Source organism: Simochromis diagramma, unplaced genomic scaffold (genome assembly GCF_900408965.1).
Source record: "Simochromis diagramma unplaced genomic scaffold, fSimDia1.1 OVJJ01000618.1, whole genome shotgun sequence".
Lineage (NCBI taxonomy): Eukaryota > Metazoa > Chordata > Actinopteri > Cichliformes > Cichlidae > Simochromis > Simochromis diagramma.
In genome coordinates, this window is record NW_024387423.1 from 4,967,424 (window position 1) to 5,111,602 (window position 144,179).

A 144,179-nucleotide genomic window follows, 5' to 3' on the forward strand; every position below is an offset into this window, starting at 1 on the left:
ATAATTTGCTATTAAGTGTTGAAATTGTTCAAATGCCTTAAAACAGTGTGTACAAAAAAATGTTTTTATATACAGCTGTAGAAACTTACTGGGCATCCTCATTTGTTATTGGGAAAACAGAGTGGCCAGAGTCAGTGTGACCCTTTTCTGATGGATCAGAATCTTTGTTTAGTCAGAATAACATCAGTTAGACTGCACTCTTAATACTGTATTAGTTTGGATTATTTCTGCTCAGTGAGAATTAATTGGGAGGCTCACCTTTTTTAGGAATCGTTGATTTCTATTCAATGGATTTTCACCTAAAAAAAAAAAACCCTGACCTGTAGTGAACCCAAAGCTCAAAAATGCTAATATAATGTCAGTATTATTAAACAAAAACAATCATATTAATGAATAATAATAAATAATCTTAATCTATTTTCTTACCATACTTACGGTAAGGTGTCAATCCGTGAGTCAAACCTCCTCTCAGTTGGGTGAATATAGTGACCTAGAGGTAGTCAACATGTTGATATGTTAATGAGTTGTATAAAAAGGTAAATAATTAAAAATACATAAAAAGTACTGCACTGTAATGAAAAACATTGGACATTTCATGAGTTGAAAGTGGGTCAACATAAAATTTGCACTGCTACTGTCCCTGTATTAAATCATCCTGAACCTTACAAAGTAAATGTTGACACAGAGTTAATCTATTTCATAAAATTTGAAAATTCAAATTGTGTTTTTGATTGCTTCTTTGTCAGACTGCATTTCCCTTCTGACTCATATCTGGCAGGACGCTGAGAGGGAGAAGGCGAGTGAGAGAGACAAGGAGAGAGCTTTGTGCATTACAATGGCTGGAGCCAAGAGCTCGAATTGATATGGCTCGGGACCACCATGGTCCTCCACCAAACTAATGGCTGCTTCAGAGGATGCTAGAGAAGAAAAGTCCATCCATCAATCTATTTTCTTAACCGTTTATCCAACTAGAGTCTTGGGAGAGCTGGAGCCTATCTTGGCTGAAATTTGCCGGGAGGTGGGGTACACCCTGGACTGGTTGCCAATCCATCACAGGAAAGGAAAAGTCCTTCACCTCAAAAGAGCTTTCTGTGTCACTTTCAACTGTTCTATGGCCCGGGGATCACTATTTAACTCTTGCCACACATATTCACCCAAATTTCAAGCCTCGTTTAATTTAAACTATCTATTCAGTGCCAATCTGATCAAACAGATCAGTTAATTGAATTTTGCTCTTTGATGGTGACACTACAATAGACTATGTATTAAAAATAATAGGGCTTCAGGAACAAAGCATACAAATGTTCTTTCACCTTCAAACTTTTCCTGCTTCCTTTTTATTAATGAAGCACTGAAGGCAAGCTATAAAAATATCTTGGAGTCCAAACATGTTTTGTAGAATCCTTAGAACATACAATAGCATTGAGATGACCTCAGCAGATTGGATATCCTATTTTAGGTTAACTACTGTACATTTAGTTGGCATCACAGATTATGAAATGCCTACCGAACACCTTTAAATGTCAGTTTGAAGAGTATCAATTAATCACAAATCTTTGGCTATACAATTACAAAGGAAAGACAGGTAGTACAGATGAAAAAAAGAAGAAGAATGGGGATTATGGATATAGAAAAATGCACCAAAAAGATGCACAGGATTTCAATTTAATAGTTTGAGATGACAATTTAAATCCATTTAATTCACCATTGCAACACAGTTTCAATTTTCATCAGATATTGAGAATAAATAAGTATTTCTACTCCTTTTTATATTTACAAAAAGACAGAATAGTATATAAATAGCATATAGTATATAAAAATGACACAAGACTAACCAAACCCTTGCTCTCAAACATAATTATAACACATCATGGCCATGAATCATGGCTACTAAAGCTATTCAGCCTGGTGTCACTTGCAATGTGACACATAAAGAAGCATAGCTGCTATCTCTTTGCATCACATTTGAATACACTACAAGCTCCATTTAGTGTTCCATCTCAATTTTTCCTGTCGAGTTTTAATGGTGTGTTAATGCAAGCAAGACTGATCTACAGTTTTTTCCTAAACTAAATAGGTGTTTTTTTAATGTAAAAAACTGATCCTAACAGTGAGAGAAATTTAAGGTAAACTGAAAAATTGGCCATTTTTGATTCCTTGGGAGTGTTAAAGGTTGCATCTTTTGATAATAATCAATATAATTATTGTAATGAACACAACATAGCTATCGCCATGGACCTCTGGGAATTCAGTGGGCCAAATATAGAAGTTCTAAACTATGTGATTGCTTTTGCTGTTATGGCTGCATTCAATTATGAACTCTCTTTCATAACCTCAGGTATTGCGAAGCACAGCAAAACCATGGCTAATTCAATTCACTACAAATAAAACTTGGGACAGGGTGCCCGCAATCAATGGATAATTTCCACGTTACATGTCCTGTGGAGTTCTGTGGTGTCAGATGCAATCAAAAGTGTCAGAACCTGTAAAACCTCCTCTCACCTTGTGTGTATATAGGAGAGCGGGTGTGCTCAGAGGGTATGTGTGCACATGTTGCCTTGCCACTCAATAACCACACTGTCGCGCACTGCTCTCTCAACAACAAATGGTACCAACCACTGTGTTGTGAATCCAATTTTCAACACCCAGTAGGCGTCATTCTGTACTTTATGTCAATAAAGCCGTTTCATTTGCATCATTATAAGTATTTATATTGATACTAAAATACTTTTACTTCTCAGAAGGCAGAGTGTTCCACCTGTGCTATTGTGCTATGGCTTTACCAGAACATAACTTTAACAGAACATGCTACCTTTAAGATAACATTACATGCTGCAGGTGCATTAATGAGCATTTCAAACACGCTTACAGTTATTTGCAAAAAGCACACATCGTAATTGCAAAGACTCTTTTATTAAAATACTGCTAGAAATTGCACAAAACCTTAACAGTAATGTCTTCTCTGAGTTTTAACATTTAAACCTCTCACAGCAAAGGGTTTTTTGGTTGATTATTGACCCTAACATAGTAAGAATGTTATATTAACATAGTGCTATGTATCTGTCACTCTAAAAAACCATAATGACCAATTCTAATATTAATCATCAAGAGGTGCTATATCTCTAATAGTTATGAGGTGTATCTTTGCTTAACTCTTGGAAGACATAAGAATAAGAGAAATGATTAAATTTCTTTCCTTTTCCTGTGCTTGCTAATGGCATTACATCTCTTTGTTATGCCTTGCTGGTGCAGACAGCAGTCCCTCGGTAATTAAGTACAAATGCTAGAGAGAGAAAGAGAGCGAGGGAGGGAGAGGACGAGAAAGAGGAAGGCTCAGCTGGTTCCTTGAACATAAAAACAGGTCTAATTAACAGCGCTGGCTTCACACATGAGATTGACTCAAAGGGGAGTGAATTGCAGGCAATTACTCATACAGCAGAATATCATTTATAGACAGTTCATCTGGAAACTTCTCCCAGTTTATTAATTTTACTGCTATGATACTGGAAAATGTTAAGCATGGATGTATTGCAATTTATAAAATGATGTAACAATGTTAGAACGACCGAGAATCTTCTGTTGTGAAGACAAAAGGACAAATCTGTTTTCCGTACAATGTGGGCTAATTACCCCTCCTTATTTTGACTTTAGGATGAAGTTGTTCCATTTTTACAATGTGGATGTTACCTGATGTGAGGATATTGCTTCGTCATCAGGTTTGTCTGACAAAAGATGGAGAAAAAAACCAACGAAAAAAACCTCTTCACTCTCCCTGTCTCTTATTTTCTTTTCACAGTGAGACATAATAAATGGCTAGTCAGCATCCCACCAGAGAATAATATAACTCCAGCTGTTGCTTTCTGTCCATGTCTTCCATGTCTACCTCCACCAGTATTTTCCTTTTCCCTCCACCTTTTTTTTTCTGAACATGTAGTCACTGGCAGACACTCCCCACCTCATCCCACATACACACATACACCTCCCACCCTTCACTCCCATCTTAACTCCATCAGTCCCCCCCCCGTCTGGAACACTCTCCTTTCCCTTGTACCAACCCTTTCCCCTCTCCTCCATCGTCAGCACTCAGCATCCTCCCCCACAGAACAGAGAGAAGCCAACATTATTCTAGCAGAGGAGCAGGTGAGGGTTAAAAGGCGACCATGGCCTAGTCTTTCAGGAATTAAAGGGAAAGAGCTCGGGGAAGCTGGGGATAAAGACAGGGCCTGTTTAAAATTCTGACACCTCTCTGCTATAAAGTAGGATTTCTGAGCCACTTGGGGCACAGGGAGGAGGAAAAGCGACTTAAGCAGATGCAGAGGGTAAATGCAGGGCTTTGTTATTTCTGACAAGCCCACAGAATGGAAATGTCATTAACTGACTGTAAATATTCAAACTCCATCTCTTCCATTCCCACTGTCTGATGGAGGTTTTTACAATGTTATTTTGTCTTTAGGCATTTGCATAGATAATACACATTGTGCACTGAGAAGAAATTCTCTTAAACCTACATCAATAATTCAAGCATATAGGTAAAAAAAAAGGAAACAAAAAAAAAAGATAGGAATATGAAAGCCTCCGTACAAGAATTATTCATTTGCATTAATTTTGTGTGAGGTTTGCTGAATTATGCAACTAAAAAAGAGGGAACAATGTCTTCCATAGTGTAGTTGCAGTGTAGGAAAATGTACGGTTTTGTGTAGGCAACCGTATTACATTTTGCTGAAACTGCTTCATAAGAATTTTATTCAATTTCTCTAGAAGACTTTTTGAGTCAAACTTTTTTCCACCAAGTGTATGTTATTTCGTTTGTAATGTGCATTATTTTATTGACCTGTTATGCATATATTATGTTAAATTATTTACTTTTAAAGATTCTATTTAAAACCTGCAAAAATTCAAACAACAAATCTCAAGATTCGGGGTTTGGGCAACTGTAAAGCCATTGCATTTAAGATCAGACATTGCTCTGCTCTTACATGGAGTAGAAGTGCATGTTTGCCTGTCTACCATAGCGTGTCCATATATTGCACAGGGCAACATGATAGTAATACAGATTTCCCCTAAGGATATATAACAAGATAGCAAGAAATACAGAAAGAGTGAAAAAAAGCAGCATAGAAGTGGGACTCCCAAGTCCAAACCAAGACAAGACTAGCCTAGGTAATGTACACAAACAAACTAGCCACAAAAGACAACCCAAGCAGATGACAACATTTGCAGCCAACACCTTCAAGGACAAATGGAATACTGCTGGCAGCCACAGAGCACCTCAGGGCAGCCAGTGGAATCACTCTACCACCAACAACATATATTTATCATTTAGCCCTTGGCAATTCAGCCTCCAGAGACATTTGGAATGCCTCATCAAATGATGCCGATGTTCCCTTTCAGTGGTTTTGTGTTGTTTGCCCAAAAGCTGCAAGGCACATTCATCTTTGGAATAAGCCAATCCCCTTTCTTCCTTTCTCCCCTTGTGGATATGTTGAGAAGCCTGCTGATGTGGGTTATTTGTCCCCCTCATACTGAACACAAGGAGTGAGTGTATTTGGGTTGATTTTGTTGCAATATATTCTACACTACTGCATGAGATGGTTATTGGGAGACTTAAAACAAAAAAGAAAATGAATGTTTTTCTAGCCTGTTTATTTATTTATTTATTTATTTACTTTGTAGAGTTAGTTAGAGATATCACTGCATCAGTCAGCAAGTGATTGCTTTGACAAGACTGAGAAATACCAGAAACTTTATCACTAGAAGGTTCTGTACAGTAATATTCAGCAGACATGAATAATCATCTGAATTTTTCTTTATCAAAACTTATTGTGTGGATTGCCATAAAATGTTACATTCAAACCCCCCAGCGAATGAATCAGTGACTTTTGTGGCTGTGACCAATGACAGACCTAGTTTTCACCTAGTTTTCAGTGAAATATCCTCATAAAATGACAGAACACTTTGACCATTCCCCTTACTATGTTTCCTCATAACTTTTGCAGTTTTGTTACTTCTAAGATTGATATTTTTGTTTTTGATGAAATAACTAATATCTGATAAATGCACTGCCTTGAAACTTGTTATACACACTCATGTTTCCCTGAAGATAACACGCATATATTAAGTGGTTCCTTAACTTAAAAGGTATGGTAAGGTGTCGAAACAAAAAGAAAAGAAATTGAGAATTTAGTATTTTTTAACCAAATACAAAAATTTCCACCCGACTTTGTCCTTCTTAAATAAATACCAAGCCCTACTGCCATTCAAACTCCTGCACTAACATGCTAAAGTAAGGCTTTAGCCTGTAAACTAAGATGACGAGGTTATCATTTTACCGGCTGATCAGCATGCATTTCAATACTAATGTTAAAATGTAGTACACTGAAAATTTTGATTATTAAGTATGACTCCCAATCATGACGTTACCTGCCTTTTATCTTATCTTGCCAAACCAGGAGAGTAAAAAATAGACAAATAAGGGTTAAAAAAAATCTTTATCTGCAGCAAGCAGACACAAAATTGTAATGAAATAGGCATGCTCATTACTCGTCCATTTAAAGTCCAAAGATATCCATTGTACATGCTGCAGTTCCCTGGAAGCAGCTCGTTATAAAGAATGGAAAGGTACTGAACATCAATAGTATGCATGACTTCTTTTATGAGCCTTGCACACAGTTAAATTGGTGACATTTGGCCTTTAATGGGCTGGCTGAAAACTCATATCCTTTCTAACTACTGAATGAGGACTTCTAATGAACACCCAACCAGCTAAGAGAGTTAGTGGCCAGTACTCAGTGAACTGAAAAACCAGGAAAGGCAATTATCAGTGCTCCCAAACAGCACTGATCGAGGATTGCTGCCCAGAGCAATGTTTTTAACCTTGATTTTAGAACCCTAGATTTACTGCAGCTGCTATGCAGCAATTTTTATTATTAATCATATAAAATTTAATTATACTCTTTTTGAGGACATACTAACAGCACTAAATTGAAATTTAAAAAAATATACAGCCACAGAAAAATAACTACTGCAGTATAAAAATTATAATGATGATGATGATGATTAGAACTCCAGTTTGGGCTTATCGGTAGGTTTTAGCCTGTAATCATAGCATAAACAACTAAACCTCAAGATCAGCTAATTCATAAGCTGAAAGGTCACGAAACCCTAGCTTACTGACCCAGCTAAAAACTTGCTGAGGGGGAACATATACCATGTTTTATATTTCAGCATTACTTTTCATGCCTTCATTTCAAGCACAGGACTTTGCTATTGATCTATGAGCCTGAAGATTGGACGTTGCGATTAATGACCTTAGATGAAAGAAGTATTCCTCTGAGGTCCATTCCTTGAAATGCCACTAGATTACCTCCCACCTTCCACCAGAGCTTCATCATGAGTGTGAGTGATGCAGGGGCAGGAGGACTGAAAAAATGATGGCCCCTGAGTCGCAAGAGAGCTGTGTAAGTATAAGGTAAGGTAATTTTTGCGAAGAGCTATCTCCATCTCTCTTTTCGTGTCATTTACTCATTCTCTAAATTTTCCTTCTTCATCTTTCCTCTTCTTTCTGCCTTGCATCCTCACTCCCTCTTTTTACTCACCCCATCCCATTTTGCTTGGCTCAAGTCCTCAATTATTTTCAGACTGCCAGGCAAGGCAGTGCAGGGGCACAGGGGACCATTTGGACTTAGTACATTAAAGAATTCATGATTTGAAACCACCACAGCCCACGCTGACGACTCTATGATATGACTTTTCAGTGCCTGAAGCTCCTTCCTTCTTCCCCCCTTTTCCACCAGACTGGCTTTCATTCCCCCTGACGACTGACATTGATCTATCCTTGAGTCTTTTAGCTCCAGGACTCCCATACCTTAAACTTCTAAGTCTTGACCATTAAAAGAACAGAGAAGCCAATATTTATGAATCTGTCTGCAATGATTTCCTGGTCCGTTTCTTGTGTCACCATCTGTAAATTGGCTTGTTGGTATTAGGCACATACAGCGACAGACTTGACAGCAAACTGCTGAAAAAGTGATGAAATGTCTCAGGGAAACACGATGTAATGGTGTTAAAGAGAAGAAGGCATAACACAACACTGAGCAGTGTGTGCTGGACAAACAGAGTTTAACATATTTGGAAAAGGCAAAGTAAAACAATACAGGTCATATCTACTGACACATTAATGTTTTCATTTCTTTTTTTCTTTCTAATGATATAAGTTGAGTATTCAATAATTAACATTACACTCTAATAGGTTAACTTGAATGGTTTTGTATTAAGCATCCTGTACCAGTGGACTCAAACAACAACAGCTTATCAAAAAGACAAGTAGGAGGGGGGTATTAATTTAGTCAAATTCACAAAATTGAGCTTTTTAAAGTTGAGGTTTGCTTGAAAAATGTGACTTCCTCAGGTTTATGTACACATTAGCTAAATTAGGGTTAATTATTGCACAAACAGTAGGTTTAACATTGTGTTCAGAGTGTCAACATCACAGCCAGTACCTGTTCTCTGCGGGGGAGACTTCAGATTTCGCTCTCAGTGGGACGGTGCTGACACTGCACACATCTAATGTCGCTACTCTACTTGTAGTGACTTCATTCATAAACTGCAATGTGTAAAATAACACATTCAAAATATTTGTATTATCAGAGTCCCAACAATATCTAAATGCCACAGCTGTAAAATGTATAGTCTTTTACACACTTAGCCATTCACCCTTCACAATTTCATTCAAGCCCCACTGTGTATCCTGCTTTTAATGTTTTGTGTGTGTGTTTGAACGACCTGCTCTTCTGTGAATACAGTAAAGAGCATGGCGTGGGCAATGTGATGGGAACATAGTGCCATCTTCTGCCCAGACTTGTTACTGCTATTTTCTTGATTACACTGGTTCATGTCTGCGACATCTGGTTGCAGGGACATAATGTGATGTTAATCTCCTGAGACCTGGTCTTATTTTTACCTCAATATTCTGTTCAACCTGGTGCTTTTATTTACTTGTGTGGAATAAGAAGAACTCAGACAGACACCATCTCTGCTACGCACACCTAGTCAACATACTGAATGTCCTAACATGTGTTTCCAGACTGCAGGGGCATTCTTCCATTGCTTGGCTACAACATCCAATACCAAACAAGCCTTCCTCACTGTGGGCGGCATGCTGCTCACAGTGTGAGCTCCCTAATGGCTATAATGGAGGACAAGACCATTTATTATTACTGGCGGGATGAGGTATGTATACGGCTACAATTAAGGAGAAAAACATCCTGGTGCTTGTAAAGGGCAGTAATGTGACTCTGGGAGTGATGGATGCAGGAGGAATGAGTCTCGCAGGCCTGTGGGAGTATCTTATTATCTGAGGCAGGTGGGGGATCCGTCATTGAGGAAAATTAGAAAAGGGAGCCAGAATGAGCAGGAAAAGAAAGACATGGGGGAGAAAGAGGCTGGAAAGATAGGTATCTTGAAATTGGAGAGAAGGAAAAAGGAGAAGAGCCAAGAAACAAAGTAAGAGATCTTAAAACAAGAGAAGGTAAAACACAGGTTTGCTCTGCTGGTCAGTTGCATAGTGACAGTAGGCAAGATAAGTGTAGCTAAACTTGCTTTGAAGCAAATTCATCTGTTATTACAGATAATTGGAAATCAAATTGAAGAACTGCCCTTGATGTAATGCTTTCCATGTGGAATTCACTTATTTACTATTCCAATAATTAGATTATTAGTAAAGTTACTGACGATCCTTTCAAATTGCTGGTAATAACGCCCCCTTCTTGCCATGTATGTGCCCTATGTGGAAAAGGATTTCTCTCTCTCTCTCTCTCTCTCTCTCTCTCTCTCTCTCTCTCTCTCATCATTTTTCCTATTCAGAAATCTGTTTCCTTAAAGAACAGGAAATATTGTCTATCCTGCATCCATTTGTTTATATTTTGGTATCACTGCAGATATAAAGCCATTAATCTACGCCTAAGAACACATTATTGTATGCATGAAAAGGACAGGCACCACTATCTGTGTGAATTATTACAAACACCAGGGTCCATGTTCACTACTAGCAAGCAAATCTCAATTAAACTGGCAGGTGAAAGTGAAATGCATAAAATACCGTGCTTGCAGAATTACAGCCAAATGTATTACTAACTGTAAGTGTGTTTGTTTCTGTATGTGCCTGTTCACATGGTCCCCTATTTGGGATGAACAGCCATATGCATGAATTCATTCTGTGGGGCAGCAAATGCCAATGAGCTGCCTAATAGCACCATTAGGCTCTGACAAATGAAAAAACAAACTTACTCTAAAATGGAGATTCATACGTTTCAGTGCCTTTGGTTTCTTAACCATCACTCCTGGGTCGATCTTACAATTATCTATGGCTGTGACATTTGAACTGCAATTGATTCAAATGGAACATTCATGCCCATGGATCACTGTTATTCAAATTGTACGACAGATGAAATTGTAGAATCTAATGTGGACTGATTTCATTATCATTGGCGCTTGGAAATGTCCAGTTGGAATACTTAACATAATCAGGCAATCAGGGAAGGTTAACTCTACCATGTACTTAGACTTTCAAATACCAATATTTTATTAAGCTATGATTGGCTGTTTGAGCTAAAATCAAACTGATAAAATAATGGGTGCACTGTTTCACAAATACTGCTACTCTTTTTAACTCTACATTATAGATATGTGTGAGTCAAATGCATTACAGAATTACTGCCTAATGTGAATTTTTACTAAATGTTGTAGATCGTCTGTGTATTCTTGCGGCTTAAATGCATGATGGGCAATAAAGATTATTGCATCACAGATTTTAAGAATTTTTCAATACAAATCAATTTTAAAATAACAGAAATACACGCACAAAAAAGATATTTTCCAGTTCCTTATGTAAGAAAAATGCAGTTATATAATCTCAAAAAAGTAGTTTGTACACAAAAAGAAAAAGATGCATTCCTTTTTTTCCCTATCTTTTACTTATCTGGATAATCCGAAAATTCCTAAAAATGTCAATAAAATGTCAGGGTCCCCTATCTCATGTACATACTCCTGACATTTCGTGAGGATGTGGTGGAAACTTTATACAGTATATACCTCTGTCTGCGTGCACTGGGCTTGACTCTGTGTATGTGCACGAGTGTCGCCGTGCCCATGTGGACTTGTTAAATCGATTTTCTGGAAGATGTACGTGATTTGCAGTGTCAGTTGTACACATTGACAGGCAGCCTAGTTTAATGTAAAAATGGATAATCCCCAGCCTCATGGTGGATGCTCCATGATAAGAAATTTATTGTCATTTTAATGTGTTTTCATTGATATAATCATCTGCCAAAAGCAGGGAGGTGAAATTGAGAGAAACAGAACAGCACAAAGAAACACATAGAAAAGCACACTGAGACAATTAGTCATAAAATAAGGCAAAGTGAACATGAGCAAGACTAAAAATCTATTTATTTATGCAGAAAGAAAAAAACTACAACAGTCAGACAGAAGGAGGAAGTGATAGAAAGAGGCAGATGGGGGACATTAAGTCAAAGTTAAGTAACCATCGTCTGCTTCTTTATCTCACCCAGATATGGTAATCCAGTGAGCCTCTGATATTTGTTTAACAGCCTGGCTTGTGTGTGTGTGTGTGTGTGTGTGTGTGTGTGTGTGTGTGTGTGTGTGTGTGTGTGTGTGTGTGTGTGTGTGTGTGTGTGCGTGCGCATATGTGTGAGATTGAGAATAAGAGTGAGAAAAGGCCCAGTCGTGCTTTTTCATCTTGCTCCCAGTTACACCAGCTCAGCTTAGCCAGTGCTGAATGAAACAGTTATAATCTCATTGTGATGGAAAAGTGAGTATAAACTACTTCTAAGGCATTCAGAAAAAACACAGCTGTGCATATGTGTGTTAAAGTAATCTCAGTAAACAGATATCTGCATATAAATTTGCAGGATCCGTAAGCAAGGGACATGACTTTTTATTACTGATGTGCTTTCTGATGTGTGGTTGCAGTGCCACTACTATTGAACAGTCAAGTCTGAGCAGATAGTAAAAATTCTACTCACTGGTCACATGATGAGTCTCTGCAGCATTTGTAAAATGATGCATGGAAATATCAGCCATTTGAACCAAAATTAGGCCATTGGTCCCAGAAGCCAAATGCATGTTTTAGCTAGGTTTGTTGAGTCTTCAGACACAGAGGTCTAAAGAGCTGACTGGCTTTTTTCAGCTTGCTCAGTCACCATGGTAACTTTTTTTCTAGCATTAGGCTGATAGTAATATAAATTCTTAGCTGAGGAAAGACTTTTTGATACTGCAGACTTTATTTGTCTGCCAAGTAAACACACTCAACCTAAATTGTATCACACACATTTAGTTGTTGATGGTAGTGATTTTATGTAACTTGTACTTGATAATACATATAAATACACTGCGGTGAACACATTTAGACGCCCTGCATTCTTGTTTTGTTCCTGGAAATATATGGGCATTTCCAGGAATGGTATACTGTCAATGAGTGGTTAAAAAATATGAAAAATAAATAGAGGATGCTTAATTTTAAAATGGTACTTTTTTTGTTTGTTTGTTTGTTTGTTCTTTTCAAAATATATTCAATTTACATTTAATATATAACCAGACTTTGGTTATATTTCTTTTGAACCTAATTTTGTTTCTGTGAATCAAATTCATTTTTTATATCATAGGGCATCCATGTGAATCCTCCTTGGAAGAAAAACAAAAGTCAATAAAAGCATGAAAGTTAATAAACACATGTGTAATGATGTTTGATTTTCTGTTTTTAATTGCCAACTTGATTTTGCCTGTCCCAGGTCAGATAAAAAGTATGTTAAGTGTGAATGAAAAACCTACTCTTGCAGCTATAATGTATTGAGGGATTTCACAACCAATCCTGTTTTATTTCCATGCACAGATTTAACTATTTAGGAATTGCCTGAAGTCTAGAGCCCATGGACATCACCAATTGCTGATTTTTTTTCCCTTTGAGATGCTCTGCTAGGCCTTTACTGCAGCCACCTTCAGCTTCTGCTCATTTGTTTGTCTCTTTGCATTTAATTTTGTATTTAATAAGATCCATCTCTACTGGATTAAGATCAGATGAATGACTCAGAGTTTGAAGTATCATCATAGTCACAACACTACCGCCTCCTCCATGTTTCACAAATAATGTGCTACTGTCATTGTCAGGATATCGTGTTTGTTTTTTCCTCCTCTGTGCTTTGGTTTCCCTCTCTGGAGTTGGTTACGGTGGGTTTGCCTGTGGATGAGTTTGGATGCAGATACCATTCATTTCCCCTGGTCTTAAATGCAGCAGACTCATTGAGTTTGCTGTATTTAGGATTGATAATTGTCCCAAGAGCATCTTCACCCTTGTGGTGGTAGTGACTACTCTGTGATCCATAGCTCAGTAATAATAATTCTCTTTCCGTTCCAGCTCGCCTTTTCCAAGCTTGGCTCCTCGATTCCAGCCCATTTTTGTCCGTGGTTCATCCTCAGTGCCTCCAGTGTGCTCCCCGCTGTCTCACTAGGATTCTGTAAGCTGCTTTCACTAACTGCTGTCCGCCTGCCCACTCTCCGCCACAGCTGCTCACCTAGCCTGTTGAGTAGATGTACCGAACCCCTCCCAACTTTGGATCCCCCTCACAGAAAAGTAAGAGTGTCTAAACTCACAAGGCAAACCTGTCTCTCAGAAAATTCAGCTAACTGTCTCCTCTCCTTCCCCAGCACCTCCTCGAGTCTCACTGGTTTCTATTAAAAGGAGTACCTGGTACGTATCAGTCTGTTCGAGATGGCGTTCTGCTGCCAGTCTGGTAAATGGTGGAGAAGATTGGTCAGTATTATCGATGATGGGCAACAGTTTGGTCAGTAACTTTCTCTCGACCACAGCTTCAAAAATGTCTTGTTTGAAGCCAATCACAGACCCATTCCTAGTAGTTTCATTCTGTCTATTTTTGTCACCAGCGCCATCGCTGGTCTCCCGTAGACTACAGCAAAGTATGCTGCACTCGCCACAAATAAGTGATGAAAAATCACCAACATTTTATGGACACAATGAAGCATCCCAGCTTCCTTAAGAAACAGAGCCTTCTCATCCTCTTTTCATCCACCAGTGCTCTGTACTCCTTCATAGAGAGTATTTCTCTAAATTGGATGACCCTAGGTTGTGCTGAACCTGAGGCGTACAAGGTTGACATGGATGGAGATGGCATAGCCCCTTATGAAGCACTGCTTGTGCACATCACCAAATCAGAAGAAGATTGACCAATCTGACACTGGCCTGTCAGGAAGTCAGTAATCCATAAGAAGGTTGACATCTACACTGATATTTTCTGTAGCTTCTCTCTCAGTAGCAGGGGCTGGATGATGTTGAATGAGAAATCAATGGTGATCTTCATCATACAGCTGTTACTATCTTGATTGGAGAACAATCTCTGCAGCACGGAGATTATTGGGTCATCCATTGGCTCTCACATTTGGTCTATATGCAAACTTCAGAGGATCAAGAGATTTTTTTTTTTTTTTACCTGAGACAGCTATGTGGGGCCAAGACTAATCTCTCCAAGTTGGTTGATATTCATTAAGTGAGGCTGACAGTGTTAACTTTTTTAACACTAGTATTTTCTCCTGTTTGAGTTAATAGTAAATGTGACAGAGGATCACAGACATTTGGCTAGCACAGGTCCTTGGAGCCTTGAGAATGATACGGTACCATGAAGCCCAGCAACCTTGCCCTTTATTCACATGTGTAGTGTGAGAGATCATTTGTTTTCTGTGACTTGTGTATTAGTGGCGACTTACAATGATTATGTGTATCCCATTATTGCATTGCCATAACAATTGGATGAATATATAACAAAGTTCAGTATAAACACAGGACCATTTCAACATGCTGTTGATGGCACACTTGCAAGTTCAGACATGGAAAAAGACCCATTCTTACTCACTGGCTTGCACATGTGATTATGGCCACACTCACCCTTTGCTGGCAAAATGACTTTTTGCAGGCCCTGATGGCTAAAGTGAATAAACCTCCATTAACTTTACCTTTTTCTTCCCTCTACAGTTCTCTCAGATTTTCTCCCATCTCTTCTGTTTATTTCTTAGTTCTTTCTTTGTCCCTTAACCCTCTTTTCTTTCTTACCACTCCCTTCTATCCATCTAACTCTCCTTCTGAGCCCTCTCTCTAATATCTCCCCTGCAGCCATTTTTGGGACCCTACAGGGAGGGAAGCAATCTTAGATTTATTTTACCTCCAATTTCCAATTTGAGAGACCCCTGCTGCTCGAGGCGAATCTTCAAAGGGCCTGATGTGAGTCGTACTGTTAAATTAAAGTCTGTAAAAAATGGCAAAATATTTCAACCCCCCCATGTTCCTAAATAGAGCAACAAGAACCAGAACATCATCTACACTCTGTACACAGAACAGCATGTATTACCTCCCTGAATAGTTTCTAGGGATACAATCCCTGGCAAGGAACATGACTTAAAGTGAACATGAGACAGAAATGTGCCAAAAGTGAATAATAATAATAGAAAAACATAAGTTGAACTGTAATCAGAACTTTTCATGTAAATAGTAAATCCCTTCAACAGGACAGTTAACATAACAAGAAGCATTTCAGCTACATAAATGACTTTCATGCCACTATATTAAATACCGTGTTGGGAAAATGCTATGTACTTGCAGTCAGTGCCACAGTGATACATTCAACAGTTACAGTAGGTGGCATTAAAAGACAAATTAAAGCTCTCCTGGCCTTATTTCATAGCTGATCCGACCCCATGCAAAATAAGACCCAAACTATTGCCCGAATGTCCTTTGATACGCCATCACCACTGAAAAGAATACAGTCTGCCTTGTAGTCTCCATATGTCAGTTCTCAAATCCTTCCACAAAAGAGCCACATACACGCCATTTCTTTTTTGTTCTTGATCTCTCAGAAACACAAACTGTCTCTCTCCCTCCCTCTCTTTCTTTCAAAAACAAACACTCTCTCTTTGACTGGCCTATACACACACTGTACTCTTGCATTTACACTCGCGCAGCACACAGTCCTCTTCTCACAGTATAAAGCCTGAAGACAGGTGTTGGATTAGCTTTCTGGAAGAAAAGAGCTCAGCTCCTTTCATAGGAGTTGAGCTGGCCTGGAGAGCCGGGGAGGCAGGTGCACCATGAGAAGAGGGAACGGGAAAGAAGTGCGTGTATGCATGTGCGTTTGTGTGTCAGAGGATGCAGCCCAGTCATCCTATCTATTGAGAGGAAAAGAAGGGGCTTTTGGCAAAGCTGGCTCCTGTAATTGGAGATCCTGGCGTGGCCAGAAGTGAAGCGTGGTTGGCTGTTGCCACGTGGTGACAGTTGCTTGCCAGCCATCCTGTCTATACACATATACAAGCACACTTTCATACACACAGAGAGACAAATGCACACTTGGACGTTTAAACTTTTGAATGCCTTCCACTGACTAACAGTTGCTCTAATCTGTTTAGATTTTCCCCACAAAAATTGTTATGTTCATCATGAGAATCAGATCATTTTCTGCATCATCTCTAAAATGAAAAACAATCTTTTTATTATTAATTGTAAATCCAACAATCATGCAATCAGGAATCTGGCCAACCTAGCAAATACTTACATTGCAGACTCACAGACTTTGCAAACATGCACAAGCTGCCAGCTTGTAACCAGGGTAACAGAGAGAGCAAAGGAGGCCTCTTCCAGATGCTTTTGTTCTTAAGGACAACCCTTGGAGACTGTCTGCCATATTACCATGGGACTCTAGCCCTCTCTCTCTCTCTCTCACCCTCTCCCTCGCTCTCTCTTCTCTCTCTCTCTATCACCTTTAATCCTCCAATTTGAGGCTTTTTTCATTTAAATGACCAATTACAGAGATGCAGAGTAAAGGGGGAAGCGCAACAAAGTAGAGGGGGTTTGAGGAGGGGAGTAAACTGAAGGGCAGATGGAAAAGTACAAAAAGAGCTGAAGATAGGCAAGCATACTGCAGTGTGGTTGTGTGTGTCTGTGTGTGCATGTGTGTGTTGGTGTGTCATATTAAAACCCAGAGGAACCCAACCTTACCCTGCCAGCTGTGAGGCAGGTGCAAGGTTACATTCTACACTCAAGTTGCACTCCAAAAGAACTCTTGCATTTGTGTTTAGCAAATAAGTGTGTGTGTGCGTGTGTGTGTGTAGGTGTGTGCGTGTGTGTGTGTGTGAGGCACTTGAATTTCATCTGAACATTCAAACAAAAAGTAAAGTAGTAGCTTTTTTTCATACATTTGCTTATCATAAAAGCAAAAGAAGTTTGGATCTTCACATTTACGGTAGCTCATGAAATAAAGTCTTCAGCATAGCGTGGCTCCTGTGATTTTACCTGTTTTTTTTTGCATTTTGATCTTCATTTAATTGGGAATGGAAGATAAACTCAAAGTGCTTAAGGTAATAACACACAACCACACACTTATTAATTAATAACAGGTCCTCCTTTACCCCTGAATAAATAGCTGCAGATTTGAAATCATGTTTTTCCCTCCGCTGTATTTCAGCTTTTGGGTTGATCTTTTCATGTTTGCTTGCAGTGCTCGTTTTGCTACATGCTACGTGTTCTTCCTAAATTAAGAAACTTAATAAACCAAACCTTTCTGGGGAACTGCTCTATCCTTTTAAAAAAAAAATCTTATATTTATTATACTTTTTTGGCAGTTCTCAGTTAAATGCCTTGAAACAAGTGTGTGAGAGAGAGTGTGACCCTGTGGGGTGTGATTCAGCGTGATTAATTGTTGTTAAGTGCGCTTCTTATAAGAGATGTTGTGCCTGCAGAGGAAAGAGACTATTACAGCTGAGACCCATACATCAAGCCTGATAGACCAGTGAAAGACGACCACCATCAGCGCACATGTGCACAAATGGTACAATTAAAACAGCTAAAAATGTGGGGGTAGGTAACTACAGGGACATCAGGCTATTGACCCAGCAATCTGTGTTCATAATATGTGCGTGGCAGGGCATGTGCATTAAGTGTTACTGGCTATTAATAATTTTGTGTTGGACGATGTATAGGATTTATACCTGACAGCTCCTTTCAGATCATATTTCCTCTCTATTTGCCTTCAAATCCATAACTTTGAAAATCCCAGTCTTCGCTGTTTATTAAAGCATGATGGGAGCATAAGGATAATTATAATTAAGGATAAACATCATTATTAGTTTACTGAAAATGATGTGAAACTGATCCTTTTTTGGTCACAATACATTACATGGAATTACTTCTTCCCATATTACTGGCTTATAGGGCTCATGGCCCATATAAGAATCAAGCTAAAGATAAACCAATTAATTTAACCAAAGATTACTGCTCTATCTTACTTTTTTTTCTCTCACCACAATTCTTTCCAACTGAATAAATGCTGCCTTGGTTTAATGTCTGTACAGCTATAACTTTGACAGCTTTCTCTCCAAAGAGAAAGATCACCTCCATCACAATGGCACTTTTGCCCCCACCAGTCAGTGGTTTATGAAATACAGCATGGTCCAAGTCCAAGTGGAAAGTCCAAGCTTCCAGCCCTGGAATGGCAGATTGACTGAGGAATCAATAAGATGACAAATAGGCCACAACACCAAGGCTAAGGATTCAAGATGGATAAATCTGGTCTTCCTTCTCTCCATCTATCATACAATATAAGAGAGGTAGGGAGAGCAAATGCAATGCAGCTACGATCACTACTACAAAATCTTTCTTATCTTTTGTCTCACTTGAAAAAAAAAATAACAAGAAAACATTAATTAGTTTCTGTGTAAGAAATCTTGAAACTTCAGTTCAGAAATGTTGAATTATGGATGCACATTTCACAATTGTAATAGCTTTTGCAAAGAATCAGCTTTCATTTCCTCTGTGCCTCCAATTCTCATCATAATATAATATAACAGGAAATAAATAAATCACATTATATCAAAGAGCTATTGCACAAGCCTTGGCATCGAGGAAAAGCTCCAGTTGCAGATTATTTTATTTCATGAGCAGAATGTTTCAAGTTTTCATTGGCTGCACCGATATCAAATGCTGTAAAACTTTTTTAAAACTTAATTTAAGTATTAAAATCATAGTCTACCTTAAAATGACTGTCAAACAGTACACATAATAATATCAGTAAATGTTTGACGAATGTAGGTCAGTGTCTAGATAGTATGTAATGGTGCTGAGGCTAGGCTGAATTTGTTCACTGTTATTGCAGTTCCCACGAAGTCCAGTAGATGTCAGGCTTGTTAGCAGAAAGTTAATATTGACTGCAGTGTGGGTGTTGACGTTGGTAGATTAATGGCAAATAATGTATTGCCATGAGATGCTTAAATTATTTATCTGATATTTTCATTTATAACATCTCTGTCACCATGGGATTTTTTTCTTGTTAAGATTTAGTGGCTAATGGAAGATAGATTTGTATGTTGTACAGATAGCAAAGCCAATTGATTGAAATTGTGATTTTTGAGACTGGGTTATAGAAATATAACTGACTTGATTTGCTTATATTATGTCTATTAGATCAAATTATCCAGAATTATCCAATCATAATGAGCCTTACTGTGTAGTATAATTTAGAGCACACTAACAGAATAGCTTAAAGTGTCTCCCCCCCCCCCCCTCTAAATAAGACTCAGTTATATGGGTGCTTAATATAGCTTTTAAGATATAGTGTATATAAATTATGGTGACATAATCAAATACACAACTCTCAAGGCAAAATAGCTTAATAAGGTGTACTTTTCTACCAATTCAATATAGATATTTATTTTAAATATGTGAAAAATATTTATTTAAGATTAGTGCCACTTGAACACTGCATCATGAAATGAATGGTTGGTAGAAAAAAAGGCTAATTGGACAACATTTTCCTATACATGACCAGTAACTTCCAGAGAAGGTTCACCATATAAATCAGAGTATAATGAAATAAATTTGCAGCGGAAGAACACAAGACCACAGACGAGAACAGGGGAAATCATAGAGCAAAGGAGAATGAAATGGCTTCTGTTGCAGCCACAACACTGAATCAGCCATGAACATCTCTGTATACCAAAGTACTCTAGAATCAAATGTGAGGCCATCTGTCCAACAGCTGAAGCTTGGTAAAAACTGAGTCATGCAACAGGACAATGATGCCAAGCACAGCAGAAAATCTACAACAGAATGGCCAAAAAGGAAAAGAATCAAGGTGTTGCAGAGGCCCAAAGTCCAGACCTCAACCTTATTAAAATGCCTAGAATAAAACCTTAAGAGAGGTGCACAAACAAATGCCTGTAAACATTTAAAACAGAGGAACTGTAGCTTGCCAAGTGAAGGGACACTTCAGTAAAATCTTTTTTAAAATGTTATTGTTCCACTTTCCAATGAGAAACAATACACCGGCTTATTAACAAGTGAAAGTTTATCTTGAAACATTTGATTTTTAACATGGTAACAATGACACCCTGCTAACAGCACAATATTATAGCTATGGTGCTGTTTTACTCTGTAACCAGATAATGAGAACTTTCCAAACTTTATTATTTATTTATTTCTTTTTTTACATTTCATTGAAAAATTACACCCGTCAGCCACAACATCAAAACTACTTGCCCAATATTGTACTGGTCCCTCACCATGCCTATCATGGTGTTTCGTTCAGTTTAGTTCAATTCAGTTTATAAAGCTGCCAACAGATAATATTATTGCCATGGGTTTGTGATCTGCAGCAAAATTTACATGAATGGTGGGTTTTCTCAGAGTAATATCATCATGAATGCCTGGACATACTGTAAGACTTCCAAACAGAATAATACACAGAGTATCACGCTCCATCTCCACAGCTTGTGTTCCTTCCTATCCCGCTACTATCTCAGATAAAAGAAAAAAATAATTAAGTGTACCATGTTGCTATTAACATAATACGCAGGAAAAAGTCCATACATCCTTGTTTGATTCTTTCAAGAAATGGGTGTGATGCTTGGATGCACAGTGTGAAGTAGACAAGGGTGTAACCAGTTTGCAGCTTTTCAGGCAACACACAGTAAGTGGTAATGCATATCTTAGAGAGCATTCTTCTATAACCAGCAGAAAGCACAAGAAAAAAGCACTGTCTGCTTTTGAAATTTAATGCTAATGTATATGCCATTATGCTTCCTAAATGTACTCCCATGCAGCTTAGTTTTTTAATACAACATTTCATTGTATCTTATATCTGTGTCATGAAAATTTTACGGATAAATTTGAGCATCTAATAAAATGCACAATACAAACTTTACAAAACATAACCTCAGTTTTACTCTGCATGAGAAATGTCCACCTCAGTAGTACTTAAATCTGCATGCAAACCCCTTTTTATTTAAATAAACACAAAGTTGTACTTTTTAAAATACTGTAGTATAATTACAGGGGATGAGGCAGTTAACCTTGAGGTGAAGGCAAACTCTGGAAGTCCCCAAAAGTAAAGAGGTTGATTTAGCAAACCTGTTATCATTACTGTCAAACCATTTCAGGGCTGCAGGATAGCTTGTGGTAAAATTGGAGTTTCCTTCATAATCAGCTGTCATACACTTATACACAAAAGGCATCTTGAGTCATAATGTACTCCGGCTGCAGTATCACTGCTAATGTAGGTCACAATGTCCTGCGGGTTGCCAGGTACCATCACCCTATATATCAGTTAACTTAAGTGATATGCCAAGAAGCAAACATGAGCAATATGAGATGCTTTCTTTCTCATATATATTTCTTATACTATTTACTGTAGTGTTAAAAGCTATGTGCCTTCTATAGCTACACAACCTGCATCCATTTAGTAATTATTGTGCTGTATTTCACACTAAGTGTGTTGTAGGTGAACAACCTGTTAGCCAAACAAACACCAGACACACAGTATTTAAGTAGCATACCTTTAATATAAACATTTTATTATTTTATTCTACTGTGACCAATACTCGGCCCTGCTCTCTGCAGCTCAGTGCTGTCTCTCTCTAATGAGCTATGGTTTGCCATCAGTCATTACAGGAAGCCTGATTATCCAACTGGCATTCTGCACAGCTCACAGAGAACTTCCTGAAGGTGACCTTCTCAGGTTGCCATAGAAACCTCTCTCTCAGTGAGATAGAGAGAGAGTGAGAGAGAGAGGCAAAGAGAGCGAGGGACAGAGACAGAGCAATACAGAGAACAATAACAGAACATTTTGTCCAAATAAAAAAGCATTAGTATGCTGTAGTGTCATTGCACAGGCATATCATCTGGCAGTAGAGTTGTCTTGTTAACCAGTGGTAAACAGATAAAAAAAAAAATCCCCTATCATTATTCAACAGCCTTCCATTTACTTTATTTATTGCATCCATTACCTTAAAAATGTTACTGTGAAGGTTCATTATTTGTCATCAGGTTAGAAGGTGTTTTTTTTTTTCCTTTTTGTGTTTTTGGGGGTGACGTGTACACCTATACACCATGTTTATCAATGAGCTGCACCATAGAACTGAAAAACAAAACAGCTGCTGGAGTCTGGGGAGATGTTGTTGCCATTCTTGACTGATATATAACTTAAGCTTGTCTTCTTTGTCATATTATTTGTTTCATGATGTGCCAAAAGCTTTGATTTGATGAAGGGTTTGAACTGCACACAGGCCAGTTCAGCACCCAGACCCTTGGACTATGAACCTGATGCAAAAGATGGTTTAACATTGTCTTGCTAAAATGTGAAAGGCCTTCCCTGAAAAAAGATCACATCTGCAAAGGAGCTGTGTGTTGCTTTAAATACAGGTTGCTGTTAATATACTTTTGAGCACTGATGATATCTTTTTTCAAATGTGCAAGCTGCCAGTTTCATAGGCACTAATGCAACCCCATTCCATCAGAGATGCAGGCTTTTGAACAGAGCGCAGAAAAAAGACAGATGGTCCCTTTCCTTTTTTTTAGTCTGGAGGATGTGGCCTCCATGTTTTCCCAAAAAGAATTTCAAATTTCAATTAATCTGACCACAGAACAGTTTTCCACTTTGCCTCAGTCAATGATAAATGAGCTTTAACCCAAAGAATCCAGAAGTGTTTCTGGTTCATGTTCACATATCATGGCTTCTTTTTTTTCATAATAGAGCTTTTACCTCCACATGTGGATTGCACAATGAACAGAGCCTGTGCATTCATTTGCATGACTGACCCAGAGTCTTTGGAACTTTATGTTGAGGAACATTATGCTGAAACTATTCCACAATTTCCATGCATTTCTTTGAGATTGGTGAACTTCTGCCTATCTTTACTTCAGAGGAACTCAGCTTCTCTAAGATGCTCTTTTTATACACAGTCATTTAACTGACCTTTTGCCAGTTAACCTTATTAGTTTCAAAATGTTCCTCCAGGTGTTTCTTTTTGCTACCATCTACTTTTCCAGTTTTTGCTGTCTCTATCCAAACTTTTTTGATGTATCGCTGCCAGCAAATTCTAGGGTTTTTTTTCAGTTTAAAAAACTGATGCGGTTCCAAGTCACTGGATTCTATTTTAATAATGCTGTGCACAGCATCGCAACATTTTTGCGATGCTGGTTGTACATGTAATACTTTGATCTTACATTATTACATTTCCAGTGTAACAAAAGCATGAAGGCAACTTTACTTTCCTAATACAGGTAAAAAAAAACAACATGTTGATTTGAAGCATAAGGTAACTTGACCTCTTTTTCAAGACATTACAGCATCACTTCATATATATCCGATGACTTTCATAGTGGATATTTCACTACCTTTCCACTAGAAAAACTTAAGAATTCCTTTACTGTGATTTGCCTGCGGCACAGAGACTTTTCAGCGTGCACTATCAGTCATTCAAAATAAAGAGATGAACTTTCTCAGTTACCTTTCTGCCAAATCACTCTTTAAAATTTGAATGGTCCAGCCTTTGTTTGTTCTCCTGTTGTTTCTCTGCTCCAGTCACTTACAATTACGCCTTTTGACCAATAAAAGACAAATTTTATTAAACCTGTTCTGCCTTTCTCCACAACCAAGTCAACAAAACAAACAGTGACAGGTTTTCTTTATACAACTTAAATTCCAAAGCCTGTATCAAAAAAAAGCTAACATTTTTCTAAAAGCTGAAATAAAAATGTCATTACATTATTAAAGCAAGGCATGAGCAAGGCAAATGGGGAACTAAGTCTCCCATTCTTATTCTTTCTTTATTCCGCATGGACTTTATTTCTGAGGCGCAATATAGTTTACTCTTTTAGATTCCACCTCCTTCATGATGATTGCTGATATGGTGACTAACACTTCCTTCAGCCATTTATGTCACCAAGTGAGCTAAAAATAGAGAGCTCTGGAATGTGACCAGAAAAAAATATATGTTTTACGTCACTCTGTACCATTGCATGTTCTCTGACTTTGTTCTGACTTGTTCCCCTTGAACTCTATCTATCTATCTATCTATCTATCTATCTATCTATCTATCTATCTATCTATCTATCTATCTATCTATCTATCTATCTATCTTTTATTCTGTAAAATTATGAATGAAATTCTTTTTTTTCTAATCCTTCCATCCCTCCTGCCTGGTTATTTATAATCGTTACTGAATCATATACTGTCATGGATGGAACGCCTGCGCAGTAGACAGCGTGAAAATGTGAATCATCGACAGAGAGAGAGGGGTGACTGTAGAGTGATGGGACCCGGCTAAGGGAAGAGCAGCGAATGATCACTCTCCGAGCTGGTAATGACAGGTAAATGGCGATTTATCATCATCATCATTATTATTATTTGGAAACATGGGGATAGTGCTGTAGCATCGGTGCGGGTTGTTGTTTTTGTTAGTAGCACACCGAGAATTCACATTTTCTAAGAAGACTCCTTCAGTCGTGTCCTCCATGCACCGCTGCACATCTGGAAGAAGCTTCCGTGTTGACAATGTCAAAGTAATGTTTGTTTTGATCACCGTGCATTCATTTGTATCTCATTTTTTCTATGTCGAGTATTTCTGTCTTACTTTAAACTCGTTTCGGGCGTTGCTGTCTTAATGACATGGAACAACGTTTCTCCAATACGTTTCTTCGGCGTATGTCATTTCATGCTAAAGGATTAGCTACTTTTTCTCAAGTGGTTACAATATCAGCCAACTTGATTTGGACGTTTTTTGTGTTGTTTTTTTTTACGTGAAGTCCACATTTGCAAGGTTAAGCTTCAACGGTGCAGTGGGTCTCAGTCTCATAGGGGGTTGGGAGGGCGAATGGATGAAGTCTATTTTCAGACTGGCGTCACATATTACGTCTGTGTGTTTTCCTGTTGGGTTAAGGCTGAATGATTTTCAGCACCACGGTCAGTGGTGCTGATATGTTTGGACCGTTATATCAAGACATTCCGGTTTGATTTGTCCTAACAGCTCTGATTTTTAACCGAGATGGGTTAAAATGTTTGTGTTTGATTTACTTTTATTTTTATGTCTTGTTTTATCTGTTGTAGAAAGGAAACACACAACAGCTGATTGAAGATTAGTTAAAGATTGGATGTTGTTTAAAGTTATTCAAGCCATTCTAATTAAAAATGTTTGTTTTCTTAAAAGCTATTATAACAAGTTCCCATTAAAGTTAACAGACTGAATTAAATTTGAATTACACCTTGTTGTTAAATCAACAACTAAGAAAACAGAAAATTAAAACTAACAGTCAGTCAGCAAACTCAAGCTTTCATTGTTCATTTTTCAGGTACATGATATATGAGTACAATATAAATATTCTTCTGTACTTTGTCACACACAGCTTAATTGTACAAAGGTAAACGTACTAGGGAAGAGTGTGCCTCATCTGTATGCAGCATTTCAGATAAGAGGCACTGGCTGGGTAGAGTAGCAACATGAGAGCTGTTGTTTGCACAGAGAGAGAATGTGTCCTTTATCTACTTACTTATAATTACAACAATGAAGACAAAGTGAACTAACCCTTTGTTGGTATTTGTCATATGGTTAGTTTACGCCAATTAAAAACTTTTTGAACTATTTTGTGACTATGGAGTACATAAATAAAACAGACAAAAGTATAAACATCATCAGGTCCACTGATTATGTAATGGTAACTATAAAAGCTAAGTAAAAATAAGCATACCGACAGTTTAAACTAGAGTTGTGTAACAATATTAATAGCACTGTGGGTTGGAGGTTAAAAAATACTTGACATGTCCACTCAAATTTCCTCCTGTAGGACTCTTTCATATTGCACTATCACTGTACACTTTGCATTAGTAAATTGATTTAATATGATTTACTCTACAACTCATCCACATATAATTTGGCTGTAGAACTTTCATTTAAAAATGTTGTTTAGATATTAACTGTAAAGCTTCAGATTATGACTGATAATATTGTTTACTGCCTCTATTAACATTATTTGAATGACTATTACAAAGGTGAACATCAGGTTTATAATATATGTGAAGTGTAACAGGAGTTTGAACATTAAGATCACAATCTGTTTCAATTACTGTTAACGTTTTCTTCGCTAGATGGTTAGGTTTGGGCAGCTTAATGTTGTGGTTTACACCATTAACCCTGCATATTATAAATGTCCAGTGGATGCAAATGTGAGCAAGAGGTCCTTCACAAGAGGTTTGGATCACTGATCAGCAAATAAACCATTATTACCTAAGAATGATAGCGTCTAGGAATGATTAAAACCAAACTAACAAACAAACAACCAATATGTTTTATAAAATGCAATGTGTGCTGATGTGTGTGAGGTATCGTCTGACATTGACTATGATGTAATGCACAATACTATATTATTACTGATTTTTTAAATTTGATATCATAGAAACTGATGGAAAAAAACCATATTATATAAGATTACTAATTAGTTAAAAGTGAAGTTATTTAGTAATTTAGTTATTTAGTAATGTGTAATTAACTATGAATTTATATAGATGATTATTATATATTATTATATACTATTATTATTGTCATTATTATTTTATAGTATTGTTCTATTTATTTATATCCTGCTGCTAAACTAAACTAATTTCCCCTTGTGGGACAATAAAGAAATTGAATTGAATTGAAAAAAATAATGTTTTTCTTTTAATAATAAAATTGTAAATAATTTACTCGCTAGTTTGGTATAATGTGGTTCCAGCTACAAGAGGTATGTAATTTCATTTACTATTATGTCTGACATCTAACTGATGAGTTTTACTATATCAGGCCAGTGGTTTTCTTATGAGGTTAGACACTTAGTTTTTTTTTCATTATTCCAACCACAATGCATTGTATACCAGTGTCTTACTGGAAAGAGCATGATCACATTTTAACATATATGGACTCAATATTTCCTTCCCACAATTAAACCCTTTTCTTATTGTAATTCGGTCCAGCAGAAATAGTTGATTTAGTATTAGCTAACAAAAACATGAAGCATAATTGGTTTGTACAGAGCAGAACTGTGCAATGCAGTTAGCTCTCAGTCAGTAGGGGATTAATGTTCATAAAATCTATTCACATATGGTCACAGATATTATTAGTTTTTAACTAACATCTAATAGTTACATATTTCACATATTTCACTGTTGAGGCAAAGTCCAATATGCTGTTATGTTTGTTAATAGTTTTTCTTTAAACATTACAAAAAATATTTTTCTATGTATGTCAGCACCCTCTGCATTTAGCTGAAACATTATTGGATCCAAAGAGTAATATGTCACGCTTTATTTTTTAACAGCAGACAAGCAGAATGCAGCATTAAACTCAATGCCCTATGGCACACATTCCTTCAGTACATTGTTACATAACAACAGTGACTACATGCTTATGTGTACAAAAGCATAAATGTACTGCACATGTGTATGCAACTATGCGTTTAAACAGTTTGTCCAGAAACTGTGTATGCAAACAACAACAACAAAAATAAAATAAACAAACTGCCTTTTTTAACTCCTACTGCAAGTATGATGTATAAAAACAGAAATAGCCTCACCCATGCGGCTTTGGCTGTGGTGAGCAGAAGGCTGTACTATTAGGCTTTAGTAATGCCACTGATATCAGGCTGCTTTCACGGTAAATCTAAATCTTTGAATATGAAGATACATCCCATTATATTTAAACCCACACTTTCCTTTTGACTGTCATTTTTTTTTCTTGCCTTGCTGAATCGAGAAGTTTTTGAGCTAGATTTTCCCCCATTGAAATGAGGTTTCCAATATTGGGAGATATGTACATTATATAATTAAGAAGAGGTGCAAGAGTTTAGTTTCCTCCCAGATCTCTTGAATTAAATCAGGCTTAAAGGTTATTGGAGATGTGTGTTTTTTATGTGTGTTCTCAGGTAGACAGACGTGAAGGATGACTTCTTGCTCAGAGATCTGTGGGTCAGAATATAGTGAGCAAGTTCAAACCGGTGGGAACTACCAGCAGTATGGCGTCCGCTCCTACCTACACCAGGTAACAGTGTAACCAGACTCAGCACCCACACAAAGTAAGACGTCTCCTATGAAACTCACAAACGGATAAAAGCACAAAATCACCAAACCTTCATTTCTTGTAGGTTTAGGTTCAAGATGTGAATTTTAAGAAAGCCTGTACTTTTCTTTGATTTCTTATCCAGTTTTATGAGGACTGCACAGCTTCTATCTGGGAACGTGATGAAGATTTTCAGATTCAGAGATTGCCTAGCAGGTGGAGCTCTTTACTCTGGAAGGTCAGATTAACCCTTAGCTTGTTCAAAACAACACCAATATAATGGAACTGAAAATAAACCAAATTAACCAAATTATTTACAACTATAACAATATATGTTTTTGACTTTTGTTGTTTTTTGACTTTTTCTTTTCACAGGTCTGTCTCACGTTCGGTACCTTGATCTTGTTTGCCGGCCTCATTGTTGTTTTGGTAGGTTATGCCACTCCAGCCAAGATTGAAGCATTTGGTGAAGATGATCTACTCTTTGTTGACAGGTATAGAAACAGTACAATGTACGAGTGGGAAAGAATTTAGGTAACCTTTGCTATTCTGAAATAGTAAAGGTTACATAGACTTACAATTAACAGATCATGAACTTTATTTGAAGTGTTACTTCTTAGTCTTGACAATAATGTCCAAGAACAGTGTTCTAGTAGGACATGCATATGTTTAAATTTAGAAATAACTCTAAATAGTTGTATAAATATTGAACAAAAAGACTTGGTGGCAAATAAATGATTGCTTTGAACTGTTCTTGTAACAGCCATGCCGTCAGTTTCAACCGTGCACTGGATGTTTGTAAGCTGACTGGTGCAGTGCTGTTCTGTGTGGGAGGCACCTCCATGGCTGTGGGTCTCCTGCTGTCTGCCTTTGCCAAAAGCTACTCCAAAGAAGAATTGTTTCTGCAACAGAAGTTTAAGGAGAGGTTGGCAGATCTGCAAGCAACAGTTGGTAAGTTTTCAGTCTCTTCTTTCCCAGTATAACACGTTCAAGTTAATGTAAGCAGAATAAATGTAAAGGTTGTTGAAATGGCTCTGCGTTTGTATATGAATATGAATATCTAAATCACAGTAACTGCTTATGCCACAGGTACTCCAATAATGAGAGCACCAACTCCCGGAGAAGGAAAGGTGCCAGTCACACTTACCAAAGTTCAGAACATCCAGCCAGTGACCACAAAGTCTGAGCCCTGATCAAGGCTAAGATCAAGGCATAAAGTGAAAGTTGTAAGAGGACCGGTGTGTGTATGTCGATCCATGTGTGCAGTTTATCTTTTTAAAAGGTCAGCTTACATAACAAATAGTATTGCTTCCTCATCTTATTTTGTTTGACATTAAAATGAGAGTTTAAAAACTTAGAAAGGATGAACAAAATATAAGGGATTTATTTATCAGATGTTATGAAACAATAAAAAACACTCACTTTAATATTAAGAAAACATTTTTTTTTTTAATTTCACTGGAAAAGACATCTGCAGAATAGTGACACAGTGCAGTAGTTTCCACAGAGCTTATTTTCTGTTTGTTTACTGTTGAGAGAATTCTTACTTTTGTAAAAGGCAATGATGTTACTGCTGGAGGGTGATGGGCAGCAAGTGGCATATTTGAAATTTTTGTCCCCCATTCCCAGAAATGATCAAATGTACCAGTTAACACTCATTACCTCTGACTAGTGACCATCAGGATGAGTGCATGTTTGGAATTGTTAGCTGTTAAAAGTGTAAATGTACTATATTTACCTGAAACGTTCATCCAGGCTGACAAAGCACGACATCGTTTTATAATACCTTTTTTTTCCCTTTCCGATAAAGTAGTAACTCAAAGGTCTTAACCTTTCTAAAGGTTCACAGTGTCCTAACAGATTAGACATAAATGCAGATTAGAAGAGACAGTATGGGGAGATTCTGTGTCTATCTTCTGTCTTATTAGGCCAGTGACCTTGTTTCCTTCAGTAAATCTTCAGACAGAATCAATACACAAGAGCAGACAGGCTGATGAAAGTTACATTGAACCAGACACAGCATGCAGAACAGCAATGATATGTCAGATTACTTCCAACATACAGCAAATAAGACATTCATCATGTCTTCTATCTTTATTTTTAAGTTTTTAATACCTAAACACTGGCTTACCCACCTTTTCCTTTCCATTGTTTCCTTTTCACCCTGTGACAAAAGGCTCATAGACACACACAGATCCATCAGAGCAGACGCTGTTTTGAATCAAAATGCTAATAGCTACCAGACATGAGTCAGTGCTACTCATGAAAATGAAGATGGGTGCATCGAGAGAGACAATGTGACACACAGGTTACATAACGGAGGGAAGATGAGAGCACGTTCAGCTCTCCAATGGGATCGCAGCAACATTGTATCTGACAGCACTAATGGATGAATTAAAGAGATTCAATAAATGCCTTCCTACTATCACACACAAAATTTGAAACTCAATCATTTATATCACAGTCAGCAATGTTTAACACCGGAGAGCTGTTAAATTCCAGGACCACATTTTTTACACTATAGAGAATTTGCTTATGTACTGGATGTGAAACTGAAGGAGTGATTATTAAGACGGTTCCTGTTTTATTCATTCCTTTATGCTATACAAGTATTCACACTGTAACTGTAATTTAGAAGCACAATAAGCTGGTAACGGCCATGTTTTTCTGCTTTTTAACACACTGTGTCCACATGTGTTGTACATATATTTATTACAATTACTGTAATCCTACCCTACCACTTTAAAAGCTTGTTTTTGTTTGTTTTTCTTAACATGTATCTTTTGTTTCATCATTATAAACAAACCTGTACTGTAAAAGAAATCTGTACTTGGTTAGAACAATTCTACTGTCCAAGATACAAGCTTCAGTTTTTTTTAAACCATATCTCATCATCAAATTCTTGCAGCACAGCTTGTATATTTACTCTATAAGATGTTGATTTGCTATGCTGACTACTATTGTCAGTGTAAGTTGACCTTTTCAATATTATTCTAATTACCTCCAATCTTCTTTCTACTATTATTTAAAAAGTCCTGGTGTCATTTTAACACATTTACTCTCAGATGCAACACAGAAGCATAGCTGTAACTACAAAAAAAAAACAACCTAGTAATAAGCAAGGCATTTCATTTTCAAGATACACAGCCACTGAGCTGCGGGCCTTCAGTACATGAAGAAAAGCCAAGCTGTTAAACAAGCCATTATGGACAAACCTTCTAGTGCGGCCAGGACTTTAACAGGCAGTGCTGGTTTGTAATGTTATGCTGTTTCCTGCTGCATTACAAACTCTAATCCATAATGGATATTTTTTTCTGCTATATATCTAACTTGAAGTCTTTCCTGATGTAACAGTGGATCATCCCACTAAATAAAAAACGATGCTACCCTTATTTGCGAACAGATCGGATAAAGAACACATATAAATCAGTGTCTACATGCAGTATGTCTATTTTTCGAACAGCACAATAAAACTGACATATCGGTGGATCGGAAATGTGTGAAAACTGTATTGCAGCACACTGTGCAGTAAACTGACAGCCTGGTGGCTTAACTGTTGATAAAACTTTATACCTCCCAACAGAAGTGAGAGGTATAAAGTGGTATAAAGTGGGAGTATAAAGTGGCTTAGTTTATGTCTCCCTACAGAAATAAAAAATACTTCACTGTTGTCACAAGGGTCAAATGTTTTTGATCTTATTTTAATCTTTAATCTTCCCTGCTGTTTTCCTTTAATATCTCACAGTTGCCATCTATGTGTGCCAAACAACTGACACTTTTACTTCCTAAATTCCCTGCAGGGTTATTTAAATATACTGTACAATACTAGCTAAGCAGGACTAAGCAGGACTTTGTGTTCTTTAAAATCTGGTGCCTTCCCTTTTTTTCTTAATCAAGAAAAAATTGTAATTTATGATTATTGATTCAAACCAATGTTTAAATAATTATAGATTTAAATTAATTCAAACAATATGTTAATAATGTTCATTTTTACATTGTAGAAGCCCCCCTTGTAATCAGTCTGGAGGGTGTGTTATTTAGGGCCTTACTGAACACGCCCACATGCATACACACTCAGAAAACAGAGTAGCTGGTGGAGGAGATAACACAGAATTAATGGTGACGCCAGAAATAGCATCTTGAGGATCATCACCTCAACCAGGCAGGCCTTATGACTCACACACTCCTGCCCCCACCTCCTTTGCTTTCTGCGTCTCCTGCTCTTTGCTCTCTCGTTCTTCCTCCTCCCTCTCAGCCAGGTTCCTTATCTCTCTTGGGATGGTGACTCACAAACACATCAACTGCATGAATCCCAATTTGAACAGCTGCAGGGATGAGCGGGCAGTGGGGCCATCATACATACTGAATTAGATCAGAGTTCATATTTCCTGCCTGCAGCTGGTGGTTTATAGTGGATTCATGGAACTTTGTTTCAGGAAAAAAAATGACAAATTAAAATCACTGAATGAGAGTGAGAAGAGTGGCTCTTCAAAAATATCACTTTTCTTCCTGTCAGGATGAAAGCAGCTAAAGACCAAAGTGCAGTTTCACTAAGACAGACTGAAGAGCTAGATCTAATGCAAAGTTGGGACGCTGTAAATAAAAACAGAATCCGATGATTTGAAAATCTCATAAACCGATATTTTATTCACCAAAGAGAAAAGAGAACATAGTTGTTTTACTATTTCAGGAAAAATTGTATTTTGACTTTGGCAGCAACACATCTCAAAAAGTTGTGATGGGGTTGGAAATATAAATGCTACTGAAAAAGAAACAGCAGGAGGAACATTTTGCAACTAAGTAGGTTAACTGGCAACAGGTCAGTAAAATGACTGAGCATTTTACAGAGGCAGTGACAAATTGTCCAATTTGTAAAAAAAAAATCTGAATAATGTCCCTGAATGTAAAATTGCAAAGACTTTAAATATCACATCTACTACACAGAGTCTGGTGAAATCTCTGTGCGGAAGGGACAGGAATGTGATATTCGAGACCTCAGGCAGCACTGCATTAAAAACAGGATGGATTCTGCATGGGCTCAGGAAAACTTCCAGAACGTGTTGGTGATCCACAGAAAAATCTACATCTGTGAACATGATCCAAATACACTGAGTCAAAGTGGAAAGCTGTTCCACCATGAAACGAATTAAAATTTGAGATTCTTTTTGAAAAGCATGGACATCACATCCTCCAGAGTATAGAGGAGAGGGACCATCCAGGTTGTTACTGATACTTAGTTACAAAGCCTGTATCACTGATGGTGTGGATGTGCATTAGTGACCATGCTTCTATGCAGATGGAATCTTTTTCAGATTGTATAAGACACTAAACTGCATCTACTACAACAAGGCCTTCTAATAGAAAAGTCCAGGTGCTAAACATTTGGCCCATCATGAAAAGAAAAGTGAGGAAAGTAGGACTGAAAACTACTGAGCAGTTGGAATCCTGACCTTTTTTTTTTCTTCTTCTTTTGCAAAATAGTTTTCTCAGTTTAAATATTTGATATCATTCTATGTTCTAAAGTGAATGAAAAACGGGCTTATAGGACATTAAAACGTTTAAATCTCTTGTATTTACATTTTACACGTACATCTCAACTCTTGTGGAATGGAGAGTGTAGTTCCATCTCAGTGAACTTTTTAAAAAAGCTTTACGCCTGCTGTGAAATTAATTTCCAATATCATACATCATCATCACTTTTTTAAATGATTTTATTTTTACTATTCCATTGACTAATACATTTCATCACTGAAGTATCAGTTACAGAAGACAAAAAAAACTGTCTTTTTTCCTTCAGTTTAATTTTTCTGGAAGCAGATGGACATTGGCATAGCAGCAACATTACAAAATAATATGACATGAAACTGCCTTTAAAAATTAGACATTGAAAATATGGTTCAGTGACAGAAATCAACATTAGGCGTAACAGTAAGGTTCTGGGCCTCCACTTGCACTTGTAGACTGGGAATAATTCTGTAAGTCTCTGGAACTGCATTACAGGGATGAAACATCATTGTTATAAAAGATATTGACTATTGTGATGTGTTGATCCTGCCGTTAGAGGGGACTAAAAATATAATGGACAAAAATCTTGCACGAGTGTTCTGGGTATGTTAAATTTATATGATGCACATCACTTTGATGCTAACCGAATCATTCAGTGACAACTTTAGCCCTACAGATGGAAGCACTCATTTAGGAAGAAGATCTGAATTTTTTATAAATTAGCTTACCATTCAAAAACAAACAATAATATATGTCTCGTTAAATACATTTGTATGAGTTTCTATGAGAGGCATAACCATTCTTTCGAAAAATTTCAAAGGATATTATTATATTATCATTTCTCTGCGTCACTCACAACAGTGCTCACAGACAGTGTGTAAAGAAACAATAAAGCAACCTATTAGTTAAGAACATTTTAATGCAAAAATAAGAATATATATGGATTTTATATGTGTATTCTGTTTCAAACATGAAAGTTATAAAGTTTTGATCCATATGGTGTTTCTGTAGTTGTGCCATTTAGCAGACAACCATTTAAAGATTTAGGTTACATGCTCAGCATTGCAAAACTGCTTTCATATTGCTTTGTTTTCTATAAATTTCTATAAATTTTCATCTGTCACTTTCATTATATAAATAGATTTTGTAATTTCATATTTTCAGTATAAAGAACTTGGTGTTTTTTCCTATCCTTTACATTTTTCACTTTCGTCTTGCCTCTCTTGATCACCATCTTCCCCTGTGTGTGCACTCGGCATCTTTGCTGGTTCATTTTTTCTCATCTGTGTTGAGCTCTGCTTCACCTTCTACCTCATTATCTTCTCCACTGACCTCAGCATTCACCTTGCTCTCTTCTTCTTCACCTGACTCTTTGGTAGTGCCCTCTTTTGTTTCGTTCTCATCCTCTTCTTGATTACTGTTGCCTCTGCTACTTCTACTGCTATCGTTCTCTTTAGTCTCGTTATCTGACTGAGTCGTCTCTGGATCGTTGCCGTTTCCCGTCTTTTTCTGTTCCTCCACTGTGTCTACATCATTAGTGTGATCCGTAGTGCTTTTTTCCACCTCAGTGTGGTCTTTATCTTCCTTCTCATCTTCCACAATTTTCCTCCTTTCACCTTGAGAAGACATATTGTTTCCATCCTCAGTCTCCTTACTGTCTAGAGCCTTATCACTGCTAGAGCCATACTCTTCACCATTAAACACCTTCTTATTCTTTTCTGGATCCTCCTTCTTTTCCTCCACTTTCTTCTCATTTTCTGCTATGTCTTCTCCTTTTCCATCTTTTTGTCCATCGATTTCTGTTTTTCCTCCACCTCCCCCCTCTTTTTCACCGTTTGTCTCCTGGTTATTCATCTTGTTTTCACTGCTAGGTAAATCACCTTCTTCTCTGCCATTTTCAGTGGCAACCTCTTCTTTTTCTTCTGGCTTTTCAACATTCTCCTCTGTTTCATTTGTATCAGTAGCATCAAGTTTCTGTAATGCAGTATAACCACAGAAGCAATTAATATCTCTAAATATTTTAACAGATGCAGTATGTTGAATTCTTTCTGTGATTTACACTGTTCTGTTGATGCTATGGTTCGTTGGTGCTATCTGCCTCTGTACACCCGCACAGTAGATTTTAAATCAAACATCAAAAATCAAGAAACGATAAACAGCAATCAATTATTGCCATACTGTAACTGTTTAGGAATTACAGTCATTTTTATACATAGCTTTTAGACGCCTGAAGTAATTGAACAGTTAACTGACAAGCGGTTTCATGCCCAGGTGAAACCAGTCCGTCCCCTCATAATCTTATCAAAAATTAAGCAGAAAAAGATCTGGAGATGAATCCAAGTATTTGGTATCTTTTCCCTCGAATTCTCAATGTGATGTCCCAAAGACATGAAAAAAAACAAAAACCTATGAGACCTATGCACTGGCCAGCTCAGCAAAACCAAAAGGACTGGAACACCATAGTTTGTTGGTTACGAAAAAAGCCTTCACGACTTCTAGACCAGTCAAGAAAACTATCAAGGAGCTTAGTCTAAAATGAAGAGATGCTTTCATAAATGGAAAGAGAAGGTGCAAATCAGTGGTTCCACTGAAGAATGGGAAGAACATAGCAAATATCTAAAAGAGCCTACACAGTTCTGGAACAACGTTTTCATCTGTTCTTTGGTCAGATGAAATCAAGAATCATGGAAAGATGGGGAGCATGGAGAAGAAAAGGAATAGCCCATGTTCCGAAGCATACCACATCATCTGTCAAACATGATGGACATATGGGAATGTATGGCTACTGAAACCAGGTCACTAGTGTTTATTTATGATGTGAATGACAAAGTAGCAGGATAAACTGTGAAGTGTACAGGGTTGTACTCTCTGCTCCGATTCAGCCAAATGCTGCAAAACTGATCAGACGGTGCTTCACAGTGCAAACTGCAAAAGCAACCCAAGAATATGTCAAGACAAAAAAAATCTGATATTTTTCAATGGCCAAGTGAGTCACCTGACCCCAACCAAATAAAGCATGTTTTTCAGTTAACTGAAGAAAAAGCAGAGAGACCCACAAACAAGCAACTACTGAATGTGGCTGGAGTAAAAACCTGCCACCTCAAGAAGGAGGAAGAACAGCATTTGGTGATGTCCATGGGTTCTAGACTTCAGGCTGTCAGTCAGGTAGACTAGACTACCACCACTGACTTTCATTATTAGTATTAAGAACAATCCTATTTAAAAATGCTTTGTTTAATAACTTGTGAGTCTGAAAATGAGGGATTATGTATAAAAATGACTGTAAATATATATGTAAAATAAAAAGAGAGAGTGAGTAGTGTATGTTTATACCGCTTCAGCTCCATTGTCTTGTAGTTTTTGGCAATCAGCATTTCCTTCATCAAACTTCTGTTCCAGTTCATCTAGAAAAACAGACAATATTAGCTCTGCATGCAAAATCAGAAGCTCATTTTACAGAGAGGTATTTAATTCCTTAAAGTACAGAAAAAAAACAAGTTAAAGCATGTTTTCCAGTTGTGTTCCATCCTAATGTGCAATATTGAATACTGAAAAGGCTTGTTGTGGCCAGTACAACATAAAGGAAAGGTAAATAAAGAGTGTCCTACTATCCTGGTATAGATGCAGTAGACTTAACTGGACTCATTCAGAAAGAAATATGTAAAATACAGTAAAATAATAATAATTGACAATGTTAATGAATACATGTAAAAAAAAAAAAAAGCAGATGAATATAGTGTCACACCTGTAAAAACTTGCCCTCAAATCTTGTCATTCTTTGGGCATAAAAGAGCCAAAATGTTCCTTTATGTGCCCACTGCTCATCTTTTCAAGACCCTGAAACCAAAATTTTCGCACTCACTGCAAATTAATTCATTTTACAAACCCAGAAAATCTGTCCCATAAATATGGGTGCTTTTATTCATCCTTCAGTCGAAGACTTGTTGAAATTATTCAGCTTTTATTCAGCAGATGTTGCCAAATTTGAATACATGCAGCACAAGAGTGACACCTGCTGGTCTAAAGGAAAAGCACCCAAGATAATTTGTTGCAAGAAAACAACTTTCCCTAGACAATGGGAAGTGTGCAGGAGAGAGCCAGTAAACATTTTATAAGCTCATTTAGTGATCTAAATTTTGCACTGAATGTTTAACATTGTCTTCATCTTTATTATCACCACTGCAGTAATCATCCTAATCATCACCACAGGTATGCAAGGTAGATGGTTTTCTCCTTTAACCATTGCTTTTGTATGATATCACAAAACAAATATGATGACCCACGATAATCATCCAACAGACTAGAGGCCTGTAGAAGAAATCCTCCAGTTCCCCCCAAAGAAACACCGTTTCATCATTCACAATACAAACAACTGTAAAGTGAGACTGGGAGTCCAGGAATTTAAATGAAGACATCGTACTACAACTCCAAACAAGCTCAGCTCAGCAAGGCAGTTCTGTTGGAGTGTGAAAATGGATACGGGGCTTTTCTATTTTCATGTGAGCATGTGCATCAAAGACCTTGGAGTAATTAACCCTAAACATAAGAGGAAGACAAGTATACGCTCTGATAAACAACATAATTACACACTTGTTTTGAAACATTGGATGAGACTGAAATTTCTAATCAGGAATGAAAAAAAGAACAGTGCAATTAATATCTTTAATATTAGTTTTCCTTTCTACACATACCGGTTAAGGAAGAAAAATGACTCCGGTAGAGATTAGAAGAGTTTATGGAGACATTTAATGCATTTCAAATGCAAAACTGATTGAAGTTTAGCCATGGTGGGAGATGAAACGTTATGGTAATAATAACAGACCTCTTTAAGAATATTTTATGGAAATCACCCCGCATTCATTAGGAGTGAGGGCCAAGCGATTGAGTGTAAGCAGTAAGCAGAGGAGGAGCTGCTATGACTCTAAACATCTTAACATGATTTAAGGATGAGGAACAGGCTCATGAAAATGCTAAATCAAATTAAATATGATATTTAGAATCTCCCCCTTCTTTCTCATTCCAGTATATCCGGAGAGTCTGGCTTTGCAAATGGTTGGACTGCTTTATGTATGTGTGTGCAACTGAGTGTAAAATGTGTCTGACTTTTCCTTTCATAATCAGGCAAACACACACACACACTCCCTCCTCCACAAGGCATAAGCAGACAGAGCACACCCACATTTCAGATGATGTGCTGCATCCATTAGTAAGAAGTAAAATTGTATGCAACTGCAAGCAGATATAATTACTCATATAAACGACTCTTGCTGGCATTATCTTGGAAGGTAAAGTTACAGATGATTGTCGCTCCAGAGAAATGCAATAAAACACAACTCAAGATGAAGTGATAGGCTGGATAGATTGCACACGTGCACACACAAATACAGTCTGCTTTTAGCGATGCAGGTTTTTTTTTGCTGATCTAAATCCTGAAATGCATTGTTAAAAAGTTGCCAAAGGACATTTCACCAAATTCAAGTCTTAGCACAGTAGCAAAGCAGGTATTTTATCATTTTGCCTACCAGATGTAAAGGATTGCTGAAATCATGTGCTGTTCTTAGAAGGTGTAGTGAAGAGGTTAATACAGAACTTAATAATCAAACATGAGCAAAGAGATGCATTCTACAAGAATGTTTCAAAGATTTTCCACTCCTTCAGGAAGCACTTTAAAGTCCAATAAACTTCTCCACAGGACATTTTTAACCACTATTGCAAAGGAATCTGTGAGTGAGTGGTATAATCTCTACACTGTTCTTTTTGTTGTTCTGCAAATTATTCTCTAATTTGTGTTGGGACTTTTTAGAAAACCCATTAACCCAGGTAAAACTCTTCTTTACCTTGTTTTTTTAACCAAACCTTCCTTACAGAAAAAAAACCTACTGTGCTCTGTCTAGTATCTGTGGATACTAGGTAGGATAGACATTTGTTATTGCAACATTTTCAGTGCTGATGATCACCAGGCATAATAACCTCTGACAGGGTGACACTTGCAGTAGGTTGTAACTCAGAGCAAAACAAATCACTGCTTTACACAGTAAAGCCAGTTTCTGCTGATCCCTTATTCACAAGGGGGTCACTCTGCATGTTTGATTTAGCGAGATGCCCTTCCTGACACAACCCTCGAGGGACTCGTGTCTCCTCTCAGGATCAAGCTGGAGCGCTTTTGTTAAGCGAGTGTGTAAACTACTACACTGTGAATGCACCACACTACATCACACAGTGTGTGCTTTTATTTATTTATTTGCTTGGCCTCCACAAGCCTGGTCTACTTTAGCATTAACTGTACTGCAGCTAATAAATTCTCAAGTCTTGAAATACTACTTAATGGACCTGAATCACTTCACACATCACTCCTTGTATTTCACTGGACAGTACAGTAAATTGCATATTTACACCCAGATGATTTAATCCACTCAGCATGTACCTGAGTTATAGTTGGGTGTAAAACAACATGCACAGTGATTTGGAATGCTGCCACTCTGCATGTGCGCTCCGGTCACTGACCAGGGTCCTGTTAAAACATGCAATGACTGTATGGCTACATGGGAGACCCAGCTGCTGCTGGCTTTACATAAATCGGAAACACAGAAAAGCTGAACAGCTGAGAATAAAAATGGTTGACTGGTCTAACTCTTTCATTCTGTGATACCACACTAACATGACTTGATACTTATAATGCTAATGATTTGTAAATGAAGATTTGGTGACTCATATGTCACTTACTCCAAATCAACCCTAAGGACTTTACTCATAAAGACAGCTGGAATCTCCCTTTGTTGGTATTATTAGAATGGTAAGATCCACCAGTTTTGGAGCTTGACTCAGTACAATGGATCACTATCTTGGCATTTGTTGCCATTGCTAAATATTATTGTTATATAATGGAAGTGCAAAACCTTGCCATGTCATTTTAAAAGATATGGAATATTGAAATGTCTAGCATTAAGAATAGACACAAGCTGTCTACACTGTGGCATTAAGTATTTCTTATGTATAGCCTTTATCTTTGAGATTTGTTTCCAAGATACATCTGGAAAAAAAAAATGCCATGCACTTTTGCGTAGAAAATTCCTCATATGCTCTGTGCTTAGATAGCTTTGACATTAAATCAAAGAAAACCTTTGCTTAACAATGTTGCAACCAGACAGCCAAAGTAATATTTATAAAGGTCACAGCTTCTGTTAAATGTTTAAATAATTCATGGAGCTTTTTCCCCTGCACTGTTCTCAAAGTTGCCTGAAATCTTGCCATTGACCGTTTTCATTAAACAAAGGTTTTAATCTGAATGAATGTCTAAGTGCAATATGAACACATATTAAAATCTGATTTCTTTTCCTTTCTACATAACTGAAAAAAAACATGAGAGCATGACCATTTTATTCCAAGTCCAAGTACTTATGCTGTTGAGTTGTAATCATCAAATCTAAGAAAACACTGAACGCAATTCCTTTCTCTAATAATTCAAGCACTGATAGTCTTCTGTAAATTTATTTAATTACTAATTGATTTATATCTTTTCTGATAGTTGTTCATGTTCTCTTTATCCTCTAAACTACATTATATGGACTAAAACTAGAATAAAAGAAAGAAAAACACATTTTAAAATGCATCGTTGATGCCATTTGCTTGCATTCCTAAACCTCTCTTTAACAAATAATATAAACTTTAGATGGCCAAATGAAGAGAAATGCTAAAAAAAAAAGACAAGCCTGAAAAGTAGAGATTGAACCTGATAGACATGAGGAATATTTGTGTCAATAAGAGTGTCACACATCACCTTAACACATCACCATCACAGCCGGTGCTGTTGTATGTCACAGCCAAAACACTTGTTAACAGATGAATGTGGCAGATTAGTACAGCTTCCCTGCTCTTTAATCCAGTAATCCTGCATCAATGGGTCATGAAGAACCCTTTTCTGCTGTAGTGAAAAGGAGGAGATGAAAGGAATAGAAGAATCCACGAAGAACAGACAAGCATGGCGGTGATGTCGGAAATTTGACATATGAGCGTGTGCACAAATGCACATAAAAACAGACATGTGTGCGCACACACACACACAGCACACGTTGTAAGAACTTAGCAAATGAAAAAAAAAAAAGTGGTGCCATCATTCATCCCTCACTGCTTAGCCTCTTTTTTGACACAGGCATACGATTTGAGATGCACACTCTCTTTGTGTACATGTCTCCTGCCTCCTAACACTGGGTTGAACCCTATTTCACTCTGACAAGCATTATAGATACATATGCTAACAGGGCTAATTCCCCCCAGCAGAATCACATTTTATGACACCAGAGGCTGAGGTTTGATCTGGTTGGTTGGCTTGTGCATACACAAAGGCATGCAGAGACAAGCATAATCACACAAACACACATGCACACAAGCTCACTCACTCATGTCCAGCAATTTTTATTTCTCTCACATTCAACTTTCAAATAATACAAAGAATGGTTTTTGTTCCCTTTCTTATTTAAAACTGACTTCAAATCAAAGCCCTTTTGAGAAAATGTATGCTGTACATCCTTCATAAAACATACTTAAATACAACAGAAATTCAACTGGCTTCTGCTACCTTCAAAAAGATAAAGTACAAGAAAAGGAGGGAGCCATGCTATTCAGACATGAAGGTTCTGTGTAAAGTGAATGCCCTTGAAGTATTAATGCAAGTGCAGAAATCATGTGTGTGAAATTCAACATCTCTAGATTTATATTTTTAAATAAAAGGCATGATGAACCATGTTGGAATATTGGCTGCTCTGTAAGTAAATAGAAGTAGAAATAGAAAGCCCATTTTTAGCTAAGCTGATGCATTTTTTTTACCCTATTTCTGAGGGTTTCAAGCTGCAAAGAATCCAGATTTTCCACAAATTTTCCTATAGTAACTTCCTATAGTAACTAACTACAAAGTGGAAAACAATGTTTGGCTTCCACTTCTAATCATTATTTGTACTGTAGCTTGCATTACATCCACTATTTATTGCATTATGTGCTATTATTTCTTCCTACAAGAAAAAGCATCCTGGATTAAAAGTATTCCACAAATTTAATCACACAAAAAGTTCTTTAGGGAACAAAATAAACCTGACCCTTTAATTAGTGCCCCATTAACAGTGTTAATGTAATAAGTAGGCATGTACACAGCATGTAAAAGTTCAGATAATCAGTAGAACCCTGCTCTGCCTTTACCTTTCCTCTCTCTCCTCTTGTGCATACCTTTTTATCAGTAATTTCTTCTTGAAGTACAAGGCTCTTTTGTTGATTTTCAGAGCAGCAATTTGGCGCCAGCGAGGGGCCCAGGCAACTAAAAATCTGCTTTGATGACTCTAAATGGAGAGATTATCCAAATGAAAGGCAATTATCCAAACCCCACCCATCCCTCTACCCGTTAATATCTCTCTGAGCTTCTTTTTTTTTTTATTCCATCCAGTACTCATGCTTCATCATCCCTTGGTTATTCATCAAATTCACTGTTTGATTCCACCTGTTTTCCCTTTTCCTCCCTTCTCCACCTCCATAATGTTCTACTCACTTCATCATCTCAGCTTTTTATTCCCTTTTCTCTCCTTCTTTATCCCCAATCACCTGTCTAAACACATCCTTTTCTCCTTTTTCGGTTACGCTTTTCTTTGTCTCCCCTTTTGGTTCTGCTGCATTCCCCTTCTTTTCCCAGGAGAGCCATTAACTGAATTGGCCACAGAGGCCATTTAAGAAAGAGAACACTGATAAACATCCCATTTCTATTTTGAGGCTAGCAACAACTGCTAATTGCTTCCATTCAAGCTGTTTTTGAAAGAAAAGGCTAACACTGACTAAATTGGACCAATAAGTTTAAAAGAATAATAAAGACCAAACCAACAAGCCATGTGTCTTTCTGGTTAAGTCTTTTAACCCACAGATACTGGTTATGTTTCATGCCTTCACAGTATAGTCTGGGTTAATTCCCCTCATATTAAGTGTGTTTTGAACTACAGGTCAATTTAGAAAGTCTAAATAGCATCTCTGAAATTAACAAATTGTTAATAATCCTTAATTAATGTTTCAGAGAGCAGGAAGAATGTATCGTTTAGGCTACTGGATGGTATCTACCATCACACAGTAGCATGCCCTGTTTTACTCAACACATGAAAACATAACAAATATAATGAATTTAAACATATTTTATCAAAAGCGGAAATCACGAGAACATTCTGGAACTGTTGGGAGTTATTATGCCTAACCACTAAAACCTTACGTATGTGGCATTTTCACATATGCTTCCCACATACTACATAACTGCATGATGCTTGATTTAAATATCCTCCTCTTTATATTTTATGACTTGAAGGAAATCCCAGAAATACGACACAACAGGTTCTGGTGCAAAAATCTTTGAGCTCCCACCTCTTCCAAACAATCTTATCACTGCACTCTCAATGCCAAGAGTACTTTTTTAATGCCAAAACCCAGATGGCACTGGCATAAGACATTAGCAAATTTGACCTTAAGTCTCTTGGCTGGCTGGGAATACTTTGGTGAATATTGATATATATCCAAAATCAATCGCAATTGTATGGGTCAAATTTGACCCTGAACAGCCTCAGGGTACAACAATTTATATTATACAATACAATTTTTAAATACATCTCGTGTATTTTGGGTCACTTTATAAAAAGTCTTAAAATCCAGGTCAAAAGCATGACATTTAGGGTACGTTTTCTGCTGTCAAATGTCAAAAAAGGCTACATTTGACCTAAACAGGATGCAAGGGTTAAGCTGGGTCTCTTTGTTATATTAAGGTCAAATTCATGTCATTCATTCCAAGTTTGCTGCACGAGATGTCACACCTCCTCTCCCTTCTCTCTGCTCTCACTCACCATTGTGTTCCCTAATGAAACAGCAAAGGTAAAGGCTTTACAATAGACGATGAGTAACGGGGACTGGTGAACACACACACATAGACACACGCACTCAAAAACTAAACTCCATGTTGTAAACACAGTGAGTGCACTGCAGAGGGAGAATCTCCGGTTACAGGGTCACTCGGTCTCGTTTGTCTTTTTTTCCCGCTGTCATCGGCTTGCTTGTCCTTACAGTCTCATCCCTCATTCCAAAGCCATCTTTGACAAATACATTTATAATGAATTGATGCTTTTATAATCATATAATATCTTTTGTCTTGGTTCCAATGTTCCAACACATCAGAGATCTGAAGTGTGGGTTTCATGCTTTGTACTTTCCACAGCCTCTGCCAGTCTGGCAACCTTTTGGCTGTGTTCCTTTTGGCACCAGAGCGGGGTGTATTTACCTCATGCCCAGCCAGGGCAGGATTTCCCAAAGGGAAAATAACACCAAACACCTCTGTGCTGCTTACAATCACCATAAAAGGTGATATGAACACTGTGTTCCTGTTGCAAAGCCAAATATTAACACAACACTGAATTTAACCTACCTAAGATGGTAGGCTAAAGGGACATTTATGTTGTTGTTGTTGTTGTTGTTGTTGTTGTTGTTGTTGTGTAAACCAGTATTTGTTCATGTTTCATTTGAGAACCAAAAAAAACAAAAAAAAACAACAAAAAAAAGCAATAAATAAAAAGAATAAAGATGTCTTTGGGAATTAAATATACTGCTTAGAGTGAATTCAGGACCATGGACAGAGACAAACACTCCGTCTTTCTATGAAACCAAACAAATAAGGAAAATATTGTGTCTCACTAACATGAAAGGACTAAGAAAGCATTGTACAGGTCAAACGGTGAGGACTGCATGAGAAAGTGAAATGTCCTCAAAGCCATTTAAAGATCTCTTATGTCAGATTTTGTTTTCTGAGACGTCTGTCTGTTAATGTAATTTTTGCTCAATGTCATCCAAGGGGACCAACAATGCAGTATGCTTTTCTGTGCCTGTAATATGACGTGCCACACAATCTGATACAGGCAATTTTGAGGGTGACATTACAGGCTGCAAATGCAGACATGAACATACCAACACAGAGAACACACACACACACACACACACATGTTCCTCAGTTCTCTCGTTTGATGCAAAAAGCCACCTCCTCTGAACCACAGTCACAAATTCTCCATGCTCTTTTGGGGGTTCTGCTGTCAAATCCCCTGCCAGAGAGCAAACAGCCAAAATCTATTAAGAGCCACAACATGACGTAATGTGGTTCATACCACAGAATCAGTTATAACAAGGTCAGCAGCAGTCTGCAGAAGATTTGCTTCCCTTTGACTGTAAAAACTGATAATCATAAAGACAATGGATGAATGGATAGATGGATGAATAATAATAATAATGAGATTAAGAGTCCCAGAGCAGCAAAACCTCCTAATTTCCAAAAAAAAGGATGGCAGGTGCCAAACTTTCTGTAGGACATTATTATATACGTATCACAAGAAGATGACGTAATGTGTTTGTTGTAATAAAGGTTAATGTCATCATGTTAGACCTACTTTTAATATTTTATGGCAAATATTTTGCAGAGCAACAGTGCCACTGTGTGGACATTTATGAATGCAGCAGGTTACATAAGATTCCAGTGACAAAGCATTACATCATATTTTTGTGTATGTTAAACTCTCAGCAGCACATAAACACCACTTGTGAAACATGGGATGGCAAATTCTTAAAGAAGTAGATTATTCTGATACCTTCCACTTGCACACATCTACCATACTCTATAGATGAAAAATGAATACAGAAAGTGGTGATGATGATGATGATGACAGAATCACAGGAGCATGAGTGTTGCTAACTATTGGTTCTTGGGTATATTATTACCCATGAACTAAACTATTTTAGTTCTTGGGTAATAATATGTCAAACAAACTTTGATTAGATTCCTTTTGTATGATTTTCCTTCACTAGCTCATTTTTATTAAAATGTGACTTTTTTGACGGTGTTGAAACAAGTAAATACTACTGATTATAACTCTATGTTTAAATATATATTACAAACAAACTACTTAAGGATATAATTACAAATGCAAGCCCCAGAACAATATGAGCAAGAGGAGATATGACATTAAACTAATTAAAGCAGCATTTCACTGCTATATTGTTTATCCAGTGTAGTCAAAGTAACCCTTAAATATAAACCTATACTATATACAGTAGCAATGCTTTCCTTTCTTTGACTTCTGGATGAATACAGCCCCGCTGAGCTTAATAGCCACCATGAAAACAAACAGGTGTAGATATTAAAATTTCACTTCTATTCACGGTGAGCTTTTTCGTGTTTTTGCATTACCATTGTCAGATGCACCAGGAGTCAAGCTCTGTCTGCTCTTAATCTTCTTTAAGGAGAGCAGTCTGGCCTGAGAAATCTCTCTTACAATGGAGGACAGGTGTTCCTTGTTGTGGCTTGGAGGCGAGGCTTTAGGAGACTCTCCATCTCCACTGTCACTGCTCTGGACCATCGACTTACCCTGCAGAAAGTAGCAGTCAGATTTAGTTAGTAAGAAACTTCTCAAAATCATGATGATGGAGAGTAAAAAAAGACTTACGTCTTGGGTTTGCTGCATCAGTTTATCCAAAGGTGGGATTTTGAAATGAATGGTAACGGGTTTTTGTTTTAGAAACATGACTAAATATTTTATATTCACAATGAAATACAATTCTGCAAGTCCACTTGATCCTAAATTTAATTCAGGCTTAAAATTTAGGACTGGGGAGTCTAGACCACCATGTTTTCACATCATTATTTGCTAGCCATCCCTAAATAATTAAACCAGCAGACTTTTTCAGAGAAAATCTTTTCTCTGTGCTTTGCATGTTAAAGAATCCTGGAAAAGTTTTGGATTATAAAATATAAATAAATAACAGCTCACAAAATATTGGAGTACTGACATTTTCACTCTGTTTTGAGAACCTGTAGATGGGCGGCAAAGAATAAGATTTCATTCTGTGAAAAAAGGAAAACAGACAAAAAGTGTTGACATATATATTTGATACTGCAAAAATGATTAACGAATATTGACTTACATACATGAAACCCATACATAAAGGATTGAAGTGTAATACATTTGAACATGACGTGTGCAGGTATATTTAGTGTGTACATGTGTGTGCATGTACATGTCTATACATAGGAATAGTAGTGGTAGAAAAGTTATTTTAAGCTATATAGTTTATGTCTTGCATATTTCCACAACCATATCCATAATCACATACTGTGTATGCTACCATTGTATATAGTGTATTATCTTACTTCTTTTTTATTTGTTTGTATTTTATTTGTATTTTTTGTATTTTCCTTCTGATATCTGTACCTGAGCTGAGGTAACGCAAAAATCTCCCCATCGTGGAATCAATAAAGTCTTATCTTATCTTAAATAACATCTGTTCACAAACTTCCTAATATCCATGTTTGGTTTTTAGTCTGTCTATAATTAAGAAGCTCTTCATAGTTGTGTGTACGTGCCTATAATATCTATCTGTAATCATAATCATTTCAAACAGAACACCTTCATACAGATGGAACATGCGTGAGGATTGTAGTTTTCAAGAGAATTAAAAGCAGATTTGTAGCCCTAAAGGAGTAATTAGTTGCCCCAGTGGAAAAGATCTAAACACAAACTGTACGGTTTCCAAGAAGCATCCCTGGTCACCATAGTATTCTATTTTTAAAGTTCCACAGCTCTTCATGAATGACTCAAGACTACACATAGTGATGGATATTAACGGTGTTCATGACTCACTGCTATTCGTGTGCAATTCTATTGTAAAAATGCTTGTGTTTATTTTTAATGCAGGCTAAATCAAATGCAAAGTTTCAAACCTAATGACATCATTTTGCAGATCTTAGATGTGTGACAGTTTGGTAAATGTCAAGTCTTCATTTTTGTTTTTAAATCAAGCACTCAGTGTTAAGATAAAGTGTTACTTTCTTTACCCTCTGACTCGCCTCGTCCCTCTGGGTTTGGTGAAGAGCAGATCACTGTAAGGAAGCTTCTTAAACTTTTCTCTTCCCACAGCCACATAAAGCTGACCACTCTCTAGCTGATTCCCCTCAGTCACCTGTTGGCCTTCATAGGTAAAGAGACTAGAACACACAAAGAGAATCAAAAGCCTTATTGTTTACATCATGTGCTGGCTCCATGTGATTGTTTACTGAGCTGGTTGAAAAATGAAGCATACCGACTTTTGTTGTGCCAGTAGAATGTATGTTTCATATAGTGTCAGAGCAGATAGACTACCAGTTAAAAGTTTAGACACAGCTTCACATTTAATGGTTTTTCTTTATTTTTCTGACTATTTACATTATTGATTCACACTGAAGGCATCAACACTATGAATGAACACATATGGAATTGTATAGTAAACAAAAAAGTTAAATAACTCAAAACATGTTTTATATTTTAAATTCTTATATTTGGTGTCTTTAGCATATACCTACAATATAACTGAATGAGAAGGTGTGTCCAAATTTTTGACTGGTAGTGTATATTTTTACTTAACAAAAGAAAATCCGTTTTAGCATCGGTAGTAAATACATTTTGAGATCAAAAATCAAATCAAAATTCAATAATGCAAATATATGAAATTGGGAATAATGTGCTGTAACGGAAGTGCATGTGTTGAAAGTCTGATGCAAATTAGTTTATATAATAAAGTTTGCAAAGAAATGCAGTACATTTATGCAGTTTTTTGTTTTTTGAAATTGTCCACCTACCTTCTAACTCCCCCGAGGACTCTTAAACCCATCTTCTCTGTAATCATTTCTAGTATCTTGTCAAACTGGCCCAGTATCCTCTGGTGGACCAACAGCCTCACTGCGGAGTTCAATATATCACCATTTGCCACCACACTATGGAAGGGAAATGCACAGTTAAAAAAAAAAAAAAGTCAGAACTTTGGTGCAAACTGCTTCAGTTTCCATTGTCAAGTCCAGTTTTTCTTATGCTACCTATCTACTACATCTACTTCTTTTCTATGTCCAAATTGGTCATATATTTATATTGTGTATTTAATCCAAAATAATGGGACAATTTAAGAAGATTTTTTCCCAAAGTGAAGTTAAAAACTTGAAAAATGAAAATTCAGCTTACAATATGGTGCATGGCTCCTTGATGGGTTTCAGGAATCGAGCTGACACAATGAATCTATTTGGTGGAAATGGTTTAATCTAAAAAAAAAAAGAGAAAAAAAGAAACAGTCAAAAAGTGTCAATAAGTCTATATCAAACATACAGCTGTTAATTAAATTTATCTGGAAGAAAAAACCTATTAGTGCAGTTTTTAATAATGCATTAAGCTGAATGAGTAATGTTGATGTTTTGTGATAACAGGACTAAGTTAAAAGCTTGTTGGTGAATCACCTTGTCCACGTGGGATCTGGAGGCTCATAACAACAGACCTGTATAAACTTTAGGGACTTTGCAGACCAATGCTCATACTGTAGTCCAAACAGAATGGGCACTTTACTAACCCTTCATCCTAAATACTGGATACAAAAGACTCATCAGAGTTAATAATAGCATGCAAGCTCTAGAGTCAAAACTAGCAACAACAGTTTGACAGTAATTAAATGGCTTTATAAAATCATTTTAACCATATTTTAGTACACCAAAGTACAAAATAAAGAAAGAGCAACATCAAAGCTTTTACTTCTAAAGGGAAAGAAAATCCACTATTGTCCACACTAAAATCATCCGTGATGTCCGTGACAGCAAAAGAATGAGCTCCCCTGTGATGTGAGGCTGCAGGTTTTGTCCCATAACACCTGTAACCTACTGTGAGACTTGCATCCTAGGGGAGAATGGGATGAGGGAGGAGTTATATTAAAAGTCTTCTGGTGTGTGTGAGTGCAACCTGGCAACTGAGGTGTGAAGGTCAGAAGTAAAATTAAAAAATCTTAGATAAATAAAGGGCGGTGCATGTTCAGTGGTACACCAGTTTTCAACAACAAGCCAACTGCACACTGCACACCGGGAGAAAATGCTACAACATACTACAGAGAGAGGCTTTGGAAACCACAGAAGATGATAAAACACCACAATCAAAAATCCTGAAATCTGCTGTTTGCTAGAGAATAGAATTCTTTTTATTTATTTTATGTTTTTTGTGAGACCTAGCTAACCAATCCAAATCAGGAAGAAACCAAGCAAGGCAAGGCATGCATCAGTCTCTAGGGACATCGCACAAGTTTTTTTATCTATCGATTTGTTTATCAGTATCTGATCTTTCATTCTATAGTGGGCAAAAAGTCCCCACGGCTCGTTTTAGCGTCCTTGTACATAGTCCACTTGGCAGAAAAAAAAAAACAAAGGAAACTCCTTGTTCTTTCAGTGCATCATTTAAATGGAACCTCTGCCACATCACACACCTACTCAGTTATATCTTGAGTGTGCACTCGCTAGATACCAGTGAAGTAAACAACAATTAACAAGGTCATCTATAATGAAAGTTCTTGCAGCGGGTGATGAGACATAATCAAGAGCACGTTCTCTTTGAACGATAAACACGTTACAGTCAAGAGGAGCAGATGATGACAGCTAGTGTCTTTAAAGTTGTGGTCATAAGTTAAAAAAAATAAATTACAATAATTTTAAAAATGGGCTGCACACTTTTTAGAATACCCTGACAAAATTTGGAGTGCCCCATTATTTGCTCTGACAGCAATTAGCATGTCAAATTCTGCACCTCTTTATTTTCTGACATCTTGTCCATAATGCAAATGAAGTCAGCAAAATTTGTTATTCTGTGCTTTCGCCAGGATACATTTTATATTAGTTAAAAAAAAAACAAGGAGGTCATGAACCTGTGGGCTACCTGACTTTAAGCTCCTTTGGCTCTGACTTCATTGATGCATTAAAGATGTATTAAAAGGAGGGATGATTATGATCCATAAATCAATAATGCATGGAAACTGAGACGACAACACAGTGATTCCTCACAGAGAACAATTAGGGGGAATGCTAAACATAACACCTTTCTTCAAGGATCTTCATAAAATCTTTACGCTGTGAGTGTTCCCAAATATATTTTTCATTTTGAAGCAGTTTTGGATGTTAAAAACTGGACATAACAACTTTGTAGTTGAAATGTAGCCACTTCAACACACTAAAGTGTCTGAAACTAAATCTAATGCAACCTGTGGACTTTATGTAGTAAGAGAGCATTTGAGGAGTCTAGCTGGATTATTGGAACTGTAAATTATATAAACCATCTCTTCTAATTGTTAGTTTGAAGCCAGCTATTTAAAAAAATCCTGGGAATTCCAGGCTGTTAACACTGTTACCCTATAACAGCATGGATCTTACTGACTTTTGAAGCCGCCTTGCCATACCTGCATTGGAACGGTCTGCATCATTTTCTTCTTCCTGGAGCCAATCTGTAGATAACTAAAAACAAGAGATAACGTGAAGTAAAGGTTAGGTTTCCTGTTCTGTAAGGTATTCTGCACCCCACACATGCAGAATAACGTTTTTCAGCAGTTAGGGATGAGAATTTGCTAACTGCTGAAAGCTGTACCAAGAGTTAAACAGCTAGAATTTAGCCACTTGTCGCATAAAGTCAAATACCAAATGTGCAGCTTTTTACTGCACAAAATTTAATAAGTTGTTATACAGAGAGTGTTAATTTCAATTGTTCCTGCATCATCACAGCTGATATTCCAAACATTTTTATCTGAATATTTAAAGAAAAATAAATCTGCATGCACTTTCTCTGGTTTTTACTGTAAAACTAAAGGAGGATGGAGACAGTATGCAATCTTTTTGCATCTGGGATACATTAACTTCCCCTCTGCTGTTTCTCCATTGCATTCTATGAATAAGTGGCTGCTCAAATCTCATTATCTGCTGCATGAGGCCACTTATTTTTAGGCTAGGGCAGAGTACACTTCTCCACAGTGCTGATCTCATTTATCACTGCCGTGAGTCAGCACTGGTGCAAAACTTTAAAGCCACGACTCAGCTCCGTGTCTGACAATTGGCTCGATTTGCGTACATATATATTTGCTAATGTCAGCTACAATGATTATGAAACAGTAGGGATATTTCAAAAGAAATTTGCATGAGTCTCGATTAACAATGATTGCTAAGGGCCAGCTTTCCCTCTTGAATGCATCAGCAACTGGTAGATGGTTTATTCCTGGTCATCTACAGCTGTATGCATCTAATGCTTATAGACGTCTGTATGATGACACAGCGTGAAAGCCTTATAAAAGTAGGCTAGCTTATTTGCCTAAACCACAATGTATGCTTACTCTAGCTTTTTGAATTTTTCCCTCCCAGCAGCGACGTACTGCTCCCCGCTCCTCAGGCTCTCCAAGCAGTCAACTTTATGACCTCCTCTCGGTGTGTAAATGTTTCTCACGGCTCCAAACGGGGCTTGTATGCCGCCCGTCACCTCTCTTAGCAAGGTTTCAAAGTTGCACACCCTCTTTTGGTTTATCACTATCCGCCGAGCATCGTAGTATGGATCGCCGTTTCGAAACATGAAAACGTTCTTCACCACGGGTTGAGAGAGAAAGTTTGGCCTCTCCGAACTCATCTTTGTGCGTAAAAGCGGGCGGAGAGGAAAAAAAAACACGTTACAACAAACTCACGGTTCAGAGGTACAGGCCATTATAACGTCATTAGAGCTGTTCCATTCTCGTCAAATGTTTTGGGTTGAGTAAAAATAGGTAATGGAGGCAAATCTTCAACCAGCAGACTGGACAGAGAAAAATCCAGAGGAGGAAAAAACTGCTTTCTGCACTTAAGAAAGTTGCTGATTAAAGGTATGATGGAGCGTATAAAAGTGCTGACGTTTCCCTGCGTTACAAATGTCAGCTGTCTGCAGAATTCCCGCTCCTCTGCACAGGAGTGTGTGGAGTAACCGCTACAGCGTGTGCACCGCTATAAACCGCAGGTGATGGTAAAAAGCCCAGCGAGTCTAAATAGTTCCCTACTCTATGTAGACTGGGTATCATGGGAGCTCAACTGTTGGGATGTATCTATGGGAACAAGCCGTCGTCCCCTGGCCGATTAGAAGGGACCTTGCACAGCCATAATCACCAGGTAGTCAATCATTAGCTGATGAGATGGAGACCTAAGTGTTCAAATGCGCCCCGTCAGTGTGTGGGGTAAGATAACAGCATAGGCCCAAAGAAGTCCGTGATCAGAGAAAAATAAAAAAAATAAAAAAATTGTAACCAAATACTCCTGGTGGGCAGGTGAGAACGTTAATGAGGCACCATGAGACCAGGTCGAAGCCGGGTTGCTGGTGACATCCTGAAAGCGGGGCGAAAAACATGTTTGTCTTGTGAACTGTAATTATTCTGGAAACGCAGCTCCTAGATATGTGTACCTTATGTACTTTTGCTCAAAAGTGAAACGCCAAATGTATTCATAAAAGTCAAAAGACCCTGATTCATTTTAATGAATGAATGAAATGTTTCTATTAGAACCAATACTACTAATGACACTACTAATAACAAGAAGAAGACGACGACGACGAACAACTATTACTACTAATGCACTGTCTGTGGTTGATTTCTGTGAAGTTCTAAGCTTTCCACCTTATTTTTATAATTTTGCTGAGCAATCCGCTTGTTAGAGGTCCGTCAGATAATTCAGAGCAAAAGTTCTACACAAGTAATTATAATAAATATAACTAAATGTAATAAATATAGCCACTGTGGTGTACTTTTTTGGAGCCATTACGGTGACATTGTAGGTGAGCGTCTGTAAGTGCGTGCATTACCTTAGAAGATGATGCATAAAGTGTAATTCATTTACAAAGAGAATTCACGCCTGGGCCAATAATAGCTTACACTAGTATGATTATTATCCGAATACTGAAATTTGAAGTGGAACAAAAAACTACCAAGTTTTGCATCATATTTTTAAACACACCATAGTAGACAGGATATGAGGTCAGTTATATTAAAATGGGTTAGGTTCTTTATTTGAACTCTTCATAATGAGTAAGCTCTGTGCTCTCTCTCTTTTTTGGCAACCGAACTGTATATACAAGTAACCTTGCATTGATGGGCTGCATATAGTGGCATGTAGTGCCCTTTTCCAACCAGTAGAGGGCAGTGGACACCAAATAACGGATCATAAACACACACCTGCAAGATAAGAAGCCGAAAGAAAGTATTTTTATGCAATAAAAAGTAATTTGTGTACTTATCCATTCACTGTTGGTTCCGTGATGTAGTATGGTGCATGAAAACGTGATGCATTTAGCAATACTCTTATGACATAAGAAGTTATAGAGTATTGTCTCAAATGTACAATTAACTACAGGCAGTGACCGCTTTGTTTATTTGTTTTCTGTATGCTATGAAATTAAATTGATTCGTTTATTCTTTGAACATAAAAGACCTCCAGTTTGAGACTGGGAGGAGATGCAAACCCAGCCTCAGGTGGTCACAAGCTAGTATACTCCTAATGCTGGTTCCAAGCCTACATAAATGAGAGGGCTGCATCAGGAAATGACAAACCTTTGGAAATAAGGGAGCAGCTAAAAGTACCTCTTTTTTTAATTTGGAAAAATGATTATGTTCCTAGCATTTTTTTTTTTTTCAAAAGACATGTTTATTTAAGACTTTCAGTGCACAAGGTTTACACAGTTTCAGTTAAAGTGACTGGAAAGTTGCAGAATGTGTATATCCCATTAGACACAATATCAAGAATAAGCCCAAATAATATAAGCACAGTGCACATCAAAACAACAAAATTCCATTTTCTTCCACCTTTCCTTGTGTATATGTATGTCTTTTTTCAATCTCAACATCAGTGGCAAGACATGAAATTATACATAATTGCTGTTGTTTATCGGATGTGATAATGGCACCTTTTAAACCCTATCCCTGCACAGCCAAAATTGCTTTGCAATTGCCCTTGCTTGACAACATTTGGAAAAAACTTGATGGCAAATATCTGTCATTGCCTGATAACACTAGCGAGAAACTGAGGTAGGGTGGCATCATGAAAACGTAGAAATTCAGGTATATTAAGGATCTACTTCTGTATCAAATAAAATGTAAATGTACAAAAGTGCTTGTTTGGCTAAAAAGGATCAGTAGAGATAGCAGTTGATACAAAAACAGTTAAGTGCTGTAACTAAGAAAAATGTGTGCTTTTATTTTGTAAACCTGGCACATTAAGGAATCATAATAAAATGATAAATAAGTGAAGGCTTTTATTTTTGAAAATCTGAACAATTTCTGAGGATAACATTTCATTTTTTTTAAGTTAACTGGGAGTTTTAACAGCTGGGATAAGCTCCAGTAACGTATGAAAGACAGTCCTGTTCTTGTATTAATCACCAGGGTATGTCACATAGAAAGAGACGAAGAGGCAAAACTGTGTACTACAGATAGGAATACAAACTTTATTTTACTCTATCTAATAATATTACATTACTATTACATTAATGTAGCAAAAGGTTCAGCTAACTTTGCATAAAAATAGGTGGTAGAAATATTCTTCAAGAAGCTATTTCTACTTTCTTATTTTAAGTAGGTTTCAGAGCCTGTACTTTTTCACTTCACTTGCTGTAAAAATCAGAAATCTTTGGATTGTAATGATATTGATATGATAGTGGTTAAAAGAGTCATTGAGGCTATTATAAAACCATTTACATACATCTGTAATTTATCATTTCAAACTGGTCGATTTCCAGACAGAATGAAAATAGCAAAAGTTATACCTCTATACAAATCTGGAAACAAACACCATTTCACCAACTACAGGCCTGTCTCTTTACTACCTCAATTCTCAAAAGTTCTTGAAAAACTGTTTAAAAACCGACTGGAAAAATTTGTAGATAAACAAAAACTACTCACTGAGAGTCAGTACGGATTCAGATCAAGCAGATCAACATCATTGGCACTATTAGATTCAATAGAATACATCACAAATTCCATAGACAAAAAGCAATATGTGGCTGGGTTCATGATATATTAATAAGAAAACTGGAACGTTATGGTATCAGAGGGGTAGTTTCAGATTGGGTCCGGAGTTATTTAAGTGACAGAAAGCAGTTTGTGAAAATAAATGGTGGTTGTTCCTTATGTATGGACATTGCTTGTGGTGTACCCCAAGGGTCAGTTTTGGGTCCAAAATTCTTCAACTTGTACATTAACGACATCTGTAAAGTGTCCAAAGTATTAAAAATGGTTCTCTTTGCTGACGACAAACATTTTTTGCTCTGGTGATGATCTGCAGAATTTATTGGAGGATATGACTAATGAAATAAGTAAAGTGAAGTTCTGGCTTGATAAAAAATAAATTATCATTAAATTTGAATAAATCTAAACTTATGTTATTTGGAAATAGTAGTTTAAATACAAAAGCAAAGATTCAAATAAATGGTGTTGATATTGAAAGAGTCAGTGAAAATAAATTTCTGGGGGTAATAATAGATGAAAAACTTAACTGGAGAGCTCACGTAAGATATATTCATTCCAAAGTATCACGTAGCATTGCAGTACTAAACAAGGCAAAACAGGTATTCGACAGAACATCACTTCATATTCTCTACTGTTCACTGGTTTCACCATACTTAAGCTATTGTGCAGAGGTCTGGGGCAATAACTATAAAACCACATTACATTCACTTTTTACTCTTCAAATAAAAAGCAATTCGAATCACCCACAATGCAGGTTATAGGGAACATACAAACTCACTATTTTTGCAGTCTGAAATATTGAAAATTGACGATATAGTGAAATTCCAAACAGCACAAATTCTATTCAAAGCAAAAAATAAAGACCTGCCAGGTAATATTCAGAGTATGTTTTTTTTGAAAGAAGGAAGTTATAATTTAAGGGGTTTTTGTAACTTCAAAACAATGAAGGTACGTACTACAAGAAAAGGCTTTTGTGTTTCTGTTTATGGAGTGAAACTGTGGAACAGTCTGAATATGGAATTAAAGCAATGTCCAAACATAAAACTGCTCAAAAAGAGTTATAAAAATATGATCTTCTCGAACTATAAAGAAAAGGAAAATATTTAAATTAAGTGAATGTCTCTATTTAAAAAACAAAAACAAACAAACAAAAAAAAAACTCATGATGTGATATTATAGTATATCAGAAATCTGTTCACTATTTTTATTACAAATTATATCAGTAAGGAAGCTGACTAAATATTAACTGATACTTTATGGCAAAGGGGTGGGATTAAATAAGTGTTTACTTCTTCCCACTCCCTTTCAACATGTAAATTAATCAGAACGTTTTTTTTTTTTATGTAATTTGTATAGTATTTTTTTTTCTTTCTTATTTTCTTTTCTAAATGTACTTGTATATTGTTCACATGTTGAAATAAATTACCAAATTACCAAAATTACCAATTACTTGAATCAGCACTTCAGCTTTTATTGTAGTGTTTTTTGACACTGGTATCAAAAGTACAGATATTCTTTACTTAGTTCTACTCAAATAAAGAACATCTGTACTTTTGCCACTTCTGTCTACTACTCAGCCACTGACAGCAGTTCAGCATGTCTTAAATACTCTTGAAACTGAGGAAGAATCAAGAACAATGTAAACGTCCTCCTTTTATGAGATGGTTAGCATGAGGGTCTGTGCAGACCTCCTTTTGCTCTACAGGTCCATATTGCCCTGCCCATACAGATGGTGCACTAGGGCTCTCAAGAACCTAAATATCTGCTCTGGCTGGAGGTGTGGCTGAATCATTTGCCACCTGGGTTCAGTTACTACACCTGTTTCCCATCTTCAAATTACCACTGTGGATTTGAGGACCAGTTCTTACCTCAATTTTGCTGTCATACCTGCTAGTTGTCATTTACCGCCTTGTGTTCCCATGGATAGATGGCAATGTCATGAATATATAGTACCTGCTAGTATTTTTAGATTTTATTATTATCATTATTAGTAGTAGTAGTTTTCAGTTTATCCAGCTATAATGTGTAGAAGTTAATTAATACCAGTGATAGTGCTATTGATCACTACTTTCTTATGGACAGCAATGGATGATGATCTAGTTTCTTCATGAGCAAAAGCTGTTTGGTGCAAGTTTCAGGTCTGTGGTGAAATTGCTTAACGAACAGGACTTCTCTACATGCCTGAGAAAATAACCTTGAAGGCAAACTAGCCAAATTTAAATATTTAAAGATACATATTCTGATCCCCAGAACTTCTTCATTATGCTCAGTGTCCCATACATATTTATATATACACTCAGGGTAAGAATAAAGTGTACCCATTGTCGATTCTAAGATTTTACATATCAGGAATCATAAAAAGATCATCTGTCCTTTAGCAGGGTCGAAAATTGCATAATAACAATACATAACAACGGCATCATTTATTTAACAAAAACTAAGCTAAAATGCAAAATTATTGCATGAAAAACTGAGGTGCTTAGTTTTTCACATGCTGTTTTTGCATTTTGACTTAGATTTTTTTAAATAAATAATGACACATTGTAAAATGTCATGTACTCTCGTGATCTATTTCCTCATTTAAATTAATTGAATAATTTTAAAACATGCTAAGCTTTGATAAAACTATGATATATGATGCCTTAGAAATGAGGTCAGATGCACTGAACACTAATGAAACCTTTATTTTAAAACAACAACATTTGGGAATCTTTAACAAATGCAGAATGTAGAATGTTACATTAGTGCTTCCCATCACTAGTACACATCAATTAGCAAACTGTAAGTAACTAAGTAAAGTCTATTTCAAATTGCAGTGAATTAATCATCTTTTCATTCTGAATGACAAATCAACCCTTACAGTGTCATTTAATAACCAGGAAGTTAAACTTTTGATCTCTTTTGAGAGATCGTGCTTTTTAATCATCAATTGTACCCAAATGTTTGTCTTGATGGATAAGGAATATTATGTTTCTGTGGACTGCCTCTGAAACCATTTGTCTAACGCACTTGTTACAGTAATGAACACCACAGAGTCTGGGTCACGCTGACCAATCTTGAAAGAGCTCAATTATCGGTGCTTTTCACAACATGCGGGCTGTGTTTATGTTTTTCAGTTTAGTGGTTATCTGTTTAGTCAGAATAAATCACTTGAATACAGACATGCCTGGAGGGTAGATGGCTAAAATGTCTCTTTTGGAATACTGAAGACAACGTTATGAGGGATCAATAAACCTTCTGGTTTTCGTTCACAAAATTGTTCGAGTGGAACCCTGACATTTGTGCTCCTAATGATCATACCAGATTAATATTTAATAAAAATGATGTAAAGTAATAGCTTCACTGATCAGCAGTTACTTAAAAAATGTATTTAGGTGCTAACTTCTATAAAGCCATCACAGTGCCAGAAAGAAAGGAAAAGAAAGTATTATCGTTATTGTTGTTGCTGTTGGTTAAAAGAGAAAACAATGAGGTATATTTAAATTGAATTAATTATACTTTATTTGACAGTACAAAACAAAATTATACAGTTGTAAACACCACAAGGCACAGTACAGCAGCACAGGCATACAATTTGGGACATAGTGTTACATGTACCATAAGGAGTGATAACAAGTCATTATTGACCTGTTTGGGAAGGATTACTTGTTTTCTGATTAAACAGAAAGAGTTTGCAAGAGGAAGAAAATGTATGTAAATCTTATATGAATATATGTGCGTTTGTGTGTTTGCAGTTATTTAATATCATACAGTACAATACAAGGCTCTCTACATTACATTTACTTACACAGATATACCAGTTTGTTACATTACACACTATTTATTTGCAGTTCAATAAAAAGCAGCTTTCAAACAGTCTTGAAATACTGGTTAAGACTGTGTAAACTGTGAAATTAAAGCTTTATGCTTTCTGGAGGAAATGTGACAGTCATTGTCGCCAAATCACAACCTGAAACTTTTGAGGAAGGGGTGGGGACACGATTTGTTACAATGTGTAAAGAGTTAATGATCTTCTAAGATGAGCTGTGTACAGTTTAAAAGAAAGTACGTCCCTTGGCAAAATATTCTCATTAGATGACGAGATATCTGAATTTTTTTTTAACTCACTGTGCTCTTTGGTCGATTAAATCAGCAGTGTGGCTAATGCTTTTTTTTTTTGTCTATCAGTACGTTCTTTTAAACTTTAGAATTGGTGTTGAGCTCATGTGACTCCAGGGCAGCTGTAATAAATGACAGTTTTATCTTCAGCGTATTTTGTGATTTTTAACCTAAAGAATTACGTTGTGATGCGAAGTGAATGAGCTCAGAGTAAAAGCTCCTTTTTACTCTCATGTCATTTTAGTTTAATGAAATATTGGAATTGGAAATAAAGTAAAAACCTGGTGAAATATGCTCTGCAGGAATCCTAACTTCATAACAGTCTTTTAACAGAAACAGCAAACAGATATATAGCGACATTAACATAATATGGACTGGGATTCAGTAAAACTTAGAGCGCTCAGCATTTCAATTATTTCTGAGCGCTGAATATTTGAAGATTTTTCACCCAGAACAATAACAACAATAAAAACATAAAGGTAATGAAAATAAAGGCCACATGCTGTTTGAACTTTATCAGCTAACTGAAAATGAAACAAACCAACATAAATAAAACGTGACATTGTTTGTGTGTAGCACCTCAACATCTTCCACAGTTGTCATGTTGACAAATATCCATGGGCATCTAAACATACAGCATTCATTTTCTTGGAGCTTTCATTGGTCGTTATTGGGAATGGCTAATGCAAAAATATCCAAGAACATTTCTCACACTGCTACTTAGCAAGCTGCATTCAGGGACCTTTGCATTTATGGAAAAGAACAGGCTGAACACCACATGAACTGTTTAACTGAATCCCATTCACTAGCAGTAATTAAATGGTGGAGTTGTCCAATGCACAGCTTCACACAAAATTAAAGAACACTACGATTTCATTGTGTGTGTGTGTGTGTGTGTGTGTGTGTGTGTGTGTGTGTGTGTGTGTGTGTGTGTGTGTGTGTGTTTTCTTGGCACTTTTAAACTTCCCACCACCATTATCATTGTTTTTAAATAAACTGCTCTCCTCTTCTTTGTTCCTTGGACATTTACTGTGCATGCATTCACTCAGTGTCCATGCAGTCATCCTCTCTCTTTTTCTCTCTCGCACTCTCTCTCTCTTTCTTTCTTTCCCACTCTCTCTGTAGCCCTCAGACCACCAACCAGTGATGCAACTGTGGGGGGGGAAAAGTGCAATGCGTCAAAGAAATAAATTACAGCACTGTGCTCCCGTACAAATTACCATAAAGTATGATTGAATTAACTCTTACAGTGAACTGCCGGACCTCCCCGTTGTCTACCAGATGATGCTCTGTCTCTGGGGTGATGGCATAAGCCAATCTCTGTTCAAGGGAAAAGAGTAATTAACTCTTGTCATACACTCCACTTAATTAATCAAGAAAGAGCTCCATCATGACAAAGGCAGCTAAAGATGGAAGATTAGTATGGATAAGAATCATCTGAAAAGATTTTGGAGCTTATAGACTTACGTCGCAAAACTTTCCAGGCAGTGTGCACAGTTTGTAGATGGCATAGAGAGGCACCATGGTCATTGAGGACATGGCCAGACACCACCCAAGCATGTTAGCCCATGCAGGAAACATGTAGGAGCCATAGTTTGGGGGGTTAAATGTGGCAAAGCTCACCACAACCATGAACTATGGGAAAGAGATTTATGAACACACATGACCTGAAAAACCACTGATTAAAAGGAGGTAAGATTATTGCAAGACAACACTTGTGGCTGATGTTAAAATGGAAAGCATAGTAAGAAATGAACTCAATCATTCATTCTCATGATGAGTGAATCACATGCCTTAGCCACCCCAGGAAAGATGAGAGACTAGGGAATAATAATATCCAGTGAAGTTGTTTCCTTTGTGTACGTATTTGGAAGAAGATGCTGTAGTAACAGTGTTTTGCTGCTGACATATAGTTGTGTGAGTGTACTGCAAGACATAAGCAGAGGATATGAACAATCTGATTTATACTCAGTGTGAATGTGAATCAAAAGCTAAGCAGTGAGATAATGATAGGGTTAATGTATGGGGGTTGAATAGCTACTTTATTCATTCAGCAGGTCTGTTGACTTTTTTAAATGCAAAATTAAACATGCTTTTTTATTTCTGGTATTGAGGTCACATTTTGTCTGTGGAAAACTAAATTCTCTGTTTAAAAGTCAAACTTTGTTTGGTTATCATGATAAAAACAAAACACTGATGAGAGGAGAATCAGATCAAACTACAGTCTAAGTTTTATGCATCTTTTGATTTCACATTTTTTAACTTTCACTTGCTGGGGTTTGTATGACTCACCAGGAGGAAGCAGGGACTGACAAACTTCCAGCATAGCCTCCAGTACCTGCCTGGTCGGTGGCCAATCATCTCCTCAATGTCATCGCTGAAACGGTCCACTCCTAAAACACACAGAAATACTCAATATTACCATGACATGGTTAAAGAAAAGCAGAGTTACAGTACTGTATATTAGCTTGGAGCATAAGAAGAACAATCTCTCTGTCTTTCTCTCTGCACAATTCCAAGAGAAATTTTGGTATGAGCATTATCAACGCAGGGTGTGTGCTCATGCTCCATGTGTATACATTTAAATTGAAAGTTAAGTCTAATACAAAAAACCTGTAATACCAGAGGTTAAAAATACAGCATACCATTAAACTATTTGCATTAACCAACGTCATTCTGCAAAGCTAACCATTATGAGCTGCTGCACCATTTTTCACCTTTGTCATGATTTTGCTTCTCTTATTCCTTGGCTGCATTTTGCCTTTGTGCCTTCCTGTCCTGAAGGCATCTCTCACCGCAGAGGAATAGATCCGGAACGACTGCCAGGTATTCCGCACTGCTAGATGTACTTATGCAGTGGAGTGCAGATCAAAAGACCACAGTGGCCGGGGTCAAGCATTTCTGTCAGCAGTTATGAGTATTGGGGGGAAAAGAGCCAGAAAAAGGCCCCCTAAAGCCTTAGGCTTGATTTATCTGACTTGCCAAGGTCAGGACCCACCAAAGTGGGGCAATATGTTGACCTCATTGCCCGGGGCCTGCTTAGTATTTAGTCCTTTATGCACCTCTTCATAGTCATACTTATTAGACATTAGACAAGAAACTCAGTCTCTGACCTTTAAATTGTTTTTCTGTCTGCTGGTGTTTCCGAATAGGGTCTAGAATTTCCACTCAATTATTGTTATTTTTTTTAAATTTGCTTGTTTTTCTTTTAAGCTGTTATTGCTGTCGGTGAAAATCAATGAAAAAAAATCAAACACACATAGACTTACCCCTTCCTTCTGGGGGGGGGGGGACCTAGATGGCTATCATTACTGCAATTATCTACAGAACCACAAGAGGTCACTAAAGAGCACACAGGGGTCTAATATTTGTCTTCATGAGCTCCTACCAAAATTAGAGGTGTCTTTCTATACAGTGCCTCTTACCCTGTAAATATAATAATTTTTTTTATTTTCTTCCTCTGTCTGATGTCATTCACAAATAATTTAATTTGTTATTGACAAAAATTATGTTAAATGGAGTATCATAAGAATCTGGTCACATGGAGAGAGTTTGACTTGCACACAAGAGCCTGCGATCTAGATATGAGGCAGCTGATTCCCAAGATACAATTTTCTTTATATAGTTCTTCATCACTGCTGAGTGAGCACAAAGATTCACACGGGCAATGGTTAGAATTCGTCTTCATCTTGCAAGCCCCACAGGTACTGTATATGCTTGTGACTTGGGTAGAGATTTGGTCAGAGAGTGAAGTGGCCAGTAGGAATGGATCGTCTGGCAGCAATATTCTTACATCTAATAGAAATATGTTGCATTGAGGCACAGATGACTTATGCGAAAAGATTTCTCATCAAACCCTTAATAAAGCATCAGCTTTGTTGGCCATGAAAAAAAATCATCCCCCTGCCTCTTTTCTTTAGTCCATCTTTCTCACCATAGAACCACGCTATACCGATGGCTTCAATAAGCACTCCAAACAGAATCGATGTTCCTGCTGCAAAGTGGTCCAGCAGAGTAAACACATACATCCCTCCCTGGAGAGGAAGAGGAGAGAAAGAAAATAATGCCTGTAAGTTTTCTACTGTTACCTTGTTTTTAGACAGTTTTGCAGATATTATGTCTGTACATATGCAAACACTAGAGTTTAACCACAGCGCAAGGATAAATACTAACTAGCACACTAACATGATGTGCATGCCATTAAACACAGACTCCTCAATAAGAGACTTACATTTGTCACACAGAAGAGGGAGATGAGAAAAGTGGAAACAACAATAAAGAGGGTGAACAGCTCTCTGTGCTTGTGGAGGAATTTGAATTCATCAATTAGTCCCGTGATCACTGATTCCATGCCACCCATCTACAACAAAAAACACAGCAGTTAGAAAGAAAGAAAAAGTCAGTCCTGAGCTGTTAAGTCACTGAAGAGGCCCGTCGATGCTTGGATAGTTACTGCTCCTAGACTATATATTTGAGAGTAATGAAAAACAGTAATTTGGCACAGAAAAGGTATGCTATTTGACTGACCAAAGGGATGTAACTGTGAGTGTCTGTGTGGATACTCACTGCACTGTCAATGCCCAGAGTCAACAGCATGATGAAGAAGATAACTGCCCAAATTGATGACCCGGGTAGTGTTGCAATGGCTTCGGGGTAAATGACAAAAACTAATCCAGCACCTAAAAGAGCACAAAAACCATGAAAAAAAGAGCAAAGGTGAACAGCAGCGCAAAACAAAATGTAGTGCTCAAACTATTTCCCCTTCTAGCAAATATAAAATAAAAGTAAAAGAGGAGGTAGAACAAAAATGGATGTTGTGGATTAGCCAAAATCAACAGCCTTATAGCCTTCCCCTCAGTTTTATGACATTTTAAACTCAAAATTAAACAGTTTACAAAGCTTTGCATAATCAACAATAAACAATCATACCGTCTCTTGCAACTTTGTCTAGAGCCACGTTGTGCTTTTGGGACATGTACCCAAGGAAGGAGAAAACCACAAAGCCAGAGAAGAAACTTGTTAAAGAGTTGATGGAGCTGGTAATGATGGCGTCCCTGGATCAATAAAAGAAGGCAGAAACACGATAGTCCATAATAAGAATGTAAAACACTTTGTCAATATATCATCAGCCAGCACACAGTCAATATCTACATAACTGACCAGACCAGCTGTGAATCAGGGATGCACTTAAAAAAAAATTTATGTACAGGCTTGACATCAGCTTAGGAAACCTTTGACTGATCTAGATCTAGATAGATTGCTCTGTCAGATTTTCAGTATCTTGCATCATGTGACAAACTAGTGAGTTGTTCTTTTCATTAAAAAAAACAAAAAAACAAAACAGCAATAACCTTCTTAAGATTAAATGGTACGTTAAAAGCGAGTTTATGCTTTTATGGAATCCTCGAAGTGTTAGTTATCAGAAGCATTTTTTTAAAGGGCAAAAAGGGGGAGATAAAAGCCACCTGTGGGTCGCAGATGATTTTCAAAGAGTGCAACAGTTTTGATTGGTGTAACATCTAAAGTAGTCTGCTGCGCAGCTTGGTGTCAAAGACATAGAGGGTTTCAAGGAGCTTCAAAGGTTATTGTAATTCACCTGCTTATGTTGCATGTGTGCTTGCAGAATCAGCTTCCCCACCTCCGTGTGCCTCCGTGAATTCCCACCTGCCTCTCCCCGTGTATCCGTACCTGTAACAGTTGTTGCTGAATTTGTTGTAGCTGGAAAAGGCAATTAGCACACCAAACCCCACTCCCAGCGAGAAACAGATCTGCGTTGCTGCCTCAATCCAGACCTGGGGAGAGAAAGAACAAGCGCACTTGTGTGAAGCGGCAAACAAAAGGCACAGGAGAGGGAAAAAGCCATTATTAGAGATAATTGCAGGAAACTCATTCAACAGCAGCAGATGAAAGACGCTTGTGAATACGGGGGGTAATTTTGCAAATTACTGCTCCATGCATCTATCTAATCTAATTCTCCAATTGCTCCCGTGCATCTCTCAATCTCTGTCCTTGCTTTCACTATCATAAATGAATCCTTTAGTCACGCATGTGGATTTATTGGGACCCTCAACACCTAGTGTTAAGCTAAATTAGATATTTATATTGTGATAGGAAGTTTCATGGATAAGAAAAATATTTGAAATGAGTGACACAAGTAGTTTTCTCAAATTTCTTTATTGCCTCCAGGGAAGGTAGCAATTAAAACAATGCTGTGTTTACTTGCACTGAAATAATTCCACATTCAGGCTTTTGGCACAATAAAATTAAAGGGTTAATTTAACAGTAGACATAGAGGATAGCAATAGTAGAGCCCAATGCTCTTGTTATGCTTCTTGTTTGTTAAGCAAATAAAACTTCATTATGCTTTTTTTCTGTTATCGCTGTTTCAGGTTCTCTTAATCTGTGGACTTGAGCTCAGAATTTTATGTGTCAACATTTTTTGTGTGTGAGCAGGTGTGTTGTCTAAATCACTCTTTGTGGAACCATAATTAAACTAAACTAAACTAGACTAAAATAAAATAAACTAAGATAAAACACAGATTTAGACTTTCTTTTATTGATGGCCACTTCCATCTTTTATATACAGCCTGTATTTTCTACCCTTTTTTCTGAGTTGTTGTTTTGTTTTTTTCTGTTTTGGTTATTTATCTCAGAAAATCTATAACTATGCCAACAAATCTACAGCTATAAAATACTTTCTTGGATTATGTTATATCACATTTTGGGTTGATAAGAATATCATTCATCAAGATCTAGGACTTTAAATGCTTAAATTTTAAATTTATCAGCGTTAGTTGTTGCAGTATGTGTTGGTTTTGACCTATACACTGGCTTTGCATTGGATGTCAAGCAACAGGTACAAGTTACAATTCCCTGCCATGAGAACTCCTGTTAAGCACAGTAGTATGATATGTTAAAAAAAAATTGTTGTAGTTGTGCATTCTTCATTTTTTAGTATTGGAGTCTCTTTACATGCAAGTGTAAAAATTAAATACCGGAAATACAAGTGAAAATGTAAATAAAGCCACAGTATTTCCCCTCATACTATATCTTCTTCTTGTGGAACACTGTCACTCTCACTTCACTTGTGTCTCCTCTTTCTTCTTTTGGCGCTCACCTTGGCGTCACAGAGTCTTAGGAAGTCCACGGAGAGGTAGGCCTTAATGCCATCAATGGCTCCAGGCAGGGTGACTCCGCGGAGCAGCAGCACAGTCAAGACCACATAGGGCATGGTGGCTGTGATCCACACAACCTGAAAGAGTCACACAAGGTACACACACACACACACACACACACTCACATGATACACACAAGAAAAAGATACATGCATGCAGAACAATCATGCATTTAAAGATGGTGCTGCATTTGACTGCTATGCTGTTAAAGTCACTGTGCACCATGACTCACTTAGATTTTTAGTTTTGCAAATATAACAGTAATTAATGTCTGCTATCTTATATGTTACCTTGCCAGAAGTCTTGACTCCCTTCCAGAGACTGAAGTAGAGCAGAACAATAACCACAGCTAGACAGGAAGTCAGCTGCCAACGTGGACGACCCAGGTTATCAATGCCGTTACTGTCCTGGATATGGAGTACTGCCCTTCTGAGAAAGGAGAACATTCAAGCAAGAGGCATGGTGACTCCTAAATCACCATTTAGTGTACACTGACTGTCTTGTATGTATGAGCACATTCAAATTTAGAAAGACTTCACTTAACAGAGGTGTGAAGAGACAGGATGAGCTCAAGAATACTGGCCTAAAAAGCTGTCACCAGAATTTCATGTCACACATTGTTGACACCAATCCATCGTCTGCACTGGGCTTAACATTGTAGCTAATTTCTGAGTTTTTAGTCACCATAGTTACTGCACTAAATCCAAAGGGTTCCGTTTTTTTCTGACGAGAGCTTAGCGCCTTAAAAAAAAAGAATAAAAAGAACATATGCAACAGAAGGTAAAGCAACACCTCTGTTGACTTCTCTCCAGACATTTAAAAAGAAAAAAAATAACCTATTTTATTATTTCTGTCATGAAAATGTATCAACACCAAATAAATATATGTTTAAATATGTTCCATATGAACTACAGGACGTAAAATACCATTACTAAAACACACACATCTAAAGTACATACAGTACTGTATGTACTGTATGTACTGTATGTACTGAGTAGGATATTCAGGGTTCACTGATTCCAGATGTAATCATAATAACTGCTGCAATCAAGATAAAAATGACTAAAGTTCATTATAATATTATTATTCATATCAGAAACTGAAGTATAAACCAGGCTCCAGATACCCTTCATAAGATTGGCTTTACATCCAGTCCCTGTTTCTGAAAGATGATACTTGAGCTTCACCTAAAGGGAGATTTGAGACCTCAGGCTGTCTGACCAGATGCTGCACCAAGTGTCGCTGCATCTGTTGCAAGTGCTGAAAATAATGCATTATAATGAATTACATTATCACAAATGGCAGCTAAGATGGGAAAACTGCCTAAAGGTGACAACGTTCAAAGTCTACTTTATTCTAGATAGTTACCAAGCATGTGTCACGTTAAAGACTAAATTCAGTGGATATTGTTTTTGCCTTGATCCATAAATTTAGAGGCAGCCTAACAGATGAGACTAAATAAGATCAGCCAATTTTCAGCTGATATAGTCAAATTGTCTGCAGGTGGTTGTGCATAAATAGCCCACTGCCATTTTATCTAACGTGGATGAAATACTGCATCTGTCACAGCAGAACAACCCCTTTCACTTGCTGAAATAGGAGACACCTGGTCAGCTTCATAAAGGAAGGCAATATTGGCTAAATGCAGCCAAACTGTGCATTTCTGATTCTCTGTTATAATATATCTCAGCTATTTAGGCTGCAAAGGCATTCCATTACTGCACTCCAACCAAACACATCATACCTCATGCAGTAGACATGTGCAGGACTATCTAAGCAACCTTTTTTACTCCTTACAAATAGTGTGCTAAAGCTGAAGATCAGGCCAACTTACTCAAAATACTCCTGAGCCGGGGTGGCTTTGTAAATGTCACTGACTGAGCCGTTGTCAGCCCAGTCGGAGCAGTTTGGACTGTTCCACGTGTTGTTGCAATGAACCCACGGTAGCTCGCCAGTGAAAGAGGAGAAGAGGTAGAACATTGCCCATGAGATGATGACGTTATAGTAGAAACCAACATAGAGGGAGATGAGGATCACTGTAAAGCCTACGCCTGTTGAGGGAAACATAAGTTATGAATATCATAGACACTAAGGATACAATACTGAAGAATATTACTACTAATACTAATAATATTACTGTCTTTCTCGTGACCAGACATAACATATTGTTAGTGCACACCATAAAGCACACTGTGAGTATACAGTAGCCAGAGTAGCCAGTGCTACATGCCTGCAGTCTCACAAAAAAAGAAACAACCTTCAAACGCTGCCTCTTTATGCCTTAATTATCAATCCATCTACCCTTTCTGTAAATCAGAAACAATGTCCACTCTTCTAAGGCTGTATTTAAATGTTAACCTTTGCTAGGAAGCATAACTGCAACTGTGCCTTATTGATTTCTTTGTAATGTGGATGTGATATTTGTCCAGGGAGCCATCTCTCTTATTAGCGCCACATGCGGCCGTGCTATCTCTCAATCTCCCTTCACCAACCCTTTCTAAGTCCTTTTTTCTTCAAATGGATTGATCCTGGGAGGAAACCAGCTTTTTGATCAGAATAATTACTGTCAATACGGGCATGTGTACGTGTATTTGAATAATTACTGTTATCCCCCTGCTGAGAGACAGAGAGAGAGTGAAGCGTGTGATTAGAACGTCAACGTACTCTGTGTGGTCCCTGACAGACGGCACATGCTCCAAGGAACACACATAGACGAAAAACACGAAGCAACACGTACACACTGCGGGCCACCTTCAGACCAACAAGGGCACGATGCCACACAAGACAGCCTTATGGCTTCTCACTGTGGAGCAACAGATGGTCTGCTGTTATCAGAGGTAACTTCTTCTAAAAAATCAAAGGGAATTCAGAGAAAGCGACGGATGAATGCACACAAATTAAAGCTTGTTTAAAAAGCGTAAAAAACAGAGCCAAGTAAAGTGTATCATTATATTTTCAACTCATGACTTTGCTTAGAAACGTGAGTCGGACTTCATGTTTGTTTCTCCATTAGTGTATGTTTGGATGGCATTTCTCCTGAACTGCGCTTTGCTTAACGGTGTGTTGAAAAGTACCCAGAACAAGCATCAGCCAGTGTTACCTGCCACTGGGTGACACAAAAGGATGCGGACAATCAGAATAAAAGTCTAAAAGCCCAATTTTCATTTGCTTTCCATGTGAGTGCCAGCAGAACCTGATGTTCCGGGAGGGATAAACAATGCCTGTCGCTGCTCAGCTCAGAGACAAGCAGACAAAAGAGACTGGCATGTGGACAGGCAGGCATGTGGGCAGGCAAGCAGACAGAAAGACACGTAGGGATTAAAGGGAGAATGTTAGCAGACAGACAGCCATGTAGGCAGATGGACATACAGAAAAATGTAACTCGTCCCATGATACATTTATTATATTCCTAAGAGGGTGTGCGTATATCCTCGAGTGTTTGCATATGTGAGTAAGGGTCTGTCACATTTGATTTTACCTTCATACATTTTACTTTCCTACCTTTAAATATGGGGCATATCTTCCAGACTCCTGCTGCCCCCTCTCTGTTATACTGACCCAGAGCCAGCTCCATGTAGAAGAGTGGCATGCCTGCTATCACCATGAAAAACAGGTACGGCACCAGAAATGCACCTACACACACACACACACACACACACACACACACACACACACACACACACACAATTTTAAAAAGAAATACATTTATTTACTTATGTCTTGCAGACATGTTCACACCTGTAAATTCAAAGAACAGCATCAGTTTAGTGCCAGTTTACAGGATCATATGCAGTGTCAACGCAGATTATGAAAATGTAGTATTTAGTATTTTTACATTTTTCTTTCTATGTCAAACTGCCACTGTACGATAGACAGGTTACTTTTGCCCTCTTTACTCCAATAATTGACTATTCTAATAAGATGAAAACACAATTTTCAAAAGAGGGGGCTCATATATAAAAGTGTAGTTTGTCTTTGAAGATAAAGTTTATGCCTCTGACAGAACTTTTGTCATATTTCCTTATATACATATTAGACTTAGTGACGTGAAAGGCTGTGTGTTAGCCTTGACCATAGCTGCAGCATCATTTACAGCTCTTAAACATAATGAGAGCTCTATGTTAAACAGCCATAATTAGTGACACTGATTGTTAGAGCTAATCTATTCAGAACAGCTGTGGTGGTTTTTCCCCTATTTTGATCTCTGTAAAGGGTTGAAATAAGACGAAAACAGCGGCCATCATACACACAGATCTGAAGCACACACAAACATGTGCATGTAGTACATGCATGCATAAAGTACTCTAGCCTGTAACTAATTCCTCCTTTTCTCCGCCTTCTTCTCTCTCTGTTTCATTATTTTTCTTATTTGCCTTTGCTCAGCACAGTCACCATGTTTATGCCCTCCTACCCCTCTCAATGTGGCAGACTAATCCCCTGGACTGGGGCAAAAGAAAGAAAGAAAGAAAGAAAGAAAGAAAGAAAGAAAGAAAGAAAGAAAGAAAGAAAGAAAGAAAAACACAGTTTCCTCACATCAGTCTCTTCATCAATCTCACCTCCTCCATTTTTGTAGCAGAGATAAGGGAACCTCCAGACATTTGCCAGGTCCACAGCAAATCCAATCACGGACAGGAGGAAGTCAATTTTCTTTCCCCAGGTCTCCCTCTCTTCCTCCCCACTGGGGTTAGTCTGAGTCGGAGTTGGAGTCACTAAGGTGGTCGATGTGAACTGAACCCCATTCTGTTCCTTTACAAGTATCAGCTCCACCTGAAGGGTCACCAAGTTTAAAATCAATCATGCATAATGCAGAATGGAATATTACAAACACATTCACCATAAGAAATGTTATTCATGGTGATGTATTAAAAAATGTACTGTAAAATACTATTATTTGTACTATTTTTGTCATTCTTTAAAAAAAGCATCATATTTGTATAATGCTGATCTTTAGCACTATATAGTTTAGTACAATATAATGAGTCACACAGATGAGAGAGCAAATGCAGTCATTTCATAAATTGAGACCTTTGCACAGTAACAGCACTGTGTGTCTTAGATGTGTACCGACCTCTTTTGGACCCATCGTGTTGGAGGTGGGTTTTTCTGGGGCTACAACTGAGGACATCACGGTGCAAAATGGTAATAGTTGAAATCTCGGTAGGTAAAGCTGACAAGTCTTGAGCACAAAATGAGACAGAAAAAAAGGAGGTTTTTTTTTTTTATTCCTTTTGTGAAGAATAAGGTTTTTGATTCAAGTATAAAAATCATCAAAAGGATCACTAGGATGAAAATTAAGGATTAAGAACAATATACTGAGATGCTTTTAAACACTGAAACTGTAGCAAAAATATACATATTTTAAAAAAAATTAAATGTGGCATAAGAAAGAGAAAGAGAAAACACAACTGAGAGTCATTTGATTCAGACTGAGGGTAACAAGAAGGGATGGGGGAGCATGTCTACAAGGTCATCACAGCATGCTCGTTTTATTTCACAAGTGCTGATAACCATTTTACTTGCAGAATGGCCTAGTATGTTGATGATGCACACTATCTACCAACATGTTGTACTCCAGATTTAATTTTGGTTAAAAATTATGTCACAAAAATACTTTTTATGTGAAAGTGTATGTGTTTTTTTGTTTTTGTTTTTCTCTAAATCTTTTCAAAAGGATCACATCAAATTATTGTAATTAAATTGCAATTAATTATTTTTTTTTTTTTACTAACAACACAGGATATAATGGATATATATAATGCTGTTAATACAGGGAAATACAGAGTTACAAAGCACAAAACATTTTCAACTACAAAATGATATTCTTACCTTTTAGAAATAATAGCTGAACCCCGATGTCAGTTTGGATTCAATTCCAGTGCTGATGTTCTCTAGTGTGCTGTAAACTGATGCTGATCATATTTACGCAGACCTTCCTTGATAAGTTAGACTCAAAGCAAGAGATGTTAAGCACAAACAGAAGGGGAAAAAAAGATGATAATTAAGAGAGAAAAAGATGAGGAACTGGCAATCTATGAGTTATAGAAAGCCCTCCCACCCTCCTTGGCTCCACTGACAGACACACAGAGCCCCGAGCACCCTGTGGGTTTGTATGGAGATCTGTCTGCGGGACCACTCTTGAAATATGAGAAACAATCAACAACACCCCCCCATCACCGTCACTCTCCTCCCTCCCTCCTCGATCAAGCTTCATGTCTTCCTCCTCCTCTCTCACCCATCATATATCCATGTAAGTGTGAGGGGATAAAAAGCAAATACAATATTGCAACACTTATTCCCAGATGCATGCAGTTTCAGCATCGTTATCATCCTCTTGATTCAGATACATTATAGCTGTATAACATAAGCACCTAATCTTTTCTGGCCCACGGATAAGACAGCAGTGAGCTTAAAGCTTAAAGATTTATAAAATAAAGTGCAATAACATTTTTAAAAAACATAAATAAATTTAAATAATAATTTTATTAATTACATTGAAAAGCCTTAATTTTGCATCTAACCTACAGCTGTATTGGTAAATGGACTGATTCTTATATAGCGCTTTCCTACTCTCCCAGAGAACTCAAAGCACTTTATACGACATGCCACATTCACCATTTCACACTTTCTTTTATTCTTTCTATCCACTATTCACACTTTCATACTCCAATGGATGCATAGTTAGTATCTTGCCCAAGGATATGCAGACTGAAGGAAACAGGGATCAAACCACCAACCTTCCAATCAGTAGATGACCTGCTCTACCTCCTGAGCTACAGCCACCCTTTATATAAGGTAGAGTGGTTGTGGTTAAAGCTGTTCATAGACTTTCTTGGTTTTATGTTCAGGGAACTCACCTTTAACAGCAATACAGTTGGCAGCAATTCATTGCAATCTCAATACCCAAAGTACTAAGGTGATAGAAGAAAGACGGTGGTAAAAAAAAAAAAAAAGAGAGAAAACTATACAGCTCCTTCAACCTCCAAAATAAAACTATTCAGTAAATTAATTTGCAGTGGGTCTGAGGCATTATCACCAATATATGATTTGAATAAGCTGCCATAACAATAACAATTTTAATATATAATTAGTAAAAATGTATTTTAATTTGTCTTAAAAAATGTCAAAAAAAACAAAAATAAATACGCAAAAGGGTTGGCTTGGCCGAATCAGCATGAACACAGAATACCATTATGCAACAAACTGCAATGATTCAGTCTCTCAAAATCAAATCTCTAACTTGGCTTCACCTGAGATTCAAACTAGCTTATAACAATACCTGTCTCCTGGAGTAGCTAGCATTAGCGAAAACCCTCAAAAGAAATGAAACACTGTGAGCAGCAGCAAGAAAAGACAACCGTATCTAATAATAATATGCATCGAACCCTATCCCACTTGAAATCAGTGTCAGTCGCACAAAGAACAACACACACACACAAACAAAATACTAATTGAACTAAATGAAACTTTGCTTTGGGGTTTAATAGTAAGAAGCAGAGCTAGAAGTAAGGTGTTCTGGGAGGTTTTAATAATTTTGCCTCTTATGTGTAAAACCCAAGGTTAACATCAAAGGTCTTTCTTAGTTGATACCCCCCCTTCTACCTTTAAAACGATCTCAGTGACCAAGTGACACACCGTGTCCAAGCAAAAATGTCATTACCTGTAATGTTCAGCAGGCAAAACAGAATCAGCACTGACACTTAGACCCCTTCCATTTCAGATTTAACCACAGCAGGACCAGGGCATTGAATAACCCAATCAGCCTGCTCCCCTTGGACGGACGTATAACTCATGTTTAGAATGGCAACTTGTTGTTTGCAAGCCAATCGTGGTGATCAATTGTCCACCAACCCCAGCTCAACTGACACAATACACAACGCACACACCTTTAAAGTGCAATCATCCTTCAAGCCTCGTATCAGAAGTTGTTGGGTCGATGTAAGCCGTGCTGGAATTATGAGGTTTCCGACAGAGCTTGGACAACGATGAGTTGAACATAATCGAGTGTCTTGTTTTCATAAATGCAACAGCTGAGACCCAGAGGAGAAGGGTCACGAGGAGGAGGAGGGGAGCAAGCAGGAGCAGAAGATAGGCGAGGGTGAGGAAAGAATGGCAGAGGAGGAAGTGAAAGGCAATGCAAAAGGAAAAAAAAAATGAGAAAAATGTTAAAATGAGAAGACTATACAGTATTACTGGCTGGTAACTACTACAACCTGAAACTTTCCTTTTCGTTCTAATGAGTTTTCTCCTTTGAATAAGCAGTTACATCTAGATGATGATTTGAGAGGTTTAGTAGACGCACAAGCCCATTTTCTCCTTGTGAGCGCCGTCTGCTTGATCACGAAAGGAGGGAAAAAGAAACACAGGAGAAGGAATGAGGACAAATTCTTAACCCATTGAGTCATGAGCATAAGCACTCATTTCAGACAATAAGAACATTCCTCCCCTCCACAGACTAACCTATTTAACCTCCTGAGCATCACAGGGGGGGCTCCTGAAAGTCTAATTCAATAATAAATTATTTTTGAAACAGTTTTTTTTTTTACTTACTTGTGTTCTCTAATTGGGAAAATGCCATTAACACTTTTCAGTTACATACAAAGCCTCTGGTAACCACAAAGTAACAATAATAAGTCTTACATACAGTTATTGAGCAATTGGTTTCAACTGACTGAAGAGTCTTCAGCCATGGTAATTGCTCGGGGAGTACATACACACTGAGGTTTTGTACTAAATGTTTATGCAAGCATGGTAGCATATTGTTGCTGGATGTTTTACAGAATGGCAGAGAGAATTGCTTAGTTTTGCTACACACTAGAGGTCACACTATAGAGGCCCCTAAGTAACAAGAGTGCATGGAAAATAAATTCATTGAATTACACACTTCTGGAACTAAAGGAAAAGTCAAGGGACGACCAGTATTGTTAGCATCCATCCCCTGTGAACTCTGAATGTCTGTATGTAACCCATTATGTACATGGATAGTGTGTTACATGCACATAATTTATGTCAAAACATTTCACTGTGGCTCACAGTGGTGGAACTGGGTGAACAGAACAGAGATTAACGTCTATAGAGAGGTGACCAAAGTATGTCTGACAAAAAACAGAGCTGGAAGAAAATGAAATGGCTGAATATACTTGTGCAAATCATTTCATAAACATGACCTCAACTTATTGTGAGTCACATAATTTGCTAGATATTTAACTTAAATTGTACCATTATGGATTTCTCCTACCCCAGTCTCCGTCATGCAGCCTACTACGCAGCTCAACATACTGGACTTAAAAAAAAAAAAAGAAAAACACTGCATTTTCTCTGTGTTTCCTCAAGAGGGAGGCATTTATGCAATAACAGGTCAAGAAAATAGATGACTGTATGAACATGTGGCCTAACTACGTTTCTATCAACCTTATAATTCATGGTTATAGATGTAAGGCATATATGGAAGATTAAAACAATTTAAGAATTGATACTGCAATTACACTTTCCTCAATATCTTTAACATGCGTTATACAGTAAAGCTAAATTCATAATTACAAATAGAATTTTTTCACTGCAAAGGCTTTCTTGTACTGATGTAGAAGTCATTGCACCCTAACCTCACATAATAAAACCTATGTTACAGAATGACCCAATAACACTGTGACAGAGACAGGAGGAGTGTTGATGCTTCTTTAATTCCATCGGCGAGTCACATTAACAAGTTATATCATAGCAGTCCTGAACAAATTCAAAACTCTCAATCATCAAAATGCATTAACAAAATAAAAACAAAAACTTATTCAGAAAAAAGTTTGAAGTAAAGCTACAGGAGAAAAGTAGTTCAGTTTCATGGTCCATATACAGTGAGCCATCAGAAAGTTAATATCGCTCTTTCAGAGTACACAAGTCTTTCGTCTTAGGCTCACTGTTGGATAAACTGTTTAAGCAGGCAGTAATAGCATACAAGTTCTCTCATAGGTTTACATTTTCTCAGATTGATACAAAGTCAGGAAAAACACTGCCTCTACTGAGGTACCTGAAATGAAAATATGTGAGTGGAGGGAGACAAAAAAGTCATGAAAGGAAATTGAAATAGTATTTTCCATATAGCCCCAATGCAGAATTGTTCTGAATATAAATACTGACTATATAAAAAAGCAGATCTTTGACTTGAATACATATCATAGTACATCATCATCCTCTGACCGTCCAGTGGAGCTTTCCATTTAAAATAAAACTGCAGGAGGGGTTACTGTGGCTCAATAAATCGCATTCTGTCAGGTGCTGAAATATTGACTTCCGGTTTCAGCCGTAATTCAAAATAAGATTCCCCATTTATATACAAAAACAGTATGGTTTCAAACATACAGAGTGACCTGTTAACTATGCATTAGAAAAATCACATCACTAAGAAGTACATTTAATACTTATCCATTTTCACGGTGCAAACAGGTTTAAGTCATTCAAATCTTTACACTGATGCTTAGTCCTAGAAGTTCACAAATTCAATTTCAGGCTACAAAATTTCCACAATCCTGAGATGTTGCAGAAAAGTAGGGCTAAAAAGGGAAAGGGGGGGGCAGCTTTCTTTGTGATCTATACTTTTCTCTGTGCTCCATTTACTGTAACAAATACATGAGAAAAAAAAAGAATCACATTAAAATGACCTACAATACTGTTGTCTACAAATGCAACATGCTTTAGAGCAATGTGAAATATTTAAGAAGGAAAAGCTACTAAAGTGCAAGCACAAATCGATAAAACTTCAATGACAAAGTATGGAGACAATACCAAAAGATTGTCATGACATGTGTGCAGTCTGGAGTGTCTGTATGATGTGGCCCGTCATGTGGCGGTTCTTCACCTCAGGGCTCGACATATGTACACACTCACACTTTACTTAGTTCAACCTGCACACATCACACATCAGTAAAACAAGGAGGAAAGGGGGGGGGTGAAAAAGACAGAAAACAAAACTTTTGAAACCTTAATTCCCTAGGAAAATGTCCACTGGAGATCAGTGCCGAGTGGCTTCCAATTGTGACAAGATTGTCTATACATTCTTGATTTTCGCATAAAAATTCTACAGATTCAAGGCTATCATCACGAATAGTAATAATATAGCAATAAACCTTTCATAGTGTAGGAGGAATACAGCACAAAAACAACTGCATTATTACACAAAGAAAAATAAAATGTGGCTCATTTATCAACAATAAAATCTGCAGAGAAGATCACAGATCTTTGTCATGGCAGTGAAAATAAAAATCAGTCATATACGTATATCAAAAATTCACAAAATGTCCTGCATTTGGAATATTCAAAATGCATATAAGAACTCTGCAAAAGCATACATCTTGAGAAGGCTTAAGAGATGTGAAATATTGCTTCACTGAAAGCCATAATGGGATACATATACACTATGAATGATCACAGATGAGATGGGAATGTGATTTAAAATAATCTCCCAAAATCCCTCATTTTATTTGTTTCCAAAATAAAAAAAAATAAATAAAATAAAAATAAAATAAAAATCTGACCAAAGAACTAAATGAGGAACTACTTAACCTTAAACTTAATTTGTATTAAATCCCTTCACTGTCATTAAAATTGAAATCACAACCTCACCCCCTTACTGAGTGACTAAATCAAACCCCTGGAGGGAAGGGGGGGGGGGGGGGGGGGGGGGGTGTACCAAAAGTAAAATTACAGGCAGACATTTCAAACAACAGACTGGTCCCTCAAATATGTCACTAAATGCAAAGGTGTTTGGATCTAAAACATGCCTTGGGGTGTATGAAGCACAATGTTACAGATGACTAAGGAGCAAACTCCATCCTGGAAGTCATTAGGGAAGATTAATTGACAATAATATGGTCCTACAAGGATAACAGTGTAATGCAGAAAATACACTTTTGCCTTTAAAATATCCAACTAAGCTACTTAACTGAATGTGCTTTCAGCGGTCACGTACAGTGATGTTTTTCCACTCTTTTCAACATTACACAACTAGCTCAAAAGGACAGTAACAAACCTAGAAGGTGACGTGAAATCATCAAATGCATTTTTGGTCCAAGTGTAATTTCTTTTAAAACATAAAAAAAAAAAAAAAAAAAAACTTATGCGGGTGAGAAATGACCAAACTGTGGAATGTACATGCATGTGATCCATTGAACGCCAAAAATTGTGACATCATACAAGTTTTTCAATTTTGTCTCTGAACCCTGAGCGAAATCAAATATTATATTTATGTACAAATACACCCACACCCACACACACACCAGGCTCATAGCAAGTATGACCACAAACTTGCAGAGACCCTAGTTAACCTCAAATGTGGCTATTGAAGCTAAATACTTCAAGTAGTCCAACAGTTGTCACTGGTACCCTCAGGCCTTCCTTTTTCAGCATTTAATCCTCAATCCTGCTTAAATTAACTTGAGCCCATCCTTTCTGCACTTTCTACTCAAAAGGCAGCTATCATAAAGAGAGGAAATGGATAAAAGTTACAAATCAATGATAACCAAATAGAGATGACTGGGGGCTCATTTTGTTCAGTTTCCCCTCATTTATATATTTAAAAAAAAATAAAAAAAATAAAATAAAAAAAATCAAAGGACAGTCCATACTCTGTTAGAGGGAAAAGAATTTGCCCTAGAAATTGTAATATGTGCCTGCGCTTCAAGTATTCAAGTATTGTAACCCTAACAGCCATTGTTTGGCATTCTGACAAATCTTACTATGGAAGAGGAAAAAAAAAAAAAAGTAACAAAATAAACTTTTTAGAGGCTGAAAATCTCATAAATTTCACGGATACAATGGTAATAAAAGGTTATGGTAAACTTGATTTTTGTATTTGTGATTAATGAAAGATAGTCCCTTCTTATTCAGCAATTTACAGCTCCCCTTACACAACACTCCTCTCACCAGGAGAGGGGTTTGCTTTCCCCATCCATTTCTCTAAACTCTTTTAGTTGTGTTTCTTGAGTCCATCTATTGTGCCATCGTGGTCGCTGAATTCGGGACAGATACCATTAGCCGTTTTGCTGGTGGCGGCGGCTCCTTTCACTTTCAGTGTCGACAGGCTGGGTTGGGTTTGGTGATCATTGTCGGGAGCACTGTGGAGGTCTGTGTTTTCTGTGTACAGGTAGTCGTCAGCAAAGTCTTGGTGGTGCTCCACAAAGTTTCTAAACTTGTCTGCGAAAAGACCACATGGGGGTGCCAGACACAAAGGCAGCATTAGGAAAAACTGCCAAGAGACTGAGGGCATCTTAAAATAAAGTGTCCTGGTTGTCAAATCTAATCCAATGCATGAGGGGAAAAAAAACTCACTTTGATAACTAATTATAGCTCAAAAGAATACAGTGAAATATTTTTATGGCCGTTTTATTCGATCTCTTACCAAATGTGATCTTCCCTGTGTCGTCCACGTCGATGGCGGTAAACAGATGTGACACGCTGATGTGACTCACGCCTAAAGCTGTCTTAAGTATAACTGCTAACTCGCTTTCTGTGATGGCACCATCCTCCTCTGCCTCAAACATCTGGGGAAGAGGAAATATGATAAGATTAAAACATATTCTCCTTGGCTTTGCTTTAGGGCCACTTGAACAGCATATAAGGTGACAGCCCTTGCTCAACTCAAATATCAAGCAAGTAAGAAGAGAAGATTATCATGCTCTTCTCACCTTACTTCATCAAGCTGATTTATAGATACCCAGAGTAACTGATCGGCTTCAGTGAAACCCTAAATGCACACTTCATCAAAGTTTTTGAAATATGGGACAAATATAAATGTACTACCCAGAAGATGCGTTAATGGAGCAAATGTTATGCTGGTGCTTATGAAGCACAAAACTATTCTGCCAGTTGGTCAGATAAGCATAAATCTTACCTTAAAGGCCAATTTCATTGTTTCCAGAGTTTTGGCAGGCCTGCATACAACAGATAAGGCTATCACATATTCTCTAATATCCATTCTGTTATCTTCATGCTGAAAAGACAAGAGACCACAATAAAAATGAAATCAGACTGTGAGCAAGACTGCTATGTTTCACAGAAGCATCTGGCCGATAGCCATTTAGGTCAAAAACACATTGCAGCAACAAATCTTTTCTTGTTTAGGTTCCATTATGCAAATATGCACACTGGGTTTAGTTTAAAGAAAGCGCATACAATCCAGTTTTCTAGAAGCACTTTCTCATCAGACTAGTTCAATCACGCCCCAAACTAGAACGAATATTCCTTCAGTTGTGCATTTTTCTAAAACTGCTGTTCTGTATTTGCATAATAAAAACTAAACGTGAAAAATAATAAAACAAAATGCACTCAAGTAGCAGCAGTAACCACTGTGAAAGACTGCAGAGTAATCATGGTTATCAGTAAAAGGTCGCTGCAGTTGTTACCTCGTCAAAAAGACCAAACATGTCTCGCAGCATATCTGAAACTGGCACATCAAGGAAGTGTGCAAATCCTTCCAGTCCCAGCTTCTGCCCCTCAAGCTTCCTGGCTCTGTTCCCATACTCCTGCAAAACCTTCTCGGAGTTCTGTGGTTTCAATCTGGGACAGCGATAACATAATAACATAAGAATAACAGTGTAAGCAAGGAGAGAGGGGAAAAAATGAGAAGACTTGTGCTCCTGAGAATGAGCAAGCTATGACAACTCTATAGACTTTACAGTTATACTGTATAATATTTATGTGCTCCGTTCTACTCATTTGCATTTCCCCCCCAACAAGCTACATGTTTTTCATTGTTTCGACTCTTTCATTCTCTGCTAGGCAAAACGCTAAATCCCTGCAGTGTTGGGAGAATATTTTGCCTTCCTCACCCTTGTGCCCCTTACTTAGTCATCTTTGATAGGTTTATTGCCTTGGAAAGTTTGAATGACTCACCCCAGTCTCCTGACAAGCTTGGCAAACTCCAGCAGACAGGTGTCGACTGGCAGCCTCAGCTGGCCTTCTGCCATGGCCAGCTGGCAGTCTTCAAATGAATAATCTGTGATGGGTACCCCCAGGGCTCTGTGCACCACACAGGAGAGATAATGATGGGACATCAGTTTGTGCAAATCAATATGAACTTTGCTTAAGGCCAATAACGCAGAGAAAGTATCTGATACATCTACTTTGAAGTTGAGAACAATGTTCCAAATTGTCTCCATGAATCTGCAGAGCTGAAGTTTCCCATTTGTAGCTCAAAGCAATAATGCACAAAATGTAGGAATCTAGTAGGCAAGTATAGCCCTTACACAGCATAAGACAATATAACTAGGTGGTTCACATTCATTTAGGATTGTATTTTATATATAATTATTATACTTATAAAGAAAAATGCAAAGTTTCTAAACAGTGTATACTTTATTTAATGATTAGATGACAAAGAAAATCTAAAAGATGTGGATTAATACAACTTTACAGCTAGAGACAGACAAACTATATACGTATGCCGCATTCACCGTTTTTAAATGAAGAGGCAAAATTGGAATAATAGAATAACCTCAGTCAACTTTGTGTTGTGTACATAATTGTGTACAGAAATTGTTGAAATGTATATAATATGATCAATTATTTCAACATACTTAGCCATGATACGTCTCACATTGATGGCGAAGAGTGCAGGATTCTTCTTCTCCTCCTCTGAGGGTGTATAGATGGGAAGAAACTGTAGAAAGCCCCCCCCAAAAATATCTTTTAAAATCATTAGCATCTCTCTCTCTGTCATATTTTTTTATACGGGTAGATACGCAATTATCTGTATTGACAGTAATGCACACTTACCTCTATCACAAACTCATTGTGTAACTGGCAGAGTGTCAGCCATAAAATTTGGAATCTGGATAATAACAGGACATCAACAACAAAAAGAAATTACAAACAAACAAACAAAAAAAAAAAAAAAAAAAAAAAAAAAGGGAAAGCCCTGCACAGACAACACGTCAACTGAAAACCTCTTACATTTTTCTTGTTGTTTATTTAATTTTCTTAATGCACAAATTTTCAAACACTTTAATATTTAAGTTCCAGCTGGGAAAGCTTAAGGTAACGTGCGAGAATAAATAAATAAATTAAAACACTGTCAAATTATCAAGTCATGTGAGATTGTGTGTAAATACTATGCAATTTCCATATTTGTCATTTTGAGTTTAGTTCTTGATTTATTTAGGTCTGATTTTGACTTAAAACAATGTTAGTTACAGTATGTAAAGAATGCACAAAGTGTTAAATTAAGAAACTGTGTGAAATTCTGTACTTACGCTCCTGGGCCTTGCCATGTCCATGTGATTGAGTCCTGTTAAAAATAAATAAATAAATAAACCACATGAAGAAGAGACAAATTATTAGTCTCTCAAACACACTTTTATTTTTTATTTCTTGGTTCAAGTGATAACTTTGCTCCAGCTTTCTTTCTCACAGGCAGCTTATTTTCAATCAGTTTAAAAATGATTACAGTGTAATTAGTTTATGGTAAGTTAAGTGTGCAATTAAATACTCAACTCTAGCACATTAAAATTCAGTTTGGACAAACATTTTTCAGACACCCCCAAAAAGCATTTCATACAGGTTTCAATATGTTACAGTTTTGATGCGTTTACTCAGAGCGAAAACATTTATTAGCTTTAGACTTCACCTGGATACGTGCTTAGGTTTCCAAAGCTAAGAGATTCATTGTGCTAATGATTCTTTAGCCTTTTAAATTTTGAAAATAAGGTTGCTCCAAAAAATGGAAATGCTATGTTTAACCCCTTAAATGTAAACACTGTAAGATAATGTGTGTCAATAAAATTCAAAATCCATTATGCTTCATGGCAGACTGAATTTTTTTTAATTTTTTTTTATTACCATTATATTAAAAAGTCTACTGTTCTCACGTGACACCTATTAACCCTTTAAGACCTACCATAGAACCAAGTCCGCCAGAGCTTATAGTATATTTTTACATGCTGTGGAGCCATTTTTGAGCATTTCAAGTTGCTATACATCAATACAACCATTATAGCCCAAATTTTAATAATATGTCTGCATTAAGTGCATAGTAATTACATAAATTGCAAAAAGTGCAATAAACTACAAAAAAAATTTAAAATCGTTTTTGATTTTTTAACATATATTTCTAGTTAGAGAAATTTAAGAGGCTTATCCCTCAAAACTGTAAATACAAAAAAGTTGCACAAACTAGTTTCCCACGAAAGGAAATTTATTTTAAGTGTCTTCATAGTTTTATTTTTGAGATACACCAATTTTCATATACTGCAGGAAAAACGAAAAAATATATTATAGTGCAAATTTGCAAAATAACAGCATATGCATCAAAATAAAATATTTCCAGCAGTGCAATAGGAGTCCTCAGCATCCCAGAAACGACACAGAAAGTCATAAAGTCAAACATAACTTTTAAAAACACAAGTACAGGCTCATAAGGCCACGATGGTAAAAAACTACATTTCCGCAAAAATGACGTCACTTCCGGTTTCGGGCAGGTCATGCCGGACATGTGATAGTTCACGCTGATGGACGTAGGAAGTGTTACAAACAGCTGATCGGATCGGCAAAGCGTGTTTCTGGAATATTATGTTTTTGTTGCTGCAAGTGCTTTTTATGCAGTTTTTGCAAAGCTGTATGTGGAAGGAAACTGTGACCGAGGACAAGCTGATGGCATAAGATGTAAGTAAAACTCCTCCGGTTTCATATGCAAAAAAAATTATTGCGCTAGCTTACGTGGTTGCAGTGCTACTGGGATTTAAAAATAGTTATGCAAAATGGAGCGTGTCCGCTCCGACCGGCTTTAAAGGGTTAAATCCAAATGAGGCAGCCCAGGAATTAATATTCACACAGACTAGCTAGAAGTTATTAAAAATTGGTTTCTGTACTTTGTTCTAATGCTTTGCGGCTGAATACAGATGGGCAAAATGGGCATCACTAGAGTTTTTTCTCAGCTAGAGTGATTTCATATGGCCAGTTCTTCTGGAATCGCTTTTAACTCTTTAAAGCTGTGGAACCCACCCCCCTTTCTTTCCTCTAGCTGTGGACACAGACTTCATTTTCATCAGATGTAATTTTCATATGTAAAATTATGTCTCAGAAAGCTGTTATGCTTTTAAATGACTAAATTCTGCAGTCATAGTAAGATAATTTGCTGTGATATCAGCAGAACTCTAAGAAAATGGTGCTGTGTAGCCTTGCTGTGCATCATTGCACTACTGCACAGTTATTATCATTGTGCAATTTCGGCATCATAAAAGTAAAGCCAATAGTGCCATCATGAGGAAAAAAATGGCAAAACAAATTGGCATCAATCAACATTTTAGGTATTTGAAAATTCCAAAACAAAAGCATCATGGTTAACCAGTCAATTGGTTTGAGGAACAAAAAGGGGGACGAGTGCTTTTCCGAATAAAATGAATTAAGGCCACAGGACACGATTCTAGATTTGTTTTTTTTCTACATTTCACAGCTCCTATTTCTAATCTATCACCTAATGACAAAAAGGCTAAGGGGGGAAAAAAACAACTTTTTGCCAATTTACTTACCAGTTTATTAGGGTAACGAATGACCACAGGCTGCACTGGTACAGCTGGGATGAAGGCCCCTACGAGGATTTAAAAACAACAACAACAAAAACAAGACAGGAGACTAGTTTTCATTTGTTATATTTGTAAAGGAAACATGCTGGTCTAAGAAAAAATTAGAATAGCAATTACACAGTTAAAAAAAAGAAAACAAAACAAAAAAAACATGGGTACTTACCTGGCTTAAAGGTGATTAGGCAGGATCTATTGGTGCACGTTCCCTCTGGAAAAATCATGATCTGTATTTATGAGAGGGAAACTAGTTAGTGGTTGATGTTTACTGCAATGTCTGGTAAAAACAGATCATGGCATTCATGCATTTAATTGGTGCAACATGATGACTCTTGCATAACTTCACCAACTTACCTGAGGCCATTCTCCTCCAGAGCGGGCTCTGCGTTTGATCTCCTCCACAGTCTTCTTCCTGGAGTCCTGGTCTGACCGGGAAACGAACACCGGCCTGATGTACTTAATCAAAGCTTGAAGCAGAAGGAAGACAGTGGAGGAAATTCAGATAGAAATTACTTGAGAAGCCATTGCTGCAAACAACAAATACTTCTATTTCCGCAATAAATATCCCAATCGTAAATGTAGAACTGTCAAACATCAAAAGCACAAACGCTTCACTACACAGAATAATTTAATCGGACAGAGATATAATCTTTTGCTAGCTCAAAACTCAATCAAAAGTCTAACGGTTTTAACACAACAAAGGAAAAACAGTATCCAATAATGACTGGGATTAGATACATTTCAAGCAAAAAACGCATAATTTTATGAAAATCTGTAAGATCCACAAAAAGTTTGCAGGATTAAATCATTGTTAAATATATCTTACATTGTACTCGCATTTCCTTTTGCTGCAAAAAACAAAAATTAATGGTGTACTTTATTCAGTGAGTATAACTCATAAATATACGGAAGGAGATACACAATTACAAGGAACACAGCTATTAAGGAACAAAAACTGTCACACATTTGATGTCAACTTCCCCTTTTGATGACAGATTAGGAAATCAATTCTGTAGAATAACCCCCACCCACTCAGTGACATGCTGGCCAGTCATGGGAGCACAGTCGGTGACAGACTGAGATTACCCAAATCCACCACTGAATGACACAAGAAATCATTGCTGCCTGTGGTCATCTTTATGTACAGTTCCTCCATCTAAAGCACAAATACACAATGCAGTAGTTGCACGCCTTTAAGATCTGCACATACCGTACAGAGACAATAACAAAATAAGTATGATAAGAGAGGGACCTCAATTAAAACTTTATCCATATTCAATTTTGTTTGATATATTGGGATATCTATATATTAGAGCTATTTGTATTTATAAGAACCATTTTGTAATATATTGTTTTTTAACTAGTTAATTTTCTTACTGCCTTGAGCAACTGTTTCCCCTGGGATTAATAAAGTATTCTGATTCTGATTCATCTAATGTTTAAATATAAGCCACGTTTCCATTGTAGGAACTCTGAGCAGGCAGAAGGTGGCACTAAAACACACAGGACATAACGTACAGCCCTCTAATCATCATTGTTTTCATGACCAAGAGACCATCGTCAGATAATGGGATAACTGATTTGAAACACCTCCGGCTGCGATTTCAATTCAGAGCACAACAAAACAACAGTAATGGTCAGTGCAACTATCGATCTGTGAAAAACAACCAGGGACAACAGGGGTAATGGTGGCTGTATGACTATTTGTTATGTCCGTCTATATGATATGATTCTTTTTATTTTGTTGACAGTGACACAGGTTTTTTGCTGGCAGAAGTTACACGCTGGAGCTTTTGTCAGTCCACTGCTGCTGGCTTGGTTGATGATAATCACCTGCATTTGAAACAAACTTTAACCTTTACATACTGACACAATCTACAACAACAGTTCTGAACCAGTTAACTGTGTGCATATTATCAGCTACAGAGCAACTGCCCAATGTAATGCTAGACCATTTATTTATTTGTTTGTTTTTCTAAGCCCGATCACTAAAATGTAAGTTGTAATGAGAACATTAACACTTGTTGCCACCCACTCCACCTTGCCTGCACTCTCTTCTTCACATCTATAGAGCACTGTCTATTGCTTTGGCTGGTTAACCCCTGGAGTGTAAATTTATCTACCCTCAGCTTCACTGTTACACCCATGTCCCTCTCATTCACTGAATTTCATTCTTCTTCTCTCCAGGCTCTTTACCACCTGCTCTCCTCAACTCACTATAGAGCACAATGTCACCTGTGAACACCATAGTCCATGGAGACTCCTATCTGATGACATCTGTCAACCTGTCCATCATAACTGCAAACAAAAAGGGGCTCAGAGCCGATCCCTGATGTAATCCCACCCCCCACTTTGAACCCGTCTGCCACGTCTACTACACACTTCACCACTGTTTTGCTGTCCTCATACACTTTCTGCACCATCCTCATATACTACTACAGTTCCTCTCTTTGCACCTTATATGCAATGCAGCTCCTTCTGACCTTCTCTACTGCATCTACAGCGCTCTTTGTGCCGTAACAACAAAACTGCTCATTTCACAGCCAAAAAAGTACTCTTGCGTAATGCAGTGAAATTATTGTTGGTGCATAATAAACTGAAAGAACAAATTTAAATATTTGTCCAATATATGTGCAATCTGTGCACTAGTAGACGTGCAAAGGGACATGTGCAATGACAAACAGGAAACTGAGTAGGCAAAGACTAGGGTTAAAGACTTTGTAGAGCAGAAGCATCTTTCGTTTTACCGAGACAAAAAAAAAAAAAAAAAAAAAAAAAAGCCTCTCTTTGCTCATACAGAAAGTCAAGAGAAAGAGAGAAGTTTGAGAGTAGTAAGGGAACAAAATGAAGAAAGAAGAAGGTGAGACCATGACAAGAAGAAGAAGAAATGATTTCAACTGTGAGCTGTCTGCTGACAGGAAGGGATTACATCTCTCGCAAGAACCCTACAAGTCGCTCTGCACACGTCATTCTGGCTGATCAGGTCTTAATGCTTATTCTGGATTCCACGTGGCCATGCCCTTGTGCTTGGTTCCTACTGCAAGTCCAAAAGGACTTGTCACCCTAAAGAACATTAGAGGCCCTTTAACATTTTAGGGAAAGCCAATATTGAGATAGTAGAAACAATAGAATAACAGCATAAAATTCAATATATTTTTACAATTTCAAATGCATTCATTTGCATTTTTTACACTTTAGCCCAGCTAATCCAAATCATAATAGCTGACTGCATATTGTTTAAACAGACAATTTGCCAATAAACAAATATGCTGAAATATGGTCGTAATCCTGCAACACAAGTAAAGCTGCTTTAACTTGGCCGAGCTTCACTCAGCCTGGAGCTAACAATGTGGCTAATTACTGACTCAGCAGGCAGAGCAGGAGGAGAAAGGAAGGCAAAAATAACACATAAACACCTTCACAGCATGTTCTGCTTACGGGGACATAAGAACCGGTGACTGAACTGGCAATTGAGAAGACTGTTGAACTTGCAGCCTAGTTGATAGGATCTGACTTATATTATTGTACTGAGTGCGTCTAAGCAAGTCCTGCCTGTCCTCTGGATGTTACTCTGAGTTGTGCAAAGACAAGGCCACACAGCTAGCTAAATAAGTATTTGGCTTTGTGGGATCTATGTCTGGCTATGAATAAAATTTAAAAAAAATCATTAGTCTGAGTGTCTTTTATCCAGACACTTATATTTTGACTTGGCTCCTTTTGACATGTTTGTGGGTTAAAGAATGTTGTGAGTACAGTGTAACACTGAGCATTCAAGTTTGACTTTTTTTTCTTTTTAACAAAATTACCTTGTTTAGTCACAGTTGAAAACTCAAACGTGTTGTTCTGGAGTATAATATCTGCTTTCATTACAGCATAGCATCTGTATTTTCTTTGTCTTTTTTTTTTGAGGTATAGCACTGCTATACCAAGCTACACAAGGCTGAACAAAAACCAAGCTACACTTGCTTTTAACTTATCAAAATTAAATGCAAATCGGAGTGGGCAATCCCCTGTTGACTGTAACGGCAGCAAAGTCATGGGAACTGTCTTACTGATGCTGTACTGATAATCTTCCCCTTTGTACAAGCCACATACCACAAATATCATCTTTCCCTCACGTGCTGCTGAAATGCATCTAGTAACTCACTGTCATGAGCAATGAGATTTTGTTTTTGTGTGTGCCTGTGTGTTCGTGTGTGTGGTGGTGGGGTTACTTACTTCCCCAGAGAGGTATATCCTTGCTCTCAGCCTTCATGACAATTGAGGACATTGTCATGGTGACTGGGATGGCATCAAAGTAAGAAGAGTGGGGTGCCAGGGTAAGGATAGGTGCTTCTGTAGGCAATGCCCTTCGCCCTTTCACAGTCATCCAATGGAACCCTCCCGCAAACCACATGACTCGCATGATTATTCTCAGAATGATGTCCACCAGTCTGGAAACAAGATCATCCATGTGTGAGAAGCACTTTTCACTTCTTGCAAATAAAAGAAAACACTTTAAATGATATAGCATAGTTTATTAAAACAGCAGTACCAATATTCACAATAGAGTCATAAGGGACACAGGATTAGTGTTGTAAGTTGCTATGGAAAATAAACTGTTTCAATAAGTGGTGACCAGAAGGGAACTGACACCATAACCACCTGTAATGCACAGTGTGGGGTCTAGTTCTTCAAATGTATTACTTCTCACGCTGTTTCTTCACTAACATTACCGGTGAGATCTCACAACTTAAGACAGAATTATATCCGTCATCTTTCCAGTCAAGGCCAATCAAGAAACTAGCTATAATTTAAGTTTCACTAAAAACACCTTTTACCAGAAGTATCACAAAATTTCTATTTGACACACAGCACTTTAAGTACATCAGAGCTTTAAATTCAACAAAAAGTGCTTGGTTGGTATCATCATAAAGTGAGTAAGACAGCAAAGACTAGCTGGAGAACTGTGTGCTTTAACCCTACAGGGCCTGCTGTCAACAGCCAAACTAAACTTGATATTAACGATGCTCATGATTATGCAATTGTTTCTTGTCTTAAAAATCAATAAATTCCTCAATTTATACTGGCTACTGTCAGGAGGAAGTAGGCACCACCTCCACAACTAAATTATAGAAAGACGGTGCTGGATTGGCAAAAACATGTTTGAACATGGATGCTATCGTACAAACTCAACAAACATAGGAAGTCACATACTTTGACAAATTTCATTGCGCAGTTCCTTCGAAAACATAAAATGAGTAATGCAAGGGAAGCACATCACAAATCTACCATAACAATGCACATTAGTTTAACAGTACTAGACTCTGCATTCTAAACTCCTTCATTCAAGAGGGGTCGCCATAGCTCCATGTTTGAATGCCCACAACTCCAAAGGGAAACCAGGGATCTTTTATTTCTTAGGCCAATGTGCAAATCATTACACTATGGAGCCACTCGAGCTTAATTACTGAACTTTGAGCCAGTTCTACCAGTTGTTTTTTTTTTTTTTTTTTTTAATTATCGAAAGCTATACATTAAAAAACACCCACCTTCTCCAGAGGCACTGGGGTTCAACGGTGGTCTCGGAGCGCCCCACTGAGGCAATGAAGGCAAAAGGCCAGGCCAGCAACATCATGAATGCAGCTATGAGTAGACGGATGGGGAATAGCGTGACTGTCATTAACGCAATCTGTGAAATAGAGAAAAAGCAAAAAGATCAGTTATTTTCTATACTGCTACAGTTCTTATTTGTAAAAGGATGACTTCAGCCTACAGAATGAATCCATGACTGAAGTGATCTCTTAACAGGATGGGTATGTCAGCAACTTCATAGCTGTTCAGGTTGCCAAACTGGAGCTTTAATGGTCGAACAACAATGGTCTCAGGCTGCAGTTCAAACAAGTAAAATGACTGTGTGTTTGTAAAATAAGCAACACACACAAACAAGTGCCTAATATGCGTGTCCTACACAGTATAAATGGCAGCGAGTTTGTAGCATGGCCTCTAAACATAGCTCCTATAATTTAAGACTACGCAATACAAATTTGTCTTATGGGTTTACTTCCTATACTCATAAGCAATATCCTTTAAAGCTGACATGTTATATACCAAGTTGTGCATTCTTAGAGGCTCTGATAATCCTTGCACCTCACTCTAAAGATTCAGTTATGACTGTTTATTTAAAAGCTATTCATGAGCCTGATAGCACACCTTATCTTTTGTCAATATTTGTCCTGATAGCAAGCACTGCTGTTAAACATCAAGTCTAAGTGGCCTACCTTATCAGGAGAGAGTTCTTATCTAACAGCAAATTCAGTTTAAACTGCATTTTAAAATGCCAAACACATTCTCAAAAAAAAAAAAAAAAAAAGGGGGGGGCTGGGGGTTCCTGTTGTTAAGAATGTCTTAACCCAGCGGTCCCCAACCTGTTTTGTGCCACGGACCGGTTTATGCCCGACAATATTTTCATGGACCGGCCTTTAAGGTGTCGCGGATAAATACAACAAAATAAAACTAGTACCGGTACCGAAAAAAAGAAGATTTATTCATAACACACATGAAAAGACCCAGGAAAACTGAGTTAACGATAAAAATGATAACAAAATAACGCTGAAAACCGATAAAAACCCTGAAAACCGTACATTTCACACCTGAGCCTCAACTCTCGCGGCCCGGTACCAAACGACTCACGGACCGGTACCGGTCCGAGGCCCGGGGGTTGGGGACCGCTGTCTTAACCTGTGCACTATTGAAAGATCAATTCAAAGCACAGGAATACATGAATGTCAACAGGCAATGCTAGTAAAGGGACTCTTTGGAATTTAAGAGGTATAGCAATGTGCTAAAAAACTTTATTTTAGGGCTTATAATGTAATCAAATATAAAAATGTTATCTAACAGACTGTATGAATCTTTTTTCTGTCCTAATTAAAGTCCCAAGAGGCTGAAAACAATGTGAACTGTTAAACCACATAATCATACATATGTAACAGAAGGCTAAGTTAGAAAGTGAGCTCTGTGTTAAACATCAGCTATACACGCAGTTCCACACTAACCTCAAAGATGATTTTTTTGTGCATTTGGGGGTTTTTTTCTTCCATTTTTAAATATCAGCAAAAATACAAAAACAATAGAGTGATTTTAGCCTGTGTTTAAGGAGATGCCAACAAATTAATAGTAAAACACTTCTCTGAATTAGCAGCATTGACAAATAAAAATCCAAGCGAATTGCATATGCCCAGAGGGTTTTTGTTTAACCACTCCCTCTCGTTTTAGCGCTGATGAGTTAGAAAAGAAAGAAAACCCTTAATGTTCACTTGATTTGGAAATATTAACGTGCAAAAGTATAAGAAAAAGACAGTGCTTCTGGGAGTGGACTTTCAAACAAAAAAAAAAAAAAAAAAAAAATGAAGCTGAGATTTAGTTTAGAGAACAGTGATGGCTCCTCACAATGCTAATGCCAACAGTAATACAGTACGCAGTGGTCTGCCAATCAATCTATGCTCTATCAGACCTGCAGTCTGCAATCTTTTCTGTGTCATTTCATGTTCAACATTTATAAACTACAACTTTTACATGAGCAGGATCATACCCCTCATACTATTATTCAGTGTGGATGTAGATGCTGGATACTATAGAGCAAATGCTGAAGGCCATTTAGTTATGAAGGGGCAGGAGGTATTGTTTTCCAAAGCACTATACACAACTGATGTGCCCACTCTTGATGTCAGACCACATAAAACTTCTAATTATACTAAAAAGTTACCACAATATCATCGCTCATCGAGTAGTGAATCACAGCGATTATCATATACAGGACAGTATTTTGCTAGCGAACCCTGTGTTCTGGCATTCATGTAGGAAATATTATTTAATGGTGTGGTTTTGTGCAATTATGAGAAGTTGTAAATGTTTCCACTTTCACTACACAAAGACAGATTTGGGCCTTTAGGTTAGGCTTGTCAAAATCAGACTCCTAAGATTAGCAGAATGCATTGTGACACCTCACCAGCTTTTGAAGCTTCTCAGGAACAGTTCTTTGACATAGAATATTGGCTGACCACAATCTAATCAAGAACATCACAAAATATTGCCATAAAGTCACCCTACTGATCAGCTCTCAGTCAATTAACTTGACTAAAGTTTACAGACATTGCATGAGCAATTTTATGTGGATTGAATGGGTAAGTATTGAATTACAAAGCCTCTAAAGTTGATCCAAGATTTAGCCACATTAGTCATTTGCCCCATTAGTAAGAATTATCTACCTTATTACGATTGCCTCTTTTTATAGAAATCCACTTCGAGCATCAGCAAAGCAGTGAAAAGAATTTATTCCTTTTAAAAATATGCAAAAGCAGAATAATTCTCAATTCATTAACAGCCTATCAGTTCCCAAGCCGTTAGCCTGCAAAACTATATAAAGTTAAAACTTTATGGTCTGACAGCAACTCCTCTGATCCTGCTATTATTGTCCATTACTTAATTAAATTATCACCATACAACTGAGGCAGTCTTTCGTATTTGTGAAACACCAATGCAACACAAACTTCTTCAGTGAGTGTGTTTCACTAGAAAGACTGTGACAATGTCCGGTTTTACAATAAACAAAACATACTGCAGTTCCCTTTCTCTCTGAAGTGAAAACAAACTCTGTGGGTTGATCATTTGGATGTGAAAGCAAGACCTGAGCACGATGCTCTCTGTAGCCTCTTTGAGTGTCACTTATCAGTTGTCCAGTTGTTAGACTCAAAGTCTCATGAACAAGTTTTTATTTCTTCCCCTTTTGTTTATATATTAAACTTGCTTGAGAAACCACACTTTTGTTTTAGTCTTGAGGAACAGCTAATAAATGTAAGCCTATTCTCTTGGCTTTGATCCACCTATCTACCACACATTCTCAATTCTCCCTCCAGTCTCTATGGGGAAAAAAGCAACAAATAAAGAGATGTGCTTGACCTTCACCTAGTCACTATGTGTATCTGTAACACCATACTCTATTACAGAATGGCAGAGCTGCCTCATTCATAAACTCTGGCCTTCCCATTCTACTGTGCTGTGTTACTGAAAATACCTAACACATAGCTGTGCTGCAATTCCACATTGTTTACTGACACAGCACATATTACATTATCTATGCTAAGAATAAGCAGTCAATTGCAAGTAATTGTTTAGAATGAACGCACAGGTGTACACACATCTCTGTGTCAGCTATTTCGAGAGATCATATGAGGTTAACTACAAAGGGCCCATGTGTGCCTTTAATTCGCAAGCAGTCCCAGTTTTCAAGAACATGACAGTCTAATACTCAAGCTTACAGATGATGACTGCAGGTTCTCATTATCTGTGCCTAATGCAACACGTAGCAAAAGTGGACAAGACAATACTGAAGGAGGTAAATCTGTGCGGGGTCAAATTTCCGCTGAACGTTGTCTGTACTTCTCACTTAAACAGTTTCATGACTTTAAAGTGAAACTGATCAGTGTAAGCCTAGTGGCTGCAAACCTGACTTGCTCTCCAATTAACTCCTTTTGCAGAGAAGCCCGAAAGCTCCAAAATCTGATTACGTGCAGCAGCAGTGACGAATAGCTGCTATAAAGTTTTGCTCCATCTTCAACGAGAAAGGCAAATTGTTTAAACATTAAGAGCTGTGGGGAAATCCATTTTATTTGTAGACAGGAGGAGGGTTGGAAAAAACGTGTCTGCCGGTTTACAACCCCCCTTCTCCAAATCCTCACGTGTTAATTGAACCGCGATAACCAACGAAGCCAGAGCAAAAAAGAAGAGAAGCATGTTTAAATAAACGACGTACACAAATGTTGTCATCCAATATAGTGAAACCCACCAAAAAACCTTTCTAATAGCCGGAGTAACAATTAAACAGCAACAAGCTAGGCCCCTCTTGGACAGGCAGCCATGCTCAAATAACTGACTTTCGTTCTCCTATTAGAGAGACAGAGTGATTTACAAGCTTTACATCAGGTAGTCGTGTGTAAAATGGGACATTCTTTCTACAGTTAAGGCGATTGTTTTAAAGACCCCCAGCGCTTTCAATGGGGATTCAAGTAAGGCAGTAGAACCGACAAGATAGCGGAGAAAAAGCAACATGTATGTAGCTAATGTTAGCTGACTAGCTAATACTAGCTCAACTGAATGCATGCAATCAAGGGAATCAGTTAAATAACTGCCAGTATGACTCTGTGTCGCACTAAAGTGATAGTGTTCCACGGGCAGCTAAAACTGCATGAATGCATGAATAGGTTAAAAATGCGTGCAAACACATACACAAAATTACCTTTGCTTTTTCCAGTGGGGTGAATTTCAAGACGTGCACAAAAGGGTTTCTGACCGGTGGAGCTTGATCCATTTTCTTTCCATCTCCTTCCATCACACATTGTCTGTTACTCGGCAACCTCATTTTTTATAGAGGTAATATTAGTCGTGGCTGCAGCTGTATTTCTTAATACTTCAGTCAGAAAACTGATTCTGCTTGAAAAGAAGGCTCTTCACGCAAAACGTAGCGTCCCTTATCTGTCTTGGACAGTGGCTAATTGAGCTGGCAGTGCAGGGCTATTAACGCTATCTCCCTTTCTTGGACAGCATGGAGGGATGATGACTGGCTCGAGGATTAGCTGGGGATGTCTGAAGTCGCCGATATCGCAGGAGTCCTTCCTCCACACCGTGCTCCCCAATCAAACCAGTCCGCTAGCTTTGGATGCTAACGGAGCCGCTGTTCCACTCGTCATGCATCACGCATGCGCAAGACAATCTTTCTTACCCATGTCGATCCCCTGTGCCCAGCATGGTGTGATGCTGCGTTCACATTTAACAAAAATGTCGTAATTTTAATAATTTGATCTATTTGCTCTACGTTTTGTTTGTTTATTTGTATTTGGGAGGATATTTATTAATTTAGTTTCACTTTTTAAAAAATGAATATTTATAACACAAGCACACCTAAATACGGTGTGCTTGTGGGTTAAAATTTATAGAACAGAATAGAATAGAATACCTTTATTGTCACTATACAGTTGTACTATGAGATACAGAGCATCTCCTACTCAGTGCAAACATGCTGGGGGGGGCACAGTTCTGCAGCGGCTGTTGGGGGCGGCTGTGTTATCGGTGCATGTGTGAGTTCAGGGTGGTTATGGCTTTGGGGAAGAAACTGTTTTTGAGTCTGTGGGTTTTTGTGTTGATGCACCTGTAGCAGGCTGAACATGTTGAAACCCCAGGGTGGGAGCTGTCCTTGATAATGTTTGCTGCTCTGCTGAGGCAGCGGGAGGAATAAATGTCCATCAGGGAGGGGAGAGGGCAGCCGATGATCTTTTGTGCTGTCTTGACCACACTCTGAAGCCTCACTCTATCCGCCTTGGTGCAGCTGCCGTACCATACCGTGATGCAGTAGGTTAGCAGGCTCTCAATGGACGAGCGGTAGAAGGTCAGCAGCAGGTTGGAGTTCAGCTTATACTTCTTGAGGACTCTCAGGAAGTGCAGCCGCTGTTGGGCCTTCTTGACGGCCGCTGAGATGTTGTCTGTCCAGGAGATGTCAGCAGAGATGAGGACACCAAGGAACCGGAAGGTGTGGACCCTCTCCACACACTCCCCGTTGATGTAAAGTCAAGTCAGTGGGCCAAGTCAGTGTTGTGTCTCCTGAAGTCAACAATGAGCTCTTTGGTTTTCTTAGTGTTCAGTGCCAGGTTGTTTTCTGAACACCAGGCTGCCAGCTTCAGAACTTCCTCTCTATAGTCTAATGACGTCTATGTGTGTGTGTATATATATATATATATATATATATATATATATAATCCCAACACTGTTCATGATGTGAATGTTTTCGAAACGTCCTCAGTGTTCTGTAGAATGGTAGAGTAGCGTGCATGTAGAGTTTCCCGTGACTGCAAAAGTACAGCAGAAGTGGAAAGGGAAACTACCAAGAAGGAATTCGATGTATCCTCTGGGCAGAGGAAAAGGGACACTTGGTGGCGGAACGAGGAAGTACAGGAAAGTATTCAAAGGTCAACAAAGAAAAAGTGGGGAGATGAAGGAAATAGACACGAATACTGGGAATGTAGGTGTACGGCAAAGAGGGATGTGGCAAGGGAAAAGGGCTTGACTCTAAGGAAGGATAAAGGGTCTTGTATCAATTGGCTAGGCAGAAAGATCGATCTGGAAAGGATGTGCAACAGGTCAGGGTGATTAAGGACAGAGTACTGAAGAGCGTGTTGAGAATTTGGAAGGAGTACTTTCAGGAGCTGATGAATGAAGAGGGAGGATGGATGAAGGACAGCTATTGAATCATTAAATGCAGAAGATTACTAAGAGTGAGGGAGGCCAGCTATGAAGAATATCAGAATCAGAATACTTTATTGATCCCTAGGGGAAATTATGTAGGGTGAATATGAAGGGTGAATGACAGACCTTCGTCAGTGTGGACCTGTCTAAAAATGCCTGAGGACGGAGAAGAATTGTTGTAAAGGTCAGGAGGAGTTGCACTGTGTCTTTGTGGATCTAGAGAAAGCATATGACAAAGTACCAAGAGAAGAACTGTGGTACTGCATAAGGAAGTCAAAAGTACGTAAGGGGTGGTGCAGGATATGTATAAGGAGAGTCAGACAATGGCGAGGACAGTACACAATGAAGATTCATGGATGTAGTTGTGGCATGGGTGTGGTCTCTGGCCAGCTGCAGAGGAGGGGTGACGCAGTGAGCTCCCGGGGTGGCGCAGGGGCGGGGTGAACAGGTGTGCTGGGGATCTGTCAGTGATTGTCTCTCTTTATATGTTGGCAGTGACAGTCGGAGGAGGAGAGCGGACGTGACAGCAGTGAGAGAGAGCGGGAGTGTCTGTGTCCCAGTACAAAACCACAGTATTAAATAAAAGTTCTGCTGTCGTAATATTCACTCCGGCTTATGTTTCTTGGGGCCAACGTTACAGTAGTAAAATAGGACATGCAAAGGGTTTGCGTGACAGAGGAAGATGCTAGGGATAGGGTGCGATTGTGGCAGATGGTGCGTTGTGGCAAACCCTAAAAGGAGGAGCCAGAAGAAGAATAAGAGAGTGAATTTGAACAGAGCTTAACTTAACTTAACTAAACAATAAACTCTAAAGTATGAGATAGCAGTCTTTTCTGCTTTGCAAAGAGACCAATTGCAGAACTGTAAATATGTAGCTTAAACAGATTTGAATTTAAATGAATAAGGTGACATAGGCCTGAACATACAGACAACATATCCTATCAGTTCAATAAACAATCAGTAATCAATAACAGGCAAAAAAATAAAATAAAAATAACCCAACAAAAAAAAAAAACCCAAACAAACACACATTTCATTTGTCCCAAACGTAGTTCATCACACAGTGGCTCTTTGTTAGTCAACTAACCAAGTATGAAACAACGAAATCTAGGACTAATGGTTTGCATTGTGACTATTCTCAAATAAACAAACAAAATAAGTATTTTCCATCCATTTTTTTAGGCTTTAGTTCATTTGGAGATTCATTTGTTTGTTTCCATAACTTGTCCAAAATCTGCATTGAGGTGTTTTGCTATTTATGTTTCTTTTTCTATTTTGTGTTTAAATGGCTAATTTAAGAATCCCACAGGGGAAGTTTCACAGAATTGTCATTAATGAATTAATTCCTATTTATTTATTATTTCCCTTCTCATTTTTGTCAGAATAAAAAGAGATGTGCAGAAAACGTTATCTAACGAGCCGCTTTTTGTTATGGCTTTAAAGAGTTCTGTTCCAGAAAGTATCTAAATCAGACATGTTTAGATGCATATTTTTTCATGTGCATATGTAAATATCAAGTTTGAGAAACGTTATAATATAGGAATTATTGGTCCTAATGTTTGTATCATCTGGAGAACTTTTATGGTGATATATATTTACACTGTTTACCCTATTTAATGGCTTGCCTTAATGCCAGTTTATAACCGATTATATGCTTCCCTCTAGTGGTGAAAACCTCACAGTGCCATCAGAAGTACAGTAATTCTGACTTACTAGTACAAGACAACACACTCAATGATATGTGTAAAGATGCTTACGTATACACACAGCTGTTGATGCCCATGTAGTTCATAATACACGTCACTTTCAACATAAAGAGATAATTTTAGTGGAAGATTATATTTCCTTTGATTATCAACAGTCATCATGCTCTCCCGATTAATTGCCAAAGATATTTTAGACAAAGATTTGACAAATGACATTAAACCATTAAACTGAAATCAGTCAGCAGAAAAAAAAGAAGAAAAAATATAAATACATGTTATTTAATTCAGTGTTTATTGCTTGCTTTATTGCTTAAAAATGAATAAAAGTTTGAGTTATAACACCAGTTGCTTCACTAACTCCTTTCCATCCCATGTCAAATGATGTAAAAGGCCGCTAGTGAGAGCAGAATGTGAGAGGGTGTGTATATGTATGTCTTAAGTACCTACATGAGAATATGTTCATTTCATTTCAACACATTCATTTCAGATAAAAGGTGTGAACAGGGCAGTTGACACGTTTAAGACACATTTATTTGGAAATAACTTTTATTTAGAAATACCTTTTATCTAGTTATTTATTTTTCATAATAAAAGACGCGACACAAATAGACTACGCTGTGCAGAAAACTCAAAGTAATCACATTTATATTTGCCAGAGTGTTGAACTGCATTGCATTGTGTGTGCACAGCAGTTTTTAAAGTTTCCCTTTTGCAAGCCTATTGATTCAAGTACATGCTTGTATAGGTACTCAAGCATAGTGTGAAAAATGATGATGCATGTTGGAGGCTTTACTTTTATTGTGACACTTGATTTCTCCTCATTCTCATAGCAGTCATGTTTCTCTGTTTTCTTTTCTTTTTTTTTTTTTTGCTTATGGCTTTTCCAATTGCAGATATGTCAAGGACAACCAGTCAAACACGTACACACACAAACACATACACACAACGCTCATTTTGCAGTCACAGACAGACTAGCACACACCATTAAACTTCATATTGTAATTTGGGTATGGACTAGCATGTAGCCAAAGTGCCCTGTGGGCTGACCGTATCAGGTCGTGACATTTGCATTTGACAGGAATCATATAAGACAGGGTTAATACTGGATAGGATGGAGAGATAGAAGAAGGGGGAAAGAAATAGGGGAAAAGGTTTCCCCCATTTCTGCGACAGCTCATTCCCTCTCTTTCCATCCTTCAATCCCATAGCTGAGGTGCTTAAATTAAAAAGGAAGAAATCCAATTTAAAGACATGGGGTAAACAATCACAAAACACTTGTTTCTAGAAGAGAGACAATTTCCCGGTGCCTTGTCCAATTTCTTATGGCCTGGAGGGCTGCCGCATGCGTTTTAACAACTGGTTCTACACCACTGATTAAAATTGTAATGCCGGTGTTGAATCAATCCATATGACATTTTAAAAATACACAGCTATCAGGACATTTTATATATACAGCATTTTTTCTATTGTTTTCATTTGGAAACAGAAAGGTGCAAGGTGGTGACTTACACTGGGTGTCAGAACTCTGCCTTGCAACTGTTTGAAGGGGAGAGAAAAAATGAAGTTTCAACATCCTAAACAAGTATAAATATGTCACTATAATTGCATATGGTGTTTACTCAAAAGCCACGTGTAAGGTATGCACAGTGAAACCTGTAACAGGACAATTATCACTCTGTTTCTGCTGTTTTGTGAACAATCAACATAATTTGGAACCAGTTAAGTTTACTATTTTATTTTTTTTTGTCTCCAACAGGATTCTGATGGGATCTTAAATTCTTCCATTTCTAAACAGGCGTTTCAGTGGCTTTAGTTGTCATCACCACCACCACATTTCAACCCAGATTCAAAACGGAGGCAGCTTCATGCATTTGTGAATTAAAGTGCAGTAAAGCTGACTATCAGTTTCTGAAGGCAAACCTTAATGTGAAATGAAAGAAGGTTGAGTCTGTGCTGATGAAGTCCAACGGTGAATAAGTTCGAATACCAGTTAGCAGAAAATTTAGAGAACAAAAATACAAATGAACAGCTATGATGAATGAATGAGGTGGAAATTAAATAGAGGGAATAAGAATAAGAACAAAAGAAGAAAATCCAGATTTCTATAGCACTGTTATATAGTATCCCCCCCCCCCCCCAGGCCAAACATCTGAGGCAGAGTGACAGATGGACCGTTGTTTGCTTCACACCACAGAAATGTTTTACCAGCCCTTGCGCCCATGTCAATCAATGGCCGGCATGTTCCAAAACATACTCAACACACAAAGAGAACACTTTGGCTTGAGGAAATGGATTGTGCCCGAGATTGGCAGGGGACTCTGCAAGTGTCAATCACCAAAGGCCCTTTGTTTTATCCCTCTTCTATTGCTTCTATAACAAAGACCTGTCTTTTTACTTTCATTCGTCTTTGCATGAGTAATACGCATTCATATGACTTTTCTTTGTTTGTTGTTGGTTTGTTTTACATTTGGTTCCAAGACAAAAAGTGGTAAAGAAAAGAACCTCAAACAAAAGTGTAATGCTGTAGGTTTATCCCAGAGAGAGGATTTTATCAGAACCTACAGGTAAGAGAGGAATTCACAACCGTCCATTTTTGTGCAGCAGGCTTTTGTGAAACCACTAATCTACACATTGCATGATATGCTGATGATGAGTGCAGGATGAAGCGGGTAGGGAGGGGAAGGCGGTCTGATCGCTACAGTTTGAAACCGCAATTTCACACAACGAATGTTTGAAATCTGAGAAAGCTGCCGGTGCCTTCTCTGGCATTGCATCTAAGCGGCTTCTCGCTGTTTTCTTTTTTTTTTTTCCTCATCTCTTTCCTCTCATCTCGTGTCCTTTCTTCCTGTCTGGCCTCTCCAGGTGCTGTGCTATCTCAGAGCTAACACAGGAATCCATGAGCCGTGTACATCGACGGCCCTTTGAAAAAGGAAGCCACTCTGCCGCTCATCTTGGAAAGCACCTTCCATCGTCCTCTGTGTTCCTCGCAGAGATGAAGGGAGTTCCTGAGAGAAGAGCGGGTTTTGTAACCAAAGCCACATGTTGGGCAAGACAGCCAGTTGTAGGACAAGAAAGATCTTTGTGGTGAACACAAGTGCTTGGCTGTCCTCTGGCATGCCTGTCTGTCAGCGTTGCTTTGCCGACTGGACACCTGTACAACTGTAATATTACACATGCAAAAACAAAAGGGAGAGTGGGGAGTTATAAGGGGAGATTATACAGACAGTGCTTGTGCATGTGTTTACTTTGTAATATATCACTAAATGGTGCTGAGTGCCCACTCCTGTTTGATGGGGAAACAACCTCCCTTTGTCTCAAAAGGATCTCTCAGGAAGTGAGAGTATATTTTTAACACTCAAAAAAATGTTGCTGGGATATTTCAGAGACAGTATTTGACCTTGAAAGGCACAACCAGTGTGACCATGGCGTGACTGAATCACTGATCATTTTTTGGACTTTGGTTATGCTTTGATCTTTTTGTTGTAATCTTCATATTAAATAATTTTCTCAAGCCGTGTAGAATGAAGTCAAAGGAACAAAGAGATAAAAAAAAACCCACTAAAATAAGAAAAAAAACCCCATACACTTGAATAATCAAAGAAAGAATAAAAAATAGAGACACAAGCCAGTATGGAAATCAAATGGGTGTCAGTGATTTGGAATGTGACTGCATCATACTAAGCAGGAAGGGGAAACAGATAAAACCTGAATGCTGCTCTTTCGCACAGACACATACACACACCATACACATATCTTGTGGTGCTATCATCAGAGGGGAAGTGTCAGGTGACAGAAAACACGGATCAACCTCAGTGGTAAAACCACGAGTGTGTGTGTGTGTGCATTTGTGTCTCTGAATAGGAATGAGAAAGAAATGTACTTCTAAAATTTCTAGTCTTTACTTTATTAGCCAAAGCAGGGTCTTCAGGTTGTTACAATTATTTTCAAGAACAAGATCAACAAGTGTATCTCTGCTTTCTGAACTATACAGCTTTATGGTTTTGGATACCCGCTAAATTGATTATGTATATGATATGGTTCAAATGACACTCGCTAAAAGACACGTCTATCTGTGCAGTGGTGCACATTTCTTGATACATACACGTTACTTTCAGATGAAGCCCATAAGACAGTCCTTGCTTTGTATCAACCCAATTTACCCTGCATTTGGTGTGTGTGTGCCAAATATGATTTTGTTTCACACTGGCCACTGATAACAAAGGGAAGTCGAAACTCGTGGAATTAAATTCCAAAAAATTCCTGAATATTAAATTAATATTCAGTCTACATGTTGAGTGGGGACAGATGATGGTTTTGTTCTGTAGCCTAACATGTCGTTTTAACTGTGGAAGACAGGTTTGTGGTTTCAAGGACAGTTTACTGTAAACCACTTACATTATCAGGTAGAATAAGCTTGAGCATTATGTTTGTTTGAATTAAATATGCTAATATTACTTTCTTCCAAAGGGTTGATGAGGTTGAACAAGAAAATGTTAGCCAGATCATTTTAATGCTGTGGCTGACAGTTTAACATTAGATCTTCAGTAATTTAAAGTTCATCACCACTCATTCAAAAGCAACAACACAAACCCAGACTCTTAAAATGTATTACATTAGAGGGCACCACAAACAAAATTAAAACAGTTAAGACAGATTCAAAAAGATAATGCTTGGGAGAGGAGAGTGGAAGAAACAGAGGGTTAATTCTTCTCTTGACAAGCAGGTTGGAAAGATTAGACAGAAACAAAATTACTCTACTCAGATTGGTACAAGTGTCCAGGCAAAGTGGGAATGGAAGTGTGGGTGGCTTGCTGATGAAAGGCAGATGTCACATTTCATGTGTCAAATGTCCTTGTTAGGTTTTTTTTTCCTTCTTTTTTTTCTTGGTTCTTCCCTGTCTCCAAATCTGCCAACACTTCAACAAATGTACCCCATTTTCTCTCTCTCGTCCTCTCTCTGATTACCTTTCTATGTTCTCTTCTGCAAGAGGGATAGTGTTTAGTCTAATTGACCGACTATGGCGATGACAAAGGTATCAAAGCAAAGGGATTTTGATTTTTCCTTTTGAGACATGCCTGCTTTTTCATTTTGTCAGTTCCTCATCTTTTTCAAACCATCCAGTTAAGATCTTTATGTAGGTGGCAAAGATATAAAGGTTAGAGTTTCTGCTTAAAGTTTAGTATTTTATCCTAAGACTTGCAAATCTAAACTATGCTAGAGGCTGAAATACTTAATTTATTTGGATAAAATAAGCGACTTGTTTCAAGGTTATTTATATCCATATGTCTATGCACTTATCGGACTACAGTATGTACAATGTGGACTTTTTTTCTTTTCCTGCAGTACTAACTGTGAGCAATTGGAGGAGCTCTAGTGATATTGTTTTGATCACTCGGAAAGACCACTGGAAGGACCAAATCTGCATCTGTATACATGTGCATGCAAACCTTGACTGTGTACCTATTTTTGTATGTTTGTTACTTCTGCTGCTGTGCTGACGATGCATGCATTTGTGGATTAAAGTTATGTTAGTGCATGTGTTCAATGTGCACAGCCTTATACATATTTTTTGTATACACAGAGCCATGTGTGTCATATGGGTAACAAACGTGTGTAAATTCGAGTACAGCAATGAAAATAAACAACACTTATTTGTGCTTTGATTATAAGTGAACTTTGACTCCATTTGCTTTATTGACTATTTTCTTAACTCGTCTAGTTTAACCACTTTTACCAATTTGCATAGCTACACTTATTAAATGTTGTTGTAAATGTGATAAAAAAATTCTTAAGTTATGGAAAAAGTTTGTTTTTTGTGAGGTCATATGATCGTAACCTTTGAGCATCGGTTCATCAGCTCATACTTCAGTTAAGTGAACTTTTATGCCATATTGAATTCAATTTCCTTTGTGTGTCATGTATTGTATTCTAGAAATGATAGATGTGATAATAGAAATGATGTGAGGTCACAGTGACCCTGACCTGACATCTAACAAGTCTATTCTAAGTAAATAAATATGATAATTAAAAAAAAAAGATCCTATAAAATTCTCAGATATCAAATTTGAAGTAAACACATATTAAACCTGGATAATATCAGTTGTGTTACAGAACTTAAATCAGAGTAAAAAGACAAAAAAGTGATTCACATTAAACATAAATTTCATGTAAATTATCTTTGAAACAGAAAAAAAAAACAGAATCAGAAACGGAAAAAGAAAAGAAAGTGTCTTTCTTGATAACAAGAACAAAAAATAAGATGTTCTAAAAACTAATAATGTACACAAAATACAAAGCTATAAATTGAAGATGCTGCACAATCAAAAGCATATGCCAAAAACTGAATGCTGCAGGAACCTCAATGACCTGCCACTAACATTTTTTTTTACATCAGAATTGACCTCCAAAACAAACAACATACAGTAGAATACAACAGCCTGTGAGGCAATTTAATCCAGGAGACTGAATAAAACCATGACTGAACTGACACTTACTTTTATGCATTTTTTTTTTACATTTTTAATTTTGTTTTACTTAATTAATTTTTTGGGTGAAAAAAAGTGTGCCAGGCATAAATGTAATGAAAGCTAAGTTTCATAAAGTATTACATGAAAGACATTAAAAAAAATGGTATTAGTGTTTAAATGAAGGAAAGGGTACATCTGACAGTCAGCGTGCATTTAAGATTACAAAAACAGATTATCACTACCAAATCTCTCAGTTAGTATTTTGCAAGAGAAATATGTCTCTTTGTACATCTAAAGCTCAGCTGTCTTGTAGCTCTTACATGCTGTTGAAATGGTCTCAGCACAGTGGTTGATATTGGCCTTGCAGCAAAGAAAACAATGCCCCTACATGGTCCTATCAAATTCTTACTTAAATCCCCTCTTTTAACCCGCTTTCATTCTGTGTCATTCTGCCTTGTAGCTGGCCTAGACTTACAAGTCTCTGACTGTGACATAAGGGATTCTGCGTCGTCCAGTCCTAACCGATTACACAAAGATGCAAGACAAAAGGACAGCAAAGTGGCCTGCACATTTATTTGCCTCTGTAAAGTGAGACGGAAAGAAGGACAGAAATTCAAAGAGTGATGGGACGGAGAGAGAAAAAGAGACAGAAAATGGAAAAGAGTGGAGCACAAACAGGAAGAAATGATTTTTTATGATTATGGGTGTTAATAAAGTCAAATATACAATAAAATAAAATAAAAAAATACTTAAAAAAAAAAGGAGGAAACAAAAGGCGAGAAAAGGGATGCCTTTCTTTGTAGTCACTCTTGTTATCGCTGGTCCAGGCCAGCATCTTTATTCTACCAGTAGAAAATGCTAATCATCAATCTCAGGCTGCGTGCTACGTCTCTGTTTAATAGCTGATAGGGAGTCTCCACAGGCTGCTTTGCTTCTTTGTTTAAAATGACATATAACGGGACTGAGCCTTATCAGTGTCTCTATGCATTCTCTCTCTCTCTCTCTCTCTCTCTCTCTCTCACCCTCCCTCTCTCTCTCTCTCTCTCTCTCGCCAGTGTAAAAAAGCAAGCTGCAATTGATTTTGAGCCAGGGATAACTTAATTCATCAATTTAACATGAAATGAATATGCCCAAGTAAGGATGTGGGGACATTAGGCAACCTTTTCAACAATAACAAAAGAAGAGGAGAGACAGAGAGAAAGGGAGCGAAAGAGAGCAAGGGGATAAAGGATTGAAATTTTCTGGTATTATTATCACCTTTAGAACCCATATTTTCATCTTCATAGCAAATCCATCAGCAAGGGAGAGGTACTAGAGCCAAAATCACAATGTATTGTTAAACATATCAATAAATCTAGCGTACTGATAAAAATGACCGCTGGAACATAATTTAAAAAGTGACTAAAACTATAAGAGGAGGGGGGCGGCATATTATCGCCAGGTTGTGGTGCCGGTGTTCACCTCTACTGTACGAATAAAAAGGAAACACACTTCTTCTTGCAAAGTAGTTGGGTCCTTTTCTCCTGGTAAAAGTCGGAAAACCTATCATACTTTTTATACTGATGATGATATTATTAGATTTTATATTACTTTGTAGTGCCAACAATAGCTTTTTTCTTGCAAGACGCTTAGGATATAACTATCAGATCTATCAGATAACAATTTATCAATTTCTATCAAATTAGAAAGCATGTCAATAGCATTGCGGAGTTGGCTACCTTACAAGCTACCAGCAGATATACTAATCATAAGAAGCTTTGCAGGTTCAGTAGCAGATTGAAGTCTTGCACTCACAAAGCGCCATCTGGAGTTTTTGTCCACTGTCGACATGGCAGTGGACAACATGGTACAACTGATGGTCAACAATGACATGATGGCAAATCATTATGCTCAGATTTGTGTGTATGCACTGTTAGTAAATAAGGTCCAAATGATCTCAAACACACTACCAATGCAGTAAAAGCAATGGGGTAAAAGCAGGATAGAAAAACACACAGTGCTTAACATTGTCTCAGTCATGGCCTCCGCAGACCACAAACCTCAACATTACTGAAGTGTGGGATCATCTTGACAGAGGATGGAAACCTGTAGAACTGTTTATGAAGGCCACTTAAAGAAATTATGAGAAAGTTTGCCTAAGATAATTCAAGATGTGCTGAACAAAAGTGGTCATAATAAATAGTGATTTTCAAGCTCATGAGAACTGTACAAACTCTATGTTTGCATGTTTCACTAATTTGGTGCACTGATTTGCCATTTTCCTAGCAAAATATAAGAAAGACAAATGACCTAAGACTTGTGAACAGTACTGTAGGTGCATACTGAAAAAAATGAGACAAAAAAGAATAAATACAGAAAGTGGTCAAAATTGGAGCTCAGAGCTAATCTATATAATGAAATCCTAGCTTTTCTGGATGTTTATTGTATTGTGTCCTGTGATGATAAGCCTTTGGGCAGTTTTGTATCTCTCTATTTTTTAACGTTTACATAGGGATGTATTTTAATTAATACTTTTGTATACTTTCTAAAATTTGTGCCAGTGTTATGTAGTGGTCCCACAAATTAACTAACTGATGTATATAACAAAGTTCAAATAAAATAATTCAATAAAATATCAACCATTTCATATTAATGCCTGGCTATTTCAGAAATTGATCTATTACACTTAAGTAAGTGTACACTTAAGTACACTTAAGTTTGATAACTTGTGCACTGACTCTACCTAGATAATGATTTTGGATCCAAATCAAATATTCTAGCTTCATATTTCCTCACTGTCTTGCACTTACAGGATGCCACTGTTTATGATGGTTTCGGGTCAGCTGCTTGTCTGTCACATGATCAAGAAGGAAGGAAAACATTAACGCTGAACATGGGCTGGAGCAGGTGAAAGCTCTTGGCCTTACTGACAGTACTGAGAGATGTCATTACTTATTCATGAGTCCTAAATGCAGAGCAAATTAGATGGCCATGGCAGACCCTAAGCCATGGGTTGGGTTACAATTGCTTGTGTGTAGTAGGGGATATTAGATAAAAGCAGTCTTGTTGAAACAAACTTAGTGAGTAGCTGTGATATTCGCCAAAAGTTGATTCTTTTCATCTGGACGCAGCATTTTAGATGCAATATTGACTTCATCTACATAGCCATTTAAAAGAAACAAAAAGGATACCCAATTGTTATTAATAAAAATTTTTCTTTCCTCTTGTACGAACACATATGGAGTAGGGATGGGTGAGGATGGAGTTTTGTCTCTGGCTTTGTTTAGGATAAACTGCAAATTGCTCTTTACACAGTGAGAATTCAAACATTTGTGCTAAGAACTCTGCTGCTCGAGTCCTCACTAAGACCAAAAAAGTGGACCACATCAGTCCAGCTCTGAGGTCTTTACACTGGCTGCCTGTCCGTCAGAGGATAGACTTTAAAGTTCTGATGCTGGCCTATAAAGCTCTGAATGGTTTAGGACCAAAATACATCAGTGACCTCCTGACCCAGTATGAACCTTCCAGATCTCTCAGGTCATCTGGATCCGGTCTTTTATCAGTTCCCAGAGTCAGAACCAGACACGGAGAAGCTGCATTCAGCTTTTATGCTCCTTATATCTGGAACAAACTCCCAGAAAGCCTCAGATCAGCTGAAACACTCAGTTTATTTAAATCCAGGTTGAAGACTCACCTGTTCTCAGCTGCATTTGAATAAAGCACCAAATCCACACTTTTAAGCTTAAATTTCAAAACTTACACTAACTACTGATCTTATCTATTTCTGATTTTATCTGTTTTGATTTTATATACTGTTTTGTTTGTTTGTTAAGCTTAAATTTCAAAACTTACATTAACTACTGATTTTATCTACTGTTCTGATTTTATCTGTTTTTATTTTATATACTGTTTTGTTTGTTTGTTTGTTTGTTAAGTGGGTTTAGAGCTCTGGGTAGCTCCCCAGCTGGGTCTAGACTGGGTCTAGAGAGTATTTTAAATTCAGGGAATTTAAAATAGAAAGTGGCTCGTCCACAGAAGGACTGGTAGCTCCCCTTACGATAAGGGTTCAGATCGCGCGAACAGGTGTGAAATGTGTGTATTTAGTTAGTTTGTTTGTTTGCTTGTTTTAATCAATTTTAAATCATGCTTTTTATTTGTTTTTGTTTCTAATGTCTCTGTAAAGCACTTTGAATCACCTTGTTGTTGAATTGTGCTATACAAATAAATTTGCCTTGCCTTGCCTTGCCTTGCCTAAAATAAATGTTCAGTAAACCTTTGTTTAGCAAATTACAAATTTTATTTAACAACCTGCAAAAGATGGAGTCTAAATTATTACCACTTGTTTATTGAGTTTATTATGTTTAATGTCATTCGAGACCATTATCATTATTGTCTTATGATTTTAGCTTTCCTTGAACAAATGAGGCAGTAAAGTGAAGTTACAGAGCCACAAAGTACCCATAAGGAGGAGGAGGAGGTGAAGGTGGATTGTCATGGTAAGCAAACTCTTCTTGGCAGAATTGGTAGAGTTCATTTAAAATGATTGGTTTCTGAACCAGCTTTTAAGTGTGGTTCACAAATTTTCGATATTGTTGGAGTTGGGGCTTTCCCGAAGTTTAATGTTATCCTGCTTTATCCATTCCAAAACCAATTTTGATGTGTGTTTGGGATCACTGTCCTGTTGGAACACCCAACTGTGTTTCAAGTCTCCAGCTATTATGATAAAGTTTAAGAATTCGGAGCTAGCCATCTTTTTACGTTATTCCATCAACTTTGTGCAATGTACCAATACAAGTGGCAGCAAAACAGTCCTAGAGCATGATGCTACCGCCACCATAATTGACAGCTGAAACAATGTTGTTAGGTTTGAAATCCTAACCTTTATTCCAAACATACCTCTTGTAATTATGGCTAAATTGTTCATTCTGTGTCTCATCTAACTATATATATATATATATAAAGGATTTGGCTTGTTCATATGGGGAACTACAAATTTCAGTAGAGTTTTTAATGTTTTGGATTTTGGGGGCAGGGGCTTCTTTCTTGTCTGGCACCCTTTCAGTCCATGGCCATGTAAAACTTGCTTCGCAGGACAGTGACACTGTTCCTAAACTTTCTAATCATTTTCCTCTCATTTGAGGGTGATAGTTTGGGTCTTCTTCCTGACTTTGGGAAATTGATGACACATCCAAGAGACCCAAATTGTGTAAATCTAAATCTCCTTCTTAGATCTTCACTGAATTTCTTGGACTCTCCAAATTCTTTGGAGTAATGTATAATCCAGCAAGTACTGTCAAACAAATCCCTTTTATGATGTCAAAGAGACACTACTGACCTAGTCAAACATGATCAATAGTGATAAATTAATAGGTCTTGGTCTTTTTTTCTGCTGACATGTTGTCGTCTGTAGGACCTCCGTGTACAGGGTCTTTATAGTCCAAATGCAGATCCAAATGGTCGTTGTGGGTGGCTTTTCAATGTCAAACAAACGACTAATTTTAGACATCATTTTTATACTGCTTCAATAGGCTCTGTAGTCCCATGTCTCCAGAGGGTGGAGGGCATGTTTTATGTACAGAAAACATGAAGGAATGCAGAGTGATCAGTGGACATCTCCAAGATGGCACAGGCTCTTGACGCTAAAACAAAAATGAGCAGCTGCACGGTGGATTTCGAGCAGAAATGTCCCCAGTTTCTCACAGGTTGCTTGCAAAATGTGCGCACCATCAAAGACTGCCGAGTAGATAGCCCAGAAGATACAGACTTCCACAACCTTTTTAATCCTGCTATTGAACACAACCACATTCACTTCCTCTTACAATCAACTCTTCACAATAAAACAGGTTACTTGTAAAAATGAACCATATATAATGAAAATACTCTTTTAAACATATTAAACACATTGTAGTCCTTTTAAAGGGAATTCCAAAATGTTTCTAATACTATAACTATTGTTATTTTATATTTTAACATAATAATGGATTTCAATATTTTTAATATTTCAACACATTTTAATAAATGACAATTTTAACCTGGTTACAAAAGAATCAGATGATTAATTAAATAAATAAACCAGTAAAAGAAAAAGAGAAACATTTAAAATAACCCCCCTCCCCACACGCACAGATGTACTGAATAAATCAATAATCTATAAAGACATAAGAAATTGTGTTTGTTTATAAATAATCCATATTCATATGAATCATGTTGATAACAACAATGTTGATATTTGTAGATAAAAAACAATATTTATTAATCGTGTAAATTTCTTGCACCTGCCATAGTCATCCACATGACGTCCCAAAAAATCATCCAAAATTCCAAAATTAAAATGTTGAACGCCATATTGACGCCCAAGTTGGGTCATGGTTGGGTGTCCAAATTGTGGACGTAGATTGGACGTCGTACAGATGTCCAGAATTTGTCATGGACCGATGGACACAGTGTTTACATCCAAAGTTTAGAGGATATATTTGTTTATCCTGAAGGTATAAGGTTATACATGAATACAACTGAACATAAAAACAAGAAATAATATACTATTATTAGTTGAATGTTCAATTATGTGCTACCTCTAAGTCAAATAGACTCAATATATTTCTGCTCACTGAACACAAAGAGATACCTGTTCTCCTTCTCTTCGGACACTTTGTCTGAACTCGCCAGCCCTCCTTCTTTCTCTGCTGAGTGCATTAATGGCATGTATTTGATCAGACATGAGACATTTTGAGTGAACTGTGTCTTTCGTGATCCAGTATTTCAGTTTCTCAATTTCCCACTGAATACAGCTCTTGTGTGATCAGAGGTCTGTACACAGCAGAGGGTGCTACTGTTTCAAAGCAGCTGGAAATGATCTGTCATCAGAAGGGAGAGATGAAGATAATAACTGGGTATTATGGGATGTATCTGAAAGCTTAGGGACATCATACAAGCTCAACACATGCACATTCTGTGTGCTTAACCGTGATACTTGAAGACCATGGCTTGGAAACGAGCCAGATGGCTGAACTGGTATAATATTACTTCATTAAGACAAACCAAAAAATACAATAATCATGTTAACTCTGCATGACAGCCATGAATAACCACTATGAAGCAACTGCCCTCTCTTACCCTTGCAAGAACAGAGAGCAGTTGTCGACACTGATATAGTTGGCCATGGATAAAAATGTAAACTTAGTTTCAGCCTTGTAGCTAGACAGATGATAGCTGGTAAAAAACATTGTTGCTCCATGTACCCAACCTGATTTACAAATTCTCCGCTCTGTTTTCCATCTACCAGACTCCCAAGCAAACAGGCCAGAGAGGTTACACTACAGGAAATGAACTGCATATCACGTTACTATTTCTATTTGATAGAGGCAGGTGTAAAATATGCATGGCTGGACTCCGTGGGACAACCCCACCATGCTATTATTGACTATTCATTTTTCTTTGCTTGTCATTGATGTATGTTGGCAAAAGAGTAAGTAATGCATATGTAACCCACACATATATACACCTTTTTAAATATACATTGGCCAAGAACGAAAAATACTGCCCCAGTGATTTTTCCACAGTCCTTATCTGCATTTGCAGGTTGCCCAGATCCATCAATGTTTATGAAGCTAAGGCAAGTGTAATTCTAGCACATTTATCCACCTGGAACACCCACGTGCATGTAGACATGCACATGGAATTTGGGATTTTTTTCCCTTTTCTTATTATCCAGCCAAGACAAAAATCTTGAATTATTTTTAGAGGAAAAATTCCCAAATATTTTATGCTAGATAAGAAGAAGATATGGCTTGGGGAGGCTCCTGGCTGGACATCATGGGAAGATAACTAGGATTTATTAATGACCTGACACTGGAAGAGTCTAAAGTAATTAGGCTCTTCCCTCTCTCTTTCTGGTCTGCCCGCTTTCCCGTTTTCTGCTTTGGTAGATGGGGAAGCAAATTTTGGTGATAGTTTGATAACCAAAGCAACAAGAGCACCCAGTGGACAACAGGGAAAAAAACAAAAACAAAAACAAAAAAACAAAAACCGATGAGAATGAATGAGTATAGAAAAAAGAGGGATGCCACTGATGTTATCAAAGTTCTTTCAATTTGTCCCACAGAAAGCAAAGCGCCTATCAGCTGCATTCACCTGTGAATGGTTAATTGTCCAGCACATGCATATGGGTGAGTCATTAATAACATTTGATTAATGGTTTAATTCTCTCGCCCATTCTTTTTCACTCTCTCACAGACACAGCTTAAAGACAGAGAAGCTCACAATGTCTATATTATATTGAATGAATATACATTCAATTGCTATACAAATAGACAAAATAGCCTTTTTCTGACATGTATATTATGTAGATGTAAGAGTTTTTTTCATTTGTTTTTTGTTTTTTGTTCATGTGATGTGTGACACACAACCTATATAAATGGTAATGGACTGAATTTGAACCAATTTTCAGAACACAAGATTTTTGGACTCTGAAAATTCCAAACTTTAATGTTTATAAAATAATGTTTTCAGACTCTGTGGCTGTGATGTGGGAGAGAGTCACTGTAGTTTCAGGTTTATGGTTTTCCTACCGAGAGAAAGAAGAGTTTTCAAATTTAGCAAGTCACTAAAGTATAATAATGAATGTGCATTGCTAACATAAGTTACAGAGTGGATGCACTCTTTTTATGGCTGTTTACGATGACAGCCAACTATGACAAAATCACTCGGTAAAGAAAATGTCATAAAACATGTGCTATACACTGTGATGCATTGCACTCCTACAGTTTCAGAATAAATTTTCAAAGGAGCTAATAAAAAAGGCAATGGATAAATATCGCTAGACAAAGAATATGTCATATAATTATCTCCTCTGTGCACACTCCTGCGAAGCGGCTATCCCCCTTAAAGCCCCATTTGTCTCTTGATCCATTAGCAGAACCGTCTTGAATATCTTTCTATCTCTCACAGCTGCTCTAGGATGGAGAGAAAGCATCTGAGATACATTACAACAGTCAGTTGGAGTGTAAATTGTTCACATGTGATGCTATCCATCCCCTGGGTGCTCAGCTATCCTCCAGAATATATGTGTGTACATGCATGTTAGAATGTTTGTGTCTGTAAGCAAGAGAAAGTAGAACATTGTCCATCGATGGTGAAAACCCAAAGATGAATTTGTGATCTTGACAGCTATGTATGCGCATATGTACATATGCTTTTGGTCAAACTTTGTGTACCCCACTAAATGAGTGTGTGTGCAAGTGTGAGTGAGTGAGTGTGTGTGTGTCACACAAGGCACCTCACAAATAGAGAGCAACAGCAAGTCAATGTCCACTTATCACAAAGAAGAGGATAAGAAGATTATCTGAAAATCAAAGGCTGACAGTATCTGAACTGGTGAAGTGAGATGGACTGGCAGCTTTTCCTTCTGTCAGTCTTTTTATTTTTAATGCTCCTAAGGTCTGTTGTTGGTCTCTTCACTCATCCTGACTTTTGTCTCTTTCCCTCCGAGTGTTTTGATGTTTTTAAAATAATAATCATGTTCAGAAATATGAATTCTTCATGATGAGCTGAAACTTTGTTTTAATGGATCAAGTTAATGCTTGCTCAATATGGGACTTAGTGAAATGTTGAGATTAGGACTTTATGACTGTGTGGTATGATGTTTTTCTGATGATAAATGTATCTACTCAAAAATAACTAAACAAGGCAACCTAGGTTAAACAATAGGGTTAAACAGAACTTCTCAGGATTAAAAATAGGATTTACAAGTTTTCAACAGTATATGATTCAGTGCCAATACAGGAAGGTGTGAGCAAAATGTGTTTGATGTTGACACTGTAAGCAAAGGTGTGTGTCTTTAGAAAATCAATCAGTGTTCTTTTCCTCAGTGTTTTTTTATATCTTAACAATCGAACAGTAACTGCATTAATAGTAAATGTCTAAGAGTACACATCGATTAAAAAAAAAAAACACTAGCAGCTTAAGAGCTTTTAATTGCTTCTATGTTAGTTTTTATGCATCTATTATTGTGCTATTAGTGAATGTGTATTTCTGTACTGTATAAAAACCTGTTTTCTGAAAATAAGAGTGGGGAGCCGTGTTACAATATACATACTTTCATCTTTCATACTTTTATCTGTGTAATTAGGTCACTAAGCATCGGTGTGTGACACAAATTAAGCCAATATAATCAAGCCAAAAAAAAAAATTCCTAAGCCTCTATACTTGCGTGTTGTAATCCACAAAGCCATAATTGCCTCAATTTGCTGTCTTAGGTTTGTAACAAGACAGACTAGATGTTCTTCCCCCAGTACAATGATGGACCTGTGATTTAAGATGTCGTACAGCAGTTTAGCTGTAGTGTGTGTGTTAGACAGACAAGATGTTCTACAGCCTTTACAATGACAGATCTGTGGTCAGAGCTTCACAGCTAGAGTGTGTGCATGTCTGAGTGTGATGGATCAGCTCTGGGTTGACATGATGTCCAACAGGAGTGTAGTACAAGCTCCAACAAACCACGTTGCTTCTGGTCTACATGCTCTGTGCATTTGCAAAGCTAACTAGTGCTTCTCTCGTGGTAAGCATTACTTCCTACCATTATGCAGGTTTTGTTTATTTCCCTAGCATGCTTCCTAAGTTTTTCTTTGGTGCTTACTCTTCATTGATTTGTTTTATTTTAAAAGACATGCAACTATTTGTTTTTGCTTCTATCACAATCTGTCTTCGCTGACTTGGTGCAGTGCTAATATAATCTCATAAAGATTTAAAATCTTCTCATTATGAAGCCTTTTAATTGACCTTTAATTTAAACTGATGTGGCACTTTTTGATGTCTACTTCCCCATAAAATTACCACATTTGTGCATATGTGGGTGGATGGATGCCTTTATGTGGATGAGTAGTGTTTTACTAGGGAGAAATGTGTCTGGATAACAGACATCTCTCTTGTACTGACCCGATTCAGCTTATTGTCATCACAACTTAAACCCCCACAGAAAAACATTGTCTGTCTACCTTCTCAATTTAGTTAGTCTGCAAGGACTGGAGTGTCCCTGCAGAACATGACCAGAGTCCAAACAACACACTCTCAGATACACACACACACACACACACCCGCATACTCACACACAAAAGGCCATTATAAAATGCCAATTTATATTTAATATGTTCCTGTTTGAATCTGTTTGGGCCACAGTGTTACAAATGGAGGCGACGTGGTTAAAGTATTTATGCTATGCAACCCAACAGTCTATCTATTAGTAATATGGGTGTAGTGAAGGGAAACATATTCTTTGTCTCATATCCCATTTGTTGTCAGGATGGATTCACTCACTGAGCGAGATGCCATACGGGGATAACAAGAGGATCACGAGGGGCAGAGAAGAATCTGTGGCTGTTTGTGTGTGCATGAGTACACTCAGTAATTCAAATGAGTTGACTTAGTTTTTATATTTGAATGTGTGAGTGAATGTGTTTGTTGGAGACTAAACTGAAATATAAGTTACTGTGTTGCAATAACATTGTTTGCTTCTTTTTTTCATTCTATTTACTTTGTATTTACTTTGTATCTTTTTGCCCAGTAGTGAAAAGCAGTGGAAAGTATGAACCTCCATCCATTTGCAGGACCCTTTTCAGGGTTGTGGGGGGCGCTGGAGCCTATCCCAGCTATCTTAGGGCGAGAGGCAGGGTACATCCTGGACAGGTTGCCAGTCTGTCGCAGGGCTTACACATAGACAGAGAGAACCAATTGAACTTAAATTCACACCTATGGGCGATTTAGAGTTTCCAATTAACCTAAGTGCATGTCTTTGGACCTTCTTGCAGTGGTAACCACCGTGCCACCATGCTGCTGGAAAGTATGAAAGTTAATACCTAAAATCCAAACTGGATATCATTTCGATGTGTCTTTACAATAAATAAATGAAATGCTAATCTTATGTGAAAGCTTTGTAGACTGCAGCACACAAGTGAAGCAACTTGTGGGAAACACAGCAAAAAGTTTGTGTATAGCCTGGAATCATGATCATATTAACCTTTAAAAACAAAAGCCACAGTTAGATGGGATACAGTGTTGTTCTTCTTGTAAAGACACAGAAGTACTGTAGGTACTGTTGTAACATTGGCTCTATTTGTTGAATCACTTTAGGAAACAGACAAACAGTGGTAGTTGTAGGCAAACATCATGTAAACAAGAGGAACTGGATGCCGCATTAGGCTAAATGACAGTTAAATTTAAGGCATGCAGTGCTGGTAGCGATATGCTACGGAGCAGACAGCAAAACAAAAGGAGAGATGTTTACAGTGGTGTGACAATGAGCCATGCCGGGGAGAAAGGTAAGAATTAATAGCAACAAAATGAAATCCTGCTTAGGATGCATGTTTACCTCTGGTTAAATGCATATTAGATGACTGGGTAGAACTTTAAAATAAAAGCAAATAAAATTTAAAGCCACGCTGAGGTGCACAGGGGCATATTGTAATCACAACATGGTGGAACATAAGTTAAAAGTCTTTCAGAATTTATATAACATAGAAGTGACATTACTTTGGATGTAAGTGAAGAGGAGAATTTGCATGAGGTATAAATTACTTATCAGGGCACAACATAAGTTTCTCAGTACTGTTGGCACCAATCAAAATTAATTATTTCTGTTGTTAATTTTTTATTGTCTCAACACACAACTGAAAAAGTGCATTAGTCACTTAGCATCCATTTAATGTTTCATGGCAAGCTGCTTGGAAGGACAAAATATAGTCACCAAAGAGAAAACAACTAAATGGAAGCACATGATGCTTCTACATACAGATGTCACACATCGAGGAGGACAACTGTACTGGTAGTAACGTGAAAGAATTCAGTGCTTTGGCACAATTTCTATTCATTCATGTTCTGTATTGGACTAAAACAGGAAATATATAGTAACTTTGGGGAGAGTAAATTTAAGATTTCTCCCCTTGGGAACTTTTATGAAAAACTGCTGCTGTCATCTTTTTTCCATTACTGCTGACTGCTACTTATGGAAGCCATATTGTGGAAAATTCTTTAGATAAGAATTCAAGTAGTTCATGAAAAAAACCTTAATTTTATTTTTAAAAGAATATATTCTGAAAATAGTTAGTGAGTGTATACTTCCTCCCAGGTGAATCTTCATATCTTATGAGTATTTCATCACAACTTTCTTGAACTCGTCCACAGTACAAGGCTAACAGTGTATGACAGGCCCTACTGATATTAAAGATATTTCCTTTCATGTTAAGCCACTGAAAGTATGTTCAGTTAACTATCAATTCTTGACTTTTGTACAGTTATCATTCTTTATGGAAGAAATGTTCAGGGTGTCTGGCTATAACAGTTTGGTTCCTGGGGAACTGCAGCTTTTTAGTCTTGTCAATAATACAGGCCTTGATGAGGCACAACCTGTCCCCAACTGTGAAGGTTTCATCCAAAATTAATTAATTCCCTGTTTTATTAATCTGAAACCACAAGCTGAGATGTTCAAAGCTGCAGGAAATCCAGGACCTGTGGTTCAGAGGAAGAGGGCAAATAAGAGAGAGGGAGAGAAATGATGTTTGCCAGCACATTGGCTCCTACCATCGTAGTCTTCAAAGTTATTAGGAAAGTCATCAAACTCTAAAGAAGTGTATACAATACATACAACCTGGACTGGAAATGTTCATAAACAGTAAAATACTTAAAGTTGTGCATCAGATATAATAATAATCATATTTTTTTAATTTAAAAATGTAGTAAATGAAAGGTAACACATACTTTAGGTACATGCATAACACGCACATCTAATGCAAATGACACACCTTGTGCTGTTTTAGACTCTTCACAATTGAATGGCCCAAGAGTAATATATATTCATCAGCGTCATTTTTCACACCCACACGTTGAGGAATGAAAACAGCCCATCCATGCACGTATATAGACACACTCACAGCTTTGATGTATATTTCCATTAATTTATCGGGCAGGGGTGTGGGATGCCGGGAAGGTCACGGGACGTCATGTTTTTAAACTGACAGTGTTTTTTAAGGTACTTGTCAGTCTGGGACGACTGAGCAGAAAAGCTGCTACCCTACATCCACACTGTGTGGAAGAGGGAGTGTAGGGAGGGGAATGGGCAGGCATACAAGTGAGAAAGCCAAGGGGAAACGTCAATGGGATGATAGAGAGGAAAGGAATTGGAAGAAACTGTGGGCATGGATTGAAAGCAGGAGGAGAAGTGGGCTACAGAAAGCAATGTGAAGGGAGCAAAGATGGAGTGAAGGGTGGAGCACGTTTTTCCACGGAAGTGAAGAAAAAGTTTTAAAAAGACTGCATGCTTGGTAAAAACATAATGGCTAATAATAACGATAATAATAATAATATGATATTACTTTGGATTCATCTCTGAAAGGCCTCTACTGTTAATAGGGCATTGAAAATGTATGTGCCCACTCACTGCAGAAGTGATTCCACTGCATCATCTGATCTGTGTGATAAATTCCAGGGTAAATTAATTGTAGCACTCAGCTTCTGCTGGAAATTTGATGTGTATTATCTGCTTAAATAAAGGAGAACATATTAAGATGTGACCACGCCTTGTATTTAGAAATTTGAAGTTCATGAAAATGACAGAGTAAGTTGGTATGCTTATTCCAATTATTCATTCGATTCAAGTAAAGGTTAGGCCTCTTTGCTCTTTGAACAGATCTTTTTAAACTACATCCTTCTCCATGCTCCTGGACCTCCCATGGCTGCCTTTGCCTCCATTTGCATTCATTTTCATGATTGCTCCATGCCTGTCTCTTTTTCCCCACCTCTCCCTCCTATTACCTGCCTGTCCACTTGACTTTGCATCACTCTGCAGACAGAATTCACCATACTCGCCTCCTTTTCAAAACCACAGGCATGGTTGAGGGGAGCTGTAGTTGAAATCGTTCAAGTGTGCTCATTCGCGTTTTTTAAGGCTTGTCATTTCACAATTCTACCTTTTCCAACGCTGCTGTCGAATAGACGGGGATTAATAGGCATCACCTCAGTGCTCCTCAGAGTGGATTTTTGCCTTGCCTTTGAAATTATTAAAAGAAAATTCAATTTTCTGTGGAATACATGTATTTTAAAACATCTTTTCTAACTGACAGGATATCTTATCTATGACATTTAAAAATCAAGGCAACTAAGGTTTTTTTTTTCCTTTTTACTACACAGGTGAGCTTGACACAAATGTTTTTGCTTTTCATCTACAACAACTTTTTTCTCCCCAGCGCAACTGATGTAAAATAGAGAAGCAATCAGACAAGCTGAAAATCTAAATATCCATAACTATTTCCATATACTGCTAATGTTTCAGTAGAATACATGTTCTGCGATAGTCAGAATATGAAAACAGGGTGGGGGTGTCTATAAAAATTGCTTATATAATGTAGTTTAAAATGCAGATTCCAAAATTACTATAGATACTCATTTGCAACAGTATCAGTATTAACAGCGCCGTCTTGGCCTCCTCCAGCTGTCACACAGGTAGAATCACAGCCTGTTGCCTCACCAGCGAATGAACACATGAACAAGAAAGTTCACTCAACACTGAGCGTTCAGTGTCAATTTGAGAGGTCAGTATTAATCATTTATCATATATCTCAACCTGACTGGTGGACAAGTCAACATAAGCCTTTTAGCTATTAGCGGTAACCAGATAGCTATGTTAGCTGTCTGTTTAGCTATCGTTAGGGTAGTGACTAGCTATAGTTAATTTGATTCAATTCAACAACCATTTTGCTACTGGCATTCTTCTATTCTTTCATCTGTACTAATAAATTTCACTTGCTGACTCCAAATCTAAAAAACCTTTTCATCTAGCACGTCTCATTTTTTAGTTATGAACTTTTTAGTACTGGATCATGTGACAGAAATGGCAATGTGTTTTATCATTTAAGAAAAAAGGTGTTCATGTTTGTCCCTGAATCCATCAATACATGCTTGACGGTGAGTTCAAAAGGAAAACTGAAGCCAGCTGAATCATCAGCATGGGAACCATTACTGTGGGTTCTCCAAAATTGTATTAGCAATGAAAGAACAGAGAATTATGCTGAACGTGTGGATAACATGCTAAAAGCAACATTTTATCAGGTAATAATTACAGTAATGTCACTGAGGAAGCACTTTTTACATTCTCATCTTGACTTTTTTTCCACCAAATCTTTGCGATGTCAGCGATGAACATTTAAAAATATTTCATCACGATATAAAAGTGACAGAAAACCAACTTAATTTTGTTGGTTCTTACAAAGAGAGTTAGATGTGGAGCACAAGTGTAAAAGTACATTCCTCAAAAAATTGTTTTATTTTGAGCTAAATTGACAGAAATGTGCTTTAATCTATCTTAGGTTTGTTTTCAGAATAAACATTTTAGTAGAAAACAGTTACAATTTCAGACATTGTGTTTATATATTATATTTATTTTCAAAAATGTCAAGACATCAGTGATATATAGCTCAAACATATAGCTTAAATTGGATTCCATTATCTGAAATCAGTAAAGCAGTAGATAAAGAGCTCATATGTTCTCAGTAAAATTATGTTTTGAAGACCAGTGTTATAAAACAATAACGTTAAATTTGGAGATGAGCAGCAAATGTTATCAGTCTCGCCTCTCTAGAACGTTCATAGAAAGGGTCAGTTGAAGAGGATAACATAATTATTTGCTTCTCAAAAACCCCAGATTAAAGCTGTAAAAAGTCTACCAATAGCTAGACAGAAACGGTGGCAACCTACTTTACTAACTCTATTTGCTCTGTTTGATCTTGACTGTGTTGTAGACCAGTCAAGATCAAACTCCTTGTAATGCCAGTCATAGTGTGTATTCAGGCCCTCTAGTTTGGATCCCAAGTGAGAGTAACATAAATGGTAATCAAAATGTTAATGGCTCACACAGTGTCATAGTGTTATATACACAAACCTCCCCTAAAACCTAAATTGTGAATAAAACATAAAAGCACTTGCTCCATAATGCTCTTCTGCCCTTTATTCGATCCCCTCAGCTTCTCTCTTCCCCTCTTCTTTCTTGAATGCCAGAAAACAACTTACGTTTCACTTCTTTACAGGTCTTAAATAGAGAAAAGGTTAATTTCTTCAGTGTGTATAGACCTCATTTCAACTGCCAGGGTTATATCCCTGCCCCCATCTTTTAAAGACAACATTTAAATTTTTAAAACCTACACGTCCTAACCAATTTAAATCCAGCTGATCATTCTACAAAAGCACATGGTGCGATGAAAAATGCATTGCAACCAAGTTTTTAATGGTTGGGTGAAACAGATGCTGGATGAGCAGATGTGTAATGAGGAGAACTTACAAATTTGGGGTCTAAGAAAACTTCTGAGATTTTGTTAAAATTGTGTCAAGTAACATATCCAGGCTGTCTTTGTGAACTTGCAAAGCAGTGTGCTAATCATTTACCCTCCACTCAAAATGGCCTTTTCTTTGTGACAGATCATTTTCAGCTAGGCGTTCTCTATCAGTTGTTTGTGGGGTCTCCACTCCTTCAGTTGAGTTAGTGCCTTTGAGACTTTTATCTGATGCCAGTATTGACAGTATTGCTCCATTAAACACCTTAAACACATCCAGTTAGGTTTTTAGGTAAGAATTGGGTGCTAAATTGACATAATGAATAATTACCACTGGTAACACTTGTCAAATTTGCTTTGACAACAAGGGTTTTGTCAATTAAATGTACAAATCATTTATGGGACATTTGCTGTGTTTTGGCTGTAGTTGTAGACTCAAGTTATACACATATAAAATTAAGGATAGGGTGTATCTAAAAAAACCATCTGGTTTCAGAGTGCTTTAATTCCACAGTTGTTCATGAGAAACAATCAAAACATATTGTTAGAAAGAGGGGATTCGTGAGTTTCACGTGGTTGCCTCCAGACATGTTTGTGACAGTGTGGGAAGAGTTTGACTATCATATGGACATACACATTAAATTTTGCCAACTGTATTTTTTTTATTTTTACGTCATCATACAGCACTATATTCTATGTGCTGTGCAGTGTTTTATCCACCCTGAATCACCAATTAACCTAACAAAGGAAAACTGGATATGCGCAGTGAGAATCTGCCAATCATCTCTTTAAATTTCCAGAGAATGAATGAAAGAATCAGAAGAGCCAAGAGAGTGGGAGGAGAGGAAGCAGAAACTCATTCTCTTATTTTGAGACCGACGGAAACCTGTCTAACTTTTTGACTATTATAAATGGAATCAAATATAAAGGTGGTGTAATTGATGTTATTTCTTTTCCTGCTTAACGCATCTTTGCATTAGAAATGTTTCTAAATCCAATAGTAAAATGGTCAAATAGTTGCATGTGTTTAAACTTGTGAAATGCATTCAATTACTGTTTATGTCTGGCAGTGTGCCATATTCCATACATTTGTCTGCATGTGGAAGTTATTGAACATGTAGTGTAGTATCCTGTATGCTCACTAATTTTACATGTAACTGCACGTGCCTGGCTAGTTCTCAGAGAGTATTGTAGTTGACCACGAAATAATAAAGAGAAATTTCCTCGAGACCATCAGATTCGGTTTTCTAGGGCTTGCCATAATACTACATGTTACTCTGTTTTCTATAGGCATTGTCATTCTCATAGTCTTTCAGTCCCTTTGTATCACACACTTGTGCATACACAGGTATACTCACTTACCTATGTATCTCACTTTCCTTTTCTCACTCCTTATCTCTGGCTTTCTAACAAATATAGGGACAACAAGCAGAAAAGTCTGCAGGACATACAAACATATGCGCACAGTGCCTTCACCCAGTCACCCTTACTGCCGCATCTGCACCGCAAACAAGCGTATGGTTGTTATCGCTCTTCGCCATGCTCGCTGAGGGAAGTTTAAGCTGATTCGGTGACAACCCAAACTGAGCCACCCCGGCATTTCCTTACAGCGAGGGCTCTAATCTGCTAGACTCGGGGAGAAACAGAGTGGTCTGCTCTCTAATTCAACAGAGAAGCGAGGCTTGAAACAGCACAATTAAAAAGATACTGTTGTGTTTACACTCGCCGCCCTGTGTAACTGCTGAATGGGGGACATAAACAGCTTAGCTGCAGCCAGTGTAAGTGGCCTGCGCGGGCCTCCTCCTGCTGAATACGAGGAAGAGCTAGTGTATTCTGTCACACCGCATTTGACAGGAATTTGAAATCTGCTGTATTATGCACTGCCCACAATAAACCTTGTGTTGTTTGAAAAGCCGGCATTAGACAGCAGAAAACTGGCATCACAGAAGGGAAATAATTTGATCTTGTCTAATCTGGCTGAGGGGGAAAAATATTGTAATCCCTTCCATGCTCTGTGATTGCATGTGATGTGCATGTGCCTGCTGTCTGTTTGTGCAACTTTGTGTAGCTTTACTGATGTGGTGCTGTGCATATGCATTTGTTTTCATCCAACACAGAGGTTTTTGAGCACGTAATTCTGTTATTTGGTCCTTTGTGTGAAATTGTTGATATTGCCTTTTCTGCTGATGTTCCCATAGGTTTTTCTCACATAGCAAATAATAACAGGAGAGTGATTTGGAGCTGGAAATCCATCGCGCACACATACACACTCACATATTTCTGCTCAGTCCACAAGGGGCCCATTGGAGCTCCATTGTAAATGCTTCTGTTTTTTGAGGAGTGCAGATGTAAATCCTCACATTCTCTGTGATATGTCTTTGGCATCCTGTTGTCTCTATCTTTGATCACCTATCTTGTGGGAAATGATGGGTGCTGAGAGCCAGAAATCTCAAACAACAGACACATTCGGCCACTTGAATTTATACCCATCCAGAAACAAAGGAACTGCGTCGGGGCGATTGTTCATCCCCCCCCCTCCCAAAAAAAAAAAAAAAAAAAAAAAACAACTCAGGGAAGGCTTTGAAAAATCCCCAAAAAACAAAAACTTGTGTTTCATGCAAGCCTGTCCCATCTTTCGCCACCATTGTTGTTCTTCTTTGATAACAGGCTTGAACAAAACCCCACGCTAATCTCACATGCTCTCATTCATTACAATCCTGGATCATAAAAATGGACATTTTTGCATTGTTATTCGACTGAACTCGTGCTTTTCTCGTGCCAGAAAATTTGGTGTTCATTCTTTGCTGTTTGCTGTATGGTTATCACCGCACAGTAGGTAATAGGTGTTGTGAGAAAGGGGCCTTTTCTCACTTTGTCCTTGGAGGGATCAGTAAAATGATCTGTAGGACGCACTCACCCAGGGAGAGGAGACAATGAACAGAGTAGATTGTCTTGTGTACAACGATAAACTAAGAGGCTCATTATTATCTGCAGAGTGATAAACCACATGGATAGTTCAGATATAATGCTTATACATCTGCAGTGCGGTTTGGTCTCATCCTTCAGTCTGAACATATTCCGGTGGATTAAACATGAACTTTTCTTCTGAAATAACTATAATAATTTTCATTGTATACACATAACAAGCAGAAAAAGGACTTTTAATATAGCTTTACAACATTTTTGTCTTTTATTCCTTTTAAGGTAAAAGTAAAAACTATCCCACCCCTATGACTTGTGCTTGATTTTTGTCTTCCTTTTACACTATGGGGCCTACAATGTTTTATTTTAACACCTATAATGGTGTTTCACTTATTAAAACTTTGCCTATTTTTTAAAAAATACCACAAATAATGGGCACACATTCTTTCAGGCACACAGAAAAATCCCCCAAACAATATAACATATTTCCTCTCGTCTTGTTAATCCCACATTTTTTGGAAACACTCCAACTGATCTGAAGAGTTGTGTGACTTATTTACCTGTTCAGCCTCTCTGTGTACAGCGTTGTCAACAAGATGTTAGCACTCAAAGGGGAAAATAACTGCAAATATAAACATGCTGAGGTACATCTTGAGCTGGAACAAACCTGCTTTTCTGACAGCTTGACAGTCACCTGAGGGTGAAACAGATTCTGAAATCACTGTCCAACCCAACACACATTGTCTTGCTTTGTCTAACTTATACACACACACTCACACAAACACACACACACAGCTGTCCGCACAGGGGCCAAGCCGGAAAAGAGGCCATCTCTGGCTGGGCAGCTGTACGGTCAAGCAGAAATATCTAGATGTTTCCCCTCCAGCAAACTGCTAGTATCACTGGTGACAGATAGACAGTCTGACAGGCAGTTTCTTTCTCTCTCTGTGCCTCATACACACACAGAAACATGCACAAATAAAGCACGGTGATTGACAGAGAGATGGTCAAACTGACAGACAAAGAGGCAGATTCTATAGATTGAATGTCGGATGGGAGATGGACACGAAGACACAGATTTCCTTGAGACACACACATGCACATGCACAAACAGGGAGACACAAGAATTAAGCTTCCTCCTACTTTTTATCCTTTAAGGCACAGACTTCAATATAAATATCTGGGTGCTATTAAACCAGTTTGCATATACATTTGTCAAATGGTTTGGATATTCCAAAAAATAATAGTAGATGTTAAAAAGATTACGCTACAATTATGGCACTTTGACCAGCTTGGACACCTAATGCCAGGTTTTAATTCAGATTGTCTAACTTCCAATTATGTAATTCTATTTTCAAACCACAGAGGTCACTGTTGCTTTATATACTACTTAGATTTGATAGGCTCAATGTAAACCTCTTCCCATCCCATTAGAGGTATCTAAGGTATTTTGGGTTTCAAATTCACTCTGGAAAGACACTGAATTGCAAGGTGGCATTAGTACTCAAAGCCTAACTTTAAACTAAACCCAACCACTTTATACTGACTTTGTGTGGTTCAACCTACTACTAGGAATACTGCTGTTTTCCAGGAATACCAATCAAAAAGAAAAATATAAGTTTTAACATTAATTTTCTTTTGCAGCTAAATGCAAGAAGTCCAAATTACAAAAACTGCAAAACAGCAGGCAAAGCAAATAGATTTAATAAAAATATTACAGTAGCAGCTACTTCAGCAAATGGCTAGTAGCTTAAACTCAGTAAAGACTGCTGAAGCCCTTGCAATTAACTATTATCAGATCATGTGTACAAAAAATGCATAAGCTGCTTTAATGATATCAAATAAAAGGGACCATGGTATTATAAAAATATTTACCTATCTAGCTGACAAATATAACATGCTCACAAATATGTTTTTTACTGTAAGTTTTTTTTCTTTTTTTTGTTTTTTGCTACTGCCTAGCTGAACAAAAAGAAAAAAAAGAGCTGATCCAGTGAGATCAAACACAACCTTTGAAAGACATAAACACAAAACCACTTCCCAGTATGCTTTGCTTAGACTGAAGCAATGGGACACACAAGTGTGTGTGTGTGTGTGTGTCTGTGTGCGAGGCCTCCATAACTCAGACATGCTGTTTAAAAGTATACAAAGTGTGCAAGTGTCCATGGGACATGCTAAGCAAGTTCAACACACCTCTATACACGCTGACAACCATGCCCACATTTAACACATGAACTGCTAGTGCCAAATGTTCAGGCTCTGCTGGCTTGTTCTGGGGGTTTGCGCCCACATGCGCGCACACACACACACACATACAAGTGTACACACACAGTGTCTCATGGAGAAACTCACTAGAGACTCTGTGGCTTGGCATTCGGCCTATCAACATTCTATTTCCTTTCTGCCCCTTTATCCTGAAGTCTCATTTCCATCGCCTGACAAACACAAAGGCAGTATCCTCCCTGCCCAGTGAATCTGTTTATATAAATAAATAAATCTCCAGTCTGCTGTACATCAATTAATTATCTGTTTCACTGAGTGGCAGACTGTCTCTACCTTACTTTATGTCTGCACGTTTCCTTGCTCATGCACAGACCCATAGAACACACACAGACACACACAGAAACAGTGTCATAGAAAGGGAGGAAAGCAAAAGAGATGGCAGACTGCCACAGTGGCTTTCATTGTGAACTTGTTTAGTCAAAATAACGAGTCGGAGGATTATAAAAGTCTGTAATTAGAAGTTGCAGAGCAGTTGTGCAAAGGAGTGAGTGACTGCATGGCACACTCCTGACTTACCTTGTTAAAAATCCTTAGGGTTAGTTGGCATGTCATTCAGGCTGCAATGCCTTACACCTAGCAGGGGAGTTTTAAGTCATTTTGGCATGTAATTATCAAAGGAACACTTTGTGATAGATGGCAGAGTCTGCGACAGAGAGATCAAGGGAGCAGGAGGAAAAGTAAGCTTGAGACACCTAGTCTGAACCTCATCATAATTAGAGGATTTCTCTGACTTTGATCTAAAGGAAAAGGATTTTCTTAGCCTTTCCGAAATGATATATTCTAACTGTAACTTGGACACATATGCGCACCTGTCAAATAAACAATTCTAATGAGATGTCAAAGGAAAAACTGAACGCTAACCTTTGGTGATGACAAATGATGGCGTGCTTATGTCAGTGTGCACGGAAAAGGCACAAATAAAGCTTGTAATAGCGGTAATCCTTTACTATGCCACAATGAGTTATTTACCCAAAGTGTAAAGTTGAGCAATTCCAACAAGTGCTACATGTAAAAATCATATTTTCAGCATGTGTTTACTCAAAATTCATGATTTCTATAATTCCATGATTTCTTACTGAGAAGGTTGAAAACTTTAGAGCGAAAGTAAAGTTCATTTGTGTCTCTTTGATAAATGTAGTTCTAGAAGATCAGTGACATAGATTTGCCTGTCAATTAAGTCAGTTTAAGGAATAAAGTTCCAACTTTTTGAAAAGTCATTATCTGTCTCATAAGTGCCAAGAAACTACTCACTTTTGTGTAGCTCTTAAATACAGTTTTGGCTCCAGATAAATCATGATAACATAGTAAAATAAAACAGTTTGAACACATGACAAGATTTCACAATAATCTTTCAGGGAAAGTTTTTTTCACAGTTAAAGAAATTCTAAATCTTTAGCCCTTGTTTCTACTACAAGTGAATCACTGCATTTCTGCATGTAACACACTTTTGAGCCATCTGTAAATTGCAGCTACCAAAAATACGGGATACACTCTCCCTGATTGGGCATTGCACTGATATTATATAACCCACACTTTAGTTGCTTGTCAATCAGACATATACAGCAAGTCTGCTTTTTTTCCTGTTAGACTCTTCAATCCAAGTTCCAGTTCCAGCTGACAGCCTTTTTCAAAGTGTCGTTTTGTGTTTTTGAGCTCTTTGTCGCCTATAACAGCAGCTTGGCAGATGGTCTGTTTTGGACTAATTTTTACTTGTCACGAATTTCTCTCTTCTATTGAAGCACAGCATGTTACATGAGCTAGTTTAAGTAATGCTATTAATACAAAAAACACAAAAAAATAGCATAGAAGCTAGGGTGCTGTTCTGGCATTACAGTAATATTGTTTCCAAGAATATGTGATATCTTATGTGCTGTCAAATGAAATGCTCTTCAGTAAAAATTTCCATCAAATTTGAAGTTGGTGTCTTTTCAAGCATAACCATGATCAAGACAAATCACTAGCAATGAACTGATTTAGCAATGTTAGTTTTCAATGCTTTAGTCACCCTTCTTTTATAAGCAACAATATTTCAACACTGTTGGTTCCCTGCACACATTTTTCAACTCAATCAGCATCTCTGCATTGTTATATGCCCCTTACTTCCTGTTGTGGTGCTATCATTGAATTGCTGCCATGCAGAGGAAAGGGCATAATGATTCAACTCAGAGATGCCAGCCAAATCTGTTCTGTACATATGCATGGCATTCCTGTTTAGAGGATGAGTAAATATAGGACAGAGGTTAGTGCAAACACAGACCCTGTGCAACCTTTTGCTCTGATCTGCAACATTTTCACTGAGCGAGCGAGAGCGTTGACAATTCAGTTCAGTTAATACAAATCAGCCTGGGTTGTAATATGTTGCTCCACAAGAGCCCATAACTGGAACTTGTACAGCCAAATATTTTTACCTTTACCTTATAATGTAAACAGAGATTGCTTCCTTTATGAATTGGCTCCATATAAATAAAATGTATTTTAAGAGAATTCCTTCAGTGCAGTTTCCTTTCCTTTCCTTTCCTTTCTTGTTTTATCCTCAAACAGATAAATCCTCAAATTCTGTTTAGAGGAAATAGCCATTTAATGTCAGGATTTATTTAGAATTAAATACAACAAAGACTTTTCTGGGAACATCCCTTTAACAATGCAGGAGAAATGCCAAGCCACACAGAAATACAATACATTACGTTCTCTGAAAGCGATGTGCCAAGGGACAAACACTTACTACTTTTTTCTTCATCCAAGTCATATTTATTTTATTAGGTGTATTCTCCATAGGCTTCATGGTGGAAGGATAGCCATGCACTCAGACACTCACTCACATGCACACACATACACAGACGCACACAACAAGACCCCAGATCTCCACTGGTGCATGTAGTGATTCTATTTTTTTCCTTTTGGAGTTTTTTTTTCTTTCTTCCAAGCAGGGAAGATAACAACCACCAGTAGCCAGACATAATTAGTATTGGAGAGGACACAAAGAGGAGCTCCTAATGACTACAAACATCTAGGTGGTTGACTTTTGTGTATGTAATTGAAAGGGGTTAAAAATCAATAGTATTCAATGAAAACTAATTGCAAGAGGAGAGAGTGGCGAGCTATGAGGCGTCTATTAGGACAGGCAGCAGCACACCACTGTGATTCTTCAGTCGGTTAGAAAAGCGCTCTGAGCAAAAATTGGGGTGAAACTGTGCGTAAAAAATGGCTGAATAAAATACACATAATTCTTCTATTATTTAGTAACTTTGAGGCGACGTGGAGTGATGGGAAGCAGATGGAAAAATAATGTGAAGCAAAAGTCATTGTATCTGAATTTCTGCAGTTAGTGCTGAAAAAGAAGTGATGTCGAACAGGAAATTATTTAAACTTGAACTCTGTTTTTAAAATAAAAAGTAGGAGGCATTGCTATTATAGGAATGTCAGCTAAAGGTGATTTTAAAAATCGTTATCCTGCAGTAAGAGATTTGCGTCATCAGATTAGAAGCCTTTTTGTTTAGTTCATTAGTAAAACAAACAGATTGGAGAAGAACCCTTTACATCCATTGCATCATTTGCAGGTTCTTTGTATGCATGCGCAAACTTCTTGTAGTGTTTTTGAAAGTGAGCGTGTTAAAATTATATAGAATTACACACCAACAAAGTGTTGGAAAACTCTTCTGACCTACAAACCTACAAATCCTGCAAAATATCAGACATTTACTGAAGTGATTATTCCTATGCAGACTGAATAAACAGGATATCGATGTAGTCACAGTCAAACACTCGGGCCATCAGGAGGATAGATACTAGCTACAGACATCTGCCAAGTTCACAGGGCTGCGTGTTTACACTATGACTGAGTTTAAAGTCTGGAGTAACAAAGGGCTACCACTGGCAAGCAAATTAATGCACTCCTAATCATGGAAATCTGCCATTTTTCTTTCACGCGTGTGTTTACATCAGTAATTGTATTCTTATTAGGTGTTAAATTATGACAAACAAAACTATATTGGCTAATTGTATTCATTTTTTTCAGAGACTCCATATTTTCACTACTTGGTATCCTGGCTCTGTTACACTTCAAACATCACCTGTGGACCTGTACACACATACGGATACATGCAGAGATTATAGGGAGGCCACTGCACAAGAACCATGGCCAGCTCACACTGACCCACTAACATGCACACACAAAATGTCAGTTGGCCATGGTTGTTGGCAGTGGCGTTGCCATAATCTCTCTCTAATTATATACACAGCCAGGCTTACTGTTTTAATGCAGAGACCTGAGAAAATACAACCTGCTAATCTTATTTGCACATAGCGGCAATAACCTGCTGGGAGAGGAGAGGAGAGGAATGGCGATGATTGATTACTGAGTTTATGTCATTATAGTCGGATTGGAACAGTAACGATTAAACCATGAATTTTGGAATTTAAACCGTTTATGTATATTTTCTAATTATTTCCCATCTTTTCTTGTTAACCTTTTGAACAGCAATTTGGCATTTCGGAGGATCTTACAAGATCATAAATTCTGCAGCACTTTGTCAATATGTTTTGTTTTTATTTCTATTTCAACATAGTTTAGTTATAAACACTAGAGGGCTACATACAACATCAAGAGAAAGGGGAACAGGTCTTAGGTGACAGGCTTCAAGATGGACATTTATATATATATATTTTGATCTCATATCTCCATACATCTCTCCCTTTAATCTGAAACACTGTAAATATAAAATATCCACACAGTTTTCTCTATAATTTCATCTTAAATGCTATCAACTGTTTTGACCCTTGTTCCTAAGACTTGATTTCTGTTTGACTGCAAGTGTGCATTAGTATGCACGCAGTACAAAAACACTGTTGATGTCCACTAATTAAGTTGCATGTTACTGGTTAAAAGTAAGTAAAGTAAATTTCTCCTGCCCATGTCAGACATAAAATATGATTGAGTATCTCTTCTTTATTTACAAAAAAACTTGTCCTTGCCTCTTTACTTAAATTCTGTAAGGTACACTAATTACTTTTAACAATATTATGAATTAAAGTGAACTTAACTGCACTCTGTCTGCTATTGGTAGCTTAGCAATGCACAGCTAAAGTACCAGAGTACTTGTAATTCCTTTCTTTCCAGTCCTAGTTAAGTATAGTGTCAATGACAATATTTCCATTTCGACCGTTCTATATGGAGAATGGATGAGTCTTTGTTTCCACTTGAATGCTTTGTGATAGAATATATTCCTTCTCCAAAGGAGGTGCATTGCAGACAGGGTGTCTCTCTGTCTCTCTCTCTCTCTCACACACACACACTATGTAAATAATGCATGTGTCTTAAAGGGTTTCACCCCACCACAGCTGGCCCACTTCAATTAGAATGCTTTGCACTCATCTCCCCCTCCTCCTGTCTTATGTGTCCGTTCCTCTGCGTTCCTTGCTCATTCCAGTATATTTGTTTTTCTTCAGTTTGTACAGTATAATTGATTTTCTCTATATGAGTTCTCCATTGTACAGTATCTGTTTTAATTCTATGTTGTGGGGGTCATACATGTAATAATATTTACAGTTGAGAGCATTGTTACAGTAACATTTATTTTCTAATGTTATAAAGTATTATAAATGATGTTAATGACCTGACCGAAGCACGTGCCTGACCGTGCTGGTATGTGTATCACTCAAGTTCAGTAGTCCTATGTACCTTAGAAGTAAAACAATATTTAAAATTAAATTACTTTCTTCCTTGATCTATTTCTGATTCTCTTTTTTGCCAGAGCTCCTAAATTTAGCAGAGGCCTTGTGTGATCCTTGTTACTCAGTCACACCACCCTCCTCTTTGACTGTCCCCCTTCCTCTGTCTTTACTTTCACTTATCATACGTGGAGACCTTGGCCTGGTCTAGATTCTTCCAAACACATCTAATTACGCCAATGCCAAGCATTTCCCATCCATCACATAATCTTTCAGAGACAAGGTATTAGCGCTCCCCGTCCCGTCAGCCAATTACTTTCTGCCTTCTGCTTGAGTCACCTGCATTGCAAATGTGACCTTTACTTAGAGGGCTGATTGCATGTTTCCTTGAGTGTGTAAGAGAACGCAGGCTTTTGAAGTGTGTGTGTGTATGATCTTTGAAAAAATGTGTTAAGAGAATGAAATCGTGCTAGTGCATGTGTGTGCATATGCATGCATATGTTAATACATAATAGCCAGCATAAGCTGCAATTGCATGACTTCAGGTGTATTAAGGTGAGTGTAATGTGCAATGTGCATCATGTTTGCATGTTTGTGCAGGTCTGAAAGGTACAGCTACTTTGTATAGCCGTCTGTTTGCATGTGTGTACCCTGATGCGTTTATGTGTGTGTGTGTTTGTGCTTATGTGTGTGTGTGTGGGAGTGAGTGGGCTGGGGCAGTGAGCAGACCCTCTCAGACACCCTTCTGACCCCCCTCACCCGCCCTCATGTGATGGGCTGTCGTGAATGTTAATGTTCTGTGATGGCTGTGGAGCAAATAAGTGTTTCTGACACAGTACAGGCTCCCATTACAGGACCAGGCCAAATGGGCTCGCCAGTGCCTTAATGAGCAGACAGATCAGTCAGCCGCAGCCGCTGTACCAGTCCAACACACTGCTTATGCAGGGACGGACCTCAACACCCTTGACCAGACCCAAGGAAAAACTGACTTTAGCTTCTGCCATCTGAAAACCTCCTCAGTTCAGTGTGTTTCTTTAAAACTGCTCACTTAGAGGCCAGAAAAAGTTCTCTGACTCGAGACGAGTTTGAGATGATAAAGGCCTACTTTGTGGAAACAAATACCAGCATTCACTGATAAGTATACTTCTTATTAGTCAATAGCCCATATTGTAAGAAGTGTACTCATCACTGCTTGGGAGTTGGAGTTGAGGGAACTGCTGTTTTGCTGCTACCTTTATGGGAGCTGTGGCTCAACAAATAAATTCAATTTTGGGATTTAGAAAACATTCCTAGATAATCTGATCCATCTCTAGTTTTGCGCTAATTGCTCTATCTAATTTCGCTCTGTTTAAATAACTAATGTTTGGATTGGTTGTTCAAAAAGTTTACAGCTGATGTGTACAATCAGGTACACTCCATGTGTTGTACACATTAAAACAGTCACAAAGATCCAAAGATTCCCAGTACTTCTGTGTCCTATAACAGACACAAAATTCTTACTGAACCAGTCTTCCACTTACTTTCTGTCACAAATGTTATTTACAGATTTCATGTCATCTGTATTCCTTTAAAAATATTTATGTATATTAATCTTCAAAGGTTATCCATGCATTTTGGTACGGAGGAAATTTTGATGTCAGTAGTGGCAGTTGTCAAATTTATAGAACTGGGTACAAAAACAGAAATTGGGAATACTTGCAAAATATTCCACTGAAAGGAAAACTAGGACTCTTGTCCATTGTGAAGTCCCAGTTAGCTGGGCAGCCTATGGACACAGTCACAACCAGTCCACTGCAGTTACAAGCTTGTGAACAAAGACACTGTCTCTCTCTTCTCCCTCTGGGTTGTCAGGAGAAAGTACATCTTGTAAGTTGAGTCAAACAGTTATTTCAGAGGAAGGTGGAAAACACATCGCTTGGCTGACTCATCACAATTTGGATAGAAAATGAATCTACCCTTCTTGCACCTGAAGAAAGATCATAAAAAAAAAGAAATGCTTAGAGGAAAGAAGGAGCAAAGGGTAAAGATGGAGAAGCCAGGAAGCAGACATTACACTTGATTGAGACGCATGGCAGATAAAGAATCACGTAGCGCGTCAGAGCACATCCTCACAGTTGGCCGGGCTGTCTCTCAAAACTCTCCAAATAGTCTAAAGTCGACCTGTTGGAGTTACTGAGTCGTCACACTACATGTTGTAGCCCAGGAGCAATGGGCCCGCAAAGGTGTCTCTTTTCCTCTCTCTGTGGGACTTGTTAGAGGAGCTATTTTGGAATCCACCTGCCTTACTCTAAGTGCTGGAAACACATTGTGAGATTTAGCACACACAGTACTTCATACAAGCCTAGTTTCCAGTGAAAAGCAAAAAGAAACATTGGATTTGAATGTTAAACATTTAAATGCTTTTTCAAAGCAGCAAGTGCAAGAGTAACAACTGGTTTTCATTCATAGCCACAAAGTTACACTTTGTATTGGTGTTCATACAGCTCAGACCTATGCTGTCTTCATCATGAACGTCAGAAATGGCTCCCTCAGATATCTACAATGATAGGATGCGTGTGGTTTGCATGTGAAATGCTGTTGCTACGGTTAATGTACACACTTATTGTTCACACACAGAAAAAGCTGGAGCTACTAAAGGATTGTTTGGAGATTTGTGATGGAAATGGAGTGAGAATTTGAAGAAATCTTACTCTGTAAATGGGCCGATTAATTGTTTATGCTTTTCTGCCTGTACCTTAGCCTCGAGGTAAGGTACAGGCAGACCTTGAAAGATTCTTCTTGAACTTCTGTAGAACATTTAACTTTCTTCTTCTTGAAAACAACAGCTTCTGCTGAGTGTCACAACACTCTCTTTTTGCAATACATGCAGACAACTGTATACGTTACATACCGGGTGCAGTAGTAGGTCTTGCAGAAAACTCTTCAAATGTTAGCGTAAGAGAAAACAATTCTGAAATGTTCAAACAGAGAGAGACCAGCAAAACAGTACTTCACAGTCTGGTCTTAAGTTACTTCTGTTTGGGAAAAGCTCATGATTAAGGCACAAAAATTATTGGTAAGGTTGGGCAAATGAAAGTTCGTAGTTGGAATTGCTGATAAGGCAAGCAGTAGCCAGAGGTCTCTGACAGCTAATGAACTCCATGCTATAATGGATAATATGTAATAACAATGTATATTTCCCAACAGTCCAGTCTGACTTATGGGGCACTTATAGTAACACTTAAATACAGGTGTCAGGTGTGCACATTCCCATACTGTAGCCAGACATTCAAGTTAAGTTCAGATATGTGTGTTCACCAGTAATACTGTAACAGATATGCAGGTGTAGATATAATAATGCATTATACATTACTAGTGAAATTATACTGCAAGATTGGATTGTTTGAGATGAAAATGAGAAAATTAACAACATATATTCAGAATGAACATCATTGTGACTTGCTAAATGTATTTAGTTAACTACTGTGTGTTACCTCAAACTGCATAGTAAACATGGTGATGATAATAAGCAGTAGATGTTGGTCAGTCTGCAACAACAACAACGGCCCAGCAGAGCGGAGAAATAATGGGATATAAAAATATCCCACACTTTCCACAGCTAACACTGGCCCGTTACTTAAAAAACAAAGAAAAAAACAACAACAAAAAAAGAAACTTTTCTGTCCAGAGAAACCTGAGGGCCTCATTTATATGTTTTGTATGACCTCCTGAACACGATGGAAAATGGAACCAAAGGTCAGTGTTAAGTCTCCCCTGGCTTTTGTTCTTTAAAACAACAATATTGTATTGATCTGTCCTGAATGATAAACACAAATGTCTTGGTAAAACACAGCCTCTTTTGACCTTTAGCAATTACTTCTACATGGCTTTAGTGGTACTGTAGATGAAAAAAATAACAATGTCCAACTCATTTTCTTTTGTTTTTTCAACTACACCTACACCTTACCAGAGTGGTAAATTTCACAGAAGCTGCTACTTCCATTATACATGAGAAATGATTGAGATGTTGCAGGATATTTACATTTAAGTCGATTAAATATTAGAGCTCTACTTACTGCTCACCACAAAATTGTCACAGCAGCAGGATTCCTGGTTCTCAGCTGGGGGAGCGATGTGTGAAGTTTGTATGTTCTCTATGCACTTCAGCTTCCTCCCACAGTTTCGAGACATGCATGTCGGGTTATTAGTGATATCAAAGTGGTTGTGAATATGAAGCACAGAAAATGCTTGAAGTTTAGAGAATACAGTGCTGCATGAACAATTTGTAAAACTATAACTTCTATTCTTGGGGGCTTTGAGCAAGACTAGAAAAGCAACACTTAAATGTAAATACATTACATTTGCATCATTATTTCAATGCAGTGACACAAAAAAACAACCTATGTGTATATAAGTTTGATTACTTTTTAACTTGTGCTTAGTAAAAATATAAAATATACATGCATGTTCATGGTGACTGGTGACTCTTTCTCGATTAAACTAAGAAAGCTGCCTTAGTAGCTTGACTTTTATGAACAAGATTTCCACTATAGAGATATTGGATATCTCATGAAACTGAGATCTGTTAGGCTTATGCCGGGTTATAAATAAAAATTGTGATTCATCCTCAAGAACTCAGGTGCTTGCATGTAAAATATCTGTTATCTAGTGGTGAGCCTAACTGAGTCTCACTTGTCTGACAGAGTCAAAGTGTGTTGCAGTGACCCACGATTAGATCCTCTTAACCTTTCCTCTGACCTTAACGAGTGTGAGATTACACCCCTGGACTTTTCTGTGGGCGGCTGCAACCATTGCTAAGAATGGTAATGCAACCAGGTAAACCTCCAAATTAGCTCTGTACAATTTATATACTTATAAATAAATATATATCTCTATATGTAGATATACTGTATATTGATTCCAAAATACATTGAAGAGTAGAGAGTATTATATACCACGATTAGTATTTTTTCATTCATAAAAGTAGTGAATATGAATTTGGGAAAGACAGTTCACCCGTGTCGTCACAGACAGACAGCAGAGATGATGATGAAAAGCAATGCACCTCAGGCTGGAACCTCTTGACCTGTGGAAAGACTGCAGGGAGGTGATGGCAGCAAGGGGCTGATAAAGGGCAGTCACTGGGGCCTAAAGGCACATCCTGGACATGTTGTTTTGGCAGTAGGGGTCTTGCCACAAATACACAAACAATCACACACAGACCATATCTCCAAGCAGTGAAGAAAGAATAGTAGGTGGCACTTCAGCTCCTAAAACAGTGGAGTGTGTGTGTGTTGGGGGGGGGGGGGGGGGTATTCTACACCTCACCCTTGTGGCAAGTGAGAGATGACAAGACAAACAACTCTTGGATTTAGTCCTGTCATTCACCACCAAACATGGAGCTTCTGGATCCAAACTAATTTCTGCACTACTCTGACTCAACAAACTTCTTCAGTGCATAGCTCTGTTCTCTATCAATATATTAATTTGCTAAGATCAACCATGCCAAGCGTTCACACCAACTGACATTTAGATGTAATTTAATCCTAATAAAAAATGTGTTTTTTGGAATCATATGATTACACACCGACAGGCTGTTTTGTTTATCGTGGCTTTGAGAGTACCGCTTTAATATTCTTCATTATAATTGGAATTAAAGGCCATTGCATTGATTCTTAAAAGGGCTGCTAAGGCAAAGTGCCCATACTGCTCATATTTGTATGTGTGTGTGTATGTGTGTGTGTGTGTGTGTGTGTGTGTGTGCACGTGTGCCATTTCTCCACGCTACCCTTTGTGTGTGGTCATGCTTCACATTTTCATTTAAGCTTTGATCACATTAAAGCTATTCTCACCATATTAATGTTAGTCAATGAATAGATTAAATATTCAATTAAGCCTGATGCAGGCATGTGTGGCAGAGGTTTTGAGACTGACTGTGTGTGTATATGTGCGTGTGTGTGCTTGTGTGTATGAGATACAGAGAGAGAAAGAGCGACAGTGAAAGAGAGAGAGTGTGTTTAAATGTGTATGTTGATGTGTAATGATGTGTAAATATATTTATGGCTCAGGGTCACAGTGGTATTAACCTGACCCAGGCTGGTTTTCTCTCTGGGGAAACTCCACAACTGCTGATTGTTCCGAGTTTCTGTCAGCTTTTGTGGGCCTTCTAGCACTGTGGAGAGAGCAAGAAGCCCCTTTCAGCTATGCAGGAAGGAAGATCATACAAAGATGAGTAAAAAATGAAAATAAAATAAACAACAGATGCTTCCACAACTTTTATTTTGTTCTGTTTTTCATTCGTAGCTTTGGGGAGGGGGGGCAATATCTTACAACAATCCAGTTGTTTAAGACTCGTGGGCATTTTTTTTTCTCATAAAGTGAGATAAAGCTTATCCCTTGACTCGCCCGCCTCACAGGACGACTACATACTGTGCCCAGTTAAGTGCTGCTTTTACCAAGTGGAGAAGGCATTCAGTTAAATGTCCCATCAGCCAGGCATATGCCAAAGGCCTACATCTTATTCAAGTTTTAAACCTCTAATTGGAAACGTTTAAAAGGCGTTTAAGAGTGCCCTTTCTTCTCCCTTTTCTCATTTCCCATTTAATGTGTTGTGTCAAAGTCTATTACCTCAGTTGGACGTTTCTGTCCCTTAAGTTGAAAAAAGGGAAAGGAGAGAGGGGGAGGGGGGAGTTGGGGGAAAAAAAAAAAAGAGAAGCCATCAGCTGAGGTTTGCCAGGTCGATAAAGCTTTTTAGATTTGGAGATGTTTTCAGGGGGAGCCCATTTCCTGCGGCTAAGAGTTGTTAATGGAGCTTAAGGAATTATCTTATGACTCTCGGGTTGAGAGCAGTTTATTTCAGCCCGGGCCCTGCTCCTGTGTCGGAGTGGCTGAATATGCTGCTGTCAGAGCCGCTTAATGAAAAGTAACGCGTCGCTGATTACAGTTTTATTTGGTCTCTATGTAAAAAGCTCCTGTTAATTTACCATCCCGCTCCCTCTGTGCGTTCGTATTTGCCATGGCTGAATGATTTAGTTATAGGTGGCCCCTCTCTCTCACTCTCTTTTTCGCTGTCTCTCTCTCTTTGAGTGCACTGTGCGCACTGGTCTCTCTCCCAGGACACCCCCCTCCCTTCTCTCTCTCTCCCTCTCTTCTGTCTTACTTCATGTCTCTTTCTGTCAAATAAAAAGCCAGTTGGTTCAGAGGTCTAATAAAATCTGTCTTCATGGTAAATTAATTAAATGTCGGGGTTATCTGATCTTCGGGGATTTTAACTATGCGCTAATTTTCTATCAGAGGCCATGAAAATTTAAATGCACCATTTTGTATGTAGGTTAAACAGGTGTACGTCAAGTCAAATAGGAAAGCATTTTTTTCTCCCCTCCCTCCCAAGTAAAAAATAAGCACCCTCACAACATGTATGCCTTTCCTTGATTTTTATTCTGAGGTTATGTCAACGTTGCTACTCGAAATGCTGCAGGCAAGGTTTTTTTTTTTTCGGCCCAAGAAAGAAAATAAATAAATAAAAAATACAAGCGTTATATAGAAAATTTCTTTTGTCCGCCGTTGCACTTTCTTTTAAAGGGGCGCGTGGAGGGCGGGGTGATCTCGATCGTTGGTGCTTTTCCCATTAAAATTCATCACGGAAGCCCCTCCACACCACCACCACACCCCACTCCCTCCTCACAGGACAGAGTCCCCGGAGAGCTCCTCTTTCGCCATTACTGTCAAGTACCCTTGACTCCTTTCTTTTTGCCCTTTTATCTACAACAACTAATTCGAGTTCCTTTGCCCTTTTCACTTCCAGACGACGTGAGTGCCTCTTTCGTAAAAGCCCTTTCACTTTTCAGCGGAGGAATCAGCATCCGCGCTGTTTTTCTGCCGGATCCCCCACCCCCGTCTCCAGGAAAATCGAGGGGTTAGTGTCAAAGCGAAAACTCCTCACTTCAAAATTATTTTACGGGCCTCCGTTTTGAACCCATTAAAGGACGTATGGCGAATAACTTACCCTACTGACAGCCGCATCATGGAAGATGTTGAAATATTTCGATAATATTATCAGAGAGCAGAGAGGGGAAATCAATAGCCCGACATGAGATATGACTGTGAACATCCCAATTACAGCCTGTTTAGAGGGAATTAATGAGGCAGATCTTAGATACTGATATTGTTCTGTCTTGTGGGGATGAGCTGCCTCATTTTCTTCCCGTCATTGCACAAGAGTGAGTGTTTTCTGGGGGAAAAAAAGAGGGTGTGAGATGTTAGATCGTGAGAGTATTTTATGGTTTAGGAGTGATGGGAGTGCTGTTTTAAACTGCAGGATGCTTTTTAAAATGTTTTCTCATCCTCAGCCTTGCAGCAGGCCCCATATTGCGGGGGAAGGGTGAAGTCATTGTTTTAGATAAAAGCAAACGCAAAAGTAGAGCAGAAGGGGGAACGGCCTGGTTCAGCACCATAGACAGCAACTCTCACCATTAACCCGACATCACAAGCGCTCTTCAGAAACCGACTGTTTTTATTTTTCAGTGAACAAAGTTGAAACGCTCTCATCCACTCCCAAGGAGAGCAGTGCATTAGTGAGACTTATTTTTCTTTTATTGGTGATACTCAGCTGCTGAGACCTAAATAATATTCAATTACATTAGCATGCGCATATATTAAAGAAAAAAAATTAAAAGGAAAAAGCTTAGGCCTACATTTTTTTTGTTGTTGTTTTTTTTCCCAAGATGTAAACTTTGTTATACATTTTTGTGCGTGCGTTGAATCGAAATGTTTCCCTTCTGTAACTCGAGTGTAACAGTTTATGGCTACAACTGTTTTAATAAAGAATAAAACATAACAAGGGAATCATAGACACGCAATAGTTCTCTCTCTCTTTTCTTTTCTTTTTTCTTCCATCCGAGTTTTAGTCACAAAAAGTCTTCCACTCTCTTTGCAAGAAAGGATCATTTGGTTTTGTTAGGAGCAGAAAAGTTTATTGATAGTTTTT

The 144,179-nt window shown here is 37.8% G+C and overlaps 5 protein-coding genes across 7 annotated transcripts in view; 1 reads left to right on the forward strand and 4 right to left on the reverse strand.

Moving 5' to 3' along the window:
• The first annotated feature begins 24,584 nt into the window (after positions 1-24,584).
• On the forward strand, positions 24,585-31,802 carry nrsn1 (neurensin 1). Its single transcript, XM_040013160.1, has 6 exons — positions 24,585-24,715; positions 28,298-28,413; positions 28,577-28,669; positions 28,807-28,925; positions 29,195-29,382; positions 29,521-31,802. The coding sequence occupies exons 2-6, from the start codon at positions 28,315-28,317 to the stop codon at positions 29,622-29,624; spliced, it is 603 nt and encodes a 200-aa protein (XP_039869094.1). The 5' UTR covers positions 24,585-24,715; positions 28,298-28,314; the 3' UTR covers positions 29,625-31,802.
• A 918-nt stretch (positions 31,803-32,720) lies between these two features.
• On the reverse strand, positions 32,721-53,982 carry LOC120722248 (doublecortin domain-containing protein 2-like). Of its 2 annotated transcripts, none has more exons than XM_040013159.1 (9): positions 53,476-53,982; positions 52,213-52,267; positions 49,974-50,050; positions 49,598-49,732; positions 48,818-48,967; positions 47,773-47,827; positions 47,174-47,351; positions 37,270-37,340; positions 32,721-35,910 (listed from the first exon to the last, which is right to left on the reverse strand). In XM_040013159.1, exons 1-9 carry the CDS (start codon positions 53,493-53,495, stop codon positions 35,206-35,208), a joined length of 1,446 nt encoding a protein of 481 aa, XP_039869093.1. In that variant the 5' UTR covers positions 53,496-53,982; the 3' UTR covers positions 32,721-35,205. The 2 variants fall into 2 exon arrangements, with proteins under 2 accessions (XP_039869093.1, XP_039869092.1); XM_040013158.1 differs by having other exon boundaries at positions 53,134-53,981.
• Positions 53,983-61,813: 7,831 nt separating this feature from the next.
• On the reverse strand, positions 61,814-74,664 carry slc6a3 (solute carrier family 6 member 3). The gene is made up of 16 exons (XM_040013371.1): positions 73,872-74,664; positions 73,114-73,221; positions 72,602-72,812; positions 71,547-71,678; positions 69,880-70,096; positions 68,336-68,474; positions 67,988-68,122; positions 66,559-66,662; positions 65,800-65,924; positions 65,437-65,549; positions 65,102-65,230; positions 64,805-64,904; positions 63,163-63,263; positions 62,338-62,505; positions 62,119-62,190; positions 61,814-62,022 (listed from the first exon to the last, which is right to left on the reverse strand). Exons 2-16 carry the CDS (start codon positions 73,168-73,170, stop codon positions 61,999-62,001), a joined length of 1,827 nt encoding a protein of 608 aa, XP_039869305.1. The 5' UTR covers positions 73,171-73,221; positions 73,872-74,664; the 3' UTR covers positions 61,814-61,998.
• Positions 74,665-77,703: 3,039 nt separating this feature from the next.
• Positions 77,704-97,351, reverse strand: LOC120722207 (lysophosphatidylcholine acyltransferase 1). Its single transcript, XM_040013096.1, has 14 exons — positions 96,882-97,351; positions 92,137-92,276; positions 90,824-91,038; positions 86,960-87,072; positions 86,772-86,832; positions 86,555-86,613; positions 84,281-84,315; positions 83,805-83,859; positions 83,606-83,688; positions 82,923-83,048; positions 82,433-82,586; positions 81,922-82,020; positions 81,430-81,571; positions 77,704-81,224 (listed from the first exon to the last, which is right to left on the reverse strand). The coding sequence occupies exons 1-14, from the start codon at positions 97,002-97,004 to the stop codon at positions 80,998-81,000; spliced, it is 1,632 nt and encodes a 543-aa protein (XP_039869030.1). The 5' UTR covers positions 97,005-97,351; the 3' UTR covers positions 77,704-80,997.
• Positions 97,352-143,687: 46,336 nt separating this feature from the next.
• irx4a (iroquois homeobox 4a) overlaps positions 143,688-144,179 on the reverse strand; it is a 6,777-nt gene continuing 6,285 nt past the window's right edge. For both annotated transcript variants that reach the window (XM_040013341.1, XM_040013342.1), the window contains exon 5: positions 143,688-144,179. This exon is cut by the window's right edge and continues 676 nt beyond it. In XM_040013341.1, the coding sequence (XP_039869275.1) occupies positions 144,149-144,179 (31 nt within the window). In that variant the 3' untranslated portion in view covers positions 143,688-144,148.

Coding starts and splice junctions, on each gene's coding strand:
- nrsn1 (XM_040013160.1), top strand. CDS start 28,315: ATGACTTCTTGCTCAGAGATCTGTGGGTCAGAATATAGTGAGCAAGTT. Junction 28,670..28,806: donor GGAGCTCTTTACTCTGGAAG/GTCAGATTAACC, acceptor TTCTTTTCACAG/GTCTGTCTCACGTTCGGTAC. Junction 28,926..29,194: donor GATCTACTCTTTGTTGACAG/GTATAGAAACAG, acceptor TTCTTGTAACAG/CCATGCCGTCAGTTTCAACC.
- LOC120722248 (XM_040013158.1), bottom strand. CDS start 53,420: ATGAGTTCGGAGAGGCCAAACTTTCTCTCTCAACCCGTGGTGAAGAAC. Junction 48,968..49,597: donor GTCCTCGGGGGAGTTAGAAG/GTAGGTGGACAA, acceptor TGTGTGTTCTAG/TCTCTTTACCTATGAAGGCC. Junction 37,341..47,173: donor TCCTGGTGCATCTGACAATG/GTAATGCAAAAA, acceptor CTGTTTTTCTAG/ATGAACTGGAACAGAAGTTT.
- slc6a3 (XM_040013371.1), bottom strand. CDS start 73,170: ATGTCCTCAGTTGTAGCCCCAGAAAAACCCACCTCCAACACGATGGGT. Junction 65,925..66,558: donor TTCAGCAACAACTGTTACAG/GTACGGATACAC, acceptor TTATTGATCCAG/GGACGCCATCATTACCAGCT. Junction 62,023..62,118: donor GGGAGGTCCGGCAGTTCACT/GTAAGAGTTAAT, acceptor CCCCCCCCACAG/TTGCATCACTGGTTGGTGGT.
- LOC120722207 (XM_040013096.1), bottom strand. CDS start 97,004: ATGAGGTTGCCGAGTAACAGACAATGTGTGATGGAAGGAGATGGAAAG. Junction 83,049..83,605: donor GTGAGACGTATCATGGCTAA/GTATGTTGAAAT, acceptor TGTGGTGCACAG/AGCCCTGGGGGTACCCATCA. Junction 81,572..81,921: donor CAATGAAATTGGCCTTTAAG/GTAAGATTTATG, acceptor CCTCTTCCCCAG/ATGTTTGAGGCAGAGGAGGA.